This window comes from Pezoporus flaviventris, unplaced genomic scaffold, assembly GCF_033815535.1.
Source record: "Pezoporus flaviventris isolate CSIRO_AGI_PZ_B2104156 unplaced genomic scaffold, CSIRO_AGI_Pfla_v1 ptg000105l, whole genome shotgun sequence".
Lineage (NCBI taxonomy): Eukaryota > Metazoa > Chordata > Aves > Psittaciformes > Psittacidae > Pezoporus > Pezoporus flaviventris.
Window position 1 is genome coordinate 1190700 of NW_026892653.1, and position 115589 is coordinate 1306288.

Here is a 115589-nt window from a genome sequence, read left to right on the forward strand (position 1 = left end):
TGGTGTTTCCTCCAGCTTTGCAACACGGGTCTCTGAGACTGACCCGGATAAACCCCATTTCCAAACTTTGCAGCTGAAAATGAAAACGCTTTATGCCCCCCCAGTCCCTGAGGTGTTCAGCCCATGGTTAATGCTTATTTCTGTGGACTTACTCCTTCAGGTGTCCACCGAGCCCTTCTCTTCGCCAGGAGGGGCCATTTTGTGAGGGAAGCGGGGCCATTTTAGGGGTTTAACATACTCCTCAGGGCTGGAATATACAGTAACATGCATTAAATGGGCGCTGGGCTCTGGCGGTACATGGAGCCGCATTAATGCTTCTCCCCGCCCCACAGGGGCTCGCAGGGCCGGGACGCGGCAGTCCCACGAGAGAAGGACGGCGGGCCGAGTCCGCCGGGCCTGCAGAGGGCTCCCGTGGCCACGCCGCTCGGGCAGGAGGCGGTCCGCGGCCTGGAAGCGCCGGGCCTTAGCGGGCGTCGCTGGCCGCTTCTTGGTGTGCCCGGGGCGGCCAGAGCGGCGCGGCGAGGGCGGTGCTCCGTGAGCGGCCTAGCGCGGCCTTTCAGCCATGGGGAAGAAGGGGAAGCGGGAGAAGAAGGGGAAGGGGGCCGAGAAGACGGCGGCGAAGATGGAGAAGAAGGTGTCCCGCAGAGCCAAGAAGGAGGAGGTGAGGGGCTGGAACGGGAGGGCTCTGGAAGCCGCAGCCCGCTGGGCCTCCACAGGGGCATTGCGGCGTTCTCGTGGGGTCTCGGGGTGTTTTATAAAGTGGGGCTCGAAGGGAAAGCAGGCGGTGAAGGTGGAGGCACGGGAGGTCGGTGGAGGAGGTTGGAAACGGGTGTTTCACGTTGAAAGCACGAGTGTATCCAAGCGCAAGCGGCTGTAACTTGGGTAAGTCACTTCAGGGCCTGCCCATCATCACCGGGTACGTGATGTGCAGGTGAAGCGGGTCTGAGATCACAAAACCTCGCATCTCGTGTGAGATTTAGGGGTAGTATTAGCGCCGTCCTGGTGAAAAAGCAGTGCTTGTCCTCATGCTTTGTGGGTCAGCCTGCGGGGCCATCAGTGGGAACAGGGGAAAACAGCACAAGGGGTGAAACAGGAACTGCTTCCAGGAAGGCTTCCATGTGTCTGACAAGCTGGAGCAGTGTGTGACAGCAGGTGGTAGAAGAGAAGAAACCCCAGTTTGAGGGTCCTTTTTGCTTTCCAGCTCCCTCATCCCTTTCTTCTGGTTTTAAAAGCGAATGAAAATGTTTGTTTCTGTCACTCATAGAGTCGGTGCTTGTATTTAGGTCTCAAAACAGCTATTTTTCCCTGGTCAAAACATCGTGTTACCTGTTACCAGCATAATGCACAACTGAAGACAATGAGGGAGCCACTGTTAATTTCCTGGCAGCAGGGAGAGTTTATGCCATGCTGCGGAGGTGAAATCCCCAGATTTTGGAAATCTCGGCTTTAACTGCACCTTCAGACAGGTTAACTGAAGGTATATAGTGAGCAATGGGGGTTGCAGGAGGGATTAGAAACTCCCCCTAGCTGCAGCCCTGCTTCCGCCCTCGCAGCTCTGTGTATCTGCCGTTTTGGATGCAGATTAACAAAAGTTCAAAGGGGATAAAAATAACGTGCAGGTTTCTCTCCAGCTAAAGTGTGAGCTGGGAATTGAAAAGAGTTTTCAGTTCCATTTGAGCATCTTCGCATTGCAGACAAAGAAGAGGACTAGCTGGGTTGTAGCATTGTAGTTGCTCATCACTTTTCAGGTCCTGAATGATTTGCATTTACTTACAGATTTGTGCAGCGTTTCTGCTGCAGGGCTAGCAGGTGTGTGTTAAGTGCACTTAGAATGTCATCCTTTTAAGGGCTCTTTTGAGCAACTTGTTAGTGTTTTAGGGGAGACCAATCTTTAAACTGTATGTGGAAGTATGCAGCATCCGTTGGTGTTTTCATGTGGTGTGCAGTGGCCCTGTGCATGTCAAGGAGCTCACGTCTGGCTTTTATTTTCAGGAGGATCTTGAAGCCCTGATAGCACACTTCCAGAGTTTAGATGCTAAAAAGACCCAAGTAATTGAGTCGTCCTGCCCACCACCTTCACCCAGGTAAGAGAGTGTATGAGGCTTTGGCTGTCACTTCTTTTGGTACTTTTAATGAAATTTATTTATGTAAAGTTATTTCTTGAGAGTGGAAACATCCGGCATAGCTGATATCTGGTGTTACAAAATATCTGGTATGTTGAATGCCTGTTTCAAAAAAGGACCAAAAGCTTGTTTGTTTTTGGCCTTAAAATCTACTTTTAGTCATCTCATCAACACAAAAGAGTCAAAGGAGCGTTGGATTACAGGGCTTTGAGGAAAAATAAAGGTTAAGAGGAAGTTTTGTATTTGGACTAGAAAGCTGAAAGGATTTAAGAGACCAAAGGATGCATTGTGAGGTACAAGACACTTCATCAAGTGTAGCTTGGGGTCCACATACTTCTAGGTTCCGTATTCCTGCTTTTTGTGGCTTGTTAAATAAATGCCTTTCTCCAAGATAACTTTTCCTGGCTGTGTAGTGGGATATGTCATTACTGTTGGTCTCACAAGGGTGTTACAGTGGTCAGTTAGTTCCTTCTTGGTAGTGGTAGAGATCTGTCTCCACATGTTACAAAACACTCTGGTGGTGTGTAAAGCAATGACCAGTGCAGGCTGCAGAATAGTGATGCAGATAAGTTGATCTGAGACAGCCCAGTTCTACCCATAGTTATGTGCCCTCACAAAACTAATTTTTGTTCTTGACACACCAGCATTAAAATTCAAGAGCTCACGTCAAAAGGGGTGTTAAATGACATTATAACGTGTGCTCCTAAAATAGGAGAAGACTTCAGACGGTGTCAAATTAATCTTGCTTGAAGTTTTTAAGAAGTTAATTTCTTTGAGAAGTTTTTAGCCCTGGGGTGAATATCACAGCCTTGTAATTTGGCAGATGATGGAGAGACCTTTGTGGCTGGAGGGCAGAGGTGCTAGTGCTAGCTGAGTTTGACTGCAAGCTTCTTTTACAAGACTCCTACACATTACCAGTTTGACTGTCCCTTTCTTTTGCAGGCTGAATGGCTCCCTCTCTGCTCACCCTGAGAAAGACGAATTGATCCTTTTTGGAGGTGAATATTTCAATGGCCAAAAAGTAATGTATACTTCTTTGTTTTTTTCTTTATTCCACCCTCTCCTTGCCTTTTACTGTAATTTGCATGAGTCCCATTTGAAGTGAAATTCAAGGCAGCACTCATAAAATATGTATTTGTCCCTGAATGAGAGCAAAATAGCCTTTTCATTCTGCCGTGATACTGTCTTCTCATGCCTGAGCAGTTGGCAGGAAGGAGACATGCTAGAGCCCATTAAGAAGTCAGAGTAATTGTCTCAGCATCAATATTTCAGGGCTTCATAATTTCTCCAGACTTAATTGTAGTCATATCTGCCTCTCATTTTTTGATAACTACTGAAGAATCTCTAACTTCCAGCTTCCAAAACAAGATACATCTGTAGTTTTGCTGCTGGCAAGGCATTGCCTGCCTTGGAGATGTATACAGCAGCAAATATTTGCAAGAGGACGCTCTTGTTACTGCATTTCTGCACATTGCAAGTGTTTATTTTGTTCCTGGAGACAAACTGGTCCTTATGACACTAAGAAATTGAACATACTGTAGCTTGAAAACTCAAACCTGCCAGTGATATTTGGCTGCCTTAGGGTCACCCAGTATGATGTGTTTAATTCTGCTTGCTTCACTACCTTAACTGATTCCTGTCTCTGGGATTGAGTAGCAGTTTGGGCAACTGTAACCTGCACATTTGTGTTAAACTTCCAGCTTCTTAAGTCTTCGTATCTCAAGGTTTAACCAAGGGTTTGGGAAAGAACAGTCCAGCCCAGTGAATCACTTTGACTCCCAGTCTTGTGGAGGAGGTTGTTGTCCTTCCCTGCCTGATCAGGCAGGTGAGGTGTTGCTTTGCAAAGCTGGTGCTGGGCTCCTTCTCCCCCGTATTCACAGGTAACCCTCAGGCATGCCTATGCTCGAACAGACTGGCCCTGTCAAATGGAGAGCTGTGGTGATGTCTGTTTTCTCTTCCTAACAGACGTATCTGTATAACGACCTGTATGTTTACAACATCCGGAAGAACAGCTGGTCTAAAGTAGAGATCCCCAACCCACCACCAAGGCGATGTGCTCACCAGGTAGGTACTGGGTGCTGGAATTGTTCTAACATGGCACTAAAGATGGATAGGAGTTGATTTCCCCCCCCCCCCCCCCCCCCCCCCCCCCCCAGGGTTTCTGGCTTCTCTTCATTCCCTTTCTAATGGTGTCACTTCACCTCTGCTGAGGGGCCTGTAAAAGCCCATCTGCAGTGCTTGTGCTCTCTGGAAGCATCGTTGGGTGTCTTCTGGAAATGTTAAGTGTGAAGACTGGGGTTGTATCTGTTGAGTTGGCTGGACTCAGGGGGACTTCTGTTGAAGATGAGCTCTCTTTGCTACATCATGTAGGGACCAGCTCAACCGTAATTCTGTATTTTCAAAAATGGTGGTCAGGTTATAACTTCAGATTCAACCAAAGTGTTATGAATGGCAGAGTTACTATGCATTATTGTTTCCTTAATGCCTACAGGCCTATATCTATGGGCATTAGAGATACTGCTGCTCCAGCAGTCTGAAAGACCCATTACCATAGGGTGTCCCTGCAAGAATGCAGCAGTTGGCCTCTGCAAAGTATCCTAGTTGTATAACACAACAGACCACTAGCACTGACTGTGTGTGTCCTGCCTTTGGATTGTGACATTTTTTAGTTCCTTGGGTGGCTGTTTCTCTTTAGTCTGCAAAGGCAAGACATAAAGTTGCCTAAATTTTCTCTGGGATGTGGTGATACTCCCCTAGAATTCACCTCTTGTACCTGTGTCATTAAGGTCACTGGCTGGTTGTGATGATGAAGGATTTGTGTTTGTTTACTTTATGTGAACACCACATTAGAAACCGGACCAAAGACTTGTATTTTTTGCAGGTCTTTGGCCCTCTCCAGCTGTCTGGTAGATTATCTTACCTGTCGCAGCAAGTGGCTGGGTGACTGGTACACTTCAAAAGCTGCCGTACAGGATGCGAATGTTATTGGCTACCCATGGCCAAAGCTCTTTAGAGCTTCCTGGTAAGATCCAACATGCTGGTTAGGTTCATATACCCTTGTTATGCTACACTTAAATGCCAATCTTGCTCTGAGCTGTGTGTCCTGAAAGGTTCTGACTTGATTTTTGGGGGTGTCTTGTGATGCTTAAAATAAAACTTGATTTTAGAGGCCAGATTCCAAAAGGAGACTGTAAATTCAAACACTCCCTAGAGGATACGGAGGTTGCTTTGTGGGTGCGGAGTTGAAAGATGTTTGGCTGGTGTTGGTAGCCAGCAGGTGGCTGTCTAGCAGCTGAATATGAGCTAACCAGGGAGGCTGTGCATCAGAGAGCTGCAGCTGGATTACCACAAAAATCAAATGGAAGTCTTGCTTCAACAATGAGTTTTCTGTCTGATAATTATAGTTGTACAGGAGACAGTTCAGCCTCATTAGTTGACTGGTCTGTTATCTTTCATGCAACTTAATGTGTATTGTGCATGAAGCAAACAGAAGTGTGTCTGTGGGTTTGTAGGAGTATGTTTTCAGTCTTATTTGTCATCTCTGGCCTCAGACACACAGTTCTGAGTTGAACTGATGTAATGAAGTCAGTGTAACAGAGCCGAGGCGAGAACCCCTATAGATGGGGGTTGTCAGTTGAGGAGAAGGTTTAGCTATGTAATGAATTTTGAGCCAGCTCTTCAGAAGGTCACACACAAGCATGAGTGGGCTGTTGCATCTGCCTTTCTGTTAAGCTTTCAAATTCTAGATGCCCGTAAAAATCAGGTTTGTATCCCCTTTGTTTAGGTAACTTTCCACAAATCCTGTTTCCAGGCACACCCATATTTTCTCTTGTGTTTAGTCTCTGCATGTATAGGCTGGTTTGTCAAGGTATGGTCATGTGTCTGATGCTAAAAATCTTCTTTGCTGTTTGCTGGGAAAGGTAGGCAGCCAGTGGAGCCCTTCTGAAGAAAGAGATTGTTATCCCAGTGTTGATCTCTGATGGGTACCCTGGAAAAAACACGTGGAAGAATTTGTTTATAGTGCAAACAACCCAAGAGATCCTCATCAAGGAATAAATTTGCACAGTCACATAGTTTCCTTTTTGGGATTCCTTCTTTCTTCTTTAGTGCTTACACAGATAATTATGAATTAGTTTCTTGCTTTTCCCTCCCTGTTTTTAACTGTCAGCTTGCATTGCAGCATTTGGTGCTGCTCTGCAGAAAAAAACATATTAAAAACCACTTTGATACTCTCTTCTCTGCTGCTTGCCCTAATCAAAGCACTCCTCAGTGTCACTGTCAACAGTCTCCTCTTGTCCAAATGATGCACATTTTCTTCTGTGTTTTTTTTTTTGGGGGGCTTTCTGGGGTTGTTCTTTTTTTGGGGGGGGGAGGGGAGGTGGGGTGTTTTTTTTTTTGTTTCTTCAGAGGGAGCAGTAATGCTTTTCAGGTCTTGAAAAGTGTCAGGTTTGGACTTGTGCTGCACCTTGGCTTCTTTACTGTTTGTTGTTTTATAATCTACAAATCTGTAAAGGGCAATTGCGCACTGTTAATGGCCTTTTCCGGAAGACTTTTTCCTGCATTGCTGTGCCTGCCTGGTGCTGGGATATTAGATGTGTCTTGGAGGAAGGAAGTGCCCCTGTTCCTCCCATGCCTCAGAACTCATCACCCACAGTGTGGCTGTTCATGTGACTAAAGGATGGGTGAAATGTTGCTGAGCCTTGGCTGTGGAGAGGTTTTCTTCTGGTGAGCAGAGAGATTTGAACAATTGTTAAACTAAATTGTTTAGTTTAAACTAAATCCCAAGAAGCTTCCCAGGGAACTTTTAAATTGTGTAACTGAAACTCAAAATGCTAGAAGGTGGGAAGAGCCCAGCTCCTTGGCCAGCTTTCTTTTTGCTATAGGGGCAGTAACAGTGAATAACTTGCATTTAATATTCCTCTTCCTTCAGCCCCAGAGAGCTGCTTCTGTCAACCAAGGCAGCAGCAGCCGCTGCCACTTGTCTGCTCCCTGGTATTTGGAGGCAGCTGCACATTTGACTGATAAAGTACTTCTGTCTCTGGTTTCTGAACCCTTGTCTGATCCAGCTCTTCATTCTTCTCCTGACAGGCAGCAGTGGTGCCCACAGCCGGCGGGCAGCTGTGGGTGTTTGGCGGGGAGTTTGCATCTCCCAGTGGGGAGCAGTTCTATCATTACAAGGATCTCTGGGTACTGCATTTGGCTACCAAGACCTGGGAGCAGATCAAGTAAGTAATGGGCCATCTTGTCTAGACCATGCTTTTGCCAATAAAGGTTGGAGCAGGTGATCCTTGAGGTCCCTTCCAACCGTGATTCTACAATTCTGTCGTGTGCTCTGAAGTCAGTGGTGTTGACCTCATGAGGAACTGTGCCAGCATGATCTGAGTTTGATTACTGGTATAGTGCTGTGGTTTCCCAGCTGTCTGCTCATCTCCATTCAGTACAGGGATGCCCATCCTAGAAATAAATGGTGGAGAGGACAGCCTCCACTAAGAAATGGAAATGAGAGTTGTGTTCCAAGTCTATTGAGGCCAAAATGATTTTGTTTAATACATGATTTTTTGGAGTGTGGGTGTGCTCGGGTGTTTCTTAACTGAAGAAAACAGTATCATGAATAGCACTTTGCCTGTTTTGAAGCAGTACTTGTTGTTCCATCTCCGGGGCTCCTACTGGCTGGGCTGTACAAGACCAGTACAAGGATCTCCCAGTTTTACCATTGTTTGAGAAGACAGCTTATATCTATCCACAGGGCCAACTTCCGTCCTGATAACTGGCACTTGTTGCCTCAATATTCCTTGGGATAAACAAGCCAGTCATTCAGACTTGTCTAAGTAAATAGGTGCCAAAAGCCCTGGTAGTTTTTAACAGGAGTTAAAGTGTCTAGTATCTTCTGTGGATCTGGCCTGAAGTCCTCTGCTAATGTTTCCTTAACTTTTGGCTTCCTTGGTTATGTTGCTTTTGTTTGAGAGAAGGTCTGATGGATCATCCAGTAGACTGAGAGGCTGGAGATGTGGCTTTGATTCCCTTGGACATTGGGATTATCTTGACTATGGGATTAGTCAGAGCCCAGCTTCGAGTGGAACTGAGCTGATCCTTGAGGTTGCACTGGGGAAAGCAGCAGGTTTTGAACACTTGCTCATCTGCTGTTCAACCTGTCAGGCTCCTGGTTATGAGCTCTGTGTACTTCCTTTAGATGGAAAGCTCTAGATCTGCCTAGGTTGATTACTTTTGACCCCACTTACAGAGTGCGAGTGCCTGTTTGTCTGTGTCTCTCTTGCACAGTAATTGAGAGGGCGGTTGAAGACTGAGCTGTGCAAAGATGAATACCCTGGCTCTGCCTTGGCACATGCCTGAGGCCACACAGTGAATCATCTTGCCTGTCTTCCTTTCCCCCCTCCTGGCAAAATGGGAGGATTGATATTGCCTCATAAGGGGAAAAATTAGAGGTTTAATTTTACTAATGTTAATGTAGCACTGAAGGGAATCTGGTGTGGAAGGTGCAGGAGGGCATATAGAGCCAAAGTGCTAAAATCTCAAGGAGTCAAAACAGGCTGTGTTAGAGGATGCTTTGGAGCACAGGATCTTGGCAGCTGACTGCTCTGCAAGAATCCAGGGTAGTCCTTTTGCATGCTCTGGGAGTCTGAGGGAAAACTGTTTGATTCGTAGGCGGCTGGTTCCTGTCCAGCACTGTGGTTCTTGGCTCCAGAGCTGGCAGTGTTAATCTGGTAACAGCTGTAATTTGCCATGTTACAGGAAGCCAGGTTTCCTCTAGTAAGCCCTGTCTGTCTTTGAGAAGTGGGGGTGAGAGAAACCCTCCCAAACAAGGGAGGGCTCTTTAAGAGGTGCAAGGATTAAAAAGACCTGTCACTGTGCAGGCTGATCTGCCTATTGTTTTTAGGCAGAAGCTGACGTAATAACTGTAAATGTGAGTGTACCCCTCCCAGCTCCCCAGAATAACTGCTGAATCCCTTGCTTCATCTCAGCTAAGTGAAGGGGATGAATTCCAAATGCATTATATCCCTACGAGTTTCATATTAGGCAGGGGGGAGGAAGTGACGCTCACTATAGAGTTCCTACTAAGAGAAAGGGTTGACGTTTCAACCAAACTCCTGGTTGAAGAAATTCTCATGAGAGAGCAATGTTAATACCCAGCTGCAGAGAGAGCAAGGGCAGGAGATTGGTTTTTGTGAGCCATCAGAGAATCCAGCTGAGGCTTCATTAGCTCCACCACCGATGGCGCAAATTGCTCTCTCATGGGTTTGCAGATGTGTTGCTGTCGAGCTGATTTAGGGTTTTCCACTCCAAAAACAAATGCTGCAGTACCTGGCCTGCCTGGGAATAGGAACTGAGGTGGTTGTGAGCTCATCCTGCATCTTATCCCACATGGGAGAGTAGCCTGAGGGATGCTGGGTGTAACTTACACTGCAAAAGCTGTATAAGGAGCTGAGCCTGAAGCTTGCATGTGCTGCGAGTTGCAGGAGGCCCCCAGCAATCCCAGGACCCAAGTGGACTAAAACCATGGCATGAGATTTTGTTGTGGTGGCTTGTTGCAGCTAGTGAGGAAGGAGCCAGATTGGCAAGGTGAGCTCCTGGTCCCTCCTATGGAGCAAGTGTTAGGTACCATGCTGTTCAACTCCATCGCCAGGTATTGCTCGTTGAATACCCCTTTGGCTGCCATGCCACAGAGGGAGGATGCATTTGGAGACATTGATGCTTCGTTGTTTCTTGGTAGGAAAAAAGTACAGACATTTTCTAAGTGAGCATCGTAAGTTTGATGCCCTGAAGAGATGATCTTTTCTCTCCCTCTGCCCCATGCAGGATCTACTCCATTTGAGCTTCTTGATGTGTTTGGGTGGATGTCTGTCTTTCAGCCTTGCTGGAAGTCTGGAAATGCCTGTGGCCTGGGCCCAGTGTTTGGATAAAACAAAGTGCATCTCCTCCCCATCCTTGGGCAGAGCTCCAGGAGCTGCATTAATGAAGCATCTGGTGGAGAAGGCTGGGAGGGGATGTCTTTGTTTTAATGCTAACCTGACTGAGTATGAAAACCAGGTTTCTGCTGCTTCTTTGCTTTTCCATGTGGCATCTTGATTACAGTCTGCTTGGAAAGAGGAATAGGAAAAGGCAGAGATAATCGCTGAGGGATTGTATGAGGGATTCTTTTTTCCTGCTTCTTTTAAAACTGATCGTAACACGTGCTGCATTTCAATTCCTTCAGCATTTTGCTTTTCTTGCCAGGAAATCCCATTGCTGCAGTCATTTTTCCACATAGATTTCTCACGTCTGAAAGTCTAGCACTGTTCGAATAGCCATTAACCAGCTGGGATGACTGGTGACAGTGGGGGATCAGCTTTGGGGTTAGTGATGTTGGGAGAGTGAATGTAATTGGGAGAACTAAATGGCAAGGGAAGATTGCATAGGTTTGTTGGGTCATGGTACAACAAGCCCTCACATAGTAGGCCAAGCAGTAATTCCATGTTTCCAAAGTGGTAGCAGCGTTACCTGAATAAATGCCTGGTGATAGACATTTGGGGTAAAGATTGGTATTGAGTAAAGTCAGTTGGATTTGGAAGACATCATTTTAGTGTAAATAGTAGGATACCATAATTGTTCATTAAGAATTGTCTGGACAAGAGAGACAGTTTCTGTTTCTGTTCCACATGGAAAGAATCACATGTCCCCTTTTTCAGGTGGGTTTGAATGTACTGGTTTGTGTGGATTTAACAGCTAAGATGGCCCTGCTGCAATCCGAACTTGCAGTTTTAGGCAGTCTAGTTATTTCAGCCCCCCAGCATAGATTTCAGACAATTATGTTGTCCTTCCTGGCCTGCAGTTCATAGAATCATAGAACAGTTAGGGTTGGAAAGGACCTTAAGATCATCCAGTTCCAACCCACCTGCTGTGGGCAAGGACACCTTACACTAAACCATCTCACGTATGGCTCTGTCTAACCTGGCCTTGAACACTGCCTGGGATGGAGCATTCACAACCTCCCTGGGCAACCCATTCCAGTGCCTCACCACCCTTACAGTAAAGAGTTTCTTCCTTATATCCAATCTAAACTTCCCCTGTTTTAAGTTTTAAGCCGTTACCGCTTGTCCTGTCACTACAGTCCCTAATGAAGAGTCCCTCCCCAGCATCCCTATAGGCCCCCTTCAGATACTGGAAGCCTGCTATGAGGTCTCCACACAGCCTTCTCTTCTCCAGGCTGAACAGCCCCAACTTCCTCAGCCTGTCTTCATACAGGAGGTGCTCCAGCCCCTGATCATCCTCGTGGCCTCCTCTGGACTTGTTCCAACAGTTCCATGTCCTTTTTATGCTGAGGACACCAGAACTGCACACAATGCTCCAGGTGAGGTCTCACAAGAGCAGAGTAGAGGGGCAGAATCACCTCTTTCGACCTGCTGGTCACGCTCCTTTTGATGCAGCCCAGGATACGGTTGCTTTCTGGGCTGCAAGCACACACTGAAGCCGGCCCATGTTCATTTTCTCATCAACCAACACCCCCAAGTCCTCCGCAGCGCTGCTCTGAATCTCTTCTCTGCCCAACCTGTAGCTGTGCCTGGGATTGCTCCAACCCAGGTGTAGGACCTTGCACTTGGCATGGTTAAACTCCATGAGGTTGGCATCAGCCCACCTCACAAGTGTGTCAAGGTCCCTCTGGATGGCATTCCTTCCCTCCAGGGTATCAACCCAACCACACAGCTTGGTGTCATCGGCAAACTTGCTGAGGGCGCACTCAATCCCACTGTCCATGTCAGCGACAAAGATGTTGAACAAGACCGGTCCTGACACCGATCCCTGAGGGACCCCACTCGTTACTGGTCTCCAGCCGGACACTGAGCCATTGACCACAGCTCTTTGTGTGTGGCCATCCAGCCAGTTCTTTATCCACTGAGTGCTCCATCCATCAAATTGATGTCTCTCCAGTTTAGAGACAAGGATGTCGTGTGGGACAGTGTCGAATGCTTTGCACAAGTCCAGGTAGATGACATCAGCTGCTCTACCCCTGTCCATCAGTTCTGTAGCCCCATCATAGAAGGCCACCAAATTGGTCAGGCAGGATTTCCCCTCAGTGAAGCCATGCTGGCTGTCACCAAGCACCTTGTTGATTTTCATGTGCCTTAGCATGCCTTGCAGGAGAATCTGCTCCAAGATTTTACCAGGCACAGAGGTGAGACTGACTGCTCTGTAATTCCCCGGGTCATCCATTTTCCCCTTCTTGAAAATGGGGGTTACATTTCCCTTTTTCCAGTCGTTGGGAGCTTCATCTGACTGCCATGATTTCTCAAATATGATGGCCCTCGGCTTTGCAACTTCATTCGCCAGCTCCTTCAGGACCCGCAAATGAACCTCATCAGGTCCCATGGACTTGCGCACATTTAGGTTTTTAAGATGATCTCGAACCAGTTCCTCTCCTACAGTGGGCCCAAGGTCTTCATTCTCACAGTCCCTGCGTCTGCCTTCCAAGACTTGGGTGGTGTGGTCAGAGCCTTTGCTCTGACTGAGGCAAAGAAGTCATTCAGAACCTCAGCCTTCTCCAAATCCAGGGCAGCCAGTTCTCCCGAGAGCTTCCTGAGGGGGCCTACGTTGTCCCTAGTCTGTTTTTTATTCGCTACGTACCTTAGAATCCCTTCCTGTTATCCTTAACATCCCTAGTCGGGTTTAATTCTAACTGGGCCTTAGCTTTCCTAACCTGGTCCCTAGCTTCCCGGACAACACCCCTGTACTCTTCCCAGGCCACCTGTCCCTGCTTCCACCTTTTATAAGCCTCTTTTTTTCCTCTAAGTTTCCTCAGCAGCTCCTTATCCATCCAAGGAGGTCTCCTGGCCCTCCTGCTGCACTTCCTTCTAGTTGGGACGCAACACTCCTGAGCTTGGAGCAGGTGATCCTTGAATATCAACCAACAGTCCTGGGCCCCCCTGCCCTCTAGGGCTATATCCCATGGAACCTTACTGAGCAGGTTCCTGAAGAGGCCAAAGTCCAGGGCAGTGAGCTTGCTGCATGCTCTTCTCACTGTCCTGAGGATCTCAAGTTCGAGCATCTTATGATCGCTGCATCCAAGGCTGCTCTGGAGAGTCACAGATCATTCTGGTGCCATAAGAGGCTTGGCTGTAAAACACTTTTAAAGAGAACACCTTAAATAACTCATCCCTGTATGTAGCATCCCTGTGTTGTGCTTGCAAAGGCTGCTGAGGAAGTGGATCTCCATTATCTCAGCACAGAGGTAATGTGGGGCTACATTATCTCACTGCTGCCAGCCTGCTTGACAGAGTTAAACTTTGCTATATTTAGCAACATTTAGCTATATTTACGTGCGTTTTTTTGTGCACACACATGCAAATACAACAAATCCTAGCCTGTTAGAGGACTGGCCAGCAACTGACTTCAGCTTACAGAAAGCACCTTATCATGTGTGTGATAGATAAGGTTGTCTCTGCACAAACTCTGCCTTAGAACTAAGCAATGTTTTAACCTAATTGCCTTATTCTTTCTTAGAGAGAAGATTAATATCACCTCTGTTGCCCTATGCACACCCTCAAAGAGAGACGGGGAGCATCATGCTTTGGAGCTATGCTTGGGAACTGTCAGATCCCTCCTCTCTGTGGATCTTTATCTTGCTTTTGAGTCTGTATAGCTCCCTTCTCTTTAATACTGGAATGTTAATGATACTTCCCATAACAGTTTTGTGAGATGTGGTGCTATAAATACTTCAGGGTAGCATTTTGCAAGTGCATGTTTAATGCTGTTTACAAGAGAGAACTGGAACAGTCACTATGCTGCAGGATGCCTTTCAGCATAGGTTTATTTTCTGATTGATGGCTTTTCTTGCTCATATGTTAGGTCACCACAAAGACTGGGTCCTGTGACACAAAGTAGAAAGGTGCCTTGGTGCTTAAAGAAGGGTATTTTTGTTTACCATTGAGTAGACCTTCTCAGCCCAGAAGGGAGCCTTATGAGCTTTGGTAGATCAGGATCCAAATGTGCAACTGTTGATTGACTTTGCAAGGGATTTGATTTGAGGATTTTGTGCCTTGGGGCAATTGCATATTCACTCATGTACTTCCTAACTGAGTGTGCAGGCATGGGGTTACGCTCTCTGTGTATGCCATTGAGCATTCACAAATACAAGATACAGAACTGAAGTCCTGGCCTTCAGTGGCCTTGAGTACTGAAGAATAAAAGTGCTTTATCCTGAAATGCCCCTTTGATGGGATGTTCTGTGCATCATCGCTTTTATTATTATGGAAAGATTCCAAGATTCATCTGGGCATCCTCTGGATGAAGGAATGAATGAAAAGGTAACTCACTTAGGCAGTCTGTAGTCACTGTGACATGTAAGTCTTGAATCTGGGGGCTAAATTCGGGTCTGTCATCTTACTGTAAGTCCCAGGGTACCTCCAGAAGCAAAAGCAAATTCCTTATGGAGCAGTTCTGATCAGACTCATGCTGTACGTGTGTAGAGCCAGTCCTTATCCAGACTTATATTTTAATCTATTTTTAAAAAAAGTCTGGAGAATTTACAGCTCCCTCCCACATGTCTGCTTTCTGGTGTCAACCCCAGGAAGTAGAGTATTAATCATAAAGTCTGTGAAATCATTTCCAAAATGCTTGTTTTGGACCATGAGCAATGATACAGGTAAAAAGAGACAGTTTGCATTTGGGAAATGAGTCTTCAAGCTTGCAGCAAGTGCTTTTTTGAGTGGCAGCGTGGTTACGTGTTCCTGCCTGTCTTCCTTGACTATGCCATTTGGGTTTTCCAGTGTCATGTTTGGAGACTGGGGTCAAAGGACCTTGGGTCTGTGAATAGCCATATGTAAAAAATACTTTCTAAGAGTAATTGCTGCAAATTTAGGAGGGCATGTCCTTACATCAAAGACTGTACAGACATTCCTCTATAGGTCATTTCTGCAGTGTGTAACCCTAAGACCAAGAAAGCTGGGAGGATACAGTGTGCAAGGTGAGGCTTCCATGAACTGTTTTTCAGCATCTGTTCTTGTAGGTTATGTTGCTAGTCTCAAGGAAGGAGAGAACAGTCTTGTGACTGAGAGCAAGTGGTGCAGGTGTCAGTGAGACTTCTCTGAATTCAGATCAGGCTCCAGACTGGATGTTTTTCTTTGTGACTTTGAGGTAATTGTACGCTTGTGGGAGCTCATTTATTAAAACACACACATTGATGAATAAACTTTTTATTATTCAGAATTGATTTTTGACTTGGAGCGAACCTGTTTGTGAAGAAAGGCAGAAGGCATTCTCTGAGAAAAGGATTTTTTAGTGTTAATGTTGATTTTTAATGTTAATGTTGGTTTTTTGATGTTAATGTTGATTTTTAATTCCTTCTTTCCTTAAAAAAAAACAAATATTTTGAAAGAGACCATTGTTTGGAATAGTAATTTGGGAGCTTTTTACAGGAAAGAAAATAACAATTTCACATCTTGATGAAATTAATACTAAGGTGCTGTTGTGCAGGGTGATACTTAAAAATCCAGTAAATGCCTAGAAAACCTTACTTGCTGTTACAATAAAAAGTCCAGGCAGTCAATATTTATTCATTCTTACCCAAATGCTGTTCTGCTTGGAGTTTTTCATTACGACTCGTGTGAGATTGTCATTTTTGATGGTGAATAAGGGCCCCCATTTTCCCTCTCCACAAAAGTGTGACTCTGCACTTTACAGCTGCCTGCTGCCAGTTAAAGCGTACCAGTATGTTTGTGGGTTTAGGTTTTGCTGTTGTTTTCAGTGGTGAGCAGGTTTCTTATTTATTTAGGCCCTGATTCTTCAACCACTTAACACATGTTAACACTGCCTATTTGAGCAGTCTTGCTGTGTGCGCTTTATGAGGCTCCTCAGCCTGAGTGAAAATGTGATAGATTGATCGACGGGGGCAGAGAACACACAAAGCAAACCCTGTTTTAGCTGCAGTTTGGCTTAAAGTTGCCTTTGTTTTGAGAGTTCTTGAAGTTGTTTTTGTTCTCTCTCATGTAATGTGCAGTTTGTAGGTGAACATGAGGGAGGGTGCATCTTCATTGCCTCTCAGGAATGTCACTGCCAGCTGCCTAGCTCCGCATGAAACCTTTGGATGTGACAAATGGGGTATTGTTCCTTGTTCCTGGAAATGGAAGTAGCACTTTTAACTGAAAGGTCAGGAAGGCTTGAAAGAACAGAACAGAGTAGCTGCCTTTTAGTGTACAAGATAATAACAATGATTTGTTTTGTGGCAATGCCTTTGTTGAGGAAATCATAGAATAGTTAGGGTTGGAAAGGACCTTAAGGTCATCTAGTTCCAACCCCCTGCCGTGGGCAAGGGCGCCTCACACTGGACCATGTCACCCACTTCTCTGTCTAAGGTGACCTTAAACACTACCAGGGATGGAGCATTTACCACTTCTTTGGTCAGCCTGTTCCAGTGCCTCACCACCCTCTCAGTAAAGAACTTCTTCCTTATATCTAACCTGAACTTTCCCTGTTTAAGTTTGAACCCATCACCCCTTGTCCTGTCACTACAGTCCCTAATGAAGAGGCACTCTCCAGCATCCTTGTAGCCCCCTTCAGATACTGGAAGACTGCTCTGAGGTCTCCACGCAGCTTCTCTTCTCCAGGCTGAACAGCCCCAACTTTCTCAGCCTGTCTCCATACAGGAGGTGCTCCAGTCCCCTGATGATCCTTGTGGCCTCCTCTGGACTTGTTCCAACAGTTCCATGTCCTTCTTATGTTGAGGACACCAGAACTGCACACAGTAATCAAAGTAATTTACAAAGTCTTCTGCTAGTTTGATACCATCTCATATCTGCAGGTGGGTGAGTGAAGATGTTATGGGTACGTGATTTCCTAAGACATGGAAGGAAAGTGCATGTCTGAGCCATTCTCCTGCTCTTTCTTGGCACTTGGAGAAAACATCTTTGTCTGGAGTTCCTTTCTTGCAGTTTTGGGAGTTAACTGCTATTCATTAAACTATCCTGACAAATTAGCTTCTGAGTCATAGTAGAAAAGACTTCAAGACTTTGGGTGCTGTTAGAGACATGTTGGCTTATCACTAGGAATAAAATTGTTATTGCAAAATGCCTGTGTTGCAAATACCAGGAGTTACAGGAAGAGCACACATACTGTTCTGGAGAAAATCATACATATGTATTAAGGCAGTGAGGTTCCCCATGGTTTCCCATTCCAGAAGTACAGAAGCTGAACTCAACCAGCTCAGCTGCTGAAGACTTTAATAAAAATGAACTGACACACTAACACGAAGGGGAATTTTGCTGATAATGTGGGATTTCTTTGTGTTTCAGGGCATCAGGAGGTCCATCTGGACGGAGTGGACATCGAATGGTTGCTTGCAAAAAACAGCTGATCATCTTTGGAGGTTTCCATGAGAGCGCAAGGTGGGTTATTGCAGGATGGCTCATGGTGTTGAATCCTTTCTAACAAAGACAACAGAATTTCTCCAGTAACAGAAAGCTGGGCTTTAATGGAGGGATTATCCTCAGCAATACTGTTACTGAACTAGACTTTTATTTTAGAAATTCAAGTGATCTTGATTTAAAGTCTTCAAGTGTTTGAGAAATCATTGTACCACTTAGCTAATCACTCAAGTAGCTGCTTATCCTTGTAGCTAAAGCTCAATAGATCACTTTTGGCCTCTGCATCTTGTCAAAGAGCCTTGTCTTCCCAAAACAACTTCAGTAGCTCTCATATTCTATGTGAGGTCACAGCAACACTGTCATGGAGACTGTGAAGAGAGCTGTGCTATGTACTTACTGTCTCATGGAGACAGTAAGGAGCAGCCCTCCCTGGGAGGACAGTGCAAGCTGAACAAGCCCACTCTAGACTTGACTGTGTCCTTGAGAGTTTAACCTGTGTAGAGCATTTTCCACTAGCAGTATGTGAACTGGCAGTAGAAGGGGAACAGGGCATATGTGTATTTTTCCCACCCCCCCCATGACAGACATGGCTCTAATCTTTTGATCTTTTGTATTCTGGTTTAAGTTACCTTTGACCATGTTAACTGGAAAGAGTTGAAACCTCTGTTTCTGTAGTAAGGAGTGATGGTAGGTAAAAAAGAACCCAGGGAGGTCTTGCTTGAAGGAGCTTTGTCAAATGCAAATTGTTGCACTGAAATAGTAATGTGTAGGTTGCTACGGAAGGAGAAAAGCCGTAAATGGAAGAAGTAGAGTAAGGTGTTGCCCCTCTTCAGAGATTCCTGGTGCTATTTCGGTGATACTTTATCCTGTCCTAAATGAGTGACCATTACAAAAACCTGTGATATGCCAATTTGCTCTCCCTAGAGATTACATCTATTACAATGATGTGTATACTTTCAACCTGGACTCCTTCACCTGGAGCAAGCTGGCTCCATCGGGAATAGGCCCTACTCCAAGATCTGGGTGTCAGATGGCTACCAATCCTGAGGGCAACATAATCATCTATGGAGGCTACTCCAAACAGGTAGAGAGATTTTTTTGGTAAGATGGTGCAATATTTCCTGGATTCTAAACTGAAGAGTTGATGGTGGAGAAGGACTTGGGGTGTTGGTTGATGAGAAAATGAACATGAGCCGGCAGTGTGCGCTTGCAGCCCAGAAAGCCAGCTGTATCCTGGGCTGCATCAAAAGGAGCGTGACCAGCAGGTCGAAGGAGGTGATCCTGCCCCTCTACTCTGCTCTTGTGAGACCTCACCTGGAGCATTGTGTGCAGTTCTGGTGTCCTCAGCATAAAAAGGACATGGAACTGTTGGAACAAGTCCAGAGGAGGCCACGAGGATGGTCAGGGGACTGGAGCACCTCCTGTATGAAGACAGGCTGAGGAAGTTGGGGCTGTTCAGCCTGGAGAAGAGAAGGCTGCGTGGAGACCTGATAGCAGCCTTTCAGTATCTGAAGGGGGCCTATAGGGATGCTGGAGAGGGACTCTTCATTAGAGACTGTAGTGATAGGACAAGGGGTAGTGGGTTCAAACTTAAACAGGGGAAGTTTAGATTGGATATATGGAGGAAGTTCTTTCCTGTTAGGGTAGTGAGGCACTGGAATTGGTTGCCCAGGGAGGTTGTGAATGCTCCATCCCTGGCAGTGTTCAAGACCAGGCTGGACGAGGCCTTGGGTGATATGATTTAGCATAAGGTGTCCCTGCCCATGTCAGGGGGGTTGGAACTAGATGATCTTAAGGTCCTTTCTAACCCTAACTATTCTATGATTCTATAGAAGAACTAAGCAAATACACAGTTATGCCCTTGGATTGTTTGTATACAATGGTTGAGGTTGTCGTGAACCAGTACTGCCACAAAAAGAGGCATCTTGTCTTCTAATTGTGCCTTCTTTCAGGCAGTTGTGTGCTGATTGAGGACCATATCTTCGTTAAAAATGGATTCAGTATTTTCCCTGCTAATCTAATCCAATATAAGGAGATGGTATCATAGAGGTAGAAACTGGGAGAAACTACATTTTTTGTCAGTAGTGGTGGTTACTGCCAACTTAAAGCATTGCCAGGTAGAACTCATCTGTATTCCAGCACTTGCAGGTTTTAAGCAGCAGTTGCCAGAAGATTTGTATTTTCTTACATCAGTTAAAGGGTTAAGGGAGAAGCACTAGTTAGCAAACTCAGTAAGCCAAAGAAGACTTCTGATGAGCACCAGGCTTCCTCTCCTCTGCTTCTTGCTTTGTTAATCATGGTAATTTATACTGGGTAGCCCTTTAGACTGTATGTCCTCATTGACCAAGTATCCCTGTCTCCATGCTGGGTAGGAGGAAGTGAATATTTCATTGAGCAAAAGGCTTCTGCAAAAGCTTTAATGTTGCAAGTGCAGACAGAAGACCCAGATCCCGCTGCTACTGTCTCAGTGGAAAGGCATTGCTTCCAGCAGCGTGGTGCTGGAGGAGGAAGACATGTTGTTCTTCTGATGTGAATAAATGAACAAAGAAAAGTGGGGAAAGGGAAGAGAAGGTAGTCTGTCTATATATTTAGAAGCATTTGTGCCTCCTCATGGCCTGTGCTTGGGGGTCCATCTCGTCAGATGTGCATTTGATTAAATAGCAGTAACAATACAGAAGCATTTTCTACCCCAAAAGGGCTTTGTCCTCTTCCTTTCACTGTCCTGTTCTCTCACTGTTGAGGGTGGGAAGGAAGCATGAGCCTGCCTGCGTTACTAGATGTGGATTTCTCATGGCTACTGAAAGCAGCTGGGTTTCAAGTGCACATTGAGCCCCATGGAAATATGAAAGTTGATGCATGTTTGCATTTGGTTCTGTTCCACTTTACAAGGGTGAGCTCTGCTGCACTGCTCTGGGTTGTGTCAAGCTAATAAATAAGAAGTGGAAGGTATGGGGGAAGGCAAAGCTGCCCTCAGCTTTCATGCAGGACACTGAACTGATAAGAGCTGTGTGCAGATTCTCTCCAGCTTGGAGAACAGCTTTGAGATAGAAACAGCCACTCCTGTTACAAATTTACTTCCTTTGTAGTATAAAGAGCTAAGTCTGCTTCCTTCTGTGCCATTCTGAACAGAGACTTTGCTTGTGTATTCTGTAGCACAAGTCAACTGTCAGGCAGGAATGGCGCAGCTGAGCTATAAACTGACCAAAGCACTGGACAGAATTTTCTCTGCAGCTTTCCTGACATGCAAAGGCAACAAACATTTAGCATGCTTCTCAAAATTTAATTCAGCAAGATTTAGCTCTTTTGGAGAGCAGAACTTCAGTAATGTGTGGCTTTTTAATTCTCATTGTGTCTTTGCTTATAGCCTATTGTGGAGCTAAGTCTCTCTGGGTTTACTTTGAAGTGAAGAAGGCGTGTTTGGCTTGTATATTCCCCTAGAGTCATTGACTGGGATACTGTTGAAAAAATAAGAGATAGACAGTGGAGGAGACAATACTTAATTGGAGCTGGGTGGAAACAGGAGTAGAGCTATTCCTGTCTCCAATTAGAGAGGCAGATGCTACTTTCAATAGTGCTGTGAAGACATTTTTGTCGTATGAAGACTGGGTCTTTTAGCATATGAAACCAGGCAAGTGTCCAAGCAAAGTGCCATTCACCAAGTCATATAAAGGCTTCTCTCTTTGTAAGAGGCAAGATGAAGCTGCACATGGGCTGTGAAAAATGGTGCAGATTTGTGTGGAGGCCTCTGAGGCCAGAGCTCCTACCAAGCAGGTATATGGTGTGAATTGGTTTGGAGGGGAGTGCAAATCATAATAGCTCCTCTGTTTTAGTATTGGCATGATATGGCTGTCACACTGCTGGAGGAAAGTTGCGATGTTGCAAGTCTGCTTTTATGTAATGGGCAGTTCTGATGCATTGTGTACTGTGGTTCCCTTAGCCCTTGCAAGTCTGCTTTCAAGTACTGTACCAAAGTACCTGTGGTATAATGCATATATTTTGCCTAGGGCAGAAAAGGAGTGTAAGCCCAGTAGATTCATGGTTACGGGTGGAAATGTAGGCATCTTTGTACCCATTACAGCTGGGGCTCTGTAATGCCTGAGCAACACCATCCACTTGCTGCCAGGGGTGTTCTTCTGATTGGGTGATCAGTATTCCCCATCTTCAGTCTGGTCAGCAGGCATCATGAGCTGGCAAGGCAGAAACAGAGATTTGGTCCCTGCTTTGATTTTCTGGGCTTGAATGCAGAACTGAGCTTGCAGGGTCAGTTTTCAGTGATGTCTGTCAGTCCACGCCATGTGGCTGTATTCCCTTTATGTGGCCCAAATAAGAAACTCTCTTTCATGGCTGCAGAAGTACAGGCAAAACAAGTCAAGTGATTTGTCTAAGACACTCCAATACTCGTATACAGAGCCAGGACAAGAACCTTAGTACCCAGGCATGCTTTTGTCTATGCCAGCCAATAGATTTTGCTGACCAACTGGTGAATAGCCAGGATGCCAGTGGTGAAAAAGGATTTTTACTGAATAGCCAGGATGCCAGTGGTGAAAAAGGATTTTTACAATCCTGAGTGTAATTTGAGATGTGGGTGCACAAATTGACAAGAGCATGCCTGATACTGTGAAATGCGTGATTCTTTGCACAATAGTGTCCTTGTGTTCATCTCTTTCATCTTCAGCCTGGAAATGATAAAGGTAACTTCTGTGATCCCTTACAGAATCATAGAATGGATTGGGTTAGAAAGGCCCTTTTAAGCTCATTCACTTCCAACCCCTACCATGGGCAGGGACACCTTCCACTAGACCAGGAAGGGAATGTTGTGGGTGTTGTAAGCTCTGCCTAAAATGTGCCTCAGAATCCCACAGGGAGCTCAGACTTGCTGTCCTGCTGATCTTAAAGATATCCTCATCCATTTCTCATGCTTGGGATGGGGCTTGCAGCATCAAGCTGCATTTTTGGCTGTATCAAGCAATGCTTATAGCTCCCTATTGCTAGGCAACATGAGCACACTGTGCCTGACTGGCACAGCGGACGCAGCCGGGAAGTGTTGGAGGCTAACACTGCTCTACCTTGCAGGTGCAAGCAGCCTACAAGCCATGGGAGGGCTTGCGTTACATGCGTGCAAGGCTTTTGGATGCCAAAGACGACTAGCATGTGGGTGTTTCTTTTGGTTTTGTGGTGGGTTTTTTTTGAGCAAAGCTTGTGGCAAGTTTTTCAAACCTGAATTGGATTCTGCTAGGAGATTGCTTGTGGCAGGTCTGAATTGCAACATCTGGTGGGCCTGGTTCCCTCTGTAGTTCTGCCTGCTAAGGGCTTCTGCTAATTGGATGTATTTTGCCACTGCTGATCTGTCTTACGAGGCATGTTTAGCATGTTATACATGGGGAACCCTGATACCCCTTTGTCTCAAGAACAGTTTTCTGTGCCTCAGTTTCCTTGCCCTTTGAAGGGGGATAAACAGGCATCTAGCTGTCTGTCAGTGGAGCTAGGGATTTTTTAGCTCATGCCTGTAAGACTTTTGTTACTTGCTAATGTACCTGTACGTGCAAACAATAAGCTGTGGATATCCAAGCCAGTTTTTGTGCTTGAAAGTAAGTGCCTGGAACTTTAAGGCAAGGAGCACAGTGAGGGAGAACAGGAGCCTCTTGTGGCTGACAGAGCAGTTTCCTCAGGGCAAGAGGGTGTCCTGGGTGCGAAGGGATTGATGTCTTCTGCTGCAGTGTACTGCTTGCTGTCGAAGTGTCTGCTTTTGAGCCAGTGTGAATTGGGGAAAACAGGCATCTCTTTGACAATAAATAACTAACTCCCACTCCACCTCATTGGGGTTTTCTCAGCCTGAGAAGCTTTGTCATGTTGCATATGCAGTGTGTTTACTACAGGGAGCTCTGTGGTTTTCAGGAGAAAAATAATGCAGTTATTCTACGCAGCTTTTATGATAGTGAAGCCAGCTGCTCTCAGTATTTGTGATGTCCCTTTCTTTAGTGCACACTTCAGCCTGTGTTCTCTGTCTAGCACTGAAGGTCAGACTGCAGCCTACCTGGGACTGGGGTGGAAATAACTACCATTTCTGTTACCATTAGCAGTTAGGCACTTTGTAGTCACTGGAGTACACCTTAGTGCTGTAAGGTGTGGACCCCCTGCCCATGTCTCCCTCCCTCCCTCTCCTCTGCCCATCCATCCCTGAGAGCTCAGGTGAGGCTTGAAAGGGTGTTTAAGGTGAAGGACAGGTTGAAAAGGCTGCTGTATCTCTGCTGTCCACAGCCTGCAGTTTATTGGTGGCGTCTGCTTCTCTAGACCTGTGTGACAGAGACAGCAAAGCGTGACATTGTCAGAGCATAGCACTTGCTCAGCATGGTGACTCACAGCCCATTGAGCTTGAGAGCCTCTGTTGTAAATGCCACAGTACATGGCAGTACCAGGCTATGAACTGAATACTCAGTTAATACTTACAGCACCTTTCCTACAAGGTGTTTATTTCCCTTTCTACCGTGGCAGCTCTCAGTCAGGGGTCTGTTCAAAGTAGGTAACTTTGAGCCTTTCCAACGATGTCTTCACACCACAGGTCCTCTATGCCTCAGAACCACACACCTATGCAAAAACTTGTCTTACTTGCTTTCTGTGTGCTGGAGAACTGGCAGTAACTGAAGAAGTCATCACTATATAACTTCATACCCAGAAAATGGGACTGCCTGTTCCTACAGGCTTCCTGTCCCTGTGTGCCTGACTTGTGTTGCTCAAGGGCAGTAAGTGGAATAGTGTAGTTGTTGGCTTCATAGAAGTGATTGCGCAGAATATCTCTCTAGTGTAGACATCCTGTCTTCAAGAGTGTGTGTCTTTCTAGTTCACTAATGGGCATGCTTAGATGCATGTTGAGAGCAAGAAGACACATGAGCCACAGCCCCAAACTAAAATATTTCCCAGGACAGCTCTTGAGGCAGACCCTGGCCCTTAACTGAAGCTTCCCTTCTGCTGCACTGCAGGCAGAGTTCTGTTTCCTCCAGCACTTCATTATCAGGCTTCCCTCGGGCTTCTCAGCATCATCCAACTTTCAGTAGTGTTCTGCAATGCTTTTAACACATTTTCTTCTCTTCCACCTTTCTAAGAATTGAAGACCTTTCCTACAAATTGGATAATAGGCCCTGCAGTAAGAACATAGCGTACTCTGCAGTAACAAAACCTGTTAAGTGCAAAGTACAAGCTTGGGTACAGCTATGCAGCAAGAACATGGTATCACCATGCTGTTGGGCTCTCAGGTGCATACAAGCCCTGCTTATCTTCCTGAGAACTGGATCCAACCCTCTCAGCTTTGTTGGATCCACTACCTGGAAGCAGTTACACAGCATAGCAATGGCATCACCCCCAGGAGAAAGGGAATTACAAGCAGGAGCTCTGCATGAAGGATGGGTGGATAATGACATTATTAGAAGACCTCCTACAGTGGTGTTGCATAGTGCTGCTTTCCAATACTGCATGTTGCTATGAGCACTGGAGTACAGGGGCTTACAGTGAGAGGAACAAGAGAAAATCACATTTAAAATGATGCTTTTAACTGCCTCAGCTGGGGCTTGATTCTGCTCCTGCTGTTGCCTTTAGCAGGAGTGGTCATGGGGCTTCTGTTTAGGAGAAAAGACTTGCTCAAGGCTCTGTGGGGCCCCAAATCCTAAAACTGACAGCTACAGTTAGGCTGTGGTGCAGAGAGCGAGCTGTCACCTCTGCTGCTCCTGTAGTGGGATGGAGATGAGCGGGTGGCAGGGACTGAGAGTCTGTGTGCTAGTCACAGATCTGTACTTAAACTTAGACCTTCCAAATGATAGAGCACAGGTGCTTTGAGCTTCTGCTCAACATTCAAGGACGGAAATCCCAATGGGTATTACAAATCCCATAGAAAGTTGTGTGCCACTTGAGTGTAGTAGGTATCTTTTCTCTTTTACAGCTACAGAAGCAGAGTCACAGATATTAAATTAGACCATTGAGAGCGCCTGATATTGTCTGTGTCAGAGTAAAAGACAGGACCTTGAGTCTCCTGTTCCCTTCCCAGTTGTCACAGACAGAAGTTGGTTGTGGCTCATCACAGAATGTAGCCCTGAATTGAATGCTATGGTTGTGAGCTGCCTGATGTTCCAGAGCTACAGTGTGACTACAGAGAATACAGCATGGCTTCTCCTTGCCCAGTCACAGTGTTTGCATTTCCAGCACGGGAATGTACAGGTTTGGGCTGTGATTAGGGGATTAGGGTTTTTTGGGGGATGGGAGGAGATCAGATTGGCACATACTGCTGTTCTGTCATGGGTCACTTCCTAGGCTTTGAAAAGTTGGGCCACTGAAATTGTTTTGCTGAGCATCCCTGTCTTTCCCTTCTCTGCAGAGAATTAAGAAAGATGTTGACAAAGGCACCCTGCATACAGATATGTTCCTGCTGAAGGCTGAAGGTGCAGGCAAGGAGGAAGGTAAGCTACAGCTGCAGCTAGGAGGGCTGTGCTGGAAGTGATGCTGCGGGACTGTAAATGCAGATCATCTCTTTTCCTTTGAATAACAGGCAAAAAAAACCCAACCTTAGAACAAAATTTCCCTTTTGAAAGCACTATGCCCCAGTGTTTGCTTTGGGGCTAAACACAGCAGATGAGTTGGCTTAAATATTTCTTCTTTCTCACAGAAATAGCGAATTGCATTTGTATACTGTGACTCTAGCTTAAAAGCAAAGGGGGCTAAGGTGAAGGAAACAGCAATTACAGGGGGTATTAGAGGAATTGTGTTCTTTTTTGTTTCTGTGTGCTGGAGAATGAAGATGGGTGGAATTCCTCACTGCTGTGCTCTGCAAAGGGAAATGGGAAGTAGGCTTTGCTGAACAAAGCTCTCAGCTGAAGGCTTTAAGGAGTCATAGTTCTCAGCTCTAGGTGACTTGATCTCAGAGCTGATGTAAATGGTAGCTCTGACACAGCAAAACCCTGGGGGAATTGGAGCTGGTTGAGAAACTGGCAGAGCTCTGGAGGAAGGTTGGGATATACTTTTTGTCAGAGAATCACTTCTAGCTCACAGCATCATTTATTGACACCTCCCAGTTGCTCCTGGAATAGTCTGAGATAGAGTGGAGGGTCTCCAGGCTCCTTGCATAACTATGTGACAAGCTCTGTCCTGCACAGGCAGCTTCAGGAAAAACTACAAGGAAAGATATTTTAGGAATTTTTTTGGTTTGTATGTGGGAGGGAATTAAAGCAACATGTTGAAAGTTCCTAGTCTGTGGGACATTTTGATCACTGCTCTTCTGTTTCACAGCAGAAAATCTTTGCAGTTTTGGAATTCTCAGGTGGTGGGTTGGCCCTGGCTGGACACCAGGTGCCCACCAAAGCTGCTCTATCACTTCAGTTGGATAGGGGAGAGAAAGTATGACCAAAGGCTTGTGGGTCAAGATAAGGACAGGGAGAGATCAGTTACCATCATGGGCAAAACAGACTTGTCTTGGGAAAACTAGCCTAATTTATTAACAATCAAATCATAGAAAGTTAATGAGAAATAGCAACTCAGTCTTACAAACACTTTCCCCCCACCCCTCCCTTCTTTCTACCCTCAACTCTGCTCCCGATTTCTCTGCCTCCTCCTCAGTGGCTTGTGGAGGTTGTGGTCAGTTCACCACACATCTCTGCCACCTCTTCCTCTGCAGGCAGAGGACTCCTCACACTGTTCCCCTGCTCCAATGTGAGTCACTCCCACAGGCTGCAGTTCTTTACAAACTGCTCCAGCATAGGTTCTTTCCTCAGGCTGCAGTCCGTCAGGAACAGGCTGCTCCAGAGTAGGTTCCTCGGAGGGTCACAAGTCCTGCCATCAAACTTGCTCCAGTATGGGGTCCTGCACAAGGTGCAGATGGATATTTAATCCACTGTGGGCCTCTGTGGGACCACCATGGTCTGTCTGCATCATGGGCTGCAGGGGAATCTTCTGCTCTGGTGTCTGGAGCACCTCCTCCTTCCTTCGCCACTGACCTTGATGTCTGCAGAGCTGTTTCTCTCACACAGTCTCACTCCTCTCTCTGGCTGCAGTTGTGCAGTTTGGTTTGCTTTTTTCCTTCTCTTAACTATGTTATCCCAGAGCTGCTTCCGCTGTCAGTGATGGGCTCAGCCTTGGCCAGTGGCAGGTCCGTGTTGGATCCAGCTGCATTGGGTCTGTCAGACACTGCTTCTAGCAGCTTCTCCTCAAAGCCATCCCCATAGCCTCCCTGCTACCAAAACCTCACTATGCAAACCCAGTACATCTCCACACAGGAAATTCCTGTTTTAACAAACTCTTTGGTAGTGGTGTCTTACAGACTCTTAAGAGAGAAGATTGGGTTGTGATCTCGTTAGATTACCTGGAGCAGGGATATTACCAAAAAAACCCAAGCCTAACCAAGATATTATAGGTTAGTTGGTTGTTTTATCTCTGAATGTCTCTGAAATAGGAATTCCATCGCTTTCCTTAGGAGAGAGTGTATTTTGTCCTTGGTTCAGGGAATGGGACAAGCTTCTTTGAGCTGAATTTCTAAAATCTTAAAATTGTGATTGATTTCTTTAAACCTGATTATCTTAAAGCAGGATTTGGGAAGGAGGTTTGGGTCACATATATTGTGTGGATTCCAGACCCTGTTTGCATTATGCACTATTTATAGTTCATCTTACTGAAATTGTGGTTCCTTCAGAAACAGAGTGCCTAGCCAGTGCATGTGCTTCTCCCAGCCTGTGTTTTCAGGATTTGCTCTAAATCCAGAGTAGAAAGGATTGGAGCAAAAGCAAAGGGTTTAGAGCACAAGCCTTCTCCTGCTCCTGAGCCTTTTTTTAAAGTGTGGTTGGGTCTCCTTACAAAGAACTGTAATTATTCTGGGAGTTAAGGCAGTGATGCAAATTGGTAGGTGAAGTACCCTAGTAGAAGAGTGCTGTAGAAAGAATGAATGTGGAGTGGGATTCCTGGGTTAACTGAGGCACATTTCCTTGGTACGTGAAGGCTATATATATATATGTAATCCTTGCTTGAACTCCACTCTCTTATAAAGGTGTATACATCTTTCAAGAGGCTTCTTGCCCCAGAAAGTATGCCGTGAAGACAGTCCTCTACAGTTGCTTTTACTGAAGACACAATGGTTTTCTAAGGGTAGAATGGATGTGCTATTAGCTGTGTGTGTAAAGTGGAAATATAAGTGGTTCTGATTAACATTGTACTGTGCAGTTCTGAGAAATCCAAAATGGGTCATAGACTTACTGCCGGAGTACTGAAGGGCGTAGGAGATATAAAAGCATCCTGGATTCTCCTTTGCTGATGCTTGTATTTGCTTTTATCCATTACCAGACAAGTGGGCATGGAGTCGGCTCAACCCTTCTGGAGTGAAACCCACTCCCAGATCTGGCTTCTCCGTGACAATTGGTCCCAATAACCGCTCCCTTCTGTTTGGAGGTGTGCATGATGAAGAAGAGGAGGAAAGCATTGAAGGGGACTTCTTCAATGATATTTATTTCTATGACCTCGGGAAAAACCGCTGGTTTCCTGGACAGCTGAAGGTTTGATTTTAAAAATTAACACAGATACATTCAGTTCGTTCTTCTTGATCATGATGTGTGTTCTTTGGGCCTTTTTTGGTCTGAAAGAGTTTTCTTGTAGTGTGGAGCAAGCCTCTATTTGTAATAACTTGGGGTGCTCCAAGAGGTGATCCACTAGGTGTGGCTGCTGCATTGATCTGTGACCCACTGACTTTGAAGAGGAGGTGAGGCTGTACAAATGAAGCTGGTGATGTGCAACTCTAGCAGATTTTTGGTACCAGATGAATTGAATTCTCTGACTTCATGCTGCCTTCATGCTACCTTCTCTGCCACATAGCTCCTTGTGCTCTCCATGCCCTGCTTCCACAGTGGGATGTAGACTGGTGCCCTTCTGTGGAGAGAGGAAGCCTGTGAGCCCTGATGGTTGGGCACAAAGTGGGAGTGGTTCAGGAGCAATCTCCCTCCTAAGGAGTCAGGCTGAATGTGTCCCGTTGTTGTGTAATGCAAAATGAAGCAAAGCAGCATGAAAACATCGTTAACAGTGTTTTACTGGAGGCTGGCTCTAGGTCAGATGTATAAATCTGACATCAGATAGTTCAGTAAAAGCTACTGTGAAAAGATCTTCTGTTGCATTGGGATCAAAAAAACCCTCTCTTTTCCCCAGTGTTGATGAGTTACTAAAGAGATGAAATATTAACCTTGGCTCATAAAAACTTCACAAATGAGGCCATCTGATCTGTGATTTTGTTTGAACCACTCTCAAGGGCGAATGAGGTGCAGGTGAAGAAGTTCCTTCTTCCCCACTGTTTCTGGCTTTGTTCTCAAACAGAAGTCAATCACATAGTAACAGGCAAACAGGCAGTCAGATGTTTGCTTCTGCTTTCCTCTCTGTGTTCTTTGAAGACCTGGAGTGCTTCCTGGTCATGCACTGTAATTTAGCACCTGGCAATTGTTGTGATTTCACAAAAATGGGGGTTACTTTCTCTTGCTCTCATCAGACTATTGGACTGCTTGCATGTTTGTGTGTACCTGCAAGACAGAGAGAAAAATAGCTGTTTTCTGCTTCTTCAGCACATGCTGCCATTAATAGAGGAAGCAACTTCATGCTTTGGGCTCTCCAGGAGTTTCATTGTTCCTTGTTTTATGGCTGGTAGAAGTTTATGCTGAGTGGGAGGCTGTACCTATTACTTGAGACTTGTAGTTGTAGTGAAAAGCGATTGAATTCTCCCTCTCCTCCCTCCCAGCAGCATCCATAGTAGTTATAGTAACTGCTGTACATGCTATTAGGTGCAGGCAATTCACACTCAGTCTCTTTCTGTTCCTTGTTGCTGTTAACAGGGACCAAAATCAGAGAAGAGGAAGCGGAGACGTGGCAGAAAAGCTGAGGCAGAGGGTGCTGGAGATGAGGAGGTGGGGAAGCAACCTCCACAAGGCCCAGTGGAAATAGTCAAAGAGGTGGTGACAGAAGATGGGACTGTCATGACAATCAAGCAGGTGATCTCTGGACCCGCAGAAGAAAAGGAGAGGTCTGAATCAGAGGAGGAGGAAGACGGAGCCTTGGGACAGAAAGTGGAGCCATGCCCACGTTCAAATGCCATGTTGGCAGTGAAACATGGGATTCTCTATGTGTATGGGGGAATGTTTGAGGTGGGTGATCGCCAGTTCACCCTCAGTGACCTCTACAGCATCGACCTACACAAGATGGAAGAATGGAAGGTGCTAGTGGAGATGGATCCAAGTAAGTTCTGATGGTGGGATTTCTCTCTCTGCTTTTAGTGTAGCAACACCACACTAGGGAAGAGAAAAACTAACCAACAAAACAACTGTGGAGCTTCCTCAAGGCGTGGTGGTGAGCCTTTGAGTAGTGTTTTTTCCTGGACAGGAGAAAGTTTGGAATTACGTGATATGCAGTGTGTTACGGTCACCATCACTATGGAAACCAGTCTAGTCCAGAGCTTTGCGATCACAAAAGGTGACCTTGCCCTCGAAACTCACAGTCTGCATGTGGTAATTGGCAGAAGGCATAAAGGAAGGCGTCTTGCTCATGATCATTGAACTGTGAAGTGCTAGGGAGGAGAGCTGACTGTTGTCAGCATTGGCACTAACCAGCTTCTCTTCCACAGCTGTTCTGTGCTGTTCACTTCTTCCTATTTCATCTCTTCCCATTGTTCCCATCAGATACAGGCACTGTACAGTGAATGGATCTTTGAGGCAGTGAATAGAGCAGGGGTCTTAAGAAGCACATCTTTCTGACCTTGCCCAGATCTTCCATGATAGTTCTGGCTGTAGGAGTGGGAAACAGCTTGTTATTTATTTATTTTATTTTCTTTCTCATCAAAGAAGCACAAGAATGGCTGGAGGATTCTGAGTCAGATGAAGAGGAGGATGATAAGGAAGGTGCAGAGGGAGGAGAAGAGGAAGAGGAGAGCTCTGAAGAGGAGAGTGAAGATGAGGGAGGTAATAATTAAGATGAATGTTTTCTTCATACTAATATAAAGTACAGTACGTGCTGGTTCTGCTGCCAGCCTGGAGGGCTTCATTGTCATCCGGGTGAGTTTTCTAGCAAAAGCAGTTTTCATAGTGCACTGCTCTCAGGTTAGAAGAGAAATTCTACTCATGACTGATAGGATTTTAGGCTGTTACATTTAAACACATTAGCTGAAGAGCAGTCTTGGCTGAGTTGAAGAGCAGTGCCTTCATTCACTGTTTGTCACCTCTCTTTTTGTCTTCTTCCCACTGTGTACTAGAAGAGGAGCAACACCCGTCTGTTCAGCTTGATGAGAGCCATGCAGACTACCTGTCCAGGACGGAGCAGTATTGGATTAAACTAGCCCGCAGCAATATGGGCCTGGATGCCAAGGAGAAGAAGGTGGTAAAAGTGGCACATGCCATGGCAAAGACTTTCTATGAAGATTCAGTCTAGATGTTCTTGGGACTGTTCTGTGAGTGAAAACACATGCTGGGAGCAGTGGTTAGCCCCATGGAACTCATCCTGATGTACCAGGCAGTCAGCATGTTAGAAGGCATGCTCTAGCTTTTGCCTACTCTGGGTGCCTTTGGGCTGACCAGTCTCAGTATGCCTCTTTGGTTAATTCTCTGGATGTGCTGTTATTCTCCTGGAGGTTGTGGGAGGGTCTTGAGGAACAGGATTGCTGTTTGAGCACTTGTTCTGCTGAGGCTAGCCTGTACAATACTGTCATATTTTTGTTCAAAACTGGTTTGAGTCTGTCAAGACAAACTGCACATCACAATGGTTCACTGGTCCCAAAATCCCTACCCTGATGGGGGCCAGAACGTGTCTCTGAGGGTTTCTACAATAAATCTATTTGGTTACATCATTTTGTTTTTCTCCGTCCTTTCATAGCTTTTCTACTTCTTTTTCTCCTGCTGTGGAAGAGGAATCACTGTTCCCAATGCGAAATACATAGGTAGTGGTTGTAAGATGCACCAGCAGCCCTGAGATACGGCTGCACTGCCTGGAGAATCCTGGGAATCCTTTCATACCTTAGCTGTATGAGAGCCGCTGTAACCCCTGATACACATAACAGTAGAAATATCTTCCTTTTTAATCAGCTGTAGCAGATTTTGCCTTTGCGTGTGGAATCCCCCAGTTCTGTTTCTCACTTGTTTGACAAGATATTAGTTGTCTTAAAAATGAACTATTTATTTGTATAAACTATTTATTTTTATTTATGACCTGTGAAACATCCTACCTTGGTAGGGAGTGAGCTGGCACTCTCAAAGGGTTTTTTCTTTCACCCCTGCTTCCTCAGCCCTTCTCCTCAAGGCATCACTTTCCAGCAGAGCAGCACTGTGGTCCATAGGGACAACAGATGGATCAAAGTGTGTCTGTTGCAGCAAACAAGTGATGGCTTGAGTTGACACCAGAAGGCTGTCCTTGTGCAGGGAGATCCAGGGTGCTATGCGTATTGTTTTGGCAGAGGCATCACAGGGGAGCCAGCTCTCGAGAGAGCAGTGCTAGGTTCAGGGCTAATTGGAAGGTAACAAAGATTAAATACAGCAGGCTGCCAATTGTCAAGATAAAAACATGTTTGATAGGAAGGTACCTTCCATGTAGAATAACAGATGAGAGGTGAAAACATACCATTTATTGATAGCCTAGGAAAGAATCCATAGTGTTTGCTTGGCTAAGGACATCAGGTGTCCTCCTGTCCTGTCACTTGGGTTAGTTTATACCTTGATCTCATTGAATTCCGATCTTTTGTGTATGATGTCCATAACTTGCTGTGCAAAAATTGGGGTATCTGTTGCTGAGTTGGATTTTCAAGATTCTGGTGATGATTATTATGTTTTTGTCTGAAAAACAGTGGGTTTAAAATCACAACATCTCTGCAAAGGACTCCATTGCAAAGGCCTATTCCAGATGCTGGAAACCACACTTAGATGCACTTCATCATTTTTTGCCTTTTCAGGTACAGACGTACACCTTGAATGATTTTGTTCCCTGAGCTGAAGCCAGGTTACATTAGTGCCAAGGATGAAGAACAGTTTTCTACAGCTGCAGGAAAAGATTCTCCCTCCCCTTTCTCTGGAAGAGACTGTTGGATGAGGGAAGTAGATGCATCAGATGAGCTAGAGTGTGTGCAGTGATAATCTGAAGTTTTTCCTTTCATCTTTTCCTCAAGGGCTCTGGAACATAGTCCTGGTTGTGTTCTGTTCCAAGCTAAGTATGACTGGAGAGGGCATTGACTAGAAGAGACATGCTTCCAAGGAAGCTGAGTTAGGATGGCATGCATCACAGCAGCTCCACATGGGGAGCACACCACTGCTAAGGGAGTGGAAGGTTTGGGAGATGTTGGTTTCCCAGGGCTGTCATTGCTCTGCCGTGAAGTCGAGCTGACCCAGGCTTGCAGCTTCCTTCAGTTCTTCCTGAAGCTGGGGTGTTGAATGAGCCAGGGTAAGTCACTAACCCACAGCTGCAGATGAACATGAGAAGGGCTTTGAAACATGCTCCATGCTGAAGGGGTTGGGGAGCAGTGCTTTTACTACTTGCAGGAGTAATTCTTCAGCTCTCTCTTCTAACAGGACCAAACACCCAATACCAAAATGCAGCTGCTGCTGGGGTGGGGATGTTTGCTATTGTAGAGGAGGTAAGGGACTGGATGTTGGTGTTCTTACCATGTTAAAATGTGTCTGTAACAAAGCCTGAGCCTTACTAGGCTCAGTGCTGTTATTCCCAAATTGGGGATAAAAAGGAAACAGGCAAATGGTAAGGATTGTGAGTCTACTAGGTAGCAGTGTGGTTGAGCAAATAACACCTGTGTAAGGATGGGAGTCTATCGGAAGTTTATCTTCCACTGACGTTTCCGATTGGGAATGTGAAACTCACCATAGCAGTTCTAAGCCATCCATTCCACAAAAACTGTTGGGCAACACTCAGCATCTCCCAACATCTACAAAGTGAGGTTTCCTTTAACCTCTGAGATGCCTTGAGTGAAGGGACACAGCTCATGATGTATCTGAGTGTTGTATTCAGACCTTTGGGCACTGATTAGTCGCTCTCGGGGTTGAAACTCCTTCACCGGGCATGGTAATGAAGTGATACACATACCCTGGAAAAACAGGTTGGTGGTAGTTCTGTAGCTGAGTGCCTGTGGGTTAATATTAGTTAAAACAGACCTATAAAGGGAACTCAAGAGCTTGAAATGCCTCTGAGGGAAGCATAGTCCTGGTGGATTAGCTGCTCAAAGGCATGGTATCTCTAGTGCTTGCTGTGCTCAGGGTTGCCTTCAGCAGTGGCTCAAGCCTTGGGCTGCAGAGCTGCTCAGGGAGCCTTGCTGTGAAGGTTGGGAATAGGCAACAACAGGACTGATGCAGTTCATTTAGGGGCTGTGCAAGGAGCTGACCGGTTTCCCTACACCAGGAAACTTGCCACCATGTCAAGAGACTGCATGGCCCATCTGGGGCAGACAGTTTACCCACACGCCGTGAATCTGTGCTGTCAGACAGGATCCAGTCCGGCCTCTGCTCTGTTCTGCTTTAGCACAGATGTCTGCAGCCATCCTCACCCTGTGACAGGTATAAGAAATCGCTGCTTTTCTATCCTCCCTTATCTTGCCAAAGCCTGTCAGGACAAATAGTCCTTGGGTTTCAATTAAGACCTTCATCGTCATAAGACAGTATTTCTCCTCTTGCCCCTCCCCTTCTGTTGCAGTCTGGATTATTATTTTTCCCCAGCAGTGCTTTAAAACTCCACACAAGGTAAATAGATGCTGCAACAACTCAAGATCTCTGAAAGATCAGGCCCTGGAGAGTCCCAGCGTGCTCAGAGAATCTAGGTCTTGGGTACAAGCAACCCAGACACCAGATGGGCTGATGAGAAGCTGATGTGGCGTGAGGAGGCAGAGGAGTTTTGTATTCCTTCCTTCTTGCCTTCCCTGAAGATGCTGCATCAAATCAGCACAGCGCTCACACAGGTAGGGTCCAGCCAGGGGTCCCTGGGGAGGGTTAGACACCCTCTTCCCGATGTCTTTACTGCCATGGTAGGAGGTGGGCTGGTTCCTTCAGCCCCTCCTTGCGTTCCAGGTGCTGCATGTTCCACTGTAGGAACCTAAAATACCACTGCAGCCAAAAAAACTGATGTAAACCTTCAACTGCTCACATGCATCTGTCAGTGTGGACATAAAACAGCAGGTATGGACAATTTACATAGATTTATATGCCATGATGGTAGACATTTTAATGTGCCTTAGGTAGAGATGCATGAATCTAGGGCTTATAAGATAGGGAAATATACTGAATTAACTCTCTGTCTGGGCTATTTCTCAAGAATATTTCTGGCCTTGGGCAAATGTGAAAAGCCCAGAACTAAGACAGATTGCTCAGCTCCCCATGGTTAATAAAGAAATCATGATTTTTAAGCACATGGTTTGGGGCCCAATTGATATTAGTCTTTGGCTGTCTTTCATATTGGACAAACCTCATCTCCGTGGAGCTTTAATTTGTGGAACAAAGCAATGAAAAACCCTAACTGCTGGTACAGGGGTAAGAGCAGTAATCAGTCAGTCACCAGCATGAAAAAGCTACTCATGAAATCACTAGTACTTTTATTTGATTAATAACAAGAGGCATTTTTTGCTGTTTTATATATATCTAAATATAGTACCGTGTTTGTATGTAACTGTTGAACCTGCTCCTGGTGGGACCTTTGTGTCATGCACCTGAATGTACAAAAGAAATCCTTGACAGTCTTTACAAAGAGTTACAAAACACACGGATGAGTTCCTAGGGCTGCAACCACAACATGTTGCTATTTGGTTCAAGTATGCAGCAACCATTCAAGAGTAAAAAAGATTACTAAAGGCCTAAAACCAAACCAAACCTAAACAAAAAATGTATGAAGATGACAGACAGTTACTGTGGAAAATGAAATCAAAGTTACAGGGGGTCTTGCTGCCTTCAGTTCTCGTTTACCCTGTCCACCCATAGCCCTTCTGCCTGAAAAGGGAAAGGAAAAAAAAGAGGAAGAGAAACTGCGACAGGAGGGAGTAAGACCATGTAAGGCAAAGAACTGAATTTAACTGGCACATGCTCTAATCCTTAGTTTATTTCTGGTTAAAAATATAGCAATCCAGTGCAATGTAATAAGAAATCTGCTGAAAAGGTAGCAGAGAAACAGCTAAAACAGAAGCAAAGCAAAGCTGAGTCCGCAAGTCAGGGCTGTACCCAACACCTCTGTATGTGAAATGTCGAGGAGGATTTGTTCCCTCCTTCCTCCCCCCAACTGTAGCTGTGGAAAGGGATTCATCCCACCCTCGGGTTGCTGCCATGCTTGCACCCCTTCTCCTGCTGACTGGCACTGCAGTGGGTAGAACTGAGGGTGGAATTTGGTCCCTGGACGTACCAAATCCCAAATTGAAGCTATTTGGACCATACCTGGTGGTGGATCACCGGCAGAGCCGATCTCCACGGTGGGGACAAGGTACCAGTGGAGTCAGTTTTGAGAAGCAAGGGGCCATTGGCCGCTTCCAAGCAATGGAGCTAAGGCTGCACTCGTGTGATGGGGACCATAACAGCTCAGAACAGGGATACGGCATCTTTAATGAGTATGCATATTATCAGTGGGGACAGGGGAGGGGAGAAAATCAAGGCAGGCATATTACAAAGATGGTATAAACGAACAAATTAAGTGACATAGAAAAAAAAAAGTAAATAATACATCCTTAGAGGCTGCCATTGCCAATGATGTTTGGGTTTTTTGTTTTTCTTTTTTTTTTTTTCTCTTTTTTTTCTTTTTTTTTTCCTTTTTTTTTTTTTTTTCTTACAGGGACATGTTGGAAGCTGGAATATACATCCTGCATTACAAAGTGCAAAATACCACATGCTTAGAGCCCAAGCATGATGTCTGAAACAGTCCACAGCAAGATGTAAAGAGACAAACCCACCACCCTCGCCCTCCTCTCTGGGACATGCTCCAGTGCTCCTCCCCAGATGCCTTTGAAGAACAGTTTTACCTTATTTTGCTTTATTATGATTTATTGTTATCCGAAGTGGATCAGAATCAAGCCCTCTCTCCCCAGTCCCTCCCCACCAGTCTGCTCCCCAGCATCTCTGTTCACGCTTGTGTTTGGGTGGGATGCTTGAGTTAATGCTGCTCCTCGCGTGGTGGTGAGCATAGCACAACGACCAGCAGCTACTCAATTTGTGTTGCTGAATGTGCCTCTGTGTTTTTTGGGGGGAATCTGGGTTTTACCCAGGTAAAATCTGCTGTGAATTAAAAGTAGCAGTGGGTGGTTTTCCAGCCCTGCCATGGTGGGGAGCAGCCTGGGGAGGAGGAGGAGTGAAGGCAGGAGTGTGGTGGGGCTGCTGCTCACACCTTGTGTTCCCTATTCCCCCCCCGCCCCAAGAAATTTAACAAAACACCAATTGCTGCTTTGTTTTAAAAACAAGTAACAAAATGGGGCCCATTGCCCTTCTCTCATCTTTTGCATCCAGACAGGGTTCATGCTTCCCTGCGCTCCTTCTCTCCTCCTTCTTACAGCAACGCTTCTCCATTTGCGAGGGGAGAAGGAAGAAAAGGCTGATTTTGCTTTTTCTCTCCCATTTATCATTAAAGCTGTTGTGGATTTCCCTGGGAAGCTCAGCCCGGAGCATCCCAGGACCCGTACATCAAACAAAATCTCCCCATGGTCCCCTCTGCATTATGTACTCTCCATTTTGGGGTTCACTGCTGTTGTTCTGAATATATTTTTTTGCGGGGTGAGGGGAAGGGAAATGAGGTTTTTATTTTGTTGGGATTCCTTCTCATCCTTTCCAGTGTTGGGGGGGCAGAGTGTTGATAGCATTTTGCCATGCCACACAGCATAGTGTTATACAAGCAAAGAATTTTGGCTAAAATCCAAAAAACATTACCCAGGAAAAAAGGCAAACTGTGAGTGAGACTCGATCGTTTGTTGTTCTTCTGTGAAAAGACTTGGAAATTGTCGTAGGACAGTTCGACTTATGATTTTTTTTTCCCTTTTTGTTGTTGTTGTTCGGGATTTTTTTCCCCCCATTCATACATGTAACTGTTATTTTTGCAAACAAGACAGTCTTGAATTAGATGAAAAAGTTAATAAACAAAATGGCAACTCCAATATTTAGTAAGATCACCATGACTACCAGGATGGGAGCTGAACCCTGGAAGAGAAAGAGAAGGAGAGGAGTTAGAAGGTACGTTCAAAATCTGTCTAAGGCTGCATTGGGGCAGAGATGGGAGATGCCCTGGGTCTTGGATACTGCAGGGCAGGCAGACCCCAAACTGCCCATTTATACCCTCAAATGGGAACCCCCACTGAATTACTGTATGAGGAAGGTGTGAATAAAGATCTCCCCCTTGGAGGTGAGCAAAGAACAAAAGCAGGGACTAAACCCAGCTCCATTGCCCCCCGTGTCCTGGGACAATAAACAGGCTACCTCTAGCTCCTTCATCCAAGGACAGCATCCTCCTAAGGCAGCTTCTGCTTCTGCAAAGGCAGACAAATCCCTCTCCTGGTTCACCAGAAAAGAACCAGCCTCTGCCAGGAGCACTCTGCTCCCTCCTCACACTGAGCCATAGCCCAAGGCGTTCTTGGGTCCTGCAGCATCTTTGGCAGCTCTGTCCCTCTTATCCCTGTATGACAGCAGAGTTGTTGGACTCCTGCTTTTCTAAGCCATTTCAACACTTAACTTCCATCCATTTGCCTGCATGTACATGCATACCTGCAAGCCTGGGGGCCCACTTTGTTTACTGTCATACATTAGCACGTATGACATGTAAGTGTTAATGTGAGCTCCAGACTTAGCATCTGCCAAGGAAACACTTGGATGCAGAACCACCAGATCCATCAATTAAGACAGCAGTTGCTTATGGACTCCCCCATGTGGAGATCAGAAATCTGGCCTTAATAACTAGAATTGGTTGATAGTCGATGAAAAGCATGTAAACGATTATACTGAGTCATATAGTTGTTTGGGGATGGTTTGGAGGAGTCTTCAGAGGACATTTACCTGTAAACATGACTGCTTATACAGGTATCCTGATAATGGCAAAAGTCAGGCCGGTATATTGTGGTCTATATAAAGCCAGGGTTTTGGGAAAGCTTTAATAAGCTTTCCTGAGGTTTATATGGACCAAATTAAGCTCCCGAGGACTACACAGAAACCTTTGCAGCAACCTGCACTGCAGCTGGCTCATGTCAGACGCCCTCCCTAGGCTGGCTTGAAGTGAACTCAAGGAGCATCCATTACCTTCCACTGAGCCAAAAGGCAGCCCTGACAACTTGTGATGGTCCTGATGAGGATGAGACTCGGACCCTATTAACATCCCAAGGATAGCAGAAGAGACTACTGAGCACGGGGTCTGCAGACAACCCTCCAGCACGCTGTTCTGCAGGACACCAGCACACGGTCAGAAAGCATTCACCCAGCCATAAAACATCTGCTGTCCTGAAGTGTTAACGTGGCTTGCATCAGGGTGAGCAAGCGTGTGTGCAGGTAGGTGGTAGCTACTTCTCTGAGTCGCTGGTATCCTCATCTATTCTTGCTGCAACGGAGCAGTGCCAGGTTTCATCACCTGGTATGGTATAATATGCTTTTCTCCACACTCCTCCTAACAAAGCTCCTGAGGCTGTTGGGTTGGCATGGGGCAGAGTGAGTGTTCTTTATAACCAAGTACCACTCTGCAGAGATACTGGGGGGGTGGAAAATGAGATAAAAAAGGCTCTTTGCTGGCCAGAGATGGTTTCTCTTCTGAGCAGGCTGATTCAGTTTGCGCTTGGGAGTGGGTGGGAGCGAGGATGCTGGAGCTTGCTGGAAAGGCATATTTGTAGCTTAGCAACAGGGTCAAAGGAAGCCAACCAAATGGAAGGATTGCAGAGAGCCTCTCCTGGCAAGCAGGTATCCATGCCTGGCTGCTTCCAGCAAATCCCTCCGCCTGCACCATGCCAAGCCTTTCAAAAGCAGAACCTTCCCCCCCCAACACTCCCAGCCTTGCTGCCGCCAAGCACTGCGATGCGGTGTGTTATTTACACTGGGGGGGGATTAGCTTCATTTCAGAAGATTATTGGGTTTTACCATTTTTGAGCTTGTGTTAATGCAATAACAGATTGCAAGTGATTATCATCACTGTCATTGTTTCTGTTGGCAGGGCACCGCAGAAGCACACAATGCATTTGGTTGTCTCCACCTCGCAGCCAGGGGAGGACTTAACTGTTCTCCCTTGTGCTGGCATTAGCCTTGGTCCACTCACCATCTTACGTCCCTTGCCAAAGCAGTGCTGACCAGTTCTGCCTCTGCTCTGCTCAGGTTACTGGATCACTTCAATACCATGGAGGAAGTAAAGTTGTATATATATAATCTGGGGGACGACAAAAAGCATAGAGCAGGACTGGCCACCTCTTAATTCCCTCTCACACTTTTCCCTCACAGGCATGGACGCTTTGGGATGGATCAGAGATCACAACCCTTTGGTACTTGTGTTCAGAGGATGCTGATGTGATGGTGTCCAGGGAGAGAGCGTGCCCTTCCTTTATACTCCAGTACATCAAAGTCATGCCCTCATCCAACAAAACTGGGGGGAGTCAACACACATGAACCTGCCTGCATCAGTAGCCACTGGATTCCCATGCACAAATGTTTTGCTCAGGTCCCTGGTTCAGCCTGCACTTAATTTGTATCTCACACCCCCAGTTCAATGCAGAGGCAGGAGAAAACGCTTGCTTTGCCACCGCACATGTGGGGTTTTCCATATTTGCCAGCAAAAGCTTCTCAGAAACAGGATGACCAGGGAGGGGATTGGTCTCTGCAAACTGAACAGCTCAAATCCAGCTGTCTGACGACCTACACATTCCGCTTCCTTTTCACAGTTAACTCTTTTTAACCTGCTCTTCTCTGCACTAACTCAAGCTCTTCACCCAGCAACTACAGGTACGGCTGGTCCCCCCCCAGCATATATTGGCATGGGCTGGAGTCCTGCCTGTGGCAGCTGGTGGATAAGCAGCTTTGTGACTCTGAAGCTTCTGGTTTAGCTCCAATTATGAATCCTGTTGCACTCCTGAATGCTTATGGCTGGCTTATTTCTAACTTGTAAGGTGTCTTTGTGCCCTAGCCTCTGCCCAGAGGAAACGCTTGTCCTTTTCCCCTTTGGTGGCAAGGATGTCCTGAGATACGTGTCATCTAAGAAGCGATTCCTGCTCAGTGCCCAGGTGGAAAATGAATCACTTCTGGGTCTGTGCTTCGGAAGAGATGTTCTGCTGAGCCCGGCCTGGCAATAGGTCAGTGAACTCCCTTTTACTGCAGCTACAGCCAGCATTTTAGAGCTAGCAGCTTTTACAACTCGTCACGCCACGTGCTAGCCCTCTAACGTGAGCCACCCCCATGCAGAAAGAACCATAACCCTTCATCTGTGACTTTGCATGTTGCTTTAGTAGTTCATGTGGTGCTTTATCTCATCTGTGGCCTCCTTCAGACATAGAGGAGCCCAAAGCAAACCCTGAGGCCAGTGGCATCTCAGGATCTGAGGTGCTAGAAAGCCAGAGGTCGAGCTGATTTTCAGAGCCTGGGGTTTGTGTGTCAAACACAGTGAGCATCCTGCAAAGCTCTGCTTTTTTATATCCTTTTTAGCCCTAAAATGGTGCTAGAGCAGGCCGTCAGGAGCTGCAGAAATTTGTTTAAACCACCCTGCCTGTCATCCGGGAGACAGGGCTCTGCTGCAGAACGCTGCTCTGCCTCCCAGCACCGTGCCTGCAAGTCCAGAACCCGCTCCTCTGGGAAGCAGATGCCAGTTGGCAGCGTCCTCTCACCCAATTTTAGCTGTCTAAATGTTAGACATCTAGTCTGTGCTAACCATCTAGGCTGTCTGTAGATCAAGTGACGTGAGATGAATTCCACCCAGAACGGTTACCAGCCTGGCTCCAGGAAAGGGAAAATTAAATCAAGCTCTGGTGTGCCGAAGCATCATCCAGCATAGTGGGTGATGGCAAATTTCATCAGCAAAACGAGGCGGCTCTGGGGCTGGGATTTGTTGTTTTGGCTTTTTATAATGAGATCCTTCCTGGGAGGAGAAAAACATCTGCCCAGGATGGGCCCAGTGATGATACACCAGTATCAGCGAGGTGAAAGCATCCTTCTGTATCAGCAGGGATAAGCCTCCAAGGACTTTCAAGTTTTCCTGCACAGATTAGAGAGTTGGAACATAGACCCATGTAAACACTATAATGTGAATAAAGCTTTGTTATGGCACGGAGGTAATAACAGAAATTGGAGCTATAGAAGTAATGAGTGAAGGTTTCCTCCAGCCTGTGGTTTCTGGTATTCTGCAGCTCCGATGGTGGCTGCAGCCGAGCACCACGGTTCCTGCCCCTCCTTCTTGTTTGTTTTTATCCTTTTGAGTTGTGTAGCAACTCGGGAGTCTTACTGGGAATACAAGGGACAGCTGGTTCACAAATACAATTGCAGCATAATTAATTTAAGCATTAACGATCCATTATTATCTATTATAGCAGGGTACAAGCTCTGCCTCTCTTGCCATGGAAACCATAGTGCAGGTTACCTAGGAATCCCTCTGGGATCCTTTAAGTGTAATTGCTAAGGACTTGGATCAGCAAAAAAAATATATGTGTTGTTTCCCAGCCTCAGCACTGCGGAAAGTGATGAAAACTTAGCAGCTCCATGACATTTGTGCTGATTTGTCACATAATTGCCAGGAACAGGCTGCTGTGAAACGGTTAAAGAGCGTTTAGTAAAAGAAACATAAGGGATTCACTTGCTTTCTTCAGCGTATTACAGCGTCTCCCGTGACTTGAGGAAAGCAGCCCAGGAGATGCTGAATGTGCACTTGATACCAGTGTGCAACTGAGGCATGGAGAAACCTGCTTCTGCAGAAAAGAAGCGGCTGAAGTGAATGTGAGGGTTTATCCCGAGCTGGGGTCTCTTAGTATCACCCCTGGTTCAGTCCTCACATTACAGGTGCCGGCGTGAGCTCTCTTGTTTGGACCTGTACATATGTTTTTAAGACTTTTGGTTCTCCTGGGGTTAAAAGCTGGTTTTTGACCCCAACTTCTTCAAAGCTGGAAGATGTGGAGTTGGGCTCAAAACCTAATATGAATCCAGGATGACAGGAGCAAAGTCAGAGAGGTGCTCTCTTCAGGTACATCAAAGGGGCCCTAAGATTAAAAGGGTTATAAGAGGACCCTCTCAAGTTAAACAGTGCACTTCTCTCTGAACACTGTTTACTTTGTGTTGTTGCTGGTAATGCCTGCGATGCCTGTACATGAAAGGGATTAGAGAAAAGAACAGTTTCTGATTACTGTGTTTTAAAACGAGGCAATCCCCAAACCCAAACTGTTTGCTTTGTGCACAGCTCCTCCTGTGCATGCCACAGCCCCTGTGGTGATGCTTGGACCTGGCTCATCCCTAGAGGTGTATGATGGCAAATGGGTGTCTGCAGGACCATCTTCCTCCTTATTCCCAGGTAATTACATTTATACTTGCATGGACACATGTATGTGCTATGGCCATTTGGGATTGGGGTTTGAACCTGTTTGAGATAAGAGAAATAAGGAAAAGCCAGTCCTGCTTGTGTTAGGAGACCTGGGGAAGACTCCCTTCTGATGGGGGAAAAATGTAAGTGGAAAAACCTGAAGCAGGAAGACTGAGAGGACCACAGAGTTAAGACACGGGGTTTAGTCCCAAGGAGGCTGACCCCAATAAAGCCCCCAGGCTGCTTTCCCAGCACAGTGGTCCAAAGGCAGATAGATGGAGCACCTCTGCTCACAGCATTGAGCCGAGTCTGAGATGCAGGCGAAGCTTCACAATTCAGTGGGTGCCTGTTCAGGACAGAGGGAACAGCTAGCTGTGTTTTTAATCTCATTTTGCACTCTTCAGGGATAAAGGTCCCTAACTTCTCTGAAGAGAGCACTCCACATTGAGGTAAATCTCTTCAAGAATAACCCCACAGCTGGAAGAAAAGGCAGCCATCCACACCTGCATCAGTGAGGAGGAGCCAAGTGCCACGCTCCATCCCTCCCACCCTGCTCCATCAAAGCCTGGACTGAGTCCCCTGCCTGGGTACCCTCCCTCGGCCCGGCTCCGGCTGCACAGTGTGCTCCAGCAGAGCCTGTGCTGGATGCAGATTGGCTGCTTCCTCCTCACTTTCCCCAGCGACAGCGAAACCTGCTCGGAATATCTTGATGGAGAATACGCCCCTCACGCAGGGAGTGAGCAGGGAAGATGCTGCAGCTGCTGGAATCCCTCCCTGCCTACCTGGCACTGACAAGGGGGTGTCTCTGACATCCCTAACCCAGCAGATGCTTGCGAGCTCCATTTGCTGCAACTGTTTGCCCTGGTTTTTTGTTTGCAGTAAGAGGCAGGATTGTCAGCAAACAGCTGAGAGCACGGAGATCCTATCCAACAGCCTGTGACAATGGAAGCAAATGACAGGGGTGGCTGCGGGGTGGTTTTTTTTTGCCTACTGCCCTTCCATCAGGCCTTCTCAACGAGATGAGATGGGGATTTTAAAGGGCCAAGTCTCAAGCCTACTCACATATCCAAGGGTGCCTTTAGCGAGGCCACGATGTGTCCCTATGAGTCTTCACCTGAATGTCCGTGATTGCTCCTGCCAAATGAGGACAGCAGATGAATCAGGCTCCATTCGTGCCTGACTGCCTGAACACTAGCCCTTCTTGCAGGCACGCTGAGGACCTCTGTGCCTAAAACACTTCTCCCTTTTACAAGCTGCAGATGTTCGGCACCTGCAGGAAAGGACACATATATCTTCCCCCATCCCCAACCCTAAAAATGTGATGTGTTTTGCGCTTGTGGGTTAAAGGGTTGCTGGCATTTTAGAAAGCCCCTTTCCTTTTCCAGTGCCTCAACAATTCCTCTTTTCCTTTCCCAATCTAAAAAGATCTTCTCAAAGGCCCTAGGAACCTGTGAAGCATGCAGGCACAGGCTGAGCTTTACACCTTGTGGGCATTTAAGGGCAGAACGGGTGGTGATGTTCCTGTAAGTCCCTTAATCCAACAACATCGACACTGATCCTTGTGTGTTGGCTTCCATTTTCATCTGCCTGAATGGTGACAATTGACGTGAGTTTGTACTGTGGATGCAGGGGTCAGTGCACACAGAGGCACAGAAAGATCAGGTGGCTTTAAATGTAATTTTAAAGGGCTTCTATGACTGTAGTGTGAGCTTGATGACCCTGAAACCCTGACAGTGAACACCAAGCAGTGCGGAATTTCATCAATGCTATTGAGCGCTGGGCACACGAAGTGACCTTTATAAGAGCAATTTTCAATTACTGATGTGCAGCCCCGATGAAGAGGGGCTCTGGGAGCATCTCTTTAAGGGGCTGATGAAAAATGGCTCAGAACAAAGTTCCCGTAGCTTGTATAGCAACCAAGAGGTTGCATCATAGCTTATATAGCAACCTAGAGCAACATCTGTCTCTTCTGCAGAGGTCTGCATCCCCACTGGGGCACATGTTACAAGAGGCTGGGCTCCAAGGGACCCTGCAGCCCTTCCAGCCTTGTTTCTAAGATAGAAATCAAGGCCAGTGACCATTTCAAGACTGTATTTCTGCAAGGCCAGCATCCCCATCCCTCTCCCATGAGGGTGTGCTTGCTCTCAGAGCTGGAGCTGGCATTCCAACACAGAGCCAGCCCACTGGCCTCACTGATGGAGTGTGTAGTGCTGTTTTTTGGCAGATTACTTTTAAACCAAGATTAAGGTGTGAGGGTGACCTCAGCCCTGCGTAAGGATACTACACTTAGGGCAAAAATAGCCCTACCGAGCTAAGAGCATCCTTCCCATTCCTTGGCAGCACCTTTCTGAAGCAGCCCAGCTGTCTGGGAGATGAGAAATGCCCTTTCCAAGGAGCAGCATCGCAGATGGCAGTGCTGTGGATCACAGGGAAGCAGGCTGTCATGCAAGCTGAAGCAGCGTGGGCACACACATGTGCACACACACGCATACACACAGCCAGCCCTTCCTGGGAGCTGCTGGCAGTCCAAAGAGGAGGGCTGTCTTGGGATAGAGTAAGAAATAGGGATTTTGGGAAGCTGGAGAGGCTTAATTCTGTGTGGAAAGACCCAGAGCATGAGGATGCAGTGGTTTTGTCGCAGGGCTAAGCATCCGTGTGTGCAGTGTCACCGAGTGCACACCAAGGAAGGTGGATGTGGGGGCTGTGGGGTAAATCCTTCCCTTTAGCCTTCCTCTCCTCTTCCTCAGGGACTCATGCTCATTGAAGTTTGAAATGCCCTCAGGTCCTTGCTGGTGGGTGCAGGCAGGCTCACTGTGCTAGGCAGGAGGTTGGAACACAAATCACTGCATCCCCCATTGCTCTCCTACACCTCTTTCCCCTGCTCCTCTCCAACCACCCCTCTCTGCCAGGCCACTGGAACAAAACCCTGCTAGCACAGTGCAATTCTTGCTAGAACAAATTGTTGCTGGCATTGTAGGTTATTTAAATCCACATATTATCTCTTCCTCTGTATTACATTAGCTTCCTCCCAAACCTTCGCCATCTGTTCCACCCTCGGTTATGAATGTGAGAAAACTGAACATGCTGCTCCACAGCCATAGCACTTTAAAAGTATGATGTGCATCCTAATGGCTTTTCTGTGTGCCTTTCCATGCAGGCTGTGACCCTTCATTAGTGCCTGGGATTCACTCGGAAGAGCCATTAATGTTATGTTGCATTAGGGGATATTTACCTCCAGCTCAAACCCACCTCATTGGGTGGGAGGTTTATGTATGTGCAGGCTGGGGTCTGCTTGCCTTGGGCTGGGTGGGGAGGGGCATCAGTGCCACTCACACCAGTGATCTCCCCAAGGGATGTGTGGCTCTCAGCAAGGAGAAATGGTGGCTCCATCCCTCCTTTGGGACCTGCGTCTGTCCCAGCTCCCTGCTGCCACGCGAGGTCACATCATGAGAGGTGCTGGACCATCTGTGAGTCCCACAGACTTCAACAGGGTTGATGTCTGTGCAATTACTGCTGCTGCTTTTCCCCTCTGGAAGCCTGTCAGGCCCCTAATGCTGCCTGTCATTCCTCTGGTGTTTCACAGGCATCTGCTCTAGCAGGGAAGGACAGCCTGGTCTGGCCTCAGCACCCGCTGGTTTGCTCAGTGGTGTGTGCTCAGGGCTGGCTTCACTGTGTGTCCTGCAGTGCAGTCCCCCAACAAACACACTGTGCTCAGCTCTTCCCTAAAGCCGTGTGGGTGCTCCCGAGCCTGCGCTGCAGCCTGCAGGATGGATAGGGAGCCGGAAAGCTACAGGGCTCTGTGTGGGGGTGATTTATCCACAGCCACAGCAGGGAAACCACAGCAGATCTGTAGTTCAGTCCCCCTGCATCCCGGGTGCTCACGGCTGCGGATGTCCCCGCTCCCTCCTTTTCCCCACCCATTTGCTCTCATTCCTCGTCTGCAGGTGCTGATACCTTTGCTCTGCCAGCGTCTGGAGGAGCAGGGATGCTTTAGGGGTGTCAGCGGTGATGATACATTACAGAGCATGATGCTTTCTACCCCAAAATTTCAGCGTAACTGATAAATGTAGTTTCAGTTTCATGATCCTTGTCTCCCAAACAACCAAGCGTCATCTTCTGCTGCCCTGACAAGGAGATTTAGCTCCTATCTTCTGCCAGAGCCTGACGTGTCACCATCTGAGAGTTACAGACTTTCTTTTGCCTGAGTAGGTATGGCCTGGGCTGGGGGAAATTCAGCACCATAGGATCCCTCCTGTGTTGGGCACTTAACAAGAGGCAGTTTGGCACGGTGGTGGCTTCCCCATTGCTCCCATCAGATCCCCATCACCTCCTTTAGCAACAGCAAACCAGTGGGGAGAACAAGTGCTCTCAATGTAAGTCTAAGAGTCATCAAAAAACAGGCCTGCGAAGGGTCTGAAAATCACACAGCTCAGCCTTCTCCCAAGGCAGGTTCAGCTCTGACCAAGTTATATTTGAGCTGCAGATGTCCAGCCAGGTTTTAGATCACTTCCTCCCTCCCTGCCACCACGGCCTCCCCTGGCAATTTATTGTCATGGAATCATAGAATAGTTAGGGTTGGAAAGGACCTTAAGACCATCCAGTTCCAACCCCCTGCCATGGGCAGGGACACCTCACACTAAACCATGGCACCCAAGGCTCTGTCCAGCCTGGCCTTGAACACTGCCAGGGATGGAGCATTCACATCTTCCCTGGGCAACCCATTCCAGTGCCTCACCATCCTTACAGTAAAGAACTTCCTCCTTATATCCAATCTAAACTTCCCCTGTTCAAGTTTGAACCCATCACCCCTTGTCCTGTCACTACAGTCCCTAATGAAGAGTCCCTCCCCAGCATCCCTATAGGCCCCCTTCAGATACTGGAAGGCTGCTCTGAGGTCTCCACGCAGCCTTCTCTTCTCCAGGCTGAACAGCCCCAACTTCCTCAGCCTGTCTCCATACAGGAGGTGCTCCAGTCCCCTGACCATCCTCGTGGCCCTCCTCTGGACTTGTTCCAACAGTTCCATGTCCTTTTTATGCTGAGGACACCAGAACTGCACACAATGCTCCAGGTGAGGTCCCAGCTCACTAGTAATGGCTAACGGGTAACCACTGCCTCTAACACTTGAATGTAAGCCCATCAATACAGTTCATTGAGAATGGTTTATTCCCTTCCACTTTTCAGCAGCTGCTTATGTGTTTGAAGATTGCTCTGTCTCCTCTTCCCTACACTGCACACCTCCAGCAGGCAGTTGGTAATGCCCAACATGTCCTTGTCTATCCCAAAGCAAGGAGCTCGGGACTGGATTTCTCACAAAGGTTACCCTCTGAGTCCCACAAGCTATGCCCCTGCTTAGAAAGTGTGCTTGTGCTCCTCACAGTGGAGTGATAGTATAGTATATAGATTGTAGAGGTGCAGATACAGACATAGATAGTATAGCTAGATATATATATAGGTATAGGTATAGATAGCACAGACTGATGTTTGGCTGTAATCTCTATCACCCTGATCTGCAGAGCTCTAATAGCCCACTACCCTTGCTGTGCATGTGCATTGCTTTCCCTGCCTTGGTGTCCTTCCTAAATTGCATCCTCTTGTCTGCAGTTTGCCAAGACCCTTTCGCATTGCATCCCCCCTCCTGGCTCACATCCACACAAAAAAAAACCCCCGAGCTGTATTGCACCACGCAGATCAGCACAGGAAACCCAAGCAGGGATCAGCTCAGGAGCACAAACACTTTGCAATGTCCCCTGCTCCGTGGCCATGGCTCTCTTCTTCAGCTGGGTCAGGCCTCTGCTTCAGCAGGCAGTGCCATCATGTAGCAGCAGAATGACTGAGAGCCATGGGAGGTTCACACAGTGCCCAGATACCACGATTTAAGCACTGGTGTTGCAACAGGGTCATGCCATGCTCTTGGGCCAGCAAGAAGTTTTGTTGCCATAACCAAACCACCAGGAAGCATCACCAACACCTTTCCTGCAGCTCCCACCAGGATGTTGTGCAGAGAAAACCCTTCCAGCACACACCATTATGCAGGATGGGAGAAGGGATGAGCAGGGATTCAAGGCACAAACCCACTGCAACTTCGGGGTCCACCACCACAACAGCTCTGCATCGGGTTGATGTCAACACACAGTTTCACCTACTTACCGTACTGGATTTGAGAGCATCCCCATTGTCTTCTTCAGATTCTAGTGCAACAGGTAAAGATTTCTGTGGAGGGGAGAAGGTTAAGTCCCACCTTAGTAGCCGAGGTTCAGCTTTGTCCCCGAATCTCAGGTTTTCCAGTTTCTGCACCGTGGGTTCTGCAGAGGAAGCTGGCCTGAAATTCTCTTTGTTCTGGGACTTAGACCTCAGTCTCTGAACCCCGTAGCCCCGGTCTTCCCCACGGTGGTCATCAGCCATGCTCCTGCAGGGTCCTCCTTTGCTATAGTGTCTTTTTTGGGTGTGAATCTCTTGCATATAAGAATCCATCCTCATGAGGGGCTTCATCTCCATCTCGTAATTGCTCATCTTCTCCTCTTCTAGCTCAAGCAGTTTGGAGCTCCCTGAGCTGTGGTTGTGGGACCTGTGGTGGGAAGTCCATGAAACTGTGGCTGGGGAATCTGTCCACCTCTCTCTTTGCTTGTGGTTGGAGGCCGAATGTTTGTGTCCTCCACTCCGACCTCTGTAGTCTTCAGGGACCGAGGCTGACCCCATCTGCCCGCTGCGCAGCGTCCCGCTTCTCATGCCGCGAGTCCCACCGACCTTCTCTTCGCTCCAGCTGTTGGGTCGCAAGTAATCCCCTCCACGTCCCTCCAGCAACATCTGGATCTCCCCACCCCTCTCTTCATCCACCGAGACCTGCCTGGAGAAGTGAGCGCTCTTGTTCCTGCAGGAAGGACCCAGGGGCGGCGTGGAGGAGGGACTGGCAGGGAAGCTCTGCAGCGGGCTGTCATCCGGAGTCAGGTCGGACGGGGTGGTCCCTTTGCGGTACAACTCGGGGCTCTCTTGTTGGAGAGGCGTCCCGGTGGAGAGGACCTCAATGTCATCGCTCGAGTTCTGGCGCTTCGGTCTCTGGCATTCGAGCCCTTTTTGTGCAGTCATCGAGAGGGAAAAAGAGAGGGAGAGAGAAATGCCACAGGGTTATTTCTGTTCTGTGGGCACCCACCAGGTTTTTCATGGCAGAGAATAGGGCTGGGAGTGCTGGACAGCAGGAGAACCGCAAGGCAAGATCAGGACAGCAGCAGCGGAGCTCAACAAACAGATTTTTCTGAGAGAAAAGGCATTGTTGGTTTTACACCAATCCTGCTGTCACCACAGCATCCACAGAGCAGCATGGGAAACAGTTCGGCATCCGCTGCAGGCTGCAGGCATTGTCAAGACAGATGCATTCTGCACTAACGATGCGATTCTCCACTGCTGTTAACCTAAGGGCTACCAAGCCTTTTAGGAAACACCTTTAGCCTCCACAGTTCTCACCACCCCTGCTGCTAGTGGGTGCCCTGCTTGCTTGGGGATGTGCATAGGAGGACCACAGCCCCAGCAAGGTGAGGAAGCTGCTTATGATGCAGAGCTGCTGAGAGCCTTGTGCCCTGCCGCTGCTCTGCCTATAGCCCTGCTTTCCCTGGCAGGTTGCAGGGATGGGCAGCTTGCAGCCCTGTTTGAAAGCATCCTGTGCTGCTCCACATTAAGCAGTCACTCTAAGCCCACTAAGGGTGTTAAGGTGATTTTTGGAGATCACCTTTTTCCATCAGTTCCCACGTAAGCATAAGAGGGGAAATGTGAGATGAACCCATGGCTCACCCTGTGCCCTGTGTGCATGTGTGTGCTGGGTGCTGCTGGGTTCACCCCGTGCCCAGCTCACTGCCCACAGCCTTCACACCTCTCCCTGGATGGGAAACACATTGGCTTTGCAGCTGGGAGGTAAAGAGAATCTCACCTGCATGTTTACACTGGGAGATGGCCTCATCCATGCAGACGTGAGAGCCTCCCATTAAAATAAATCCTCCCATAAAATCCCCCCCCCAAGCCATATATCAAACAGCTTTCCTGCCCTGGACACACGAGGAGGACATGGATGTTTCCCCATGCAGCCCTCCTTGCTGATGCGGTGGAAAGCACATGGGTGGCTGTGCCTCTCGTGTTCAGGCAGGAGCAAGGTAGCACATTCGGTGCTATGTGTGTTCAATAATCAGTACAGAATGCATTTCATCCTTTCTGAGCCCAGAGCACCCCTAAGATAGCATCTCCCTGGAGACAGGGACTCGGAGAGTGTTTCAAGCAGGAGGTGAGCATCTGGCATTAAACACATTGCTTATACTGAAGTATTTCAAGGGGGTACAAACTAATAGCATTAATTCTTCTTTTACCCTCTCAAGGCACCGTTGTTCCAGCTAAACCCATGCGAAATTAGGTGAACAATTTGATAAATACATTAACTGCCTAATGCCCCTGAAATGCATCTAATTGCAATTGCTATGGCTTGGCAAGAAATGAATCTCTAAAAGGAAGATCTCAGTTTATTACTGTGGTTTAAAAGTGCATGCTCAGAAGCTCTCCACAATTCTGCTAAGCAATTTTCTCTATCGCATCTTCTTGCGCTGCTGCTGCTACTGCTGGCATGTGCCTTTGCCCTCAGCTGTCCCCATGTCCCACCATGCCATGGTCTGGATACACCCAGGGAATGCTGGGAACATGCAGATGGATGTCCCCATGGAACCACTTGCAGGGGAGGTAAAAAGTAACAAGGCTGCTTGGAAATTTCCTATTGAGGCAATTTCTCAATGGGAAATTGTTTCCTAATGACTGTCAAGGTTTTTGGTACTATTTGCTATAGAAAAATCAGTCCGGGGACAATACTCCTGCTTCACTCTTAGTTTGTTCCCTTCATTCCTGTTTATCTGCCTCCAGGGATTTATCTGGAGCCCCCAGGCAGTCCCTGTACTAGTGGGAAATTGTCATGAAGGACCAAGGTGCAGTTCACCCCCTCCGCCTTCACGCAGAATAACTGTCTCAGGGCAAAAACAGAGACTTGTTTTTGTGGGTGTTGTTCAGAAGTTCCTGTTCCAGCCACCCTCTAATGTCACAGATGGGAAACTGAGGCAGGGAGGGGATAAATGGCTTCCTATGAGAAAGCTATAAACTACTGAGACGGGCTCACCCGAGACTTGGGGTGTCCCAAACTTTGACCGATCTTCCCCAGTTCAGGTCTCCAGGACTCTTGCTGAGATTGCAGGGATTTGAAAGCTTCCCACCAACTCAAACGACCCCAAAGCTGAGCTCCAACAGCACAACCAGCCACAAAACACCCGCTGCTCCTGTGCTTTCGCACTGACCCCTGGTCCCCTGAGTCCAATGATGGAGGCAGGAGAGCCCAATGATGCTCCAGCATCCTCACCCTGGAGACCTGCACGAGGGACCACCTTCTTAAGCACCTTCACATCCTAAATCTTTCCCACCCACAACTGCAACGAGCTGAGCTATATCTGCTCCTCCATGGGTTAATTCCCTGACTTCTGCAGCCCTGGGTGGCAACGCTATGGCACAGCTGCCCCTCCAGCCCCGGAGCTCTACAGGGATGCAGGCATTTCCTTGTGGAGGAATTCGACAGATGCATGGTGCAGTCTTGCCAGCTTTCGACACCCGAGGATGTGCAACAATTATTCTGAGCTAAAATTAGTCACAGAGCACGTGATGTTCCTGGAAGAACGGTTGTGAGAGCACGAAGGAGGATGCAGAGCACCAAATCTGGATTTCCAGCAGGACTGAGGCAGCCGTGCCTGGCCACAGCATCTTCAATGCCCCTGAGGACCCATGTATGGGATCTGGGAGCAGTGCTGAGCTCCTTGGGGAGTCACTTCACCAGCATCATCCAGCCCATGGGCTGACCCAGCTGGCACCTGGCAGAGCCAGCACCAGGGATGCACAACCATGGGGAGCATGATGGGGATGTGGATGATCCCCCCCCACAGACAGAGACGGAAAACCACAGGGAATGCAGGGAACTGAGCATGGTTGTTTTTGTTTTGTACAGGTACAAGCCTTGCAGCACTGCTGTGGCATGTCTGGGGCTGCTGGAGCCACTGCCTGTGGGTTTGGAGTCTGCATCTCTTCAAACAGGGGCTGTGCTGCAGGGATGATCTGGACCAGGATGCCTGCGGGGCAGACAGTGAGGTGGGCATCAAATGCCCTGTGGTGCTGTGAGGGTGAGTGGCACACGGTACCCACAAAACCTTGCAAGATGGGCATGTCCAGCAGCCATGGTGCTGTGCAATATGGGTACATCCAGCACCCATGATGCTGAGCAAAGGGGGCACATCCAGCACCCATGATGCTGAGCAAGGAGGACGGCAGGCAGTGCCTGCAGCACTGTGCAAGGTGGGCATATACAGCCCCTGAAAGGCCATGCAGTGTGGTGGCAACTCATCCCCTCCCTGCTGCAGCTCCCCCAGCCTGAGGTTATGGGGTCTGTGGGGTGATGTGGCTGCTCACAGTTATTATCTGCCTGAGTTGGTCTTGGGTGCTCCCAGGTTTCCCAATTCATCTTGGATGGTGTGTTTGTTTTTTAATGCGCTCTAAGTGGAAACTCCTTCCCCCCCCTTCACTCACACACAACCCACCCAGACACGAGCATCAGAAACAAGCCCCAGCACAAGTCAAGCACCATGTCCCTGTCTGGAAGCTAGTAAAAAATGTATTACCTAAAAATATCTTTTCAAGAGGCGATTTAAAACCAGCAAAAAGTCTCTTGGCAAGAGGAAATGGAGATGAGGAATATTTCAGGGCTGAAGAAGCCCCTGGGACCATGCAGCCCTGTGAAAAATCTCAGATCTTGATACACAAATTGGACCTCTGCAGGAGGAGAAATGCCAAGGGGTGTTTGAACAGAGCTGCGCCTTCCGCCAGCGAGCAGAGAGCTGTGTGGGGCTCTGCATCCTCTGCCAGGGGGATGCTTGAGCCCCCCAAATGCCCATCTGCATCTGGATGTGTCCTGGAGGAGGGTTTTCTACCCCTAACACCCACCCCAGGCAGGTTCGTGGCTGGAGCCAGACCTCAGCCCCTGTCTGGCTCATCGCTGCTGAGCCATGGGATGCTCCCAGCCACTCTCCTGCAGCCACTGCGGTGAGGTGAGGACTTGTGCATGGGCTGGCTGGTCCAAAGGACGCAATGAGCCCTTTTCCCTGGCCTCAGGGAATGGCACCAACGTGAGTCACCAGCGCCAGGCCCTTGAGCAATTAAACCGAATGAGTAATCTTCAGTTAGAGAGCTGGAAGGGGGAGAAAATAATGATAGACGCCTCCTAATGAGGGTTCCTTGCAAGGAAAACTTCTGAATAAAGCCATTCATATGGATTAATTACTATGTTAATCATTGCTGTAGGGACTTGGAGCTTTCCACTCCCACTTGCAGCAGCCCCTCTTACTCCTGGGTAGGCACAGCCTTCATGGGGTGAATCCACCCTCTGTACCCACCGGGCGCAGACCCCATGGCTTTGCTTTGGCTTCCTCCTCCCTCAGCCTTTGGTGAGCCTGAGCCTCTTGTCCATGAGTGAAAATTAGGCCAAACCAGCAAGAAACGTCGAAGGTGATGGAGGTAAGGAAGAGCCACCAGGCACACCTCAGACACACACTTCCCCAACTGATTTGTACACTTAAGTGAAGGATTAGCTACCCAGACATGGGAAACCAGGAACCCATAAGACCCATGGGGGTAAAATCAGTGACCACCCTTGGAACATTTGTCTTTGCATTTGGGATTTTTCTGTGCAACCATCAAAGGCTGTGAATTAAAAAATGGGTGTGTTTTGGTGTGGAAAGAGGAGATTCCTGTAACAACAGGACTGCACACGGCGGAAGTGTTGGATACTGAAAACCTTGTGCTAAAACCCCTGAAAACGGGTGTTTTGGGGCAGTTTCCCACCCAGAGAGTCCCAGTGAGGACCAGGGACTGCAGGCACAGATTGAGGGTGTCTTGGGTCATTCCTGGGAGGGTTGGGGTCTCCGCAGGGCTGAGTGGGGCAGAGAGTGGCACAGTGCCGAAGCCCCATCCATGGTGCCAGGCAGAGCAGGGACATGCACTGACCGTTCTCCCTGTGCTGGAAGGAAGGCGAAAACTCTTTGGCAGTGATCCTGGCAATCCGCGCTTCCTCCTGAGCTTTCTGCGCCGCTGTCACAGCCGCCTCTGCCTTGGCCCTGGAGTGAGAGGTCCTGCAAGGCAACCAGAGAGACAAGGACCGCGTTAGGCAGCTTCCCTAGAAGACCAAGGCACGGAGAAGCACAAACTCCCCCCATGAAACCCCTTTGTTCCACTCACTGTGGCAGAGGAGCCACCACCAGTAGCTGGGGCTCATTGGGGAACTGGTGATGCTGCAACAACAACGTGTTTATGAGCTGCTTCTCAGCCTGCAAATCACCCAGGTTGTTTGGAAATAGGGGCAGGATGCTCTCCTGGGGATGCATCGACCCAAAACAGGCTGGTACCCTCCACACATCCCTGCCTGACAGACAATCTCTGTGTGCATCTCCCCGCAAACCCCTGGGCCTGAAGACCCGAATTTAAAGCTGTTGTTGGTTGCTTTTTAACGAAAAAAAAAAAGAAGAATTTGTTTGGGATGAAAAAGTGAACATTTCCACCCCCACCATGTTTTGCATGGAAGTAAATGCAAGTGTCACCAAGAGCAGAGGTAGGAGTGGGGTCTTGCCATCAGTACCACCTCTACCACCCCTTAACAGAGCTTGGCAGGGAGGCTGGACAAGACGATCTCCAGAGATCCCTCCAACCCTATGGATTCTGTGATTCAGTGGTTCTGTGGTTCTGTTACCAGGACATTGTATTTCATCTGGATATGTGACTGTCCCCTGCACTCACCCATTACCGGCAATTCCCCAGACGCTCATGTTGGACAATGTTCCATCACTCAGGATCTACACTCTCCTATCTGGCCCCTCTGCAGTGTTCCTGCAGACATCCTTTTTGAGGCTGGTTTGCCCCTTCCGCTTAGCTGAGCTATGGAGGCACTTTATAAACGCCTGTTCCTACCCACCCTTGTGCAGGCAGCGTTATAAATAGCTCCGCTGATTTCTTTTCCCTCCAAAATCAGGCCCTCCATCTCCTTTAATCATTCCTTTTCCTCTGCCACTCTCTGAATTCCCCCTAATATTTCGACATCTGCTCGGAGAGGAGTGCCATTTCTGACGAGCTCCTATAAATGGAAAATAGGGCTAGTAATGTGCCCGCCGTTGCACCGTGCAGCCCACAGGGATACGGAGCCGGGTGCGCGCGCGCCTGTGTGCTGTCACCCCTTTGAGCCCGGTCCCTGCTCCTGGAGCTGACCTGTCAACTGTTTTCAGGTGCTGACAAGTTGTCTTTGCTCTAATAAGTGCTTTATGTGTATAAATTGCCTGCTTTGGAGTAGCTGAGGGAGCAGAGACAACCTGTTCTCACAGAGCTATTGAAGGTGGCAGTGGGGCGGTGGTGATGCTGTTACAGGTCCTGCGGGTCCCCTGTGACAATTGCAACCCAAAATTGGGTTTAAACGCTTTTTATACCCACCCTGGGTCCAGCACTCACTCTGCTCAACACTCATGCAGGGCTGGAGGAGTGGACAAGCACGGTACAGCCCCATCCCCTGGCAGGTATCTCAGCTCAGCTCGTCCAGGAGGACCAGGGATGCTCAGTGCAGCAAACTGCTGGGAGAGGAGGCGTGAACTGCTCCTAATGTGCTCAGTGGGAACCACCCCAGTGCCACCTGAGGCTTAAAATTAAGATGCTGACTCTCCAAGGTTGTTGAAACCTTGGCTGGCATCTTCCACAGGAGCTTCTCGGTGGTCTGGATGTTGGCTCCCAAAGATCCTCCATCCATTTATCCCTCCACCGTCTCCTTGGACTGAAAACTGCTCAGGGAAGGGACTGTTCCGCCCATACTGCAGCACATTTATAGAGCAGGCTGCTGGTCCCTGCTGGCCTGATACAAAGGATTGATAACGTCTGAGAGCATCTGAACCAAACTCAGCAGGCAAGATTAAACAGTGCCTTCCTAAACTCCTCCTTGGAGATGCAGCTGGAGGCAGTTATCTGCCATTTCTTGACAGGGAAGGAGGCTGGAATCACTGAAAAGCAGCTTGTGCCACTTCCAAGGGGTCCTGGGGGCACACAAAGGTGTCTGCAGAGTGGGAGGTTATGCTGGTAAAGCATACATGTAGCCACTACCCAGGTCATGCTCCCCTCTCCAGCACTAATCACCTCCCATTTTCTTCACCAGAATGGGTCAAAATCACCACCCCTTGGGGATGAATGGATTTGCATCCCTGGCAAACTCACTCCAGAGACTTCTGGACCGATTCATCTCTGTGGACTGCAAGACCAGCCCAGGAAGAGCAGCAGCTTGGGGCTTCGGTGCAGAAAGTGTTAAAAATCAATCTCATTAATTAAGCCATCCCCAACCTGAAACGTACTCGATACCCACAGCGCGGATGTAATGCTGAGCGCTGCACAGAGTCACAGCAGGCTTAATTGTTTGTAATGCTCTCTAAGATGCTTGAAGGAGACGCGCCGTCGGAGTGAAAAGCAGAATTATGGTGATCTATACGTTGCATAATAAAAACCATAAGTATTCCCAAATAAATGCAAGTAATCCAGTTAGTGCTCGCATGACTTTGTCACATCCTAAATTTAACAGCTGTCTCCTCTATACATGCCTGCTGCTCACAGCCTGCGCTAAATCTTAATTCCCCAGTTAACTGCTTGAGTTTATTTCCTTGCAAAGTAGAAACCCCCTCAACACATAGATGGGGCTCAATCTAATCGCTCTTCTCCTGCCCTAAATCTTTGCTGGACTGAAAAGCCACCCTGGAAGCCACAAAACAAGGCTGGATCCTTCCCTACGGATTCATCACAGCTGGAGGAGGAGGCTGGGGATGCTTGGAGGTGGGAGGAATTAAACAGATCCTCTTGCATTGCTCCTTAGTTACCTCCTGTGGTGTCTTCCACCCTGTGATGAGCCCACTGGACAAATGGTGTTATTTGCAAGAGCACGGTGCTCCTATCATCTCATCTGAGCTGATAAAAGGTTGCACATCTGCTGGAAGATTCCTTCTACCACCACTGGATGAGCGAGGGAGAGGGAAAAACACATCCTGGGTTGTGGAGACAGCCAGAGCTCCCTGAGCATCGGCACTCCCAAGCACAAAGGGACTTCTGAGGATAGCTACAACCTCTACATCATGTTTTAGTGCACATCATCAGATTTTAGTGCACATCCAAGCTGATCCCGGGGTGGGCATTTTGGGATGGGGCTGGGAAGAGCCACAGTGAGGATGGCAAGGGGTGGTTTACAGATCTTGAGATGCAAGGGTCTGGTTTGGGTTGGGGCAAAGAGTCCACATTGGATCTGGCTTGGAATATGTTACTTATGGAGTTTTGCCAAGCTGACTCCTGGGAGGATGACCGGGCAAGTGGTCCAACTGGCAAGAAGAGCTGGCAGAGGAGGCAGGGAGAAAGAGCAACCAGATTCCTTTGCAGATCTCTTGTGATTTGGCCAGAACCGACAAGGGAAGGGATAATATCTTCGAATGGTTCATAATGCCAACTTTATCAGCTCCATCTAATCCACAAGAAGCTGGAATAACCTGATTTGCAAGGAAGAACTTGGCTTTTTAGGAATGCCAACAGCTACTGGCCTGGATTTGCTTGAGCAAGGAGCTGGCATGAGGGCTTCTGTTGCAAATCCAATGCTCAGGGCCGGTTTAGCCAAAAAAGGGTGAACTCTCAGCAAAATCTGTGGTACCTGATGGTTTCAGCAAAAACAGGAAGCAAAATTAGAACCAGACAAGGTTTGAGTGGTGATTTGGTTAATGAACTGCTTTGGTAGGGGGACAAGTGGGACAAACTGCTTAAAAACTAGGCTGGAAAACAGAATAAGTTTCCAGAACACCAGAAATGCCCCTGAACAGAGGTGGGTCTGTCTGTGAGTTGTAAATGTGACACCTGTAACTGTATGGATGGTAACTGCTGTCACAAGAAACCTGTTTTGTTTCTGAGTCTATCTCCTCTCTCGTGCAGTGATGGGCGAGCTGGAAGCAGATGAAGGATTTGCCATCTTTATTCCTTTCTTTCTTGCATTCCTGTGTGGAAAACACGCTCTTCCTCCTCAATAAAAAGCAGGTAGCAGACTCTGAGCAGAATTATGTTTTGGGCCAAAGGAAGGTATTTCCTGGATGCAGGGGGAAATCTGCATTGCTTGTGGTTTAAATGTGAAAAGGTGTCATTTGGGCAACATTTCTGGAAAAGAAGGTCTGTTTTCCAAAATTCAGCTTTTGCTGGGGGATTTATGTTCTTTTGCAAGCACATTGCTTGCTTCTGTGGTGCCCCTGAGAACTCAGAGCTTGGCTGAGGGATCCTCTCCTTGGTGGGATTTAGGCTTTCATACTTCCCTTCAGATAGGGAAGTATGAAAGTGCTGCTTTACTGTTGGGATCCTGCTGTGGGGATGAAGATCTCCAGCACTCCTCCATCCCATGCCAAGAGCTGAATAGAAACCTCCCCTGAACTCTCCAGATAGTTCCAACTCCTCAACAGGAGCACATCACAACAAGCACTAAACCCTTTGCTCAGTACTGACCTGATTTCAGCAGGACTGTTAGGTCTTAACCTGTTCTATACTGCCTCTACACCTATAATTCAACCCCCCTGCAAGGGAGCTCATAAAACCCCCAAGCTCCTGGTAACTACAAAGGGATCCACTGTCTTCTCCCTCTTTGTTTTCCATTTCTTAGCTCAGACGGAGGGGCAGAAGAGAGGGACAGACTGATCTAATTGTCCAGAGCTTAGAAATGAAGTAAGAAAGCTGAGATAGAAAGAAAATTACTAAAATTATTATTAAAGCCTTCTTCTGTTCAGCTTTTTAAACTCTTCCTACCATATAAGAGGAGAAAACCCTGCAGTCCCTATTTTTATGGCAAACCTGCCATGTGGTGTCTCCATTGGAGGCTTCACTTGAGCAGATGAGCGCTGCTGGCTCGTAGGCACTCACGAGTGGTGAGGATGGAGTTAACCAGCCAGTGAGCTCATCCTGGGACATAATGAACAGCCTCAAGTTTTCCTAAGGGGCCAGGCTGGCTCCATCCGATTCACTTTGTCTCTCAGGTCAATATGTAATCAGGCAGCTTTTTGTTTTGTATTTTTTAAAGGCATCTTTATCTTCCTATAGGAGGGTTTTCTGCCTCCATTACAGAGGTTCATGCATTTTTCAAATGGCAAAATTCAATTAAAACACACACTAGCTGCAAGAAAATACTACAGGAAAAATTCAGAGATAAATTTGCAGGGCATTTAAGACCCAGTGCTTTGCTCTTCCCTCCAAGTCCAGCTCTGTTTTACAGCACTGGCTGCTCAGGGGTGCACAGGAAAGCGCTGGGATGCACTTTGGGATGGCCAGATGAGGTGAGGAAAAGGAGCTTTTCAGTCCAACCACCCCATGTGCAAAACCCAGGCTTGCATGAGCGTGAATCCCTCAGCTGTGTTGACTCACCAGGGGTTATTTCATGTTCCCACTGACACAGCGGAGAGCAGGATCCAGCTCTAATTGCATCAAGCTGTGATGCACCACGAAACAAGAAGCAAAAGTCCCCAAGTGATCAATGCTGGTAACCAAACGCCAGAGCTGAAGGAAGGGAGGGAGGGAGGGATCTCTCCTGATACATCCCTCTCCCAAGGCTATCCGAACGCTCCGCACCCTGCAGTGAAGGACAGGCGCTTCCAGCTCCAAACCCTGCTGGCATAGGATCAATAGCTGCAACCAGCACCAGGGAGGGACTAGAGGTTCTGCCTACTTAGGGCAGTATCTCAAACCCTGCCTGCAAGCAGGGGAGGCTTGGCTAGACTTCATGCTCTCCTAGATGGGACAAATTGGGACTGAATTATTAATAAGAGCTGCTGCAGACTGTCTGGCTTCTACCTCTGTGGGAGCATCTCTGATTTAGGGTAGAGCTGCAGCACCCGTCCTGCCTCCCTTTGCTGCTGGCATGGCCTTTGGCTCTGCAGCTTTCATAGGGCACAGCATCCTGCATCCCAGCACCTTTCTGGCCCCAAAAGACCAGTGCAGTAAGCTGACTGCAAGGGCTGGCGTGACCCAAGGCTGGTTTCCGTCTAGACATTTCCCCCAGGGAGTGGGGAGATGGCAGCAATTAGCAACCTGTTTGTTATTTTCCCTATCTGGCATTTATTGCCCCGATAAAACCCACTTTTAATTCCATCTTGACTCTTTCCACAGCTCTCCTGGCTTAGTTGTTATTGCACTAGGCTTGCCTTGAGTGATTTGTGAAGGCAGTAATACAGTGCCGGTACTCAGGGGGTGGAATATTAGACACACCAACTAGCTATTTGTGCATAAATTCCCATTTACCTGCTTATTGCAAGCATATCTCCCTTGCCCGCTTCCTCTGTCTGCTTTCCCTCCACCCCCCCTACTGCTAGAATTCTTAATCAAGAGGAAAAAGCAGCTAATGTGACCTCTGACATGACGTAATGCAGCCAAAAAAGTCTGCTCTGGCTCTTTGCAGCCAGACAGAAAGCGGGTGCTGCGCATAGCAAAGAGAAAGCCTGGTTTCCCTGCACCCACAGCCAGGATTCCCAGGTCTGGATGGAGATTCTGGGATGGGAGGATGGACCACACCACTCTGTGTACCAGCAGGGAGAACACGGACTGGGAGGAAGAGTGGGAAACCTCTCATTGAAGAGACAGAGGGAAGGGTTTGGGGATGGCCGGGATGGCACAGGGCAGAGGGAATGGTTATTGCAGGCTCTGAAGTATTGCTCTGAAAGTCACATTTTTAGGAGTCACATTCAGAAAAGTTCTGAATTAAAAAAGAAAAAATGAAGTCAAACCTTTTAATCTTGAAAAAAAAAAAAATAAAATCCATTTGTCTGCTATTGCCCAAGAAAGCAAAATACAGAGAAGTATGGAAAATGTTATGGTCAAAACCCAAATCTGGGTTTTCCTGTCGTTTTATGCTGGGAAATTAATGGGAAAACATTCCCAAGCCAATTGGGAAACCTTGAGAAGAGCAGGCACCCATGGCCAAGGGGGGGTGAGGCAGTCACGAGGTTTCCAAAATCCATGGAAACAGGGATGGAGCCAGTTCCCATTTAGCTTGTTGCTCCAGGCACCTGTGCCAGATTCTTCTCTACCTTTGTATTTTTGGAGCTTACAAATGTAGAGCAAATTCACCAAGGCATCATTTCCTTGAAAATATCATGGTTTTCATCCAAATAAGGGGAAAACCGAATTATGCCAGGCTGTGTCCTGTCCTGTGCCTGGCCTTTAAGCAGGCAAAGTGACTACTGCTGAAGATCTGAATCACGACTTCGCAAGTAATGGTGCAAAGTCATGGTGACATAGGAGACAAGGATGGGCCACAGTCAAACGTCACATCCCCAAAACCCTGGGAGAAACATGGCCCAAAGCACAGCCAAAGCAAGGTGCATCGTGACCATCTTGGCTGCTCCCATCCTTGTGCTTCCCCTGGGACCCTGAGCTGGGTCTTTCCAGGTGGAGAAGGATGAGAGCAGCCTAAGGACCATAATGCTATGATCCTCTCCATCTTGCCTTGTTGCCGTCATCCCACATTGGTTATGGGGCTGCTCGGATTTGTTTATTTTATCCCTGTTGTTCCTAAACATAAAATGCCAGCCCTGGCACAAGAAAATCAAACCCCATCAACTTCAAAGAGCTGAACTAGGTGGAGCTGGTACCCAAAGGCACATCTGCCACTGTTTCAGGATGCTGCCAGCATCTCTCTCTGGCCACAGGATGCACAGAATAAGCAGAGCCAGGCAGACCCATACATTTCCCTCCTGCTGGGTTTCCTTCCCTTTAATTCTTTGCCCGCCAGCAAGGGCAAAGCTGATGGGTCTTTCACACCGGAGACAATGCGCAAGCTGCTCTGAGATGTTATTTGCAGCTCGCAAGAAAATCAACATCTGGAGAGGGAGTCTCATCTCCTGCCATCTGTCACTTGTAATGGAGCTAGGGAGGATGCAGGTGAGCGGTGTGGCCAGGCAGTAGCTGCCCACCCTGCTGCTTCAGTGCCTGCTAGCACAGACCATCATGTGGGAGATGGGCTTTGCTGTGGAAAAGGACAGCTTTGATGCCACTGTCCCAGCCTGACCGACCAAAGGAGATGGGTTTGGCCTCACTTAGGACCAGGCACTTTGGTGACTCAAACATGGCAGTGATGGGCAGCAATGGGGCAGGAAGCTGCTCCTGGGACACAGTCCCCTCTCCCAAGTCAGACTCAGAGGCATCAAAAGCGAGCTCCAGCTCCATGGATGGAGTTCATGCTTTTCTTATAAATCAGGAGCATTGCTGTCTTCTGGAAAGTGATGGGTGGTGATGAAAAACCTGCAGGAACCTGCTCAGAGCAGGGTTTGGGAAGAGCTAGCTTCAAGGAAGGGAAAGGAAAGAGCAGGGGGGATGCTGCCTGCTCTCCCACTGTCGTGTTTTGGTTGGGGCAGGTTTCCACGATTTCACTGGATAACTGCTATGTACACAACGGAAAATGCACATAAAGGGAATGTGAAATGTTAACGTCCCTCCTTTCATCTCCTGCTCTTGCAGAGTGCCAGCAGACAGCCCTCCCCGCACACATCCCAAAGGCACAACCACGCCACAAAGGCTCCTCTAACCCTGTGCAAAAAATAGCGCATTACAAACGAGCCTGCCACTTCCAGGCAGGAGGCAAAACAGGTTGGAAGGAACCACTGACAACCCTTGGAAAAGGAAAAAAAAGGAAAGGAGAAAAAGCCCAAGAAAACACAAGCGGAGGCACAAAATCTCTGAGGAACCCGGGCAGGGCTGCATCATCCTCACACTGCAGATCTGTACCCTCTGTATTCAGTGCAAACACAGAGCAGCAGAAAAGCCCTACATCAATGCTGCATTCGGGTGGAGGTTTTTAGATGCACAACAGACCAAGTTAGAGCTCCCCAAGCAGCCATAACTCAGCCTGCTTGGACATGTGTAGCACTGAGTTTGGCTGCACATGCTGCTGACTGTAATGACTTCAGGCTGGATCCTGCATTCTGGTTGCATCACCCTGTCTCCGGGCAAGGCTGGCTCCAAAGGTGGTACTGCCAAAACCCTTGTGAGCCCATCCCAGCTTGTTAGGTTGGGGAAACACCAGGGGTTTGGTGGGAAGCTTGATGGTGGTGGGTCTGGATTGTTGGTTTGGTTAACATTGCCCATCCCCTTGGATTTATCGAGGAGAGGAGGGTATAGACGCAATCGGGACATGAACATCCCCAGTCCAGCCACAAACCTGGAGCATCCTTTGTGGGATGGGTGAAGGAAGTTAGGAAAAGCCTGGCTCGGTGTGGACACTGGGTACCTCCTCCTGCCATGACCCTCCCCAGGCTGCAGGTTAAAAGGTGGAGGATTTGGTGGACCATCAGCATCCCAATCTTAGCCTCCATCACTAGAAGGGTCCCCAAACCAGCCCATTCCTCCTTGTTTTTCACACTGACTTCCTTGCTTGGCTGATGCCACACACAGGATAAAGATTGGGGTGGGAACCTCAGTGCCAAAGGGGCAAAATGAAGCACGGAGAAACTCAGCCAGGTCATGGGCAAAGGGAGCAAAGGAAGCCTCTGGTCTGCCCTCTGGGAACCCCCCACATCCCTTTGAAGAGCCATCGGCATTGCCTGGCTGTTTGGGAATTACTGGGGCCTATTCCCTACAGCCAAAGGAAAAGTGCTCAGAATAAGAGAATTTGGGAGTTCAGATGAAAAACTTCAGATGAGGCAGGCAATGGCAGGCAAGCAAAACACATCAATTTAATTTCAGTTTCATTTTGATGCCTAAGAAAGAAGGAGTAAAAACAAATTCTAAAGCAAAACACAACAGAACCGCAAGGAAAAGTCTTTTTCTCCCTTCCTGACCCTTCGCCCTGTTCGGGTTTTGGCTGAAACACCCTGGAAGTTTCCAAGTTTTGGTCACCTCAAGCAAAACAGACATTTGGCAAAAGAACTTTCCAGGCAACGTTTTTTCTGCTGCTGGAGCCACAAAGGCCTGAAAGAGGCAGAGTAACATTGAGCTCATTGTCCTCCTTTCCCCTGGTGATGGGCTGATGGAGAGGGATGATCCATGGTATATCCTGGCCAGTCACTGTTTTAAACAGCCAGCACCCAACAGAAAAACCCACCCCAGTTGGGACCAAACTGCGAAAACCCAACCCACATCCAGACCCAATGACAAACTCGTTTAACTGAACTTGGTATTGTAGTTCCAGCACAGCCTGGACTCAGGCAAAGACGTGGAGCTGAAATGGCCTCAGGAGCACTGATGGATGCTCTCCAAGCTGTCAGAGGAGAGGTGGTTGGCCTCTAGCCTTGCCGTCTGGGACCTTGCTGCCTCCAGCCCTGTGGGGTGATGTGACAGCAGTCTAAGGGATGTGTTAAAATGGTCTGCTCCTCTGAGGGACGGAAAACCAACCTCTAGGGCCCCAAGAGATGTTTGGAAACCAAATACATCCATGTCTTGCTCCAGACACCCAGGATGAGGCTGATTCCCTGCCTGAGTGAGATGCTGGTGATGGGCATCACTTTGTGCACCTCTTGCCACAGTCAATCTCACCACGATGGACCCAGTGATAACGGGAATGCTCTCCTCTGCTGTAAGGTGCAACTGGCCACCAAAGTAGCTGGTTGGAGACAGCCGTGTGCTGGACACAGCTGCATCAACTCCATCCAAGGCTATGGCATCCAGCTACCCACCAAGATCCCTCAGGAATGATGAGAAAATGTCGAGCCAGAGCAAAAATGCTCCTTACAGAAAGCATGTGGCAGACAGCACTCCTTTAACCCCATTGCTTAACACCATCCTGGAAGATGCTGAGTGGGTACAAGGACCCTGCTTAGCTGTGCCCCAAACCCGTGGTACCACCACCCCTTGGTGCAGCCAGCTGAGCAGAGTTGGGTTGGATGTAGACCTACACAGCAATCTCAGCTGCTAACAGTACCCACCAAATCAGCCCTAATAAAAGCAACATGAAATGCTAAAATGCTGCAGAAAGACGTTCTGTGCCAGGCTGCTGTCACCATTCTCTATAGCTCTGGTCCCCATGGGGAAGGATGGAAGGGACAAGAGTGTTTGGTGATATTTATTGTTGTGTTGAGCGCTGCCTGGGGCTGACGTGGTCCTCTGGTGCACATCACCCGGTCCTCTGCACCCAGTGGATGCAGACAGGAAGGAGAAGGGCTGGTGGTGCCCTGGGCAGCCAGACAGAGGTGGGCAGACCCGTCTGCAGTGTGAGCTGGCCACAGCCCTGATGGATGTGGAGGGGGAAAGAAATATATATCATCCTGTTGCCACAGCAACGAGCAGCTCCTGCCTGCCTCAAACTTCAGAACCCACCCAAAGGAACCTCTTTCCTCATCCCTCATCCCTGCTGCCTGCATGGGCTTTTGCTCCCTGTCACCTGAGGGGTTTTGAGCACCAGGAGCCTAAAAGCCAGCCAGCACCCCCAAATAATCCACTCCTCAAGACGGGAGACCATGCATGAGCTGCTGGGTCTGCAGCACGGTTTGCCTGCTCAGCCCCACTCCCTGCACCCAGTCTGATCCTCACCTATGGCTGCTGCTCATCCCAGCGTACCCCAAGCACCCTGTAGGGTCCCCTGGATGGGATGCTGCTGCTGGAGACCTGCTGGGGCAGTGGGTGCACTTGCTGGTCTCCAAACGCTGATGTGCCCTGAGGCAAGCAGGCAGCGCTGGGTTTGCAGGTCCATCCCACTTAAGCAGCCAGCAGCACAACAGGGGAAGGGACCCGGAGCCTGGCTCTGCCAGGAGAGAATCTGGGCTTTTAATTATTTATGCTTCACTTCCGTGCTATGGTGATGAGAGACAGAGCAGACAGAGAGAGACATCCACATAACGGAGAGAAGGCTGCAGCCTGGTTCCCCAGGGAGGCCATTTATCCGACTCAGGTTTGCTGACCAGCCCCTGTGCCAGTTCGGCCCCTTACCTCTCCCCTTGCAAAAGTGCCTCATCCCTGGCTCTTGTCTCTGCCACTGCTTTTCTGGAGAGTTTATTCCCAGGACCACAGGGGTGGGAAGAGCTGTCACCCGCCATGGCTGTTTGACATTCCCAAGGGATCTTGCTGTGTTGGATGGGGACAGGCTGTGCTGCCTGACAGTGGGGTGGCTGTGGGACAGCTCTAGTGACAGTGGTGTCCAGCTTTGAGCCCACAAACCTGTTTCTCCTCCATAAGGCAGCCCAACCCCAAGGAACTGCTGCTCAGGGTTCATGGTGGCATCACCGAGCCATTGAGGCTTACAAGGATGCTTCATGGCAGGGTATCCACTGATCCAGCCTTGCTTGGGTTCACTGACCCAGCAGGTTTTGCTTTGGGGATGGATACTAGACATGCTTTAATTGAGCAGAATGAGTTTAGCAAAGCTAAAATGCATTTCTCCCTTCTGCCATGAAGGTCCATGAACAGGAGCTGGTGCTGCTTGTAAGGAGTCTACCCATCTACCATTGGGGGGCACCCAGCCCATCTCCCATGTGAGCTGCTCCTGAGGCTGAACCAGGAGAACAACAGTCCTCAAATGACATGCCATGTGCCTGGAGGGTGACAGACAGGGATGGGGTGGGGTGCATTTGGGCCATGGTTGCACCAAGCAGGCAGGAAAGGGCTGCTGCCAGCCCACCATTCAAAAGAGTAGTAGAGGTGGGCTAAGACTGAATAGAAGGTCTTGCCGGATGGTGTGCTGAGCACCAGACATGGCTACATTGCTGTTGTGGGTTTTTGGGGTGCTTGGCACCCTGAAGAATTGGGAACTTCCTTAGTCACGGTATTAAAGGGATAATCAGTCAGATCCATGGGTTAAATCCCCCTAGGATTTTCAGGGGGAAATTTGCTTAGCAGGGTCTATGGTCAAATCCTTTAATTTCCTGGATTAGGAAGCTAGGACAGCTTGTTATTTGTCCTGCATGGAGGAGGCAACAGAAACCTCATTGCTTGAGGCTTTTCAAACTGAAGAGCACCAGGGGACATCCCCACCACGGTAGTGTTGGTGTTCCCCCCCAGCATCCCAGTCTGTCTGCAGCAGGAAGCGGTGCTAATGAACATTACCCAGGAAAACACTCAGTATTTTTGCTCCATTCTGCATTTTCGTCTCAGTTGTGCTCCTGATATTGCTTTTGCCTCTCTCCAGAAGGGGCTTTGGTGGAGGGACAGGAGCATGGGGCTGTTGGGGCTGTTGCTGCAATGAAGCAGGAGGATGGACCAGTGGGAGCAGCGCAGCCAGCAGGAACGCATGCCAGGAAACCCAAAAAGGGAGATCTCAGAGAGGGGAAAGCACTCAGGCCTCCTTTAGGAGATGGGAAGGCAGCACAGACACAGGCAGGGACCCCAAACCTTCCCCTCAGCAATCCTCTGCTATCAAAGCTTTGAGGTGCAGCATTACTGGGGTGCAGCAAGGGAGCAGGCAGGGCACGGCACAGCAGCTCCCACCGACGCAGCCAGGGGGTTTAGGGTGGTGGGACACGGTGGGATGCTACAGTTCATCATCCTCTGCATGCAGTCCTCGGGCCTGCCAGGTTTGGGTGTACCCCTACCAGTCTCCTTGCACCCTGCAGAGGGTGAGGATGAGGATGGAGGAGAGCGATGGGGCTGCGAGCCAGGCAGCTGCGCAGGCTGTGGGAGGATCTCTCCCTTCCCTCCCGAAGATCGCTGAGAAAAGCAACACTGCAGCTTCTGCTCATTGAATAGGAAAGGCAGCAGAAAGGAAAATCAGGGGATTGTTGCTTTTCCTTCCCCCCCATCTCATGAAGAGCTGCTTCACCCAAAAGCAGGCGTCAGTGTGAAGAAAAGGCTTCACCATCCTCTTCTTCAGCTCATTCCCTCTTCCCGGTGCTGCGCAGGCAGTCAGGGTGGGCAGGAGGTTGTGGTGTTAGTGATGGGATCTAACACTGCTCAGGGGGCTGAAATCATCCTGCACCACCTCCTGAGAAGGGCTGATTCTGCAGCAGGACAGCAGTGCCGGCCACTCAGCCCATGTGCTAAGCTGGTAAAAGGCTTGGATCAGAAACCAAGCAGATGATCTGGGCTGTGATGGACTGCTGTGTGATGCCGGAGAGGAGGAAGAGGAGGAGGAGGAGGAGGCAGCCTCCACTTTGGCCCCCATGCAGCCCCTCACCTCCTGCCCATGTCTCCAGGGCAGCCCCTTCCCATGGAGGTGGTGCCTGCCAGGAGTGAATCACTCTCCTGTCCTTCCTCCTGCGCTGCTGGACGGTGCCATCCCTGCCTGTTTCCATCTGGTCCCACTGACAAAGCGACCATGCTCCAGCACCAGCACAGCTCTCCTATCCCGGCTTTGCCACTGCCGCTTCCTCCCACATCCCAAGACTCTTCTCCTACTTCATTCTATGGCAAAACCATCCCCCTCCAGTTGCACTTTGCTGTGGTCCTGCTCCAACACAAGCTGCGTCTGCCAAGACTGTGTGGATTTTGGAGGTCTTCACCTATGAGCACAGGGAGTAGATCCATCTGGGACCACGGCGAATCCAACAGGCTGTGAATCTCTGCCCTGCCCATGTTATTCCATCAGGACCTAGCAATGTTGGAAATAATGATATGAATGCAAGTCACACACCTGGGTCATGGAGCCAGGGTGGTTTAGGTCATATTTGGCTCAGCAGAGAGGGAAGGCAGTGGGAGCTGCCAAGTTGGGAGTCATGGTCGAGGGATGGGAGAGCGAAGAAAGAAGAAGGGCTAGCGAAACCATGCTAAGCTGCTCTCTTAGAAGCTAAAAAAGACCCTGCTGTGGTTTTTCCAGTTGGATTATTCTGTAAAGCATCATTCCTATGAAAGGCACTTCATTTTCCAGCCTGTTTATATCCATGCACGGATGTGTCCCTGCAGCCCTGCATCGCAACGCAGGCAGCGGGTGGCAGTTGGGGACACGCAGGGCTGGCCTTGCATGAGTGTGCCACCTAGTTCTGACTTTTGACGTGGCCACAAAAAAGCTTAATGCTGTAAATCCTGTCTGAGCAGGAAGTTATTACACTGGCATTGCAAGAGGACTTAAACAGTCACGGTGCAGACAGCATGTCCCGCAAGAGCCAGTCATGGATAAGGATGCGATGCTCCGGGATGCCATCCTCAAGTGTCCTGAACTGAAGGTGCTCGCAATGAGTCAGATGTGACTGTGTCATCCCAGCTGATAGTGGCACTGGGATGGGAGGAATAACAGCTGATCCTAATCTCTGCTGCCACAGTATTGCCTGAGCCCTGTCACACACGGGAGCTTGTGCACAGGCACAGGAGGAAGATAGGGAGGTGGCAGAGGGAAAGAAAGCCAGTGTGCTGTGCTGCAGCTCAGCTCTGTGTCAGTGGTAAAGCCTGTTGGAGGCTGCCCGCCCTGCGCTTTCCTCCTGTCTGCATGGCACAGGGGATGGTTTTGGGGAGAGAGGGAACAAAGGAAAAAGACAATGCTGCCATAGAGAGAATTACCTCCTGCCCCAGCTAACCTCAGCCCTTGAGTCACCTCTGCCCATCCCATCTGTGCTCCCCTCCCTGTCCCATTGCAAGGAAAGGATGCAGAGATTGGGAAAGGATGGAGGGTTCAAGCTCTCCCTGCCTGACACCCAGCAGGTACCAGGTGATGCCATCAGTGACCCCACTGGTCCCCAACTAATGACTCCTGAAGAGGGGCAGCACTTCTCCAAGGGAACATAAGTAGAGGAACTGGCTCCGGAGGTGCACAAAGAAGGGCTGGATGAGGCAGTGGGGGGGCCCTGACACACGTGGTCTTACCCCTAAATCATTCACTCAGCCCCATCCCCACAGGCAGTTCCGCTGTGACCCACTTTGGCTTCAGTCCACTGCCATCTCTTCCCTGCCATCCTGGCACACAAAACCCTTTGGGGCCACATTGTTCCCCTTAACCCCCATCCCTCCTCCTCCTTTCCGCCTCCATCCGCAGCACAAGCCCTGCTGGCAGCACGAGGCAGGGATTAGGGCGATACTAATGTGGGAGCCCTGCAGCCACCTCCCCCAGGCATGAGAAAAGCCAGCAGAAACCTTAAATCAAATGCAGCTAAGTACAATTGCAAAGCTGCAGGCACAGGCCTGAGAGAGCATTAAGCAGCATTATCATGGCTCGGTGTACTGCCAGTAGTGACATTACCGCAACTTAAAATGTTTGGGATCAGAACTGCAGAATCTATTCTTTTCTGTGGGTTTTGCCTGGGCTGCTTTTTCATTTTTCTGCAGAAAATAACTGTTTGGCTCAGACAACCTTACACACTTTGCTGTTCAGCTCTTGGGGGCTTTTCTTGCCTCCCTGCTCCCCATCATATTTCAAACACAAATGGATGCATCATCACTGCAGCATCCTGAAGGAGCACCCGTGCTGAGTCCAAACACCTTCCTTTACCTGCCCTCACTGCCAGTTTGTCTTTATTCACTGCCTTTTCCTTTTTTCCTCCAGTTTCCCTTTCTGAAGTTGAATGACACTGCACTAATCTGTAGCCCGACTCCTCCTGAGACTATTGAGCTTAATTATATTTTCTCATCATTGGTGAATGGCTCAGCTATAATTACGCCTGGAAGTGTGTTACTTAGGACTAACCTGAAAGCAGCACCCCCTCTGGGGTGCTAGGTCATTGGCTGCTCTGGGGTGCTGTTATTTAAGATGCTGAACAACAGGGCCCCAGGAAGCTTGTGCTAAGTGCTTGCTAAATGCCACCCATGTTTGGGACTCACAACCCTAGCTCCGGTGATGGCACTACCTCTCCTACGTAGTGCAGCCACGAATTACAAAACCTTGAACTATGGTAGCAGAAGGAAAACCTGGAGAGAATTAAAGCCTGTCTGCTTTGCATTGAAACTATCATCATCTGCTGCTGAGGGCTGGAGTCAGTCCTGAGGTCTCACTGTGCTCCACATGCATCTATCAGCATCAGCATGGCTGGTGGCCGTGCTGAAAGCCAAGGGGTGGAGATGGTCTTTCTGGCCCACCACTCTTGCCCGGATATTACATTTTAGTTGACCATGACATACGAGTGCCTATGGACAACTTGCCTTAGGTATTAATGTTAGCACTAAGGAGATGAGAGCCAGCATCTCCAGTGCATCCTTCATCCTTCCAGGGTAGCAGGAGAAAGAGTGATGGCTCCTGGCTGATATGAGAGGGAATTAAGCACTCCACAGCACAAAAAGGACACTTTGAACCCTCATTTTAGACAGGCTTATAAGGGTCTTCCCCCTTGGCTCTCTTGGAAAACCCAGAGTTGATCTCAATGGTAGTTTTTCAGACGTGATTCACAGCCCTTCTCGGCCATTGACTTTATATGAATTACTTCACAGCAAATTAGACATAAAAGAGGAAAGAAAGTGTTCTTTAATTTCAACTGCATCAAAGAAAATTTAGAAGGATCATCTACTGAACCTAAAAACTATTCCCTAAATGAGCTTATTTTCCTGCGTCACATTGTACAGTGTTCAGACTAAAACACCTTTAAGAATCCAATTTACTTTCCATAGTGTACTGGAGACTTCTCCAGTACACTGTGTTTTTAGCCTACTTTCCTCAGGAAATGGGGCTTACTTATGTGATTGTGCTGTTTATATATCTATATGCCATCACTCCCACACTAATAACTTTTGAACGTGTTGGCCAATTCCAACCAAATCTGACAGAGCAGCAGAGTTTTCAAAAATACTGAAATCTTACAAATTTAATGAAATATGTGGGTGGGCACATATTTTCCCCCACCAGGGGAAAGGCTGCACAGTGAACTCAGCCTTATTATTAGACAGAAAAGAACACACACACATGCAAGCACATACATACACAGCCACACACCAGTGCTGTTATGAAACCCCCAGGTGTTGGTAAGCCAGAGCTCATGCTGGTGTGAGGCAAGGAATATGGTACCTCTAAGCCACCAAACCACCAAACCAAGCATCAGGACTCCTCCACCGATTCACCCACTGCCTAAGTTGTGCATTTCTTTCCATTTGGACGATGCAGCTTGGTGTGGGCACTGCAGGGGAGTGTTTATCCATTTAGAAGCTTTAAAGTTAACCGGACTGATGATATGGAAGCCTTTCTAGCTGGTTCTAGGTTTGTAAAAGCTTGCTCTCTTGTGGCTCTGCACGCTGAGAACTGCAAAAGCCTTCACAAAAGGGAAGAGCTTGAGCTGAAGGATGATAGGTTTTGGACTGGCACGTTGAGGTGCTTGGGCCTCTCCTGCACATAGTCAAATTGCACACCTGAGACACTACCTAACACCTTGGGGCTAAGCCTGTTCACCCACCTAATCCCGCATGCCCTGTGTCTCCAGCAAAGCCTAAATCCTTCAGTCCTGCCTGGGTTGTATTGGGATGATTTGGCTCTCTGTTGATAGGATTTGGGGCCCCACCATAAAACACAGCAGCCAAAGTTCCCCGGACGGCTGTCATCCATGATTGGTAACCCAGCACTAATGCACAGTGCACGTCACATTGGAGTCTGTCTGTGCAGGAGATCAATAAAGGGCTTTTCAACACACCAGCAGCCTTCATGCACCGGAGGCGATGGCTGTGCCATAAAAAGAACCAAGCCCTGGGTTCCCAGAGCTTGCTTTCTTCCATGTGTGTCTAGTAAAGGACAACTAGTTAAGACCAAACAGTGGAGGGAGCTGGGCTGCAGGGTGGAGATGTCGGGTTGCTGGTGGGACCAGGTTAGTCTCTGGCAGTATCGTCAAAGCAGTGCGCTCCCATTCATTTATTTCTTTGCATCTTCACTGATGACTGAAGGGGTCCTCTGTGACCCCACCAAATCCCACAGGTTTTCCTCCTCCTCCATGCACACGTGTGATTACAGGATGCATCCTCCCTCCCAGCACTGCTGCTGCTGTCCAGCAGAGCTCAGGACCATCTTATCCCAGCTGGTGCAGGGGAGGAAGGTACTTGTGCTCTGCATCCCTATCTGATTTGATGTTTTCCATTCTGTCTCATAATTAGAAGGTAGAATATCATATGCCCAGAGCTCATTAACCATTTCCAACATGGGGAGCGGTCATACCTCTGCCAACTCCCACTGTCGTGGCTTTCCAGGACCATTAGCACCTAGGGACAGAGGATGCTTGGGTTCTTAGACCTGGCATCCCACAGCAGACTAGAGCTCCAGGCTTCCAGGACTGCAGGAATGCCTTTGTACTGAGGCATTCACATCCCCAGATGACAGGGAAAGATCTGGGCTTTCCGCTGCTCTGCAGTCTGTTTCCTACCTGGCAATCCAGTGGGATTTCTTTCCTTTTCCACAGCTTTGACAACAGTTTCGTACACCATCAGCTCAAAAACATCATCAAGCCCAAATACGCTCCCAAAGCAGGCCTGGGAGTCTAATTTATATTGCAGATAAGTCATCGGTAGAAGTGCTGATAAAGATTCCAAGTGTGACTCTGCATACAAATGATTCAGACCCAACAGCTAATCCAGCACAGGAGACTGAAGAGGTTTTTCCCTGAACCCCAGCCCGTTTTCCCCAGCCTGGCTGCTATATGTAGCATTTGCTCATAAAACAGAAAGGAACGACCATGCTCTAATAAACCATCCCCAAGGAGCCCTGACTTTGACAGAGGAGACTTTTCTCAGCTCACCTCTTGTTAGGAGCTCACTGTAAGTCATGAAGAGCCAGGTGCCAGCTAGAAGGTGCTTGAGTTGTCCCTGCTTTGAGCTGGAAGTTGGACCCTATTTCAAGCTAAATCAGACATTACTTCTATCCCCCTGCTCCCCCCTTCTTTCAGATACATAAGGTCCTTGCCCTGAATCACTGAGCAGTTCCATGATGGCTACAGCCAGCCCAGGGAGTAAGGGGCTTCTTGCGGCCAGTAGGGATTATTTGGGTACCCAGAGCTTCTTCTTCCTAGCAGAGTGTCAGGCAGGGCAAACCCTCCACAGGCATCAGCTGCAGCCAGTGATTTGACTGCTTTTCCACTCAAAACCTCTTTTGGGAACGGAAATAGCTAGGAATCATCCCAGTGCAGGCCAGCCTTGGGATGGCTCCTCCTGGCTATAAGTCAGACAGAGGATATGGGCAAATGACATCTCAGGAGCAATTCTGCTAAGGGTATCATCCTGCTTACTAAAGAGGCTAGGGAGAAATGGGGTAAATAACCCAGCAGCTCCTAAGTGACAGTCATCAGCATGTGAGACCCACATTGTCAGCCACAAGTGCATGGCACAATCACCCCTTGCACAGGCTGCATCATTCTGAGTGACCTTGCACGGTCTTGCTGGCTGGGTTGCAAACACTCTGCATCCACATCCCACTTGGAATTAGCAGAAGGACAAATCAGCTTGTATCCACCTCAGTTCGAACACCACCCATGACACCTGGACCAATTCAGAAGCATGCCTTTCCAGGATGCTGAACGCTCCCGCTTTGTGGTCCAGCCAGCACTGCAACCCTTGCCTGCCTCCACCAGCCTCCCTAAAACATCCCACCAGGAGCCTACGACTGCAAAAAGTCTATTCCCACTTCTCCCATCAAACCGCAGCCACTGGGGCTTGACCCTTGCTCAGACACCACACTGGGAAGGGGAACACCTTACCTGGATGCTGCAATCTCCGCTTTCTGCTTGGCAATGGTGGCTGCCCGCTCAGCAGCCTCCACGGCCCGATCCACCTTCTCACGGATCTTGCTGGCCCGCAGCGGGATGAGGTTCTTCCTCTTGCCGCTGACCAGGATGTTCTGCTTGTACTTGCCCTCCTCCTTGGTGCCGTCAGGGAAGGTCATGCAGCCGTAGCCATGGCGCTTGTTGTTGGCCCATTCTCCCTCGTACTTCAGCCCATCCGAGCGCTGGCTCACCCCGAAGCCTGACCGCTTGTCGTTCTTCCACTCGCCCACGTAGATCTCGGTGGTGGTGGCGTCGATGTCGTCTTCGATGACGGAGAGCTCGGCTTCGCCCTCACCCAGGCTGATGGTGGAGTTGATGTCGCTGGCGGTGGAGCTCACCGTGCTCATCCCGGCTTCGCTCCGGAAAGAGCTCTGCTTGCTTCGCTGGCTGGCCAAGGAGCTCTTGGACTCGGACTTACGGAGCTTGAGCCCGCTCAGCAGCGACCGCCGGAAGATGCCCTTCTTCTTGCTCTTGAGGATCTCGGCATCGCTGTGGGCCATGAGGACGAAGCCACCCCGGGAGACGGCAGGGCTGCCGGCCACCGCCGGCGAGGAGTCGGGGTGCAGCGCCGTGCCGTTGGTGTGCTCGCTGCGCAGGGAGTTGATGGACGTCCTCAGGGGTGACCTGATAACCGCAGCCATGCCGTAGGGAACGCTCTGCCGGACGCCGTAACCCTGGCGCATCCCTCCGACCCACTGGCCCTGGTATGTCCCTAGGAAGAGGAGACAAAAGCAAACAGAGGCTTCATGGCATGGCATCCTGTGGAGCGCTAATGGCATCAAACTGTTCTACAAGCCCTTGGTTAGTGGGAGCAGCAAAGAGCAGCTCTGGATCCCAGTCCCATCTCCGTGACAAGGACTGCAATGTCATATTGTGGGAGGGAAAAATAAGATCTTGGTTGGATTGCAGGCTTGCACTCCAGATGCAGCATGGAAATATTAGAAACCAGCCAAGGCATCACCAAGCAGGGAGCGATGCTTCGAGGAACTGACCCTAATTTGAAAGGGAAGAGAGTGGGGAGTTGGGGTAAGGGAATCGTTATCCGGAAGCAGACTCAATCCCTGTCAATGCTGCCGGCAGTGTTCAAAGCGGATGGTGCATTACAACGCATTTACTTACATACGTAGCACCTTTCATCTGGCATGTAGCAGAAGGGAGCTGCTCTATAGAAGTAAAGGCCTCGTGGGGAGAGATCCATTTGGTTATTCTCTTTGGAAATGTGCCCCTGTTTGAACTCCTGCATTTGTGTGGGCACTTAACTGGAGTTGCTTAACTGGTCAGTAATGGGTTGAAACACGCACGAGACCTCACTACAACACTGTGAATGGAGGCACAAGAAACCCACCCGGCCCAAGGAAGCACAACCAGAGTGTAATGCCTGCCCCATACACTGAAGTGCCCGGTGGCAATCTTCCTTGGGGCTTATAATCCCTTCCCCTCCTGGAGCTCAGTGACTGGCACACTTTCACATTCCATCCCACCTGGTTGAACCGTGTGGCTTGTTTTTATTCTTAGGATGGCTTAATCTGTTCTGGACTAGCTTAAGACACAGTGCTGGGAGGTGTCCCTGCCCACAGCAGCAGCGTTGGAACTGGATGATCTTAAGGTCCTTTCCAACCCAAATCAGTCTGTGATCCTATGATTCACTGCCCACCTAAGCCCTTGCAGATGGATAAGCCCGGGGACAGCTCCTCACCTGGCATTGGTGCTGCTGGGATGCTGTGGCTAGTCCTAGCCCTTGGCTGCCCTCCTGATTCCCAGTCCCGGCTGGTAATGCTGGGACAGGCACAGGCAGCACCTCACAGCATCCCTTCGTGCCAGCCCTGCTCCCGCACACCAGGGGAATCTAAAAATACATGAGCTGATGGAGTGAATCCTTTGTGAATCCAACCAAAACAGCCCAGATGAAACCAACCCAATGACTATCACCAGCTCAGACTGATAAAGGCTTTCCGTCCCCTCTCCGCACAAGATGCTCTTTGTCCTTAGCAATCAGGGTAAGCAATCAGACATGAGCAACCCGTTGGTTCCACCTCAGACCACTCTTTTGGCTGCAAAAATATTGTTCCTTAAGATCCAGCCACTTTGCTGCAGGGTTTCCTTCTCAACATTTCCCAACAGCCCAGCAGAAAGAATGATTAAAACAGGCCGTGCTGCCCATGCTCACCCTCAACCCAGATGAACCCCTTTCCCACTACAAGGAGTGATCCCAACCCTACAGCTACGCATCCTTTTGCTCCTCTTCATTCCTCCTCCTCCTGATCCCACCTCCAGGGCTCCCTTAGGGTTTCTATTGCCCAGACCCTGGGGCTCAGTATTGGCTCTGGAGATGGATACAGGCTGGAGTGGCTCACCCTGAGCACAGAAAGTGGAACCAGCTCCCAGGCACATTTGCACGGATCCCCTGGAGCTCAGGCATCCTTCCCATTGCCCCAATGCAAGCAATGCTCCTGAGTTGCTCTGTTGTCTGGGTGACAGCCTTGTGCAACCCAAAACAATGCCAGACCCAAGCTGAGGAAGAGACTTCCTTGGAGAAGCAGGGCCAGGTGGGCAGGATTTACTGAGGGTTTATAGGATTAGAACCAGGGAGGGAGGCAGAGCACCAGGATTATGGAAAGCACTGGCAGGGCAGGGTGAGGAGGTGGTGGCAGCTCCGGCAGGGAGAAGGATGGGGGACAACACAGCTGGCAAACAGCTCAGAGGAGACATCAGACATGTCCTATGGTTGGGTTTGAGCAGTGAGCCTTGCTCGCCCTGCTGCAGTCCACTTTGGGGTCCCCAAGAACATGCAATGACCGATGTTGTGCCCCCACGGCTCTCCCCGTGCCCAGTGGCACCCTGGAATGGTCTCTGTGGCAGGGGAGAGACCATCGAGCTCTCCATCCATCCATCCCCTGCAGACCTGGCACTGTGTCACTCCCCATTCTGGCTCCTTCCCAGAGCATCTGGGGAGCAATGGGCAGCAGATGGGTGAGAGACATTTCCCCCAGTGCTCTGAGCACCCCTGCAAAGGCAGCCCAAAAGATGGTTGTGATGCCCTCACACCATGCTCAGTCTCCTGTTTCCCTTAGAGATGGATTCAATGGGTTTCAGGGAGAGATGCTCCTGTGGGCAAGAAGAGAGGGAGGAAAGGTCCTGCAAGGGATCTGTCAGAGCCTGCCCTGCCTATGCCCTGGATTCCCTTTCCCTTCGATGGTCCCTTGACCTCCCTGTCCCCAGCAAATCTACAGCTGATGAAAACCCCACCGGATTAAACCAAAGCGCCGCAAAGCAGACACAGCCCTTTGCTGAAAACCACAGGCAGCAGCAAAGAGCAGAACAAAGCGCTGTCGGAGCAAGCGTGACAGCGCATCTCAGCTGGAGAGAGGCAGCAAATTGGCCATAGCAGGTTACAGCTGCAGTGTATCTCCAGCAATGCAGAGGTGCCCGGGAAGCTGTCATCCTTGCATGGCCTTAAAACCTGCTCCTAGAATTGCACAGGTGCCAGGAGATGCTCTGCATCTCTTTGGTAAGGCCAATTTTAGTAAGCAAAGGATGCTTGAGGAGCCACCCCATCCATCCACTCCATCCTGCTTCTCCCCTCCTGGCATCATGGAGCAACACCCATTAGAGAGCAAAACCCAAACCCCAAGTCTGCTTTCGTGGGTGGTATTGCCCTCCTCATTGCTTCCCTGATGGAGGCAGCAGCATGGATTACCTCTGGGGATTGCCTAGGAGGGTCCCAATGGCCACCAAGACATCTGGCCACCTTCATAGCCACCAGCACATCAAAAAGCTTCCTTCCAGGTAGCTGATTTCATCCATACTTTCTCACCCAAACAGCACTCCTTCCTTCATCTGACTTCATAACGTTTCAGATCCCTAAATATCCCAGGATTTGGACATGAATACTGGAAGGTCTCAGAGCCATGTGATCTGCATTGCTAAGCGCTGCCACCTCCTCCCCTTGCACTGCTCAGTTTAACCTCTGCCCCCTAACATTTGGAGATATATGCACAAAGCTTAATCTCACCAGGAGCTGGGAGACTCTTTCTCCCTGCAGAGGAGACAGGGGTTTATGGTTTTCCACTTTACATGCCAGGATGGAACAGCTATAGCCATTTCATTGCTCAGGAGGTGAAAAGGGAGCAGGCAATGGGAAGCCTGTGCAGTGGGGACCATAGGATGGGGTTGGGTGTAACAGGATGAACACATCTGATGCGAAAGGTCCCCAGGTTGATCTGCTGAGGTGCTGAACTGAGGTCCTCAAGGATTTCAGTGCAAAGAATGAGAGCTGAGTACCTCCCAGGGTCTGGGCAGAAAAGCAGATGCCCTCTTTCAACTGTGTGCAAGATGGGAACATGCCTACATTGGGATGGGAAGCAGGAAGCAAGCCAACACTGCTGCAGTCATGGCCACAAGCTGATTGCATTGCCCAAGCCAGGGCCCTATGGAAAAGAGACAAAGACACTGTGATAGAGGATAATTTATGGGGAATAAAATGCACCAACTTCTCCCCAGCCACGCAGGTCACTCCTGCCTCCAGGATGCCACAGATATCCATCCCACTTCAATGTGGCTCTTTTACACCGAGCAAAAAGGACAAAGAGCATCCAAGAATGTCTTGGACATGGAAAGAACACCCTCCTGAGGCAGGTAACTTGTGACTTCCTATGGTAACACAACCAATGCAACAGCTCCTTCTGTACTATCAATATTTGCAAAATGCTTTACAAAGCATTAATTGCTTGAGATCAATGGAGTGATTGTGTCAGGGAAAATGCAGCACCCGTTACGCGGTCAGGGCAGCATCATACAGACAGCCAGTGGTAGGGCCAGGTGGAAGTGTGGAGTATAGGACAGCACTGGGGAGCCAAGCCAATAAATCTCAGTCACCACCATGATCCTGCTGAAAAGAGGGCCTGATCCTGCCCTGGGAATGGGAATTTTGCAGCAAAATCAGAGCCCAGAGAATAAGCAGGTTGTGTTCCTGCTTGCCATAGATTCACAGGGAGGAATCCTTGATTCCTGGTGTAATCACTCCAGCATGATGTAGTCAAGGTAAAGGTAATGTCAAGAATGGTGGGGATATAGCCACACAGAGATAAGGAGAGGGAATAACCTGAGGCTACAAGAAAGTAACTGAGAGTATTCACCTTTTGGAAACAGCAGATGGAATGTGAGAAAGGGAATGGGCTTGCAGGAAATATGGGGAAAGTTGGGGTGGGATAGGAACCTGAGGAAAAGGGAATGGGCAATGAAGTTGTTGGCCATTTTCACTTGTGTTCTTAAGCCTGAGTTTTGGAGGTTCTTGGCTTGCTCCCCTTGGAGCAAGGCTAGGATGTTTCCAAATGGCTTTTTAAGCTCCTGCAGGAATTTCTGTTCCCCAGAGGACCATGCAGAGCCCCATCCTTTGCTGGAGCCAGGCAGGCTGAAAGCAGAAAGCGAGAAGTCACTGGCCTCTGAAGCATTATTCCTGATTCTCCAGCAGAAGATCATACGTTTGGAGAAATGACAAGCACCAAAAAGTGATCTAATTCATTGCAGCTCCTCAGTGCTTTCTCAGCATTTGGCTCAGGAGGCTAAGATTCATTCTGGGAAGAGAGCAGAGACACTGCAGGGCTGCTCCTGTTGTCCCCATAATGCCAAAATCCCTGAAATAGGAGTTTGCCTTGGTTGCCCCTTGGAGAAACAGGGAATCGTGCAAAGCTGGTGGCAAGGTGGCTGGGTTCAACCCCTGCGCCTCATGTTCCCTGCTGTAAACCGGGATGATGCAGCCACACTCCATCAGTTCAGCCGGCTATGGGGAAGACTAATTAGCTCCAATCTGCAAGTGCTCCGGGAGGATCTGAGGCATTACAGACACTGGGAAGAACAACAGATTTCCATTCATTTCCTTGGTTTTGCCAAAGGGATTTGGAGGTTTTCCTGGGGAGAGGGAAGGAGAAGACTGATGTCCAGCTCCAGCTCATCTCTTTGGGATGCAGCTGCTGTGGCGGGGCTCATGTGCTTGTTCAAGCAAGGGAGCTGCTTGCTCTTGCAGACAAGGTCTTGACCGCGGCTGGGAAGAGGCAACCAGCTCATTGCCACACAGCACACCAGGCTGAAGCCTTGGGCCAGAAGAATCACTTCACTGATGCCGTTTTAATCCATACCTTTTTGCACATAAAAATTGAGGGTGATGGGCACACAGCTTCCTTTGGCCCAGGGTGCGACCACACACTTGGATATAAACCTGGTTCATCTTTACCATGGCACTGTACAGAAACAGAAGTCAGGATTTTGGGGGTGGAATGTCTACATTTTCTTTCCTCCCTCTCCCAGTACCCGAGGATTTGGCATTTTGCAGTCCTCTGAGCCCTCTGGCTCCAGTCCAGGAACACCATTAAGTAGGAGTGTTATGGACTGAAGGTTGCTCACAGGCGCTTCCCAAAACAAGACAATCAGTTCCATGCTCTCCTCGAAAAAGCCCTTGGCAAGCACACAGGTTAAAGCACACAGGGAGATTTGCAGCGACCTGCCCTGCTTCACTCCACTTCAGCTTCTCACATGGAGAAATTCAAGCAGCTACTTAGGATGCTGTAAAGCATTTTGAGGTCGGTGGGCACATGCATACTTTTATCACAATATGACCTCGGGAAAAAACAAAACACTTGGAAAAATGTTCCTTACCCATCAGTAACACGAAGTTAAAAACCCTACAAATAACCCACTGTCATGGCTCAATGTAAAGTACTTCAAGGCTAGCTAGAATAATCATCAACACAAGCACAGCTACGCAGGCTTCCATAGACATGGGAGCAGCAAGCTTCAAAGGATAGGTTCCTCTTTAGCCTCTGTCCCATCCTTGAAGCACAGCCAAGATCTGCCTGTCACAGTGACTGTGTTTGGCAATGGCAGTGATCCAAGCCTCCCAGATAGCTTTTGCCACTCAGCAGAATTTGGGAATGAGGTCTGCATTGTCCAGAGGGTCCACCATCCACATTTCCAAACCAAGCTGAAGTCATTAGGCCTTGCAAATTGCTCATTTATCTTGTGAAGGATCCTTCCTGGTACGCTCACATCTTACCCTCTACCCCCCCATCTCTGAACTCTGCAGTATATTAATTAAAGACATCCGATGGCAATAATTAGGCCAGTCTCTTGCATGATGATGGAAGGAGCAGGTTTTAGAGATATCACTTCCCAGCTATTCAATATCAGAAAGACCCAGGGAGGGTCGATGCACAAATCATGTTTTGCATCTCAGAAACATCTATCCCAATGAGAAGATGTATGAGAGAAAAGAGAGGACTGGAGGATGCTAATTCAGCCTCAGATCCTGATGGTGCAATGATAGGGACACACTTGTTGGCCACCCCGGTTGACATCCAGCAGTCAGGGGACCTTGTTGGTAAAAACATGCCCCCAAAATGTGCTACCTCCAGGTGTGGGTCCTCCCAAGCATCCGTGTGGGTGCCAAGACATCCCAAGAACCATCCTTCCTGCACTCCTGGCAGCAGGACAAGGCGTTGTGCTGGGTGACTTGCATTTCCTGCTGTGTGCCCAACACAGCAGTTGTACCCCATATGTTCACCTAAATCCTACACAAGCATGATATGGAAGGTTAGGACTTCTCACCTGCATTGCCCACTATGAAAGGTGAGAATCAGTGATGGCACATGTGTGCAATGCCACACGGATACAGCATCAGCAGCGAGTTATCCCCCCCCCAGCTCTGCCAATGGTCTTTGACCATCACCAGGCCATGCTGAAAACACAGTCAGGTGCTTCTTATGTGGTTGTTAATATGCCAAAAATATGCTCTGGTAAGTGCTTACACAGGGGAAGGAATAAAGTATGGATTTTTGAGTATGCAAATATAATCTGCAGGCACAAGCACGTGATGGATGTTAGTCATATTGCTTAATGCGAGGCTGGATACGTACATATATGATGGGCACAGTGAGGTCCTGGCATCCTTGGAGGGGACAAGGGGAAGAAAGAAAGGAGAAGGGAGAAAAGCAATGAAGAATGAAGAGGGAAGGACTAGAGTGGACATGAGCTGCTTTGTAACTGCCTGGATGGTGGATAGCATTAAGTCTGTTGCTGGGGCTCAACAAATAATGAAGCATTTCAAGTCCACAGCTCCTATCAGCATGGTTAGCTTGCACTTTTAAAAGCTAAAGGCCAGGGACCCTCCATCTAAGGAAATAAATCAGTGGAGCTGCTGCATTTGGATGATGTGCCATAGGAGATCACTTTGCAAGCAGGTAGAAATGGGTGCAGGAATGGCCCCAGTAGAGCCAGTGCCTCGTGGGACACCTGGGGCAGCAAGAGCCTGGGGCTGGAGAGAAGAGATGGATCTATACAGCCTCCTCCTCTGCAGATGCAAATAACCACGTAGAGTAACTCAGGATGAAATACCACAGAACAGGGATTGCTCAACCACTCGGGAAAATCATCTGAAAGGCGGGTTTGCATCATCAGGAGTGATCATGTGGGGGATATGAGCTCCATCCAAAACACGGGAGTCCTTTACGTTCTCATTGCCATGAGGCCTGCTCTGAAGATGCTTTGTAATCAGATCAGCAGAGGGAAGCTACTTCCCTCACTGGCAAACATTAATGTGCGTCATGGTACTGGAAAGATATTTGCTGATATTTGCACTTACAGATGGGAAACTGAGGCGCAGAGCGAGGTGGAGGATGAGCTCCTCCAACAAAACGAGGTGTGTGCCTCTCTGCTGCAGGCACAAAGTGGCTCTGCACAGCCCACAGCAAGCATATGGAATGGGGCAAAGCCTTGAAGTCAATGCCCTACCTCTGAAGATAAGCCAGGCTACAGGAATTAAGCCATTTTCCACAGGGAATAGCCAGCAATGAGTATGTGCCTTTATGGTACTAATTACATTAAAAACCACATATGGAAATTCAGCTCAGATAACACCTGTGAGATGAGCATCCTCCCATACCCGTGACCAGGTTCAGACTCTCCTGGTAACAACTTCTGAAGCACTTTGGCTATTTGCTTTAAGAGGGAAAAAGCTCAATTTGTTCTCCCTGTGCAGTAAAACACAAGTCCATCCTGAGCATCCCCTCCCTCTTCTCCCTTATTGCTCCTGCTTCCCCCAGCCTGTTTGCGTTAGTAATTGCTTTTTCCAGCCAGCATTTGGAGAAATGCTTTAAGCCATTACAATGGCAATCAAATCCTGGCATTGCTAATTCTGATGGGGCTCACAATGAGTCTCAGGCCAGTTGTGATTTTCCTTAAAGTGCCAGGTCCTGGAGTCAGGGGAAATAGAGCTTTTCAAAAGGAAAGAACAGGCAAAAAGAAACTTCCAGTTTTCCTGGGAGCGGGAAGTGCCACGTTCACTGGAGACAGTGGAGGGAGCATCATCCCCTGGTGAAATGGGGCCCATGGGCAGCTGAATCCCTGAGGATTCAGCCACCGACTGGGGCCAAAACTAGGATGAGGCTTTCACACAAGGGGTGAGAAACACATTAACATATCACTCAGCTCCTTTATTACAGCTAATGTGCTCCTCTCACAAAGGAGAGTGAAATCGGGCTAATACTTAGTCCATTAATCCCTCAGCGCTCTAATCCTCACTGCAAACTCTGTGATCTCACCCCATTTCTGAGCAGAGCTCACAGGAGTAAGAGCTAATTCTCCAATGCTCACACACAGTGCTGTATGCTAGCACCAGGCTTTGGGGGTCCATGGGATGAGGCTGAGCTCCCCATGGATGTGGGATAGGAGGCTGCACCAGGAGCAGGGATAACGCAGGATGAGGTGAGGTGAAAGCAAGATTTAATTCTATTCTATGAGATAAATGGTCAATCTCTTATGCAGTCCAGGGAAACACCTCATAGACCCAAAGCGATGCCCTGAGCAGGGAATTATACCTTTTTAGCAGTCATCTTGGTGCAAATGTCTGCAAATTTAGGGACCTTGCTCCAGCTGTTCACTCATTCATGAAAATTCATGATGCTCTGCTGTGTGCTAAGAGTAAGTGGAACATCTTCAGGGAATCATTTTGGGAAAGGAGTGGCTGTTCTAAGGGAATGCCCATGCATCGATTGCAATTTTTAAGGATTTTGGATTCAGAAGGAAGAATCTGTCTTTGGAAAGCAAATATCAACCCCAAAATACAACCACTTGCCATTCAAGTGCTTGGGGCTTTTTTTTCCTCCAAGCTCCCCTTTTATGTTAACCAATAGTTTAAGTTAAACAGCAAACTAGCATCAAAACTCTCCTGCAACTACTGCAAACTCCTGCCAAAAACTTCCTTTATTGCTCAGGACTTCAGTCAATGTCAAACCCATACCCCAGACAGGCAAACCCTGCCAAATCTCATAAGGCAGATACTAAACCACAGTGTTGCCTCCTCTAGGACCATCACCAGCTCCATCCTGCCCGGATGCATCTCCAAGTCATGCCTACGTTAATACGGATCATTCATCTACATCAGCGTTACCTGATTCAAAGCATTCAAAATTTATCAGGTTCATTTTAAAATCGAGGCATTTTTAAACAGAAGGCATTTTTAGCTCTCATCTGCTGGTTTCCAAGCCTGTAAGAATGACTTCTCTGCAATAGCCTGGGTGGAAACCTTGCTTCGAAAATGAAGCTTAAAATCTTGCAAAATCACATGATTCCACAAGCTGGAGCTTCAAGGGGAAAAAAAAAACACTCAGCTACAGGAGCAGATGTCACCCAACCACGAGGGGCCCCATGGGATATCAAATCACATGCAAATACCCTGAGATTCGCATTAAAAGCCATGAGAAACCCACCCCAGCATCCCCAGTGAGAGGATATTAAAACAGTGCTTCCCAGCTTAGGTCACCCTCTATTATGGGTCAAGGAGAGAGGTGTAAGGAGGCCAGACTGCCCCAGGGTTGGGGTCCTACATCATACCCTGGAGCTGGGTGGAATCCTCAAGAAGATGGAGTGAAGGTCTGAGCCGGTCTGACAGTTTCTATCTCTCATCCTTTCCCCTGGGGTCAAAATCCTTCCTCCTCTGTCCTAAGCTGTACCTGAATCTAACCATCATGTTCCAGTGAGATAAGTTATTACCATGAGTTCATGTCATTTATTTTTAATAACACTGGTCACAATCTTCATTTAGTATTTTGATTCATTTATTCTATGCTAGGTGGGTCCTGACGCCTCAGCTGTTGCTCTCCTATAACCACTGCCGCGCTGTGAGCAACTTCCGTACCAAACCTAGGAGGTGGGATGCTTCATCAACAGAGTTCATAGCTTTTATCTTTAATTATCAGGTTCTTAGGGGGTTGTCTGGATCTGCAGGAAGCGGGAGGATGGGGAATCAGGGCGCACTTGTATTTGCTTGTTTCCGCCCACTATTTAAAGTGCATCAACAATTCCTTCCCGGCAGCAAAATAAGACGAGAGCTGGTACTTTTAAGGTAATTCTGACATCCGTGCTATGAATAGACCACATGGAAATTTGCCCTCACTAGCTGGTTCCCTGCTGCTGTAGAGGAACCCGTGGAAAACCCCGCTATGGAGAGAGGCATGAGGCAGCTGTCAGGGATGCTGCTGCCCTTAGAGGCACTGGATGGTGGTGGTTCATTCAAAACCCCTTCCTGGACCAGCATCACGGCATCCCCAGTGCATCCCCCCAAGAGCAGCCCTTTACACTGGCAAAAGGGCTTTTTTCTGCCAAATATCTCATGTTTTTCACCTTCTCACCCATATTAAAGCCATTTGGTTGGTAGCTCCTGGTGCATCCACTTAAGAGGGCAGCTGGAAGTGTCACCAGTGCCACTGCAGAGGTGGGGAAACTGGGGCAGGACAGGCTGCGAGACAGCCCACACCGGCAGCTCCCACCGCACTGCTTTCCTCTCCCCATTGCTTGCAAAGCAGGAACATTTCCCAGCCTGGGCCAAGAAAACCTACATGCCTACTCACATGGTGCTAACAATGAAAACACTAATTATATTTCACTCACCTATCAAAGGGATGATTCATTTAGGTGAGTGGGCACGGAGGATTACACAAGATAAGCACCACGATGCGACTGCCCGTCTGTTTCGGGGTAGCCCTCCTGAGAAACAAGGCTGTGTGCAGCACATGGGAACCTGGGATGTGGGTAGCAGAGGGAGGGACCCAGAATGGACCAGGGAATCACTGCAAGCCATTCCCTAAGGACTGGCTGGGCAAACAGAACCCAAGCAAGGGACTGGTGCCCTCCCTGAGACCCTGTCTTGTTTTGGATCCAAAATTCTCAGCTGGGGAGAGGTGGAGGGAGGAGAAAAACAGCACTGAAAGGGCAAAAGCAGATCTGGGGCTTCCTTCACACACCCCACCTCATCCATTCCTCACAACCACGGTTTCAGCAGCTAAACCCATACCCAATGCACAGCCTGCAGCTACCACTCCAGCTGTCCCCAGGGTAAAATCCCTGAGTGTTTCCAAACTGTCCAAGGAGTTACAGAAAGGCAGAAACCAGCTGAGATGTCTCCAGACCTGCTCAGGTGGGGGTCTCCAACTCTCTGCTCTAGAGAGGTTCCACCAGCTCCAGCAAGGACCACAGCAGAAGCTCTAGCTCACATCGGCGCTGATCCATGTGGATGCAGCCCCTTTCGCCTGAAGCAAGGGAGCAATCCTGCTCCCTCTCTGGACTTGAGCAAATAAGCAGTGCAACTCCAGCATCTGACTGAAGCAACCCTCAGGATCCTGGTTTATGTAATACCAGGGAGCTTCTGGATGCGGGCAGGAGGGATTTTTGGCAGAAAGATAAGGACATGTCTGCAGTATTGAGGTTTAGGGGGGTCCAAGTGTATGTGTACGTGCAGGGGAAAGACAGGACAGTGCATACATGTGCCACACATGGGTCAGGCGTGTGCCAAGGAGATTGGGCAAAGCGTGGGTTTATAGGGGAACAGCACGGCTGCATTTGCGTAGTTGGGCTCTGTGGGATAGGTTTACATTGATGGACACGTATCCACACAGCTCGGGGAACACAGTTCGCGTTCACCTGGTGCATGCACGGGTCGGAGAGGGCTGTTCTCCAGGCTGGGGGCAGACCACGTGCATGTGGGTATGCATGAGAAGGGGCGAAGCGTCTCCTCGGCGTGGGGAGGAGAGGCGTGTGTGCATGGCGATGAGTGTGCCCGTGTGGGAGGTGTGAGAGCTGCAAGCTGCATGTGGGGGAAGCGTGCGTGCGTGTGCGAGCACCCGGGGCGATGAGCAGAGACAGGGCATAGGGATGGCAGCGTGGCTCAGGCCACCGCATCCCACTGCTCAGTGTCCAAGCCCTGTGCATCAACACGTGCGCATCAGCCACGCAAAGTATCACTGCCCAAGATAGCACCTGGTGGAGCGTTGGGGTTTGTCCTCACCCGTTATAGTGTGAGGGAATGGTGAAACTGGAGCTAAACCCATGGATTTTGGGGCACGTCGCTCCCAGAGCCTTGTTGTGCATTTAGGGACCCATCCCCTAGCCATGGTTGATGTGCTAAAAAAGCATAATGCAAGGGATGAATATTTATCTGTGGGTGGCAAGTGACAGATGCTGGGGCGAGGATTCTAGGATACTTCAGTTTGATGAAGGTAATAGCTTGAATAGATTAATGAGAAACATCCTTCCCAACAGTTGCCTCCTCTGTGCCATAGCTACTCAGCCACCCCTCCAGCAGAGCTCCTGCACACATCGGCTTCTTGAATCTAAATGCTCAAAGTTCATCAGCCTTCAGTATCCAAAAAGGCTGGAGATGTCCAACTTTGGGGTTTTCCACCCGGAACTGATACAGGCAACTGGGAAAGGGCCACGGCCTCTGAACACTTTTGCAACCAAGTTGGTGAATGTGAAATTTTGGCTGGGTTCAGTCACTCTGTGGTGACTGCCCAACTGAAATGGGGGGAAGCTGGTGCGGAGGAGCCCAATCGGGGCGCACATGGGGTGTCCCTACTCCTGGCAGCTCGATGGGCTTGGCCACAGGTACCACCATCACTCTGCATTGCCCCTCCTAGGAAGGCTTCAGAGTGCCTGAGGGAGCATTTTGCTACAGACCCTGCCCTTTTCTCCCACTGATCTCCCTACCTCCTCCTAAAATGATAAATGTCCAATACAGCTTCTCAATCCCCAGGCACCAAGAGGCCGGTCCGGGCTGACAAGATGGAAGAGGAAGCTCTTTGCTTCTGGTAGGTTCTCAGAAACGGTGAAACCGCCGGTAAACCACCCCAGTTTGGGGATGCTCCCCAGGGTTCCCAAATCACTGCTGCGCTGCAGTTGATGGGGACCGTGCTGGCCTGGGGGCACGTGTGTGCCCTGCAACACCCAGCCCTCAGAGAGATGTAGTTTGTTACGACTTCTGTCCGCCTTCCTGCAACCGTCCCCTGGTAGGGGCTGGATGCCATAAGGGGAGCAAGGAGACAGCTCTCATATTGAGCACACAGAACCCCCCCCCCCCACATCCCCTCCTGACCACTTCGAACGTGGGAGACCACAATTATTCTCTGGCCAAGCAGCTTTAGTCTCAGCTGAAGGACTGCTGGGATTTATTGATGGCTCGGAAACACACACCCGGCAGATTCCAGCCCAGACCCCAGCATTATTCCAGGCGGCTGAAACAAAAGGTTGCAGCTCTGTTTGCCTTTAGGAGAAAGCCACCAGCATCATTATCATTATCATTAAAACCCAAGATATTGTTCCACTTCTCCCTTCCAAAGCATAAAAGAGCAGCTGCAGGAAATGTTTAATCTTGCCTGCCTGCATAATCACAAAGCAACCAACTGGATTTTATAGAGAAAGGTCTTGCAACACCTTTCAGGAAGGCTGCGATGGAGCTCATCAATGCTGTAATTTCCTTAATGAAGCAAAATAACGGAAAATTATAATATCTTAAATAAAATAATAATTAAAAAGAGCCTGCTTTAGATGGACACATTTGACAGTGAAAGAAGGGGGCAGTGCTGCTGAATGCCCCCGGCCACTGGTAGGTAGGCCTGGACCGGATTATTGTGGCAATAGAGATGGAAGTAGCCACAAACCATGAGACAGGATGATACAGCCACTTACAGCAAAGCACCAGCTGCTTCCCCTGGTTCAGCCTTTAAGCTTGTTTAAGTCCAGCAATATTTTGTTTTAGGTCTCTCCAATTGGGTTTTCCTGTTTTTCATTTAATCCCAGTTTCCCCTCAACATCTCGTTAAGCCGTGTTGACGGCAGAGAATAGCTTTGATGATCCCTCTGAGCCCCTACGCTAAGCATTAAGCTGCAAACTAGGAATGTAAGACTCTTGTCTGAATTAAAGTCTTCTGCCTGGTATTATTAAGCATGGGGCTGCGTTTGGAGGGGCTGCAGGGCAAACAACGACCCCAGCTCCTCCTTGGGACCATTGGCAGCACTAGAGGTGCACCCATCTGCCCTGAACACCCCTACACACTCTCACTTCCCCCCTGCCCTGGGTTGCTTCAGTACAAGTCCTCCAGGTCCCAGTGATGCAGCGAGAACTGCAAATCCCATGTGCAACTTGGGTTGTCTCCTGATGGCTCAGCCCATCCCCGTCCTCCAACCACCACTGTGAGAGCTGGGTGTCCCCCCCCCCACCAGTGCAGCCAGCTCCCATCCCCAAAAACCCTGGTTGAGGAGAGACGGGGGCAGCACCTGGCACCAGGGATCCATTGAGCATGTGGGGCTACCTGTGGCAAAGAGCTGGGCTGATGCCACAATGGGCTGGTTCCCTGTCTCCTATGGAGTATGGGCATCCCTCCCTCCATCCACATCAGTAGGCTGCAAACTCCCAGACTCCAGCCTTAACCCAGGATCCCTGTTTGAAGGTTTCCACCTTACAGCATCACCCACCCTAGCAGGGAAGGTATCAATGCAGCACCTACCTCCATCCGAGTAGGTCTCTGTCCCGTAGCCATCCTGTAATCCATTGCTCCAGGTGCCTTCGTACTTGGCCCCATTTCCAGTGCATTCTCGGACCCCGTACCGTCCCTTAAATCCATGGGTCCACTCTCCTTTGTACACCCACTTCCCTTTGCTCTCCATGCCAATGCCATGGCGCTTGCCCTGCGCCCAGGTGCCCTGGTAAGTGTTGCCGCTGGGCCAAGTGTAGACCCCCAGCACCTCAAAGCCGTGACTCCAGGAGCCCGAATATTCACCTTGACCCTTCGGGCCGGTACAGATTCCGTGGCCATGAGCCTTTCCGTCCTCCCAGCCTCCACAGTACGACCCTCCATCGTCAAAATTAAACCTTCCCCCACTGGACATGCATGTAATTCGGTTTGCAAATCCCCCAAAAGGTGAAAAAAAAAAAAAGAAAAAAAGGGAAAAAAAAAATTAAAAAAAGAAGGAAATAAAATGCAAACGATGACTTGGGAAAAAAGAGAATTTAAAAATCAAATCAATCACAACCATGCACCAGATCCAAGGGAGCTGCTTAAGCCAGTTTCTTGTGATTATTCATTCTCTGGGAGTACGTTCAGGATCAGTTCTCTCTTCCCCTGCTGTGGAGACAGTATCATTAAACAAACAAAAAAATAGCAGCAAGAACAGCAGCAGCTATTGGGTTTTGGTGCAAACGACTCCACCTAAAAACCATCCACGGCAGGGAACGGGGGTGGGGGAGGAAAAAAAAATAGGGGAAAAAAGGGAAAAATAGGGGAAAAAAAAGAAAAAAAAAAAAAAAAAAAAAGAGGCCAAATTCCAAGAGAAGGAGAAAGAACCCCGGGAAGGGAAGAGCCGCGGCTCCTCACAGCCCCCGCTGCGCCCCGCTCCCCGGGCTGCCCGCCCGCCCGGCCTGGCTGCGGCGCGGGGCCGGAGGCGGCGGCGGCGGCAGCGGCGGCATGGCGGGGATGCTGCGGGGATGCTGCGGGTGGAGGGGATGCGGGGTGGCGGCGGCGGATCAGCAGCAATGCGGCGCCTCGGCCGCTCCCGCTCGGCTCCCCCCCACCCCGCCCCGCTCCGGGCCTCGCACCGCGCACGCACCCCGCGCCCTAAAAACTCGACATCGCCCCCGCTATATCTTTACAGACCCCCCCCCTATTCGCACCGCAGCCCGCCCTCCTGCCCGTCCGTCCGCCTGCCTGCCTGCCTGCCTGTCTGTCTGCCCGCAGCAAACCTCACTGCCGGGAGGACCCGCTCGCCTCGCCCAGCGGATCCCGCATCTCGGCCGGAGGATGCTCGGGAATGAGGCTGGATGCCGCGGTGAGGGGCTGGGCAGCGGCCTCTCTCCGCTCGCACAGCGCTTCCCCCAACCCCGCCCGCACCACCACCTCCTGCTCCCTATGGGGATAAATCCTGCTTATTAATGAGAGGATCCTGGGCTTTCTGCTCTGCCTCAGCTCCCGGCTCCGGGCTCAGGGTGGATTTAAAGAGACAGGAACTGCGTCTCCTTCACCTCCCTCCCCGGCAAGGCCGCAGCCCCCCGCTCCCCCCGGCACCCCGCCGCGGCTCCGGGATGCTCCTATTTATCCCTTCATCTCTCCCCCGCCCCGCTCCCGCCTCTCCTCCTTCGATGCGACCAGGGGCGGCCGCTCCCTGCCAGACCCGGGGTCCCCGTTTCCCGGTGCGGGGACAACAGGAAAGGGACAAACGCCTTCGTTCAGCGCCGGCAGAGCCAAGTCTCCGGGCAGACTTCGCTCCGTGCCGGGTCCATCACACTGCGACTGCAACACGGATTATTTATTCATGGAAAGGCCGTGCTGTCACTCCAGGTTTATGGCAGTGGTCACAGCTGTATCCCCTTCTGGCTGGGCTGATGCACACCTTGGTCCTCTCCCTTCAACACAGGGCACCTCACTGGGGCCTTTCCTATCCATTGGGAAGGGGCAAAGCAGCAGGAAGCCCCCACCAGTCCTGTCCATAGATTTATTTCTTATTTTTATCCGGAATTGCTGAAGATGTGAAATTCTCCCCAGGCAGTGGCAACAGCTCCATGTCAATGGAGCACATGGGATGCTGGTCCAGGCGTTTCCCTCTGGAATATGCTCTTGCCACTGGCCATACACTCCTTTGTTTCTAAGTGTGACAAGTATATGTGGCAGAGGGGTGTCTGTGCAGTGCTGTTTGCATGCATATTTGTCTTAATACATGAGTGTAACACACAAGTCTGAAGGAAAAATCCAGGTTGATGTAAACATAAACCCATCAGCAGTGAAAAAAAAAAGTTGGTTTGTTGATTAATACAGGAGCTTGACCCCTATAAAATTTTGGATCAGATGATCCTTGGGGTCCCTTTCAACCTGGTATTCCATGAAAAGGATTGGCCCTGACACTGTGTGCTTGACGGTGTTCAGAGAGGTGGATGAGGTCCTTGCGAGGCTGCTTTCCATAGTCTTTGAGAAGTCATGGAGACTGGAAGAAGACGAATGTCACCCCCATTTACAAGAAGGGCTCAAAGGAGGATCCAGGAAATGATTGGCCCATAAATCTTATTTCACTCAGTTATAAAGTGAATCTTCCTGGGTGCTATCGGAAGTCAAATCATAGGATCACAGGATCGCATCTTGGAAGGGACATCAAGGATCACCTGGTCCAACTTTCCTTGGCAAAAGCACAAACTAGACAAGATGTCCCAGCATCTTGTCCAGCTGAATCTTTAAAGTGTCCAGTGCTGGTGAATCCACCACTTCCCTGGGGAGATTATTCCAACGGGTGGTTCTCACTGAGAAAAATGTTCCTCTTGTGCCCAACGGGGATCTCCCTAAGAGTAAGTTGTGGGGAGATTGGAAGGGACCTCAAGATGATCATTGATGTTCCTTCCAACCTGTTATTCTATGATTCTATGAGTAAAGGAGGAGCTCTCAGAAAAAAATAAAACGATGCTCACAAGGCACCTGTGAGCACTTTTTTGCCTTATAAGGCAAAATCTGGGCAATGTATGGAAACACAGTTCTTCAGGAAAATCTCCACTAGGTCTTCCAGGAGCACTGGCTCATATTTGCATCCTGCCATCACAACTGGAGTTACTGGAGAGCTAGTTTTGAGCCAAGACTATTAACTGAGATTCGAGACTCAGCTCAGCCAGAACCTTGAGGATAAAAATGAGCTGTATAAACCCTGGTGATGGAAACCCACAGGATTTAGGCACGTGCATCCCCATGGAAGGGATGGTTACACTCAGCATGTGCCTCCATTGCCCACCTGCCCGTTGTGAATGCAGGAACTGCCCTCTGTGTACATTGAAGGGTTTTGCTGTTTTTTGTTGTTTTTTTTTTTTCCTAAAAATCACACACTTCAGGTACTGCATTTTTGGAACTGCAAGCTCCCATTTTTTCATGGAAAGAGACTTTGGGTGGAAACCCCCAAACTTTCTAAGACAACCACTACAACCGAAGTTACTTAAATGTATATTAAAATTTTGGCAGAGAAAGAAAAGAAATTCCATCCCCTTTCTATTTTAACACATTTATAGTAGTTTTATGTGTTAACTGGCACATTAATTAATGGCCAGCTATTCCCTCTGTGTACTTCAATGGGGTACAGAAACCATAGGCTAATGCCTGTGCACACACTAAGGTGCAAAAACACCTCTGCCTAGTGTGGGATGCTGCTCTTAATAAAATAGGCTTAAAAGGACCTATGTTTTAAATGAAATGTTTAAAAGAACAGCATATTTACTGGTACCTGGCAAAAAGCAAATCACTAATAACAATCTGCTGAGGAAGAAGACCGAGATTTGCTCGTGTCAAGTGCCAGTGCAGGGCTGTCAGGGTGGTGTATGGTTTTAAAATGAGTATGATTTTGGGAACAGGACCTTTATGGCCAGTTTCTACACCAAAAATGCAGCCACATGTTACATCTTTGGTTCACGACCATTTATGTTCTGTGGTGTGCCCATAGCCTGCCTTGCTGCCCTGGGGCTGGAGTGGAGGGTTTGGTCAGAAAGGACCACCTTGGTTATTAAAGGATATAAAGGATGGGCTTCAGGATGCTCCAAAAATCACCTAAAGACATGCTGGCAGCCAAATAAAGAAACATGTGGGAGTACCAGGCAAAAGGGCTGCATGGACAATTACAGATGCCTGGGTGATCATGGTGTGGTGGCTGACTATGACACAGCCACACTGCTGTCCCTGAGCCTGTTCCCAAATAAATCCAGTTTTCCCAGACTTCCTGCAAAGGTCAGGATTTAGTTCAAAACAGAACCTCATACCCCAGCCATCTGCAGTCCTTACTGCCTTGGGGATACTTTCGGGCCAGTTTGTGTTTCCTCAGTGCTGCCGATGTGCAGGAGGCTGACGGAGAGGAAATTCCAGGTTAGATTTCACACCAGCCCTGAGCATCAGTGGGGTTATCCCTCTGGAAGATGCTTTTGCTACCAGTGAGAGCCAGGCTGATCTCCACAGATGCTGCTATTCCAGAGCTGGAGCTGGACTGTCTTTAAGCTGCAGCAGGATTTCTCCAGTATATTTGACTAACTCAGGAGACATTGTCCCAGAGGGTACAGGCAGCATTAGATAGGGCTTTAAGTTGGTTTTCTAATAACCTGGTGAACATGTGGATGAGGGGAGTGAGGTGACATTTGGGATAAAAGAATAATGATGAAAAAAATACAATAAAAAGCAAATCAGCTTATGGTCAGTAACTGAGTATGAATGGCAAAATAGCACTGAGCAGTGGGAGCAATGTGAATTGTACAGAATAAAATCAGCACCAGCCTATTCCTGGCATGCCTTGCAATCAAAAACACTGGTGGAAAGGCACAGATCTCCAGCTGATCCCATCCCTTGCATGCAGAAACCACCCTGGCCCTATAAAGAGCCAATGGAGCGGCTCCTGGAGGGAGCAACGGGTTTTGATGTACAACATGGTTCAGAAAGACAAGTGCAGCCCATCAGGGAGACCCAGCCTCTAAAGAAAACCTGCTGGGAAGTTTGGCTATGCATGAGAAAGAAAAAGAACCTGCCACAGAGCAAAGGGAGAGAGAGAGGATTAAGTGAAGGAATGCACGCTGCTGCTGCATCCTCAGCGTGAGAGCGGAGGGATGTATCTCCAAGGGTCCAGCTGCTCAGAAAATCATCTCCAGCATCCCAGAAGGGCAGGCAACTTCTTCTGGGAATGTCATCCTGTGAAGAACAACAGAGGATGGGGAGAGGAGGAGGAGGGACAGTGTGCTGTCCTCCCCAAGCCCAGGCATGAGGTGTGATTTGAAGGCTTCTCAGCTGAGTGGGTCTCCATCCACGGGGGAGGATGTTTATTGGCACTAGCAGCAGGGCTTCACAGGACCTCACACACTGTGGGCAGCTCCTGGGGATGCCCAAATGATGCTGAAGGGGAAGCACATTGACGTGAGCTTAGAAAAATCATCCCTGTCTCACAGGGAAAGAAAGGGAAAAAGCAGCTGAATGTGGAGTTAAATACCAGGTTGTTTAAGTGGTGTAGGGAGGTTTGTGTTTTCCCAGGGTGAGGCCATCCATGGTGGAGCTGTAGAGCTCAGCTGACCTCCACCTCAACAGGAAAAGCTCCTGGAGGGTATTCCAGCCAGCCAAGCCAAGGGCCTGTTATCCTGGTAACGTAATGGAGGAGGAATGAGGACACTGGACCATGCTTGTTCCGAACAAAAATACAACTGGGAAATCACAAGACACAAAGGATTGAAACTGCAGTGGCAAAACCCACCTGCACAAGGTGGAATTGCTGAATACATGACAGAGCCCCACTCCTAAGGCTGGTGGGGAGATTTCTCCACCTGAAGTACTGCAGCCCTGTGTTACAACCACCTTTTTTGTTTGATTACCAGTTGTGCTTAGAGGTCTTGATCTGCTGGCCCAGACCCGCATCCCGCTGGGACTGGTTTGGGAGCTGCTATCTCCATCTCCCAAGCACCGGCGGTCCCAGGCTGGTTCCAAGTCATTAGCAACATGGAAATAAAAGATCCAGGTTGTTCCTGAATTAATATTCCTGGAAATAAAGCATGAGGCAAGAAGGGTCTGCAGCAGACCACCATGCCACTGCAGGGACTTGACACAATCTGATCTTTAAGCAGCCACATCCATAATATCTAATAAAAATCTTGTGATCACTGGGGATTTCAGGCAGAGCGATGGATGCTGGAGGTTCTGAGCTGCCAGTATTAAAATATCCTTAGAATCTGAGGAGTAAAATGAAAGATGATTTCCTAATACAAATATACTGCCTCCCACATGAGGGAATTCCACATTCAGCCTCACCCCGGCAGGTGAAGATGCATTTCTCACCATGCTGGGCACCAGCAATCATGGCTTGATTACATTTGTTATGTGCAAACCAAGTAAAGCTTAAAGCAGTAATATATTTATATACTTGCCACTTTAAAAGGTCCTGTTTCACAAAGCAGAAAATAATCACAGGTCAGATCAATTTGGAGAAAGGCTGTAACTGAAAAATGTGATGGGAAAGGAGAAGCCTTTACAAATATTTTACCCAAAAAGCAGTTAAGGAGACAGAAACCTTTGTTTAAAAAACAAAAAACAAACCAAAAAACAAACCAACAGTGCTCGGAAAGAAAGTGAAAGAGCCACCAAGACTAACACATAAAATATAAATACACAAGAAGAACAAAAGGGGAACTGGTAGCAATTAATGGACTGCAGAAGCCAGGGAAATTAAAGACAGAAGCGTATTTTCCAGGGTTTTCAATAAAAGGAGCCTTGTGTTAGCAAGTGGGCTGATATTCCACAGAAATGGAAGGTTCATCAATAACATAGAAAAGGCAGAAATGCTCAGTGCATGTCTCTTCCTGGTATCTGGTGGAAAAAAAGACAACGTGCTAATGAAATACTTTCCAAGAGTACATGGGAGGTATGCACAGAACAGCAAGCTGATAGAGCTCTATATTTGTAAACCAGCAGAGCTGAGTAACTTGCAAGAGTTGTAGGGGAGGTGGCCAAGGAGCTGTCTGGATAGTTAATGGTGGTTTTCAATAGGTCTTGGAACAGTCATCAAAAGTACTAGAGGACTGGGAAAAAGCCAGCCCTGTGCCCACGCATTAATGGGGGAACAGGACACCGTCAATTTTAAGCCTTTAAGCCTGGGAGGGATCTTGCACAATTAATGGAACCACTAACACTGAACGTGAGAGATGGAGAATGAAGAGGCTGAAGTAATGAATGGCGAACAGGAGCTGGAGGGAAACAGGCAGTGGTGAGCTCAGTGTCTTTCACCAACGAGGTGACCAGGGTGTTAGGCATGACCTCACCTGGAGTATTGTGTGCAGTTCTGGTGTCCTCAACGTAAAAAGGACATGGAACTGTTGGAAGAAGTCCAGAGGAGGCCGCGAGGATGATCAGGGGACTGGAGCACCTCCTGTATGAAGATAGGCCAAGAAAGTTGGGACTGTTCAGCCTGGAGAAGAGAAGCTGCGTGGAGACCTCACAGCAGCCTTCCAGTATCTGAAGGGGGCCTATAGGGATGCTGGGGAGGGACTCTTCTTTAGGGACGGTAGTGACAGGACAAGGGGTAACGAGTTAAAACTTACACAAGGGCAGTTTAGATTGGATATAAATAAGGAAGAAGTTCTTTCCTCTTAGGGTGGTGAAGCACTGGAATGGGGTGCCCAAAGAAGTGGTGAATGCTCCATTCCTGGCTGTGTTCAAGGTCAGGTTGGACAGAGCCTTGGGTGACATGGTTTAGTGTGAGGTGTCCCTACCCATGGCAGGGGGGTTGGAACTGGATGATCTTAAGGTCCTTTCCAACCCTAACTATTCTATGATTCTATGATTCTATAACATCCATGCAATACCCTCAGCTTTCTGCACAGCCCTTGGCTTGGTCCCATGTGGTGGGTTGATCAGGAAACAATACATAATCAACAGGGCTTGCATGAAACTGATTAAAACTGCATAATGGAGAGGGCTCAGAGCACAGTTGTAAACAGCGAGTATGTGTTGAGCAAGCCTGTGTCCAGAGGTAGTGCAGGCAGCAGCTCTGAGCTGCGGCATGCCTGGGTAAGGTAAGGACTGAGGTGGTCTGAATATCCTGCCCGTGTCACCAGCGCGTGCAGAGGAGCTAAATGCTGGGGATCAGAGCAACCTGGCAACAAGCAAGAGGATGGGTTTATTCTTTATATCCAGCTCAGAGCCATGCACAGAGGGACTCTGCAAAAAACAGTTCTCTTCTTGGCAGCAGGGTAGGAGTCAGTGGGGGTCCTGCAGTAGCCAAAAGGATGGGAAGCCCTCTGGGATGGAATTGCACTGGATATGGGTGTTTTCAAACAAACAGGGCACCTCCCACCCTGGGTCATAAGGTTTCTGGGGGGAGTTGTTCACTCTGTGTGTCTCTTCTGGGCATCCCATCACCACCACCACCAAACACAACTGCCAGAGTATTCCCAACATCTAACAGCAGGTTTGGAAACTGGAATGATGACTGCTTCCCACTCATTGCCTCCCCCAGTGAATTGCATTTCAGGAATATCCAATTACCTGATGTTGCCCCCAATTTTTCTCTTACCTACTTGATCTCTAGCTGAATTAACTCCAAGCCCAATTAAAGAACAGAATGATACTGCAGCAAGCAGGATCACTGTTAATCTTGTGGTAGATTGTAGCTTATGAAAGTGATTGAAATGGTTGGGAACTGCATTGCTTGAAAGAGGTCACCCTTCGAGTTGTAAGTAGCATTTTTCTTTTTTAATATGTGCTAATCATCTCTCACGGGTCAAAAAAAGTCAAGACCTGGGTTAACCAGAATGAGAAACTCCTGTGTGTCCTTGGGCTTAATATCGATCTGCTAAAAGCTATAGAGAAAATGATGACATGTTTTGCATCCTGCAATAACCCTCATTATCTCAGAGGGGAAATGGGCTTGCAGACAGAGGAAGGACAGGGGTGGCTAATGTGCATGTTACAGGCATGTGTACAATAAATTACCTTGATTGTCTTCTTTGGGCTGGGCATGGGCTAAGTGCATTTGCTGGTCACTGAATGTATCGCATTAACCTGCTGCATACAGTATGTGTCTGTTTATCCTGCCAATGACTGCAAATCTAATCAGCTTTAGCTGGGTAAAAATAGAGCCAGTTTCCGTGTGGAAATCAAGAGGCACAAAAACAGCAGCAAAGAAGCTGATCCTGATCAACTGAGCTCATAGGAAGGAAGATTCGCAATGCCAGGAGCATGGAATGTGTTATGATGCTTCCTTCCTCATGGCCAGATGGATCTTCCCCCCGCCCCCCAGGCCTATATGCTCCCCAGCACTTACAGGCAGCCTGAATAAAGGATCTGGGGAGCATGGGAACCTCAGGCAGGTGGGCAGAGGCCTCCTCTGAGCACTGATGCTTTGTGTGCTTTCAGGAGTGAAGGAATAGGGCTGCAATCAGCTGGAAGGGACAAACGAGTCGAGGCTGACGCAGAGGAGGCAGAGGTGTGCACGAGGTATTTTGCAGTAAGGGCAAAGAAATATGAGCAGATAATTCAGGTCACTTGGCATTCAGGCTGGAGGAAAGTACACATTGCTGCAGGTTTAGCTACATTGATAGGTGGATGACGACCAGATCCAGGCTCCTTTGTGCTGTGAAACATACCCAGCAAGTGTATTCAGTAAAATTGACCTCCTGTCCTGTGTAAAAGCTTATAAAGCAAGTATGATAAAAGGAGAAAAGGACCAGTACATGGCTCCGCAGGTGGCAGCATCTCATCCTCCTTCCGTCCCTCCATCCCTCTGTGATGTTTGCTGAAGGACAGATGTAGCTTTTGCCCACTGTGATCTTGGAAGCCGAAAAATAAAGCAAAGGGAAAACAACGTGATCTCCCCCCAAGATGTCTCGTTTTCCTTTCTGTTTTACTGGCTCACCCTACAACAAATGTGTGTCGAGCTGTTTGTTCATGATAAACCCCACATCCTTCTCACGGTAACTGCTCTGCAAGACACAGCCTGTCATGCAGCGTGGTGCACTTTGCCTTTCTCATCTCAGGTGGCAAACCTCTGCAAAAGGCGATGTGATAACATAATTTATACAAAGGGACTTGGCTTTCCCAAGCTTTCCCCACATCTCCCTGTATTTTTCACCCTGCTAATCCACCCGCTGCTTTCAAGGATGTCTGGCATGCCCCTTGGCATGGCAGAAAACCTGAGGTGGCTAACCTTAGCTTAACCTTAGCCTAACCTTACCTTTCCATAGCTGAAAGATGCTTGTAAATAAAACCGAGGTAGCCAGTACTAATCAAACAAAACAGAGCCTTCATTTCAAGCCTTTGAATTTTATGTCTGAGACCAAGGAGCAGGAACACTGCCGATAATTAAAGGACATCTGTCACCCGCATGCTCCTGCTGGTTTTGTCAGGAAATGCGGCTGACATAATGTGAGGAGAAGAAACCTGCTTTGGAAAACGGCTTGGCATGCTGGTTTCCATCTTCATCACCGCCATGTGCAGGGCTACTCCTGCCTGCTGAAGGTGGAAAGGGACAGAAGAGCTAATGCGGGGCTGGTCAGTCTGCCCAGTCCAAATGGATTACATCCCAAAAGCACTGCCAAACCTAGCAGCAAAATCCATGCCTGTTCCCTGTGTCCCACCCCAGTCTTGAAACAGGCTTCATCCCGCATGAGATTTAAATGAATAAACAACTCAGAGGAGGGAGTTTGTTTGGTTTTGGGTGTTTTGTGGAAGGAGATTGTTTTTTCTGGCTTTTCTTAGCAGCTACAGAAAAAAATCACTTCTTTTTATTCGGAAAACTCCCATAAGAACCCCAGGATTTCTGGAGCTGAGGGTTGCAAGTATTGGCCAAAATGATTTTCACAGAATCATAGAATGGTTAGGGTTGGAAGAGACCTTAATGCTCATCCAGTTCCAACACCATGCCATGAGCAGGGACACCTTTCTCTAGACCAGGCTGCTCCAAGCCGTGTCCAATCTGGCCTTATTTCCCTTTTTTTAACTTAAGCTCCCAATGGACTGAATATTAGTATCTGACTTTTCCAGCTGGCACCCACAACACATCTTGCCAAAGGTGACACAGTAAAGCCACACTGCTGCTGTCATATGGTGAGAAAGAAATACTCACCCCTCTGTCTGCCTCTTCAGAAAAGGCGCTGCTTCTGAACCCTGGGATCAGCATCTGCTCTTGATGGAAGAACTAAGATTCCATCCCTGGTTTTAGGAGTACAGATTATCAGTGCTCTGCAGCTCATTGTTGCTCCTGTTGCTTGCTCCAACCATAGGATTTTTAGGCAGAGTTGTCCTCTCCATGGGATCACCTACCACTTGCCAGCCTCAGCAAAGCCAAACATTAAAGCTTGAAACTGTGGACATTCAGGAACAAACCAAGTAATGAAACAGTCTGGCACCTGATTAAAAAGAAGTGATCATGCTTTCAGCATGATAGAGACGCTGATGTGGGAATTTCCATGTGAATAATGAATGTTTGGAAATGCTTGGAGCATTTCAAATGGTAAGGGCAGTGTTTCTTCCTGTGTTCAGCAAGCCAGTGGCAGTAGTTCCCAGAATTGTTTGGACTGTAGAAACAGATTTATAATTCATAACAAAGAAGAAATGTCTTTCATTGAAGCAAGAAGACACAGTGAAGTAAGAAAGTTGACTTTACTCATATTCTTTTGTTATGAAATGCTGTCATGCAAAGGTGTTCAAGGATCCTTTCTTCTGAGCAGATAAACAGCTATTGATGGATTTATTCCATATTTGATGTAGTCTTTCAAACAAGGTTTCTTTCTTACGGCCTGTTTTGCAGGGGATTTAAGCAGATACACTCTGCAGTCTGGAATAGCACATCTAGACTGTCTGAACACATGAAATTCCTCTGCTTACCAAAAGCTGGAGTGAAAAGCTGTACTATGCGTTTCATGAGCAGCGTTTAATAAAAAAACACGTAAAGCACAAACCAAACCTCCACAAAACTCAACGCCAGATTCATGGGGTTTCAAGTTCTACTTAAGGAATCAGCAAGCAAGATTCAGGGGTAGTTAATAACAGAATGTGTTAGATGGTGCCTAATAACACGGGATAATCCAGGAGGAAAAGAAAGGGTGAGGGATAAAGGAATGTCGTCCTAGAACAGCCAGGTACTTAGAAATAAAGCCATGAGAATTCCAAACCATGAGATTAACTCAGCTGTCACCGCCAAGCGACACCCTGGGCACAAAGCATGGGAGGCAGCAGGGATGAAGAAGAAAAGGGTATTTGAATTTTCACTGTGATGAACCACATACCTTCGTCTTGCTGGAACAGAGGCTCCCAGGAGCACACAGTCCTGATAAATCCCAGCTGAGAACTGGATTTGGATTTGGTCTGAAACTCCACTGCTCATCACAGACACAATGGGATTAATGCCATTCCTCAAAAGGAGTGGGGCTGGAGGCTACCTTCCCTGTCATCCATCTCGTTCATTTTGTACTCAGTTTCAATCTTCAGCCAAGAATATAATCTTCCTTGGGCTTCCACCTCCTAGAAATGCTCTTCTTCTCACAACCACCCCAAAGCTCCTCCTTTACCCTCTGCTCGTATTTACTAGTATTACCTGATCCTTCCCTCCAAACTTCATTTGTGATTAAAGTCACCACGATTTTCAAGAGCCTGTGAATTTTGGATGGTTAATTCTGGAGATGGTCTCAGACCAAAAGTCAGTGCCAAATGAATACTTTTGGCACTGACACAGGGCTTCCCATCTTCATTAGGAACCTGAAGAACATAAAGGGGCCTGAATTGTTAAAGCAAGTGGCCCAAGTCAAACTCTGGAGTGAAAAGCCTCCAAGTCATTTGTTGAAAGTGAAAATTTGGAAGAAACTGGCTTTCAAGCCATACACAGGCACTCAACTGATTACCAGGGCTGCTGAGCACTCAGCTTTGGTCTTCAGCTCTGACTGTATTGATTCTACATGCTTATCCCTACCTCTGGAGCACTGCAGAGCATCCTTTGCTCCTGTTGACAACCTGGCAGCACTCAGCCCCATAGAGGATCTGTATATAAACCTCCAGAACTGCAACAGCCTGCTCTCCCTTCTGGGCAATCACATCCTGGGAAAACCCAGAACCATCTGCAATGGAATCCTGGCCCAGCTGAAGTCAATGAAGGTTTTGCCACAAGTTTGAACATGGCTGGGATCTCATGCTGTCTGCAACAGGCATCTGTTTCTGTGTCCCAAAAAGACCTCTTTAAACAAGAACAGGCTGCCCATGGTTTTCATCAGTCTCAAATATTTCCTATGTTGATTTTCTTGGCCAAGCCCCAGGTTTGCCATTGCTGTACTGTACTCTCTGCTGGCCCGCACTCCCTCCAGTGTTGTCAGATGTTGGATTTCCCCTTCCTATCCCAAGCAGCAGAGCCGTGCCACTCTGAGCCATGAGTCCCACCCCTTGCTCCTCCCCAAATACCTCTGGTTTATATTTACTCCACAAAATGCTTCAGGATCGTTTTGGGAGGAAAGACACTCCAGCAATGTAAGAGGACACCCTCCTTTGGTGGCCCTTTCCATGAGGATGTGACTGCAGCCCGGCAATTTGCTATTCCCGTCCTGTGAAATCAGAGTGCTTCAGAGGTATGAGAGGGATCAGAGACTTGGGTGTGGGGTTTCTTTTTGCCCCGTGTCCACAGCAGCAAGGGAGAAGGGCTGCCCACAAAGGTCTGCCTGAACTCTACACGGATTGCATGTGAACTGTAGTTTCCATCCTTGCAACACCAGGGAAACCACCACGACCAAAAAGATGGCCTCAGTAAACACCAGCACTTGGCCAAGTATGGTTTATTGCAGAACTGCTGTCTCAGACAAGTCACTTGCTGTCTTTTTATCTGTCAGCTAGAAATAATTGTTGGCACATGATGCTGACTTTTGGGTCCAGAAGAACCACATTCCTCCCAAAGCCAGAGAAAAAAACAGCTAGCTGCTGACATAGCCCTTATCCACCTGGTGAAGACACTGCTTCCCCCGCTTTATGCTGAAATCCTGGGCAGAAAAGCACAGCTCAGTCTTGCTGGTGGGGCTCAAGGTCAGCCCTTCATCCCATCTGCTCTGAATCACCCACTGTGGCTTGGGGCAGGAGCCGACGGCTCCAAACCCTGAGCCACACTGGCTGAAGTCCACAAGGAAAGCTGTCAGAGTTGTGATTCAGAGCCAAGCAGCACTGGGCTTTGGGGTCTAAACACCTTTCCACTCACTGCTATTACCTATCACTTTCAGGACACCAATCCCCAAAAAGGTTGATATCCCTTATGAACCTTTTTGGTCCACCAGAAAGCCATATACTCCAGAAGAGCACTGTGCTGGACAGGTAGATGGCGAAAGTGATGCACAGGGATGGACGTGCCCAGCACTGCCTCATGAATCACTGCGGAGCAGGTCAAGCACAAAGATATGTCCTAGACCAAGAATTCATTTTGCTTTTTCCATGTGTTAGCAGCTGTGTGTCCCTCTGCAGCTGCACTGTAAAGAGGAACTGGTGTCCTATGGGTGGCCATCTGAGCTCTGTCCACCGGTGGCCTTTGGGGCAGAAAGAAGAGCTGGGGTCTCCAGAGCTGGGAGTGACTGGCTAATCAGAATAGTTTCACTAACACTTCTTCCACAAACCTACAACTGTTCCAATTGTTTTTCCAAAGGTTCAAAACCCAAACCGAGACTTTCATCCTGCCCTGCCATGTTCTCTCCCGAAGTTTGCATTTTCTTTCAAAAGCGTAAACTGGGAGCATGTGGTTGCCTTCCCTTTCAGAACAAACATTATTTCTTTAATAACATTCACCATGCCAATGAGATCCAGGAGAGACTCCTCACATTTCACAGCTGAAGGGCTAGGAACCCTTTTCTGAGGAGGGACTGATAACACAGAGGCCGCTCTTGACAAACTTCAGTCACCCCTTTTTCCTAAGAGCATCCCGAAGGATGCTGCAACGAGTCAGGTCTGTGTATTGGGCCTAACAACTCTCATTTCCAGGCTGAGCAAAGGCTCTTTGCACGTCTGTCCTGTTGTCACTACCTCCTACACAGGGGCAATCTAAAGTAGGGAACAGTGGACTTCACCCACATCTCATCGTCATCACACAAAGCCTAGTAAAGACCTCTCCCATCCCCAGCTGATGCTCCTGCTCACACACAGCAATGTGAGGGCTTCACCTCATTGAGTTTGCTGCAGGCTCTCACCTGCTGATGTGCTTTTCATTTACAGCTGCCACATCAGTTTTTCCCCATATGCATTTCAGCGTGGCAGGAAGGTTACTTTAATTGGGCAGTATGAGGATTGGGTCCAACCATGGGCACAGATTTGCTGGTCCCCAAAAAGTATAGGAAAAAGTGCCGATTTCTGGGGTCTGCAGCAACAGTAGGTTCCTGGCACCCTCTAATGGAAAAGTTAAGTCACTGAATTACCGTCCCTTAGGTCTATAAGCCTTGGCTTTTGCATTTCTATTTTTAAACTAGTATCACAGGAATAACTTCTAGCCATGCACCATACACCTTGTGCCAGCGTGGACCCAGAGAATGTGCTGAACAAATGTCAAGGCTGCTCTGGGGAAGCAGAGGCTGCCTGGCGATTGCCCCCTAAGCCCTGGAGGCCAGCACACACAGGGATTGCTGCTTTACTTACGGAAATGCAAAGCAATAGCTGATCAGCTCCGACACTTGTGCCTTGTTTGTGAATTGAAGTGAAATGCTCGTGGGCTAGTCATGTTACATTGCCTGTCCCTCCCTTTCCCCTCACCTCTCCCCCAGCCACATCAATAGGGTGGCATTTCCCAGGGTATTTTTCCAAGCTAGGCAGTCTGGAAGCACCTGAAATCTCTGCCCGGGTTAGATGTGGCTCTGGAGCTGGTTTGTAAACAGAATTCCTGCTCTGAATTAGAAGAGGCTTTTAAACCTTAGCTCTTGCTAGAAAGTGACACCCATGTCCAGAGAAGTCCTGCACGCAGCCCCTTGGCAGAGCTCTCTAAAAGGTATGTCCCTGGGTGGTAGGGGATACCTGACATTTAGAGGCATGGAAAAAGCCTGGGTGGTGGCAAGCACAGCATTCCTGTGACAATCCAGCAGCCTCATACATCCAGGCGGAGCGGGCATCGGTGAGATCCCTGCCCCAGGTAAAGCATTCAATTTCTGTCCATTGCTGACCTGCCAACACAGGATGCAGTGAATAAGCAGGACCCAGCCCATCAATCATGCTCTCACCCTTTACACACTATACCCAGAGATAAAAATCATTTAAATAACTGTCTATTACAGTGAAATCTGATTTCCAGGAAACATTGATCCATGCCAGTCTCAAAACTCTGGATTTACTGCAGCATGCAAGAGGTTTGCAAACATAGCAGCGCGTAAGGTGTCATTTCCCTTGGCAAAAGGCTCCCCCAAAACCAATGAAAGTGAAAGAAAAACTGACCCGAGCCTGGCAAGTGTGCCATTGCTGACACCAAGAGTTTAACATCCCAGAGCTACCTGTGCCTCTTTTGTCTCACAATAGAGAGGAAAAAGCAGGCTGCAAAGTGCCATATGAAAAGCATAGAGGACCAGTATTCCCTGAGGGCTAGCTGAGACAGGCCGATGTATTTCACCCATAAGTTTAAGGCACAGCTGATCACAGACCTCTGGAAGTGGAAGCTAGTACTCGAATTCAGCAGATCTCTTCTAAAATCCCTTTAAAATCCTTTTACGTTGAGAATCCCAGTTTCCACAGCAACAAGACACACAGCTCTCTGCGGAGTTTAGGGCTATAAATAAACCCTAGATCTATAGTTGTGATATTAGCTATGAGGGCTTTAAAAAATTGCATGTGGTAATGAAGGATCAGTGCTGAAAGGAAACAAATTTAATGAGGAAAAGATGGTTCCTAACTCGGTTTAGAGCGCAGCTTTGAACAAAGGAAAATGGACAATACACACCACCTGGAAAGATCCTCCCTTTTCTAAGGGTCCTCCTGATTTCAGTGGGATTGCTGGAAATGGTGCCTTACAATATCCATTTTGCCTGTGTTTAAACTTCATGTTTAAATGGCTGTCTTTAAAAAAATAAGGAGAAATGGCCATTAGTGATTGTTTTCGTAGCCTTGCTCTTTCTGGGGAAGCAATTAAGGCTCTAACACTGGGCCAGATTATTCAATATCCTTATGCATATTGAACCTCGCCTGCCACACCAGTGACTCCACTGGCTCTGCTCTAGAGCATGTCCCTATTTAGGAAAGGACTTGTACATGTGCTAACTTTAAACATGTATTTTAATCCTAATTGCTTTTCTGAACTGGGACCGTTGGCTGCTGCAGGACTGCCTGGAGGCGAAGATGCTATTCCATGAGATGCAGTCAGAGGGCAGGAATTTGGTCTGCTGGATCTAAAGTGCTGTCCTCACCCCTTGACTTCAGGGTACAAACAAAGACGCAATCCCGTACGGAAACATAAATATTAGCAGTGTTAAAAGCAAAGAGGAAATTAAATAACTATCACATGGCATAAAAACAAGCTTATCAGGGGAGAGAGAATACTGGCGGGTTTGAGCTTGCACAACAGATTTGTATACAGTAGTGAGGAGGAGGAGATGAGGAAGGAGAAGAAAGGAAACACAAATCAAAGAGTTATTTGGAGTTTCCTCTATTACAGACAGAAGGTCCATGTTATTCAAACAGATGTACTGCATGTCACCAGCTTTCTGGTGTTTGTTATTTTAAGGATGGTCTTAGGAAGAAAATAATTTCCACTCTGAGGCTCCTTTATATCCATTTTAGGCAGTTTGTGGAGAGAAGCCCAAAGAGTGGGGCTGTGGAGATTCCTCCAGGCTGAGCTGGTGGTAGATCCTCTGCTCTCTTCCCAGTAGGTGATTTTACTGAACCAGGGAAAGGAAATGCAGCAGCAGCTCCCCCTCAGTTGGGTCAGGTTGGGGCAGAACCCCATCATCAGCACCAAGGAGCTGCATTGCTGCTGCTTGCCAAGGGGTCAAAAGAACTGGGAGAAAAAAGATGTGTTACAAAATGGATGGACTTGGGTAAAATCCAGACAGAACTTGTAAGTCTCTGTGTGTAAACAGAAAGCTGCTTTCTAGCCAACAACTCCCTGCACAGTCCTCCTGGGCTGGAGGGACATAAGGGCTCTGCAGTGAGACTGGGGTGATTTGTTTAAATGCGATCCCTTCAAGTTTAACCTGGGATCTGGGTTTTCTGTGGCCTCATCACCAGCTGGGAGGATGATGTGGATGACGGTCTGCAGTTGTGCCTCTCTGAAATAACTGGCTTTGAAATCCAGAATAAAATAGGACTGCAGACATTGCAGTCTCCCATAAGCAGAATCAGGTTTTGTTTCTCCTGAAGGTGCTGGCTTGCCCATAGTATGGAAAGCCAGAAATAAAGCATGCTATTCTGGTCACTAACGAGTGGTCTGATGGCGAGATCAATGTAGACAGTATCGTGTTATAAACCTAAAAGCAGGACAAAGCTATCTGCTATTGAGGCAAGTCTTATACTAGGCAGCTATGACAGAGGCACATGCACCAGGTTGAGCTGATCTCTCCTTCCAACAATGCCACATCCCAAACAAAACTGTACTGTAGGAACTCTGTTGTGGGAAAGAAGGACCATAAACATTATCCTTACACAGGGAAAAAGAAAAGAATTAGAAAATTAAATGCATGGCTGTAAGTTGCTCAGGGTGCAAACATTTAATTCCTGCACCTTCTGACCTAGTGACATTTCTGGGTTGATTCATGTTTTCCAAAGGGCTTTCGAGCTTCTCTGCTCCTCTGCACCACTCAGTCTGGAGAAAAACAAAGCAAACGAAGACATATGAAAAACCTTCTCCTTCAGAGAATGCATTTGGCATAAGACACAGTGTCTGGGACTGAGAGTACGTTTCTTTTCCTGTGATTAGCTGATCATCATGCAGGACATTTCAAAAGGTAGCGCTTTTAACAGAAGACACAAAAAGTTGGAATCAATAAGCAATAGTAAAAGGCAAAAATAAAACATTGCATTGCAGAAGAGGCAGGCACCAGGCCCATTCTCTGAGGGCTCCATCCTGCTCCCACTGAAATCAAAAGGAGTTTTGGAGTTGGCTGCAGAGGGAACAGGAACAGTCCTAAAGGCACTAATTAGTACAGCTGGTTGAATAATGCATAATGAACAGTTCATTCAGCTAATTCCATCTCTTTTTCTATTCATGAATTGCCCGTGAACCAATCCCAATTTTCTCATTTTGGTTGTCATTCAGAAGTTATTTGTGGGTTTCTTCAGGAAACCATTCCTGGTGTGCAATTCCAGCATGCAACACGTAAACACCCGGAGCTTGCACGGAAGTGCTTTAAGTGTGGGGTTAGCAGGACATTATCCCTCTTGCCCAAGCTGGTATTTCTGTAACCAAGTGCAGCATGAACTTTAAATGTTGCAAAGGAACACTGAACTTTACATTCGTGTTCAGTAAATACTTGTGCATGTTCCCTTTCTTCCTCGTGCTTTCTCCTTGCATTTTAAATGGATGTAGCTGGAATACCAACCGAAGGCAGAGAGAGAAGGGATATGATGTGAAAACACCCCAAGGAATGTCACTGGAACAGCCAAGTAAATATTTCCAGACTTTCCTTTCCAGCTGTAAAGTGATTTGGCTGTAGCAAAGAGTAAATTGACATTGTGTAATGGATGAAAGTGGAATTGGAGAGGACGACTCCACTCTGGGTTGCTGCATATCCCTCCCAGGCTGCCAGAGCAGGACTCTGTGCATGGGGCAAACATTGGCTCTGGCCCCTGTGTGGCAAGCGGCTACGTTAGCTCAAGTAAAAGGAAAGTGAAAATGACTGCAACATGCCCTTGTTTTGTAAAGAGTCACCCAAAATGTGATTTTCCTGGGGTGAGATTAAAGTAAGGAAGAGTTTCAAGCAGGAATGGAAAAGAAAGAGCTGCCCTGTGACTGGGCCAGCAGGGATGGGGAGGCTTTACAAAGGCTGAGGAACCCCTGTCGCTGCAACACACAGTGCTGGAGAGGCAGGGACAGGTCAAAGCATGGGTGGACATGGGAAGACGAAGAATGCTTCCTGAGTTGGATGTAAGGAGTAACAGAAGGGAACTGGGGGAACCGTTCTGGGCAGCCAGGGACCGTGCATTTTCACACTGAAGCCAGCACCATGGGGAATCACACAGAAGGGTCTGCCTGGCTTCTGGGTCAAAGAAAGGATGTGCCAGGGTACCCAGTGGGAGGAGGAACACAGGGCAAGGGAAGTTCAGGGTTAACACACACATTGACTTTTGAAAGGTGACAGATGAGAGGGGTGGCGATCGAGGGGCGACCTCAGCTCAGGGGTTAGGCAAGTCTATCCTTTGTGCCTTTAGTTGGTGAAAAACCCTGAAACATCCTTATTTAAAGACACGTCTGTGCCTGCCAGAGTCTATCAGCAGAGGGCAGTGACACTCGCACACACACACACGTCTCTGCCAGCCTTTAATCCACCCTGCTTTTGCTTCTGTCACAGCAAGGACACCTTCCACCACCCTCGTCCAAACCAAACGCATTCAGTTTATTACTTGGAAGGCAAGCTACAAGCGATGCTGCAGGCCCAACATCTGGCTTCTTTTTTTAGTCTCCCTCTTCCCAAAGCCCACGTGGTGTTTTTCTATGTGTTTCAAAGCTGGGATTTGTTTGTTTTTTCAAAACCAAGAGCTCCAATTCCAGCATCTGCGAGAAACCTTACAGGAAATAACCCGTGTGCACAGAAGTAGTTGAGTGAACATGCCATAGCAATATTTATCTTTCCCTTCTGTGTAAGAGTATGGACAGCACGCAATGCTATTGCTCCTGTCACTGCATCCAAGCAGAAATGAGACAGGAGAGTGCAGGGTGGAGCTGCAGGATCAAAATGCTTCACTGAGGCTGAGTGGGGAAAGGGAGTGGGAGAGGTGGACACTGAGCAGGTCAGATTTGGCGGGTTTAGGTGGCAATAGGGAGCAAGGTTTTGGCAGAGGGCAGCCAGGAAGGGTATGAGGAGACAGGCAGGGGGTGATCAACAGTGGAGACTTTGCTAGAGGTGGGATAGGGCAGAGAAAACACAAGGAGGCGGCTCTGAGTAGCACAAAAGGAGCCAGAAGCTCTAGGGTGAAAGTCCACAGAGGTGCCATTCACACACACAGAGAGCTGGTCCAGAAGTATGCTTTCTCTCAGCATATTTCCCCAAAGGGAGGAAAGTTGGTTTGGGGCAGAACCCACACAAGAGAAGGATGCCAATCAGTTAAACCATCCCCAGTGAGACCAAGCCAGCAGCGGGTTCATCTAGGGCTTTGCAAGTCATTTTGGTGGAAGACTTAGAATTTCCAAGCTGAATTTCTGGCAGAAGTGCTAATATTTAACCACATTTAGGAGGTCTAGAAATGCCAGACATGTGAAATCTGCCCACTTAATGACCAGTGTTGAACAGTCTCCTAAAGGAACTAGGGAACTTTTAAAATGCGATAGATAAAAGCTCTGAAAAAGTCCCTATGGAGGAATCCTGTGGGCTGGGAGCAATGAGGACAAGATAGATGTGGGTAACGCCACTGGCCTTTTAACCAGCAGCCTCCTGAACAAAGCTCCCCCTCTCATTTCAGTGGCAGAGATTCTCACCTCCTGCTGACTCCGTTCACTCTGGACTCGCACTGTATTATTTTAGTCCATTTTTACATGCTTTTGGACATTCCAAGTTGCATTGAGTCAAACTCACATAAAGAAAAGATTATATTGATGGATTTGGCTATATTTGCTCTGACATGCTGTTTAAAGGGAAAGAAACACTTCAGCTGGGCTTCTTAGTTAAACAGGGTTGAGGAAACCGTGTACAAGAATTCAGACCCTTAAGACATTACCCAGTCTTGAAGAAACTGGCCCTCTCCTCTTGCCTGATGGAGACATTCAGTGATGCCCTGTGCATGTTCTGAAAATCAGAAGAAAATAACTGTGCTTTCAGTTATTGTTTACTGATCACTTGTCGTGGTTTAAACCCAGTCAGGTAACTCGTTCACTCACTCCCCCCTTTCTTTCCCTCCCCCTACTCCCGGAGGGACGGAGAGGAGAATCGAAAACAATGCAACTCCCACGGGTTGAGATAAGAACAGTTTAGTAACTAAGGTATAACACAGATCACTACTGCTATCACCAATGATAATAATGATAAAGGAAATAACAAGGGAAGAGAATACAACACCTCACCACCAGCCAACCAATAACTTGCCCCCCAAGCCCAACCAAGCTCTGACCGATACCTCCTCCAACCCTGCAGTCTCACAGCCCTTCCGGCTAACTCCCAGTTACCTCCTGGGCATGATGTGCTGTGGTATGGAATAGCTCTTTGGTCAGTTTGGGTCAGGTGTCCTGTCTCTGCTTCCTCCTGGCTTCCCCTCCTCCCTGGCAGAGCATGAGGCTCACAAAGTCCTTGGCCAAACCAAAACATCCTTGTTATCAGCTCTGTTCCCAAGCTGAAAGTCAAAACACTGCACTGCACCAGCGACCAAGGAGGAGAAAAATGACTGCTACTGCTGAACCCAGGACATCACTTCAACAAGGAATCTTCCCCAGCTGTTTGTCTCAAACAAACAAGGAGAATTCACAGGATGAGAGGAGATGCTGCACACAGGACAAAACAAGGAGCCAGTTCTGGTGTCCTGAGGGCTCTTACGGGATCACGACTCTACAGGCACCCCAGAATGACCTTCACTCAGAACCCGTTGCCTTGAGCAAGTGGTAACACGAGCTCTTACAAAGCTGATTTATCTTGCTGAGGGCAGCTCCTTGCTTTGCCCACTGGCTAGCAAGGAATTCTTGGTGGCTTGTGACAGAATCATATGTCATGCTCCATTCCGTTTCCTCTGGCTTCTCCCAAAGCCACTTGTAATGAGAGAAAAGCCTCCCAGTTTGTATACTACACTTCAGATTAGGGTTTGTCTTACTGTCTGGCATCGAGGACAAACAATTTCTGTTCTGGCTGCAAATCACAGCTCTACTCACTCTTTAAGCAGCAAAATTCTCATTCCAACTTTCATTTGGCTTAGACCTGGTTCCCAAGCAGAAAAGTTTAAACTTTCATCTTGCTACAGACCAGGCAATCATGAGATGGCTGACTTTGAGCACAGCGCAACCCTGTCAGGACAGATTAATGCTGGGATAAAGACACCAACATAAGCAGAAAAGCCACCACAGAACTTGGTGTCCTTATGTCTACTGCTGCGA

General features: G+C 48.4%; 2 protein-coding genes and 1 long non-coding RNA gene across 3 annotated transcripts; 2 read left to right on the top strand and 1 right to left on the bottom strand.

Moving 5' to 3' along the window:
* Positions 1-434: 434 nt before the first annotated feature.
* On the top strand, positions 435-32309 carry KLHDC4 (kelch domain containing 4). Its single transcript, XM_061477391.1, has 12 exons — positions 435-661; positions 1993-2084; positions 3066-3144; positions 4089-4187; positions 7212-7348; positions 17402-17494; positions 18398-18557; positions 25836-25917; positions 28784-28992; positions 30310-30709; positions 31312-31428; positions 31719-32309. The coding sequence occupies exons 1-12, from the start codon at positions 563-565 to the stop codon at positions 31892-31894; spliced, it is 1743 nt and encodes a 580-aa protein (XP_061333375.1). The 5' UTR covers positions 435-562; the 3' UTR covers positions 31895-32309.
* Positions 32310-32746: 437 nt separating this feature from the next.
* LOC133281597 (uncharacterized) lies at positions 32747-37395 on the top strand. The gene is made up of 3 exons (XR_009747551.1): positions 32747-35408; positions 35518-35625; positions 37259-37395. It is a non-coding gene; the product is annotated as an uncharacterized LOC133281597 (long non-coding RNA).
* Positions 36016-93143, bottom strand: JPH3 (junctophilin 3). The gene is made up of 5 exons (XM_061477330.1): positions 92402-93143; positions 76510-77287; positions 55991-56115; positions 50078-50997; positions 36016-38610 (listed from the first exon to the last, which is right to left on the bottom strand). Exons 1-5 carry the CDS (start codon positions 92781-92783, stop codon positions 38530-38532), a joined length of 2286 nt encoding a protein of 761 aa, XP_061333314.1. The 5' UTR covers positions 92784-93143; the 3' UTR covers positions 36016-38529.
* Between the last annotated feature and the right edge of the window lie 22446 nt (positions 93144-115589).

Bases quoted from the DNA above. Each gene is read 5' to 3' on its own strand.
- KLHDC4 (XM_061477391.1), top strand. From the start codon at position 563: ATGGGGAAGAAGGGGAAGCGGGAGAAGAAGGGGAAGGGGGCCGAGAAG. The intron at 28,993-30,309 runs GTTTGATTTTAA...TGCTGTTAACAG, and splicing joins GGTTTCCTGGACAGCTGAAG to GGACCAAAATCAGAGAAGAG. The intron at 31,429-31,718 runs GTAATAATTAAG...ACTGTGTACTAG, and splicing joins GGAGAGTGAAGATGAGGGAG to AAGAGGAGCAACACCCGTCT.
- JPH3 (XM_061477330.1), bottom strand. From the start codon at position 92,783: ATGTCCAGTGGGGGAAGGTTTAATTTTGACGATGGAGGGTCGTACTGT. The intron at 77,288-92,401 runs GTAGGTGCTGCA...TCCTCTTCCTAG, and splicing joins AGAGACCTACTCGGATGGAG to GGACATACCAGGGCCAGTGG. The intron at 38,611-50,077 runs GTAAGTAGGTGA...TTTCTCTTCCAG, and splicing joins ATGCTCTCAAATCCAGTACG to GGTTCAGCTCCCATCCTGGT.